Here is a 144,179-nt window from a genome sequence, read left to right on the forward strand (position 1 = left end):
TACTTTCTAAAGTTTGAATACATTGATAGAAAGAAATTCTTCCTCATGCATCAACTGAAACAGTCACTTTTGTCCTTATTTTAAAATCATTTGCTGTTTTTTCATTCTGGCAAAACTAGGAAACTACTGTTTATATTTACCCATAAAACAATCACTTCATAGGATTAAATAAGAATAATAGGCAATGTTGATTTCTTGTATGTGTCACATTTTCAAGTGTATATAAGTGTGTATATACATATATGTATACACACGTGTACACACACACGCACATATATACTAATTTATCAGTAATTAAATTAGTAATATTTTTACCATGTTCACTTTAGAGTTCTCCTGTGGCTGACATGGTATCTAGATGCAAGGCAAACTTCCCCACTCCTTTGGCAGTAAGAGGTAAAGCAACTTTCCTGAAATCACATGGATATTTGATAAAACCAGTTTTTAAGCCAAGGAAGTCTGTCTGTAGAGTCCTTGATTTTGAACACTACCCTTGCTTAAATATCCAAAGAAAACATTCAACTCATTCATTGATGTGCAATATTGCTTGATAAATATACTTACAGGTTGAGAAAATGGTCCATAAAATAGACTTGAGTATTTTAATGCAACAATTTGGGCATTACACAGATGTTTACTTACTATTACTTATATTAAACTAATTCCATTTTTCTTGGCTAATTCACTGCTAAAATTACTTTTATTGAATTTAAAATAAAATTTCTGCCCAATAATTTTGACTCATTAAATATTTTCTATCTTTTGTTTCTGACTTTAGCAAACCATAAAGTTATTTAAGTCATAGCAAAAAGATCTATCTTTATCATTGTCTCTATCTCTCTTACCATATGTATGTATGTTTATAATTATTTTAATTAAAAATTCATGCTCTGGAGAGTAGTCAAATAAATACGCTTGCAGGTGAGAGAAGTTGATAAAAACTGCTAGTTGAAACCCAACCATCTTTCCTGTAATTCTTTCACAAATCCAGGTGACAAGTCAAATGCCATGGTGTTACAAGAAAAACAAATAAGCAAAACAAAACATTTATTTGAGTGTTCATGGTGGACAGAAAATATTATTCTAAATGCACTCATATTCTTGTCTGTACATTTATGATCAAAACAAACTTTCCTTCAGCAAAATCTGTGGTGGGCCAAATGCAGCGGCTCATACCTGTAATCCCAGTACTTTTGGAGGCTGAGGCAGGAGGGTTGCTTGAGCCCAGGAGTTTGAGGCTGCAGTGAGCTATGATTGTGCCACGGCACTCCAGCTTGGACAACAAAGTGAGATACTGTCTGTAAAAAACAAAAGAAGAAGAAAAAATCTAAGGTATAGTTTGAAGCATAAAAGCACATTTTGGCTCAACTATACTACCAGCTTATTGAGCACCCCCGTTTTATATTAATTGCCCATTATTACAAGCAGTTATTTCCTAGTGTGTTCCTGCTGCTGTTTCAAAGCTAGTGAGTTAACATTCTGATAAATTTTTAGGAGACTTGAATCTCTCTGATAATTTACTAATTCTCTGTCAGATCCTTCCAAATCAGTAATAACAAATGACAAAATGGTTCCACAGAGAGAGATTGATTAAAGGTAGAGTATTCAAGTATGTAAGACTGAAAAGTTTGGCTGTGTTCTAATTCCAACTTCTGACTGTTATCTTAAATGAGGCCTTCTTCTCTTTTTAGATCTCCATATCCTCATTTATAAAATAATAAGAGTGGAAGTAATTCTGTGATTTCTTACAGCTAAAATCCTTAGTGAGCCACCAACTTAACATTTCAGTAATGGTTGAAAATAATAGATATTTTGAGACATCCCCTCAATAATGTAAGCTCCCTGTAAAATTAATCCCCAGTGCCTGGAATGTTATCTATGGGGAAAATAACTGTCCAGTATTAGCTGAATGTAGAATTTTTTTCCCTGATAATATTTTAAAAACTGTTAAAACAATGAAGCTCTTTTCTAAATGAAATCCTAGATTGAATTGCAATATATGAATGTGGTGTAACCTGATTCACTTTAGTTGAATCCAAGAGTCCCACACACTCAATCACCAGAAGCAATATTGAGGGAGCATGGGACTCAAGTGGACACTATTTCAGAAACTAATGATCTAGAATATGAGTAACTCACACGTAGTTATTGAATTCTTACCATGAGATAGCTCTAGAAATCAGCAGTACAGGCAACCTAGTTTAGGGACCATGGGAGGCTTCCCTAAGTAAATGGCAATTAAGCAAACCCCTAAAAGATGAATGAGTGTTAACCATATCAAAAGGAAAGAGTGCAGTTGAAGTGGAGTAAAATTGTGTTCTAGAAGAGAGAACTGCATATTATTAAACTGTTTGTTGTGTTTGCTCTCCCACATTCATGGTTGATTGTTTCATTTAATACTTGGTGCTTGATTTTGGCCTACAACTAAAAACCGGTATAAAAAAAATGTTGTGAGTTTTGCTTTGAGTTGCTAAAAGCAGCAATCCTACCTGAGAGGGATGACAAATTGCAATTTATAAACAAAGTTATTATAAATTTTAAGAGCTTGGGAATTAGCTCATTCTTTATAGTCCAAGGTTATATGGTGTTTCAAAATTCTTCTGTAATCGATACTTGACTTCACAATGAACTCTGAGAGAAATTTCATGCCTGTCTCAATGAAGATCTTCAGTTACTATGATATAAAATTAATTTTTGTTTAAATATGGGCTTTCTGTTATGCACATTTTATATGGTTTTGGATTATTTGAGCATATGTGTGTGTAATGGCTAACATTCAATATGTATGTACTATTCAGTATAAATGTCCTCTAGGATCATGCTGATTATTTTTCATATTTTTAAGTATTATATACATTTCACAGAATTTAGAGAGAGTTTAATTATTTTTTCAACCTCACATAGCACATAAGAATTAGACCTGAGATTTAAACCTAGGACATTTGAATTGAAGTAAAAGTAGATTAAGATGTGTATGTGCATACATATCCAAATGCATTGTGTATGTATATGTAAATATATATATGAACAAACATATGTAATAACATACACAAATGGTCTATATATGTCCTTGTGTGTATAGACCAGTATATGAATATTTTAATAAACAGAAACAGGAGACAGAGATAGTTCATTAATCATTATCTCTCTTGCAGTGGATACCATTGGCTATTGAAGTATATGAGAAAGACACTAGCATACTGGAATTTTGGGCAATCATGTCATATTTTTTTCACATAAAACTTATCCTAGTGTAAAGACAGGCCTTCCAAATTCTGAAATCTGATAGCGGTACAGGTGGACATCAATACATGCTTTCTGATACCTAACCTAAGGTCCTATTCCTATCTCTGTACATTATGGCTTTCAAGAATTTCTTAATTCTCAAATATAACTCCATCCATCAGAACAACAGCCTAAATTTTGCAAGATATGCATTCAAAAGTAGTTACTTGACCCAGTATTTTTAAAACAGATAGTTTACTTTTAAGCAAGTAAATTCTGATTCAACTGACAAATGTAAAACAAACAACTTGCAGAAACTTTATCTAAACAGTTTTATTCATTATATGTGAAACACTTTTTAGGGATATAAATACCACATGGATTCAATAACTGATAGACAAACTATGAGAATTACAGACGTTAATACCAAGAAATGATAAAGGCTTTTAAAAACCTTGTTTTCAGAGATGTGTCAAACTCAAGTTTAAATCAAAACAATTTTACATTGAAATTTAGTAATGGTATTAATGTGAATATGTTCTTTATATGAAGGTTAAATAAGAAATAGCATATAATCAAAAACAAATGGCATCCAAAATCAGAAGTTGAGAAAGTCTACTTGCAAGCTGGTTTGGAACATTCAATATTAATGTGAATTTAATATTTGCTGACACCAGCAAATTTAATATAAAGGTCAATCTAGTTGACCTTTAATATAAAGGTCAGTTATATCTGGCAGTCAAATAGAAAAAAATAATCCAAATTAGGTCTACTTTTCTCATATGAATTATAAATGATATTATTTAACCAGTACTTTTTGAAACAACATATCTTGAATTTCACTGATAATTTATTCCATTCTTTCTTTACAAAGGTATTGCTCAGTATCACAACATAGGTTTTCTATTTAATTTTATTTAGATGTTACACATGCATTGTGTTTCTGATTCTTATTGTTACCACAGAAAAGTTTCATCAATTAACTTTTTTATTTTTATTATTTCTTTTTAAATATTAATGTTCACAATCCAGTTTGTATTGTGATAACTGTTTCATCCTCATAGATAATCAGAAAATGCTAAGTTAATAGTAGGTGAACATGAACTTAATTTTTCTCAATTTTGTAAAGGATAGGTTCTGTCCACATGAGTCTGGACAGAGGAGAGAACTGAAAAATGACCAGACTAAAAAGCTATGAAAATTATCTTAGAGTTTCCTCACTTTCCTAATATTCCCTATCTCTCAGCTTGTATTATGTATACAGTGAAAATAAGCAAGAATGGTACATTCTTCTTACATAGCAAACACTGCTATATGCCTACCAATACTGTAAATCCAAATTTCTTGCCTTACAACTCCAGAAGTCTAACAGAGATGTGGAGAGATTGTTTTTCTCCTCTGTACTTGAATGATATTTTTAATTGTAATTTTTTTTCCTTCGTGGGTTATTTGTCTCACTATTCACTTTAACAGCAAATTGTGGTAAAATGAGGAAAAAGCCTCATTAATTTAATATTAAGAAAACTGGGGATTGAGATGGACCTTTTTGACCGAAGTCTATGTTTAACTATTTACAAATCTAGTTGCAGCATTCATCAAATTCATTATATTTCCCATACCAATGTTTCCAATTTTTTTTGGTAAATATCGGCATATCTTACTAAGTACACTAAGTTGTCTTTGATTCTTCTCTCTTTTCACTGGAATATGCTTTTTTAACCTTTGCAATGCCTTTCCCACCTTGTAATCTGGTTCTGATTGAAACAGCCACAACTGTATATTTGGTTTTAAACATATGCCATATAAATCATTATATGTTATAATGGTCATAACATCACATGTTATTGTAATATCAAAACATTATATGTTACACAGCCTACTAATATCCCCTGCATCCAAGTGCTTCACTCTCCAAACCACTTTACACTTTGACTAGTTTAAGATTCATCAAAAATAACTAAGACCAGGGCATTCCCCTGCTCTCTAAACTTCTCTTTTCTCTCCTAGTCATAAATCCTCTCTCCCTCCTCTGAATTCTCATAAAATGTTTTAATCTCTTACACCATACACTACACTACATTACTTTGCTTTGTGTACGTGCCTTATCTTTCTGTTGCAATGCTTGAAATATTGTGCTTTATGCTCTGTCCTCTTTACCTAGTCTATATATAGACTAGCTGTCGCTGCTTAGCATTTAAGCATAAGGGAAGGCTAGTCACGCTAATTTAAAAAAAAATCTGTTTGCTGAATCCTACATTAGTCTTGTTTGTATTCCTCTCCTGTAGGTGAGAAGAAAATATAAAAGGATCATGTGATTCTGTTTAGTGTGATTATATAGAAGTGGTTTTTACTTTCTGAAATCTCATCTTAAATTGAATATATCTAGACATCTAGATAAAACATAAAGGTTCATTTATTTATCTGAATATTTTATCTATTTGGTACTTGGAAATTCAGCATAACTGGATGTTCAACTTTTATCTATTGTTTGATGTCATGTAGTTATAAATATAGTTGATACTTAATACTCCTTTTTGTTATGCCTTTTAAATCATTTTCTCCTTGAGAATTCCAAACCTCTTGTATATCTAAGTTAGTTATTTTTTTACATTTCAAATATTTTATTTGGTCTATTTTTCCATTTTTTCTTTCACAAAATGTGTCATCTAGTTGCTCAGACTTTACTTGATCAAAGCCCATATTTTACCCCAGAAATAAGTCTGCATCTGCCATAGAAATGGGGATTATTTTATATTGAACTACATGAAATTACTATTTTTGTAGGTCAAAATGGTCAAGAATTAGCAATTTCATTTGGTTTATCATAGTTAAATAGGTTATGTTTTTGGACCAGATTGATGCCAAATGAATCTGAATTTACATTCGATTGTCAAACTTTAAAATATTGCTTACACAAACTCTCAACACAATGCATCTTCATTCTTTATTTGCAATGGCAACCTAAGAAATGTAAATAAAACCTATTGATTTTTTTCTTCATAACACCAATCTTACTGTACTATCCTTCCACGTTTACCATATTTTCTTAGTCTAGATGATACCAAAGCACTTCAATTCTGCAATTCTAGAGTTGGTCTTAATTGATTTGCTGCCTAGATGCTCTAATGAGCAAATGCATATACACAGTGATTTGCATATGACTTTCTTCTCCACAAACATCAAAACAACTTTGGCACGTTTTACACTATAATCAATCATGAGATGTATTGTAAATAATTATTTCCTAAATGTAAAGTACCATAAACACAAGATTTAAATAATAAATTCGACTGGATTCATAATTATCCCTGTGAAAACACTCTCACACATATTCAGAGACACTTTCTGATTTGAGAGTGAAAGAGGTGAGGATAGATCTCCTACTCTGAGAGCTGCACATATATCCAGTTACGCCCATGAGAATGCATTGTTATTTGAATGCCATCCATCAGATATACTGACAAAGAAAAAAGGTTGAGAATTGAGGTGCTACAGGGTAAGAGTACAGATTCTTCAACACTTGCCTTGCAAAGTTCTACATAATTTGGTTTTTACCTATTTCTTTCTTTCTTTCTTTTTTTTTTACTTTAAGTTCTGGGTTATATGTGCAGATGGTGCAGGATTGTTACACAGGTATACACGTGCCATGGTGGTGGTTTGCTGCATCCATCCCCCATCATCTACATTAGGTATTTCTCCTAATGCTATCCCTCCTCAATTCCCCCATCCTCTGCTGTCTCTCACCTAGCTCCCCAACCCCCCAATAGGCCCTGGTGTGTGATGTCCCCCTCCCTGTGTCCATGTGTTCTCATTGTTAAATACCCACTTATGAGTGAGAACATGCAGTGTTTGGTTTTCTGTTCTTGTGTCAGTTTGCTGAGAATGATGGTTTCCAGCTTCATCCATGTCCCTACAAAGGACATGCACTCATCCTATTTTATTGCTGCATAGCATTCCATGGTGTACATGTGCCACATTTTCTTTATCCAGTCTATCCTTGATGGGCATTTGGGTTGGTTCCAAGTCTTTGCTGTTGTAAACAGTGCCACAATGAACATACGTGTGCATGTCTTTACACTAGAATGATTTATAATTCTTTGGGTATACACCCAGTAATGGGATGGCTGTGTCAAATGGTATTTCTATTTCTAGATCCTTGAGGAATTGTCACACTGTCTTCCACAATGGTTGAACTAATTTACACACCTACCAACAGTGTAAATGTGTTCCTATTTCTCCACATTCTCTCCAGCATCTGTTGTCTCCAGAATTTTTAATGATCGCCATTCTAACTGGCATGAGATGGTCTCTCAATGTGGTTTTGCCTATTTCATCATAGATATCCCTTACATGAAACCTCTCCTATAGATCTGCTGGGCAATTATCCTCCAAAGAACATGTGATATGCATTTCTGTCCCTAATCTAAGTATGGAATATAGTTTTTAATCAGAAATGCAAACTCTTCTTATGTGGGAGTAGCTTCCTGAAGCACTATTAGGAAACAGAATAGTCAGAATGGGATTCTCATATGGGACTTTTTCCATCTAAATCCTACTTGATACTGTTTCATCACCCTGAAGTACTCATTTCATTCTCTGTTCAAAAGTGGAATTATTTTGATTCTATATATTCTCCAAGGCATTATTAAAAATACAAATTCACTTATTATACTGTGAGGTTTTTTTTTCATTAGTACAGACAAAGGTTATCTGTAAATGTTACTTCTAAAATAGGAGGTTCTTGGCCTTTACTCTTAAATATGGGAAGCCCTTTCTTTATTTATACTTGACTTTGATGAAAATGCCAAGCAACTTTTTTAAAATAAAAGGAAAGACCCACTTTAACCAAGTACACCCAAGTGATCAGAAATTTCAAATTACTTGGTGACTTCTTTATGCTAAACACATAGTAACATGTAATTTAAACCTCTCCAGTGAATGCATGAATAAAGTCAATTCTTTGATCTTCCATTTTGTATTAAATATGTTCTCTCTAAAATTATCTGTCAAGTTAGAAAATTAATGCCATGTTCTCTAAACAAGGAAAAACAATATACTCTCATATGTGATTAATCTGAAAATAATATTTTTTTTTATTGTACTTTAAGTTCTGGGGTCCACATGCAGATCTTGCAGGATTGTTGCACAGGTACACACCTGCCATGGCATTTGCTGTCTCCATCCCTGTGTCACCTACAACAAACATTTCTCCCAGTGTTAACCTTTCCCAACCTCCCTACTCCCCACTGTCCTTCCCCTAGCCACCCACCCCTAAACATACCCCAGTGTGTGATGATCCCCTCCCTGTGCCCATGTGTTCTCATTGTTCAACAGTCACCTATGAGTGAGAACATGTGGTGTTTGGTTTTCTGTTCTTTTCGGTTGGCTGAGAAAGATAGTTTCCAGATTCATCCATGTCCCTACAAAGGGCACAAACTTATCATTTTTTATGGCTGCATAGTATTCCATGGTGTATATGTGCCACATTTTTCTTGTCCAGCCTATCATTGATGGGCATGTCAGTTGGTTCCAGGTCCTGGCTATTGTAAACAGTGCTGCAGTGAACATACGTGTGAATGTGTCTTTATAATGGAACCACTTATAATCCTTTGGGTATATACCCAGTAATGGGATTGCTGGGTCAAATGGAATTTTTATTTCTAGATCCTTGAGGATTCGCCAAATTGTCTTCCACAATGGTTGAACTAATTTACACTCCCACCAACAATGTAAAAGTTTTCCTAGTTCTCCCAATACTCTCCAGCATCTGTTGTCTCCAGATTTTTAAATGATCAACATTATAGTAATCAGAACAGCATTGTACTGGTACCAAAACAGAGATATAGATAGATGGAACAGAACAGAGGCCTCGAAAGCAACACTACCCATATAGAACCATCTGATCTTTGACAAAACTGACAAAAACAAGCAATGTGGAAAGGATTTCCTGTTTAATAAATGCTGTTGCTAAAACTGGCTAGTCATGTGCAGAAAGCTGAAACTGGACCCCTTCCTGACACCTTAAACTAAAAGTCACTCCAGATGGATTAAAGATTTAAACATAAGACCTGGCACCATAAAAATCCTAGAAGGAAATCTAGGCAAAACCATTCAGGACATAGGAGTAGGCAAGGACTTCATGAACAAAACACCAAAAGCAATGGCAACAAAAGTCAAGATAGACAAATGGGATCTAATTAAACTTAAGAGCTTCTGCACAGCAAAAGAAACAATCACTCCAGTGAAATGGCAACCAACAGAATGGGAAAAAATTTTTGCAAACTACCCATCTGACAAAGGGCTAATATCCAGAATCGACAAAGAACTAAAACAAATTTACAAGAAAAAGACAAACAAACCTATTCAAAAGTAGGAGAAGGATATGAACAGACACTTTTCAAAAGAAGACATATGACGCCAACTAACATATGAAAAAATGCTCATCACCACTGGTCATTAGAGAAATACAAATCAAAACCACATTGAGATACAATCTCAGGTCAGTTAGAATGGCGATTATTGAAAATAATATTTTAAATAAAAATCCCTTCAAACACCTACATTATTAGATATTTTTATTGCTACTAAAAACTATCCAATCTAACTTCTGGTCAAAGGCAAAGAATAGTGATTTACAGTTGTCCCTTTCATTGTGAGTTTGCATTGTCAAACAGTGAGCACAGATGCTCACATAAACTCTAAAGATGTGCTATTGGAAGAGTCCAATTAGGTTTGACTTAATTGGTTTTTAAGAAAGCACTGCTTCAGTCCCTACTAGCTCTGCTGATAAGTAAATGGTTTGCTTTCTCCCTGAAGTATATTGTATGCATGGCTAATGTAGTCATCCCTCCATTTCTCCTTTTTGTAAAAGAACCTCTAAGAATGCTGTAATTCATAGGTTTCCCCTTCTGGAACAAGCCACTTAAGTTCCCAGATGCTAGTGGTGGTGTCTGTTGATGGCTTCTTCCTTAGGAATTACCCTGGGACAATGGGAAGTTGCTTATCTAAAGTCATGCCTCTTCCTCTTCTGAGACACTTTCTGTTCCGAACTTGTTAGTCTAGGACTGCCAAAATTCTAGAACATTTCTGAAGGGTCATCACTATTTCAGTGATTTCTGAGGGATTCACTGTGGCCATATGTTGCAAACAAACTATAGCTTAATTCTATTTTAATGAATCCTGATTCTAATATTTCTTTACAGATATTGCTTTTGGTAACACCCATCCCATTTAATTCCTGCAGGCAAATATCTAATTTGAAGTCCAATTCCAAAGAAACTTGGCTTATGACAGCTTTCCCCCTAGGTATTACATCCCCTAGCCTTCCTTGAAGTGACCCTTGCAACTTTCAGGTCATATCCCTAAAAGGAAGTCACTTGCTCTCCACTCCTCCAAACCTACCTTCTTTTGGACGTGGTGCTGGTGACCAAGAACAAATCTTAGATATTGATAAAACAGCAACAACATGGAGAAAATAATACTTTTTTTTTACCTTAGAGAACAAATCCCTTTTATGCCCAGGTCATCTAACTACTTAAGAAAGAGATTTATCTTTCTTAAGCCTCTGTAATTAAATCTCTGTTAAAGTAGCTTCACAAGTATTCTAACACATGTAATGAATAACTAATCTGGTATTTAAGGAACTATTTTGGCATGAATCTCTTTGGAAATTTTATATTATTTACTTATTATTGCTTGTGTATTGGACTTCTTGTGTCAAGAAGATTCATCTAAACCTGCTCGCTGACATTTAAAACATCTTTAGCAGACTTAACTTTTGTCTTTTTCCTAACAAAACAGAAGGCCAGATGCCTTAGTAAACTAATATAATGTCTTTTGCTTTTAACATAGGAATGCTTAATACTCAAATATTTCTTTACTGATCAGGGTGGGCATTTGCTTTGTTCTAAAAACTGGGAATGCAGAGAATAATATGATAGTGTTAGGAGTTTAGGAACCAATGGAGAATTCAAAACTGTAATCAAATAAATATAATGCAGTGGGAGTGGGAGAATTTCCAGAACTAGATGGCATAGAACAAGATAGAAAACTTCAAATGTGAGAAACCAGTAAGAAAATAATCAAAAAAGGTGGTGAAGGCCTCATCCTTGGCAGTGGGGATGGCTTAGCAAAATAAGATATTTAAAAGTTAGAATTGTCAATACCTGGTGACTTAAAGAATTTAGAGTGTGAGGAGAAGGTAAATGTAAGAGGGCACTCCAAGACTTTTGCTAGAGAAAATGGATCAATGACAGTGCCATTAAATGAGCAATGTACTATATGCAGAGAAGCTACTTCCAGGAGATTTAAAAGTTAATTATTTTTTTAAACCTGTCAGACATTGAGGTAGAGATGTTTAATAAGAATTTGAAAATTTATAAATGGAGCTTAGAGGAAAATAAGTAATGAAGATTTGGAAAGCATAGCAGAAAACAGATTTTTGAGAGTTTGAGAATGCCTACGAAAGTGCAGTGAGTCATAAGAAAAAAAGGCTTTGATAGATCCAGAAGACCATCAACGTTTGAAATATGAAAATAAGAAGATAATATAAAAACAAAAACTGAAAGATAGGAGAGAAGAACCATGAGAAAATAAATGTAAAAATAGAAAGAAGAATTTTAAAATGACAAGAGTCATCAGGCTCAAAAGCCACAAATGGGTAAGAAATGATGAACACTTAGAAGCACATTATTAGTACAAATTTCTACATTTCAGTAGAACAGAGAGGGATTAAAGACAGATAACATTGGTTTAAATAGCCAGATATAACAGATTAAGACATTTCGAGATATATAATCAATAATGTCAGATAAATTTTTTCTACATAAAAATCATAGAATTGACAGCATGAATAAATAGATGGTTCGAAACATATGAATAAAGGATAAGATCAGATACTATTCAAAAGTTTAAAAAGGAAAAATGTACAACCTCAGTAATAATCAAACAAATACAAATTATTAATGAGTAAAGTACAAACTTTTCTCTCAATTATATAATTATTTTTATAAATACGATCCCCCATAACCTTTCCTGGAATTGTCAAATTAATTAACTAACAACATGCATGGCTGTTGCTGTTATCCATTGGAACAAATCTTTTAAAAGTCTGTATGATAATTTTTATAAAAACTCTACAGTATTCATATCTTTAGACCTACTAATTCATTTTCTTGATATCTAACATAGGGAATTATCCAAAATTTGCCAAAAATATTCATTAAAGTTATTCTTTTGATAATTACAGTACTATAAAATTAGAATCTAAATATTCAACAATAAGAAAATGTTCTATTAAGTAACGTTTTATCTCATAGATGAGTCACTAAAAAATCTTTAAAGACTATGCTCATGAAAACAGAAATTGAAAAATGCATTTGCTACAATATTAAGTGGGAATGGGTACAAAGTTGTATTGACACTGGTTACAACCGTGTCAAATATACTGTTGTAATATATGCTCTACTCAATGCATCAGCAACTTTTTTTCTTAAAAGGGACAGAAAATAAATAGTTTATACTTTGTGAGCCACGTAATTCCTGTTGCTACTGCTTAACTCTTCAATGAGACAGGATAGCAGCCATAGACTATGTATAAACACATTATTGTGTGTTTCAGTGAAACTACTTATAAAAGCAAGTGGCAGACTATAGTTTGTTCTTCTATTCCCATTACATTATATAAAGTAAGGCAACAGATGATTGTGTCAGGTGTCTGGAATTATGGATAACATTTTTATTTCTGTCTTTCAAATTTTGTATAAAATGCTACTTTAAATAAAAAATACTCATGTTCAAAAGTCTTTGTGATGACAAAAAAATAGGAGAAAGAATATATCTTTTCAAGATTTATACACATATACACACAGAGAGAAATAAGTATAAAGTTTTAGTTCATTGCAGAAATTCAATAGAAGAGTAAAACTTGAAAGTTCCCCTGATTCATTCTCCTGTCTATCATGTATTCTTTGTATGATTAGAATTGTTACACCTTATTTGTATTAAATTTATTATTTTTATTTAATATTTATTAGAAAAAATATAAAACATATACTAAATATATAATATTTATTAGAAAATATAGTACAAATTAGAAATTTTATACTAGATATTAGAAAATATTTATTAGAAAAATAGATATGTTTATATCTATTTTGTGATTTAAATTTTGTTTGTAACAAAGTTCATTTTCTTATTGTATATATTTAATGTGCACAACCTGATTATTTTATCTCATGAAACAATCACCACAATTAAGGAAATTAGCATATTCATAACCTCAAAGTTATGTTTTCTCCGTGCGTGGTGAGACTTAGTATCTACCCCTTGACTAACATCTCCTAATGTTGCACTTAACCTCGAGGTCACTCTCCTGTTCAGTAACATCAGGATCTCTAAGCCTCCTTCCAGTGATAGATTGCTAATATTTTTGAGGTAGAGAAAGCCAGGGAAGGAGACACAGGGAGTGCTGTCCCCCATGTTCTTGCTCCTAGTGGCCTCTAACCTCTTTCCAGGGAGAGCTTGTAGGCTTGGTTTTATTGTTGATACAAGCTGGGTAAGAAGATTTGGGGCATGTAATTTCTCTGTTTAGGCTGCAGAAGGTTTATTCTTTATTTGTTACAAAAGCTCCTAGATACAAACTTTTTAGAAACCAGAACTACAGGAACCTACTGGAAAAGTATGCAGCCAAATTGTTTCCAGGGTGAAGTGGGAAGTTGGACTGATTCCAGGGGTGTCAGCATCTGGAAGTGCTCACAATGTTGAACACTCCTTCTTCCAACTTTGTTCATTTTGTTTTGAGAAGATACTCTGGTGCCTAGTCTCTGCTACTACTCAATCAAGATGATTTAAGAGCCAAGCCTTCTGGCAGGGGCCATAAACGTTGGGGTGATATATTTGTGGTACAAGCCTCTCAACCCTCAGGAAGAAGCTGAAAGTTGGTAAATGTTTTTGATTGTGAAGTGCTATGCTCAGGGTAAATTTGGTGCTAGAGTATATTTCTGCTTTTTGTACATGTTTTGATGTGTATATTTTCTTAGTTATTCAGTGTGTTAGAGTCTTCCAAATAGAGTCTGGCTTTCTTTTGAAGAGAATCCATCTGTGTGTAGATATTTAGTCAGTTTATCCATGAATAGAGAGATACTCAGTGGCCTCCTATTCTACCATTTGTAGACATCACTACACCAGGTAAACATCACACACCAGGGCCTGTTGTGGGGTGGGGTGCTAGAGTAGGCATAGCATTAGGAGAAATACCTAATGTAGATGACGGGTTGATGGGTGCAGCAAACCACCATGGCACAGGTATACCTGTGTAACCTGTATGATCTGCACATGTATCCCAGAAGTTAAAATATAATAATGAAAAACTAAAATGCATTTGATAAAAATTCTATATCTGTTTAAAAAGAAACTAAGCAAACTAGAAGGAGATATTGGATACCTACAATAAGCTTACAATAAATAATATAATAAATGTTGAAAAATGGTGGGGTTAGGAATTAATCTCAGAATGCAGACTGGTTCATCTCAAGTGTGACTACTAATCAAGGTATTTATTAAGCCAAAATTCGACCCTCTTCCACAACGTAGCTGGATTAGAAAATGTTAAACAGTGAGTAGGACTGACTTTTTTCAGAATGGGTGTTAACATTTAGATGTACTAATAAATTATTGAGTGAGAAGAATATTTGACTGAAAAACTGAAAGCATATGTTTTCTGTAGCTAGATTATTTCTGTGATATTTTTTACAGTAAAACTAATTTGGTATTTAGCCATTATATGTGTTGAATGATAGCAAGTGATTAATGAAAATTAAATAACCTAGGGAAATACAGAAATCCATAATTTGCCATCATATTCACAGTGCTACAGAATGTAAAAGGAGGCATCCACCTCAATTCCCAATATACATTCAAAATAGCTTATGTCCAGAGATTAAGAAATTTGCCTAAAATAATATGTAGCTAGTTAGGCATTCAGATTTACAGTCCAGGATTTTTCATTAATCTGTATCATGTGTTTTCTTTGTGTTTAGCTACGCAAAAGATGTCAAAATTACAATCTTCTTCAAGCTTACAGAAGATTATCTCTGATTAACCTGCTATGCTGGAGTGACAAACGGTTTTTCAAACAGGAGTTCACCCTTCATTTGCAGCTTCCCATGGGAATCCAAAGTAGAGTTGAGTGAAAAGAAGCAGCTAAAAAGAAGGATTGAGGAAAGTAGAACCAAAAGAACTATTAGAGAGAAGAGGCTAGATGGAAATTATGGCGACAGGCACAAATGGATGGTTGAAGCTGAATAAACTAGATTTAGGCTGATAGAAAATGGATTGAGGGTTTTTGAAAAAAGCATACACTCATGGAGAAAGGCTAAGCATATCCACCTCCACTTGAAGAAGGTGTACATGTATTCTGATTTATTTTTATCAGTCATATTATTTATCTTTTCATAGTATTGTAACCTCATAGGAAAGAAGACACAAAAACCTTAAGTTTTAAAAACTTACCTCTAGTAATGAAAAATCCTATGAACTGATGTGTGGATTTTATTTCCTTTATCTTTGTTAATTTTGTGTTAGTTTTAACTTTTCCTTTAATCGGTCATTGAACTTATCATTTTTAAAAAGAGTAGTTCAGGATTTCCTACCCATTGGCACACAGTCCAAAGGAGGAAGATATGTCTCTAATGTTCAGTCCTGGCATCAATAGGACCAAAATAACACAAATCAAAACAATTCTTGAAATAAAACCTATTTGTAAATATTGGCCTAAATTTTCAAACAGACCAGCAAATGGGTTCTAACATACAGAAAATATTTATAAATCACAAATTATTAAACAATTCCTTCAAATATTTGAAGTTTTAAGTTCATTCATTTTAAAAATAAAATGCCTAATCAAGAAAGTTGTAACTCAATAATATCTCAAGAAGGCATGTTTCTTTCTGGAGTATGAAATCCTATTTTATATCACATAAATTTATAGAATAACGTTTACTTGGGCTCATTGAAGACTTACTACTAAATTTGAAGATAACAACAACAACAACAAAAAAGCAATTAAAAATAGTCCTTTATGATAGAAGCCTTTCTAATGTATATTCTATTCCCTGATATTTCATAAAGGAAACCAAATAGAATTTGATTATTTTATAACTTGGAATAAACATGAAGAGCCTCATCTATTATACTGTCTTTGTAAGAATTGAGTTCAGAACTATTTTTTAGTTATTTTGTTTCCTTTGTTGGCATCACATTTTGAGTTTTTACTTCTCTTGTTGTCATTATAAACCTGCCTTAAAAATTTTTATCTGGACTCTTTCTATTTTGCTACTTATGATCACTTCAGAGCTAGAAAATAAAATGACCAGATTGTATGTTGAAGTAATATCATTATGACTATGCCTGTCATTGAAAAAAATGCGTAGTTCCAGGTTAGGGTTTTATGGCAACCACAATGGTAACTCAAATATTACCCCTCTTTCTTAAATTGTGTCCATGTTCTTGAGGACTGAGGTTTCATTTTAGTTTTGTTTGAGTATCTATCTGAAATATTCTGAAAAATGTGCATAGTACATAGTTTTATTTAAATCAAAGCAATTCTGGCACTAAAAAGTGTTCATTTCAGAAAATTTACATTGTAAAACCCAATAGTTAAACTTTGGAGGAGGGAGGAAAGAAGTATAATGGTAATTTGTTCCCATCTGAAGATAGAATTATCCTTCAAGGTTGAGTGGATATAATTGGCCATCATATAACTCTCTTGACAAATAGTGCCTTCAGGCAGTGTGGCTGTAATAATTGTTCAATTACATACTTTTAGCTTTCAAATGACCAAAGCCATTATTATGCATTGTATTAATAGATATATAGGCATACATTAAGCACATGGATAAAATACAGGGTTTTTGAAGGATTAATTTAGCTTTGAAAATAAGCTATATTATAATTATCTGTAATTTTAATAATTGTAATTTAATTTACTCTAGTCTAATAATGATCATTACTCTCTAATCAAATAATTTTACCAAATGTAATTCCTGTTATCCAAAGAAACTATAAGACTGATTCTTATTGAGTTTAATGAGACTAGTAAATAAAGGTATTTATATTTTTAGAATAAGATATTAGTATTTTAGCAACCAAATATCTTGGGTTTGAAACATGTTGACTATATGTGGAACACTCTTATGTACACAGAAGTTCAAATTTCTTGAGTAATGGTCTTTTTATAAACTCATTTTATTGGTCAAATTTGTTTCATTTCTAAAAGTGTTATTCGGATCTGCAGATCTCTCCTTAGTGAAGAATACTGTTGTACTGAGTGTAACTTTAGTTTTATTATTACCCCTTATACGTAGAACAGGGAAAGAAGTTTGTGTTGTATTTATCATACCCTCATTGGAAATATTAAGTTGATTACACTACTACTTGTTTTTTAAACAAGAAATGTTTCAAACATAAAACGGTATTTCCATAGGAATAATATCACTGATTACATAAGGGCTTTATCCTTTGCATTCCCTCAGAAAAGTGACATAGCAGGTGACATTTTGAATTCAAATGAGAGGTAATTTGCCACAGCTGTCATTGCAAACCTGGAATTTGTGACATTTATTTTTATACATGTGACATTTGAAATTTTGATTTGTTATTTCTGGAAATAAAAGAGTTAAAAAGAAAACAAACTCACAATGTGTTACAGAATTATAAAGCAGCATCACAAGCGACATTAAGCAAAATTGGAACTGAGGAAGAGAACTTAACAAAAATACAGTCAATATATGCTTGATAAGGCAAAGGCTTTGTTTCTGAGGATCTCAAGCTCCGTGACTAAGCTTTTTTAATTGAGAAAATTTATAGCAAAGTGAGAGATGACTGTAATATTAAAAAGCCTTTCTAATATTTCTGCAACTCCTAGATCTTCAATGGATGTTAGTTGGAATACCCAAGAAAACAAGCAAAAGTTGCATTTTTGAAAAATATCTCTAAGTTTTCCACTCAGCAGTATCATCCTCTAGGTTTGTGTCACTTGCATGTGGAGTGCCCCAATTTATTGCCCAGCAGTATATTTACACATTATGTATTATATACATTTCAAATAATTTCATATCAACTATCTCATTTGAGATATTTAATCATTCTTCTTACCTAGGACTTAAAACTCCAATATCCAACTGGGTTTATAAAGCTGTTTTATTTTTTTCATAAGCATTATTTTTCTGCAATTCTGGTAAGAGCCCTTCAGTTTTTGTTTGTTTGCTGAGACTTAGTCTCACTCTGTCTCCCAGGCTGGAGTACAGTGGCACCGTCTTGGCTCACTGCAACCTCCATATCCTGGGTTCGAACTATTCTCCTGCCTCACCCTTACAGGATAGCCCTTCAGTTTTAAATGTAACAGATCCATGAATTCTTTGGAAATAATTATGACAGGTAAATTTAAACACCAAAGAAGATTCACAAATGTGCTCAACACAAAAAAATTGCAAAGTATTTGAGGTGAGTAATATATTAATTAGTTGATTTAATTATTCCATAATATACACATATATAAAAACATAACATTGTATCCCTTAAATATATGCAATTAGAGTTTCTCAAATAAAAAATTAAATATTTAAAAGGCAGAGACAGGCACATTTTTAGAAAAATAATTCTTGGTATTTCCTCTCTGATCTAATTTTTAAAGCAAGAATTTAAAGTTCATAAAAAATAAAATTCCCAAGCCAAGCCAGTCCACCAGTTCTGTGTCTCTCCAGAGCATGAACCAGCTCAGTGCCCAGCCCATAGGGAAGCTTCCTCTGAGCAAGGACCAATTTGGCACACTACCTCCAGGAGAGTGACACCTAAGCCAAGTCATTGCCTGACTAGCTTCACACTTTTCTTGAATATGAATCAACCTGTCATTCTATCCTAAGGGATGCAGTACTTGAACTGAGCTGCAGATCAACCAGCCTTGTGCCTCCCCAGAGTGCAGACTAGCCCAGTGTCCTGCCACAATGGAAGCAGCACCCAAACAGAGCTTCCATCAAGTCATCCTTGATCTTTCCCCAGCACAAATCAACCTGATGCCCTAGCCCTAGGGGAGTAGTGCTGCACCCAAATGTCCAGGCTACCAGAACTGCAGTTTCCTGGGAAAGAGATCAGTCCAATGCACCATGTCCATGGGAGAAGAGCCCAAGTAGCAGTCTAGCCACATAAAAAAACCTCTGCAGCTTAAGCCACTGAGACACTTGCAGGTATTGCTGTTATTGGCAATAGCTTAAAAAAAAAATCTCCATGAAGAATATACTAGTGCAGCCATCCAGAACAAACCAATGTACACTACCCAACCAATATTCTAGGATACATCTATAGATGATTTTCTTCCCCTGTCAATGTCACAATACATGATTAGAAGAGGTATCTCTTCCACCAGTGTACAGATATCAATGCAAGGATACAAGAAATAGGAAAATGCAAGAAAACATGATGCCACAAAAGAAACACAATAATTATTCAGTAACCAACACCAAAATAATCAACATTTATAAATTGTCTAAAAAGGGTTTCAAAATAATTATCTCAAATTCAGTGAAACACAGGAGAATAGATAGATAATTCAATTAAACCAGGGGGAAAATCATAATCTTAATGAGATATTAAACAAAGAAGTAGATATCATAAGAAAAGCAGACATTTTAGAGCTGAAGAATTTAATGGACAAAATTGAAAAATACAATGAAGAGATTCCATAACAGGATAAACCTAGCATAAGAAAGAATCTCTAAACCTGAAGACTTGTTTATTGAAATGAAATAATCCAGTCAGACAAAAAAAGAAAAAAAAAACCTAGGATGTATGAGACATCATTACACAAACACATATTCACATTATGAGTACTCCAGAAGGAGAAGAGATTTTAAAAGGCAGAGAAAACCTATTTAACAAAATAAAAGCTGAAAATTCCTAAGTCTTGGGAGATACATGGTCATAGGGATTCAGGAACCTAAAAAGCCTCTACGTATTTAATTCAAAAATGTCTTCTCACAGACACATAATAGTCAGCATATCAAATGTCAAACACAAAAAGAACTTAAAAAAAAAAAAACTGTGTAAATTATCATATAAGAGGATCTCCATTAGGCTAACAGCAGATTTCTCAGTGAAATCTTTACAGGCCAAGAGAGAATGAGATGGTATATTCAAAGTGCTGGAAAAAAATTTAAAATACTCAGCCAAAATACTATAACTAGCGAGGAAAGCTATCCTTCAAAAATGAAGGAAAAATGTAGTAGTTCCTAGACAAGCCAAAACTGAGGGAATTCATCACCACTAGATTAGGCTTTTGAAAAATGCTTAAGGGATTCCTATATCTGGAAGCAAAATAATCATAACCACCATCTTTAAAACATGCAAAAGTATACAACTGATAGAGCAGACCCAAAAATGATAAAGAGAACGAAATCAAACCCTATCACTACAGAATACCACCAAAGTGCAAATAAGCAATACAAAAAGTCAAAAAAACAAAGGATAGGCAAAATAACCAGAAAACAACAAAATGACATAATTCATAACCTACCAATAATAGCCTTGAATATAAACAGATAAAGTTGTCATTTACAAGATATAGTGGGGCTAAATAAATAGATAACAAAATTCAACTATATGCTGACTACAGAAAAATCACTTCACCTGTCAAGTCACACCAGCACATTTCCTGCAAATGGAAATGCAAAACAAACAAGAGTAGCTATACTAATATTAGATAAAATAGACTCTAAAGCAAAAACAAAAGAGAGGCAAAACAGGTTATGACATAATAATGAAGAGTTTAATTCATTGAGGATATAACAATTGTAAATATATATGCACCCAACATCAAAGACATATAAAACAAATATTATTAGACTTCAAGAGATAGGCTCCAGTACAATTAATTGATGGAAACTTTAACACTCCACTCTTATCATTGGACATATTCTCTAGACAAAATCAACAAATATCAAATCTAAAGTGCACTATAGAGGAGGAGGAGAACAAGATGGCCAAATACAAGATCCACTGATAGTGCCCCCCATAAGACCATCAATTTAACAACTATATACATGCAAAAAAAAGCATATTCATAAGAAACTAAAAGTCAGCTAAGGACTCACAGTCCCTAGCTTTAACTTCATATTGCTGAAAGAGGCACTGGAAGAGAATGAAAATGATGCTTTTGAATTGTCAACAACACCCATACCCAATCTGTAAACATTGATCACGTAGTATAGAAAGAACCTGTGTACCTGTGTGATTGTCAGAGGGGCAGCAGAGGGATTGTTGGACATTACATTGAACTTAGTGCTACCCTGTCACAGCAGAAAGCAAGACAAGATTGAATTCAGCTTATTCCTGCCCAGGGAGGGAATATTTAAACCAGCCCTAGACAGAGGGGAACTGCCCATCCAGTGGCTGAATCACTTGAATTCTCACAAGCCTAGCCAATGTGGGATAAAGTTCTCCTGGGCCGAAAATAAATTTGAAAGGCAGTCTAGACCACAAGGACAGAAACACCTAGGAAAGTTTTGGTGCTGAGCTCAGTTCAGAGCCAGTGTACCTAGGGGGCATGTGACTTACTAATAAATTAGCTGGGGAAGCTAAGAGAGTGCTTGTGCCAACCCCATTCCTAACCCCAGGCTGCACAGTTCACTCCTCCAAAATAGATCCCTTTCATCCAATAAAGGAGAGGAGAGGAAAGATTATTTTTTCTTGCATCTTGGATACTAGTTCAGCCACAGCAAGATAGAACACCATTCAGGGTAATGAGGCTCACTTTCCAAGCCCTAGCTCCTGGACAGCATCTCTAGACACAACTAGAACCCTCGAATTGTGAATAGCTAGCAGTGATACCTAGGTACTCCATGAGACTTGAATGAGACTGTGAGACTAGCTGGCTTCAGATGAGACTCAGCACATTTCCAGCTATGGTGGCTATGGTGAAAGACCTTCTGCTTGAGAAGAGTAAAGGGAAAGTAAAGGAGACCTTGTTTTGCACCTGAGGTACCAGCTGGGCCACGGAGGGGTGGAGCACAAAGCAGGCTTTTGTGTTTCCTGACTGGAGGACGTGGCTCCTGGAAGGTTTTTCTGCACCTGCATGGGCCTGAAAGTAGCCCAGTGCCCTGAAGTATGAGTCTCATGTCAGGCAGCATTAACCACAAACTGACTGAAGAACACTTAGGCTTTCAGGTAATATCAGCAGAAGGCTGACAGTACTTTCTATGGGCCTTGCTGGTAGTGGTAATGGAGTAAGACTCTACCTGTGGAAAAAGGAGGAAAGAGTAGGATGAATTGCTTCCTATAGTACAGCTCAGTCACTGCATGATAGAACACCAGGTAGACTTCTAAGGTTTTGGGCTCATTCCTGGCTCCCAGACAACACCACTGAACCCACTCAGGGCCTGGGGGAATGCATGGCTCTGAAGGGTAGGACAGAACCCCAGTTGGTTTCACTACCTGCTGATTGATTGCATAGCCCTAAGGCCTTCATCAAACATAGGCAGTAGCCTAGTAGGGTTTAAAACAGGCCTTAAATGAGACCCAGGGCTGTGCTTGTTTCGGGTCTGACCCAGCACAGCCTCAGTGGTGGTGACCAAAGGGGTGCTTGTGTCACCCCACTCCAAGCTATAGGTGGATCAGAACAGACAAAGAGGCTCCATTTATTTGGGAAAATTAAGGGAAGAGAAAAAGAGTATCTACCTGGTAATACAGAGAATTCTTTTTTAAATTGTACTTTATTTAGTTTCTGGGGTATTCATGCAGATCATGAAGGATTGTTGCATAGTCATACACATGGCAATGTGGTTTGCTATCTCCATCCCCCCCATCACCTATATCTGGCATTTCTCCCCTTGTTATCCCTGTCCAACCTCCCCACCCCCTTGCTGTCCCTCCCTTGGCCCCCCACAACAGACCCTAGTGTGTGATGCTCCCCTCCCTGTGTCCATGTGTTCTCATGTTCAACACCTGCCTATGAGTAAGAACATGTGGTGTTTGATTTTCTGTTCTGTGTCAGTTTTCTGAGAATGATGGTTTCCAGATTCATCCATGTCCCTACAAAGGACACAAACTCATCATTTTTTATGACTGCATAGTATTCCATGGTGTATATGTGCCACATTTTCCTTGTACAGTCTATTGTCAATGGACTTTTGAGTTGGTTCCAGGTATTTGCTATTGTAAACAGTGCTGCTATGAACATATGTGTGCATGTGTCTTTATAGCAGAATGATTTATAGTCCTTTGCGGATATACCTAATAATGGGATTGCTGGGTCAAATGGAATTTCTACTTCTAGGTCCTTGAGGAAGCACCACAGTGTCTTCCACAATGGTTTTACTAGTTTACACTCCCACCAACAGTAATTGCTGCTTCAACTTTAGCCCTTTTTATTGGTCTATTCAAGGTTTCAACTTCTTCCTGGTTTAGGCTTGGGAGGGTGCAAGTGTCCAGGAATTTGTCCATTTCTTCTAGGTTTCTGTGCATAGAGTTGTTTGTAATAATCTCTGATTGTAGTTGTTTCTGTGGAATTGGTGGCGATATCCCCTTTATCATTTTTGGTTGCATCTATTTGAATCTTCTCCCTTTTCTTTTTAATTAATCTGGCTAGTGGTCTATTTTATTGATCTTTTAAAAAAAAACCCAGATCCTGGATTTATTGATTTTTTCAAGGGTTTTTTTGTGTCTCTATCTCCTTCAGTTCTGCTGATCTGAGTTATTTCTTGTCTTCTGCTAGCTTTTGAGTTTTTTTGATCTTGCTCCTCTAGCTCTTTCAATTTTGATGATAGAGTGTCAATTTTAGATCTTTCCTCGCTTCTCATGTGGGCATTTATTGCTATAAATTTCCCTCTAGACACTGCTTTAAATGTGTCCCAGAGATTCTGATATGTTGTATCTTTGTTCTCATTGGTTTCAAAGAACATCTTTATTTCTGCCTTCATTTCATTGTTTATCCAGTCAACATTCAGCATCCAGTTGTTCAGTTACCATGAAGCTGTGCAGTTCTGAGTTAGTTTCTTAATTCTGAGTTCTAATTTCATTACCTTATGGTCTGAAAAACTGTTTGTTATGATTTCAGTTCTTTTGCATTTGCCAAGGAGTGATTTACTTCCAATTATGTGGTCAACTTTAGAATAGGTGCAATGAGGTGCTGAGAAGAATGTATATTCTGTGAATTTGGAGTGGATATTTCTGTAGATGTCTATTAGGTCCCCTTGGTCCAGATCTTAGTTCAAGTCCTGCATGTCCTTGTTAATTTTCTGTCTCGTTGATCTGTCTAACATTGACAGTGGAGTGTTAAACTCTCCCACTATTATTGTGTGGGAGCCTACGTCTCTTTGTAGGTCATTAAGAACTTGCTTTATGTATCTGGGTACTCCTGTATTGGGTGTGTATATATTTAGGATCATTAGCTCTTCTTAATGCATTGATCCTTTTACCATTATGTAATGCCCTTCTTTGCCTCTTTTCACCTTTGTTGGTTTAAAGTCCATTTTATCAGAGACTAGGATTGCAACTCCTGCTTTTTTTTTTTCTCTTCATTTGCTTGATAAACCTTCCTCCATCCCTTTGTTTTGAGCCTATGTGTGTCCTTGCACATGAGCTAGGTTTCCTGAATATAGCACACCGATGGGTCTTGAACTTTTATCCAATTTGCCAGTCTGTGTCTTTTGATTAGGGCATTTAGCCTATTTACATTTAAGGTAATCCTGCCATTTTGATGCTAACTGGCTGTTTTGCCCATTAGTTGACACATTATTTTTATTGTGTCAATGGTCTTTACCATTTGGTACATTTTTAGAGTGGCTGGTACTGGTCGTTCCTTTCCCTGTTTAGTGTTTCTTTCAGGAACTCTTGTAAGGCAGGCCTGGTGGTGATGAAATCTCTCAGCAATTGCTTGTCCGTAAGGGATTTTCTTTCTCCTTTGCTTATGAAGCTTAGTTTGGCTAGATATGAAATTCTAGGTTGAAAGTTCTTTTCTTTAAGGATGTTGAATATTGGCCCCCACTCTCTTCTGGCTTATAGGGTTTCTGCTGAGAGATCTGCTGTGAGTATGATGGGCTTCCCTTTGTGGGTGACCCAACCTTTCTCTCTGGCTGCCCTTAGCATGTTCTCCTTCATTTCAACCCTGGTGAATCTGACGATTATGTGCCTTGGGTTTGCTCTTCTTGAAGAATATGTTTGTGGTGTTCTCTGCATTTCCTGGACTTGAATGTTGGCCTGCCTTGCTATGTTGGGAAGATTCTCCTGGATAATATCCTGAAGAGTGTTTTCCAGCCTGGACATTCAAGTACACCTATCAAACGTAGATTAGGTCTTTTCACATAATCCCATATATTTTGGAGGCTTTGTTCATTTCTTTTCACTGTTTTTTCTCCATTCTTCCCTTCTTGTTTTATTTCATTGAGTTGATCTTCAATCTCTGATATTCTTTCTTCTGCTTGGTAGATTTGGCTATTGAAACTTGTGTATGCTTTGTGAAGTTCTTGTGCTGTGTTTTTCAGCTCCATCAAGTTGTTTATATTCTTTTCTAAGCTGTTTATTCTAGTTACCATCTCATCTAACTTTTTTTTCTAAGTTCTTAGTTTCTTTACATTGGGTTAGCACATGTTCTTTTAGCTCTGAAAAGTTTGTTATTACCCACCTTCTGAAGCCTGTTTCTGTCAATTCATCAGATTCATTCTCCAACCATCTTTGATCCCTAGCTGGTGGGGTCTCTAAGTGGATGTCCTTTTTGTTGATTGTGAAGTTATTTCTTTCTGTTTCTTAGTTTTCCTTCTAACAGTCAGGCCCCTCTGCTGCAGGACTGCTGGAGGTCCACTCCAGACCCTGCTTGCCTGGTGAACACTAAGGGTTGCTGCCAGTTTCTTCTTCTGTTATCTTCATCCCAGTAGTGTACCTGCCACATGTCAGCCTGAGCTCTCCTTTATGAGGTGTCTCTTTGGGTATATGGGGGTCAGGGAGCTGCTTGAGGAGACAGTCTGTCCCTTAAAGGATCTCAAGTGCTGTGCTGGGAGCTCCATTGTTCTATGCAGAGCTACTGGGCAAGTACTTTTAAGTCTGCTGCTGCAGAACTCATAACCACCTCTTTTCCGAGGTGCTCTGTCCTAGTAAGGTCAGCTTTATTTATAAGTTCCTGTCATGCCGCTGCCTTTTTTCATAGATGCCCTGCCCCACATGGAGTAGTCTAGTCACAGTCTGCCAGCAGAAGTGTTGCTGACATACGCAGGCTCTGCCCAGCTGCTGTGTGAACTGCCTTGGTGGCAGACTGCCTTGGTAATGGTTGTTGCCCTTCCCCACCCTGAGCTGGATAGTCCTGGGTCCAGCCGCACTTGCTGTGAAACTCTCAATCCACAGCATTTCAGATTGCTTGTTTTGTGGGAGTGGTATCTGCTAAGCCATATCACCTTTCTGTTTGAAAGGCGTCTGCACCATCCCTTTCAGTTAAATGGGCAGCTCTGTCTCCCAGGCATTCCAGGTGCTAGTTGAAATGACTGCTGAGATTTGCGTGAGTTTCTGTGCAGCAACCCGGGACCAGTTGAAACTGCTGTGCTGAAAACTCGTGATGCTTTTTGGCTTAGGAATCTCCTGGTCTTTGGGCAGTGAAAATCTGTTTGGAAATGAGGTGAGCACTCACCCTCTGCATTATTCTTGCTGGGAACTGCACTCTAGAGCTGTTCCTATTCAGCCATCTTGGATCCTCCCCAATCCAGATAATTCTTTAAAATCTTTTCCAAACCATCAAAGCGGAACCTTTACATGTCTTTGAGTATCAGTGTTAATGGGCTTGGTGTGCCCACTAATGCATACACAGCTTAGATCACAACATTCAAGTCCTTTGACATCCTGTAAAGCCTTCCCAAAGAGAATGAGTATAAACAAGTCCAGACTATGAAGACTACAGAAAAAAAAACTAAATCTTCATTGATCAGAGAAATATGAACATCCACAAGCTCAAGACCATTCAGGGAAACACACCTTCATCAGACAAACTAATAAGGCATCAGGGACCAATCCTGTAGAAATATAGATAGGTGAATTTCAGACAGATAATTCAAAATATCTACTTTGAGAAAACTTACAGAAATTAAGATAACAGGAGAAGGAAATCAGAATGCTATCAAATACATTTGAAAAGGTATTTAAATAAGTTTTAAAAATCAAACAGAAATTCTAAAGTTGAAAAATGCAATTGATAACTGAAGAATGAATCAGAATTGCTTAATAGCAGAATTGATAAAGTAGAAAAAATAATGGGTGACTTTGAAGACAGACTATTTGAAAATACACTCAGAGAACAAAAAAAGGGAAAAAAAAAAATGATGAGGCACATCTACATGATCTAGAAAATAGCTCCAAAAGGGCAAATCTAAGACTTATTCACTTGAAAGATGATGTCGAGAAAGAGAAAGCAATAGGAAATACATTAAAAAAGATAACAACAGAGAAATCCCCAAACCTAGAGAAAGATATTAACATTCAACTATAAGGTTATATAATACCGAGCAAATTTAATCCAAGGAAGACTACCTCAAGGGTTGCAAGATAAAATAAATGAATAATATACAATGGAGCTCCAATACATCTGGCAACAGACTTTTCAGTGAAAATCTTAGAGGGCAGGAGAGCGTGCAATAACATCGTTAAAGTACTGGAAGAAAGAAAAACCTTTTACACTAGAATAGTATTTTCAGTGAAACTATCCTTCAAACATAAAGGAGAAATGAAGATTTTTCCAGAAAAAACAAAAGCTGAGGGATTTCATCAACAGCAGACCTGTCCTACAAGAAATGCTATAGAGAGTACTTAAGTCAGAAATAAAAATATGTTAATGAGCAATAATAAATCACCCAAAGTACAAAACTCAATGGTAAGAGTAAGCACATAGAAACAGACAGTGTACTAAAACCTGTAACTTTGGTTTTTAATATACTCTTAAAGACTAAAATATGAAACACTGAAAAAGAAACAAAACAACTTTTCAAGACATAGCCAGTATAATAAGATATAGAGACAAAAAATAAGCAGTGGGGGAAGAAGTTAAATTGGAGAGTTTTTAATAGGTTTTCTTCTTGATTATTTATTTGTTAATGCAAACAATGTTAAGTTATCAGCTTAAAATAATAGGTTATAAGGTAGTATTTGCAAGCCTCTTGGAAACCACAAAGAAAAAAAACATACAATATATACACAAAAACTAGAAAACAAGAGATTAATTTATGCAGCTGGAAAAAAACACCTTCACTAAAAGGAAAAAGGAAGGAAGGAAATAAAGAAGAGACAAAACAAACAGCAAACAAATAACAATTTGCCAGGGGTAAGTCCTTACTTATCAAAAATAACATTGAATGTTAATGGATTAAACTCTGCAATCAAAAGACAGAGTGGCTGAATGGATTAAATAAACAACAGTACCTTGTTTTCTGTCACCTACAAGAAGCACTGTTCACCTATGATGACACACATGAACTGAAAATAACAGAATAAAAAAAGATATTCCATGCAAATGGAAACCAAAAACATGCAGGAGTAGCTATCCTTATATCAGGAAAAATAAAATTTAAGACCAAATCTATTAGAAGAGACAAAGAAGGTCACCAGGTATTGACAAAGATGTCAATTCAGCAAGAGGATATGACAATTGAAATATATATGAACGTCATAGTGGAGCACACAAATATAAAACCATATCCCAAATATGACAATAGCTGGAGACTTCAACAACCCACATTGGACAGATCTTCCAGAAAGAAATCAACAAAGAAACTTTGGACTTAGTCTGTACTATAATCCAAATGGACCTATTAAATATTTACACAATGTTTCATTCAAGAGCTGCAGAATACACAGTTCTTTTCCTTAGCACATGTATCACTCTCAAGGATAGACCATATGTTAGGTCACAAAACAAGACTTAAAACATTAAAAAACTGGAAAAAGTTAATAACATCAAGTACCTCTCTGTCTTCAATAAAGTAAAACTAGAATACAATGACAAGAGGATTTTAGACTATAGGCACACATGAAAATAAAACAATATGCTCCTGAATGACCAGTGCCTCAATGAAGAAATTAAGAAGAAGGAAATGGAAAAGTTTTCTGAAACAAATAATAATGAAACACAACATACAAAAACCTGTGGAAAAGAGCAAAAATCGTACTAACAGGAAAGTTTGTACTTGTAAGTGCCTACATCAATAAAGAACAAAAACACAAAATAAGCTAATGATTTACCTTAAAGAACCTGAAAGGCAAATGCAAATCAAACCCAAAATTATTAGAATAAAATACATAATAAAGATCAAAGCATAAATAAATGAATTTGAAATAAGTAAAACAATACAAGGTCAATCAAAAAATTTTGTTTTTTTGTAAAGATAAAAAGCTGACAAACCTTTACCCAGACTAGGAAAAAAGAGAATTGTCCCAAATGAATTAAATTAGACATGAAAAAGAAGATATTGAAACTGACATTGCAAAAATTTAGATGATTAGTGGCTACTATGAACAAGATGCAAATAAATTTGAAAAACCTAGATAAAATCCTAGATACATACAAGCTACCAAGATTGAACCATAAAGAAATCCAAAACATGAATAGACCAGTAACAAGTAACAGGATGAAGCAATAATAAAATGCCTCCTAGCAGAAAAAACCCTAGGACCTGATGGCTTCATTGCTGAATTCTTGCAAATATATAAAGAACTAATACCAATCCTTCCCAAACTATTCTCAAAATACAGTAGGAGAGAATACTTCCAAACTCATTCTACAAGGCCAGTATTACTCTAATACCAATACCAGACAAAGACGCATCTAAAAAGGAAACTAAAGGCCAATAGCACAGATGAATACTGATGCCAGAATCTTCAACAATATGCTAGCAAACCAAATTAAACAGCACAGTAAAAAGTTCATTTGTTATTACTAAGTGAGATTTATTCCAGGGATGCAAAGATGATACAATGTATGCAAATCCACTAAGGTGATACAATATATCAACAGAATGAAGGAGAAAACCATATGATAATTTCAACTGATGCTGAAAAAGCATTTGATAAAATTCATCATTCCTTCATGACAATCCTCAAAAAACTAGGGAAAGAAGAAACATAACTCAACAAAATAAAAGCCATAAACAACAGACCCCCAACTAGAATCATTCTGAATGAGAGAAAAGCTGAAAGTCTTTACTCTGAAATCTGAAACATAAGAATGTCTACTGTCACCACTGTTATTCAACTCAGTATTAGATGTCTTAACTAGACCAATGAGACAAGAGACAGAACTAAATGTCATCCAAATTTAAAAGAAAGAAATCAAATATCCGTGTTTGCCAGTAACATAATTTTGTATTTAGAAAAACCTAAAGAGTCCATAAAAAAATTAAAATTGATAAACCCATTCACTCAAGTTGCAGGATACAAAACCAGCATACAGATATTAGTAGAATTTCTATATGACAACAGCAAACAATCTGAAAAATGAGTCAAGAAAATTATCCCATTTACAGTAGCTTCAAATAAAATAGAATATATAATAATCTGAGCAAATAAATGAAAGGTCTGTACAATAAAAACTGTAAAATATTGATGCAAGAAATTAAAGAAGAAACAAAAATGGGCATGATATGCTATGTTTATGGATTGAAAGAATCCATAGCTGTTAAATTATCCATAGTACTCAATGCAGCCTACAGATTTAATGGAATCTCTACCAAAATACCAATGACATTCTTCACAGAAATACAAAAAAAAAAAAAAAAAACCTATCCTAAAATTTATATGGAAGCAAGTGAGACCCATAATAGACAAAGCAATACTGAATACATAGGAGAAAACTTTAAGGATCACATTACCTGACTTAAAATTATAGTACAGAACATTAATAAAACAAACAGCAGGTTACTGGCATTAAAAAAGATATATAAGTCAGCAGAACTGAATAGAGAATTGAGGTAAATCTGTACGTCTACAATAACCTCATTTTTGACAAAGGTACCAAGAACATACATACAATATACATAGGGGAAAGGATAATCTCTTCAATAAATTGTGCTATGAAACTTGGATATCCATAGTTAAAAAAGTAAAACTAGAACTGTATCTCTCATTATACGCAAAAATTAAAACAAAGTGGATTAAGGACATAGATCTAAGACCTCAAACTATGAAAGTACTGTTAAAAAAAAATCGGGGAAACTCTCAAGTACATTGGAGTGGGAAAAGATTTCTTGGAGTAAAAAATGGGATCATACTTAATTTGATTCCATCTGATCATTTTTGCTTTAGTTACTTGTACCAAAATAGCCCAAAGTACAAGTAACCAAGCAAAAATGGACAAATGGGATCAAATCAGGTTAAAAAGCTCTGCACAGCAAAGGAACCATTCTACAATGTGAAAAGGCAATCCTAGAATGGGAGAAAATATTAGCAAATGAACCGTCTGACAAGAGATGAATAAAAGATTATATGTGAAGCTCAAACAACTCTATAGAAAAAAACACATAATATGCTGATTTAAAATATGGGCAAGAGATCTGCATAGATATTTCTCAAAAGAAGACATACAAATGGCAAACAGGTGTATGAAAAAGTACTCAACAAATGCAATTCAAATCTTCAATGAGATATCATGTACCCCTAGTTAAATAGCTTTTATGCAAAGACAGGTAATAGCAAATGTTGATGAGATGTGAAGAAAAGGGAACCTTCATACCCTCTTGGTAGGAATATCAGTTAGTACAATCACTATAAATCACATTTTGGAAGTTTCCCAGAAAACTAAAAAATACCTACCATACAATCCAGCAAAATCACTGTTAGGGGTATTCCTCAATGAAAGGAAATCTATATATCAAAGAGATATCTACACTCTCATATTTACTGCAGCACTATTCACAATAGCCAAGATTTGGGAGCAACTTAAGTGTCCATCAACAAATGAATGGTTAAACAAAATGTGGTACATATACACAATGGAGTACTACTTGGCCATATAAAAGAATGATATCCTGTCATTTGCAACAACGTGGGTCGAACTGGATGGAGATCATTATGGTAAGTGAAACAAACCAGGCCAAAAAGACAAAAGGTCCCATGTTCTTACTTATTTGTGAGTGCTAAAAACTAGAATAATTTTACTCATAGAAGTAGAATGTAGAAGGATGGTTAACAGAGATGGAATAGCAGTGAGAGGATGGATGTGTGGATGGTTAACAGGTACAAAACATGTTTAAAAACAATAAATGACAACAATAAAATACAACCTGGTATTTCTTAGCATAACAGGGTGACAATAGTCAAAAACTGTTTAATTGTATATGTTAGCTAAAAAAAAGTATAATTTGATTGTGTATAACACAAACCATAAATACTTGAATTGATGGATACGCTATTTACCCTGATGTGATTATAATGCATTGCATGCCTATATTAATATATCATATGTAAACTATAAACATATTCACCTACTAAATACCCACAGAAATTTGAAAGAAAAAAAATAAAAATAAAAAATAAACTACACTATATAACAAATTGACCTAACAGACATTTAGGAAACATTTCATTTAATAATGGCAGAATACACATTGTTCTCATAAGCACATATAACATTGTCCAGGACAGATTGAATGCTAGGCCTCAAAACAAACCTTGACAAATTTATAAAAATTAAAATCATATCACATACTATTGGTATTAGACTATAGTTAAAAAAAAACTAGATATCAATAACAAAAAGAACTTTGAAACCTGTAACAATACATGGAAATTAAACATCATGCTCCTAAACCACCAATTGCTCAATAAATAAATTAGGAAGAAAATATTTTAAAGATTTCTTGACATAAATAAGAAGAGAAATATAACATACCAAACCTAAGGGACAGAGCAAAAGCAGTACTACCAGGTAAGTTTATAGCAATAAGTATTTACATCACAAAGTAGAGAGATTTAAAATTAAAAAAAACATATGATTAACCTCTGAAAATTAGAAAAGCAAACCAAACCCAACCCAAAATTAGTAGAAAGGAAAAAAAAAGAAGTAACAAACAATTAGCTGAACTAGTTAAGAAAAAATAGAGATAAGACCCAATGAAATACAATCAGAAATGTAGAAGGACATATTTTAACTGATACCACAAATTTTTTTGTTTAAAAAGACCATTAGAAACTATTATGGAAAACTATCACCAACACATTGGAGAACATACAGGAAATGGATGAATTCATATACACAAAGAACCTGCCAGGATTAAAACATGAAGCAATATATTACCTAAACAGACCAATGACGAGTAACAAGATTGAATCTGTAACAAAACATCTCCCAACAAATAAAATCACAAAAAAGATGGCTTTGTTGAATTCTATCACTATTTTAAATCAATAACACTATCGTTTCAAAGCTATTCCAAAAAAAAACTGAAGAGGAAGAAATTCTTCCAAAGTCATTCTACGAGCCCAGCATTACCTTGACTCTAAAACCAGACAAGGACACTACAAGAAAATAAAACTGTGGACCAATATTTCTGAAAAATATCGATGTAAAATCCTCAACAAAATACTTGCAAAGCAAAACAAATTGTACATCAAAAAGTTAATACAGAATGATCAGGTTGGATTTATGTCAGGGTTGTAAGGATGGTTCAGTATATGCAAATCAAAAAATGTGATACACGACATCAACAGAATGAATAACGAAATCATGTGATCATCTCAATGGAGCTATCAAAAGCATTTGATAAAATTTAACATTTTTTCATGATAAAATCTTTCAAAAACTACGCATAGAAGGAACATACCACAACATAATAAAGACCATGTATGACAAATCCATGGCTAACATCAGAGCAAATGAGAAAAAAACTGAAAGCCTTTTCTTTCAGAACTGGAAAAATAAAAGTATGCTTACTTTCACCACTTCTGTTTCAACAGAGTACTAGAAGTCCTAGTCAGAGCAATCACGCCAGAGAAATAAATAAAAGATATTCAAATTGGGAATGAGGAAATCTAGTAATTCCTGTTTGCAAGTGCTGTTATTTTCATATAGAAAGATCTAAAGGCTTCACAAGAAAAACTCTTAGAAATGATAAATCAACTCAGCAAATTTGCAGAATAAAAATCAATATACAAAATTGATAGCACTGATATACATAAATAACAAACTACCCGAAAGTCATCATTAAAGCAATTTCATATACCATAGGTACAAAACATAAGAAAATATCTACGATTAAATTTAAACAATGAGGTGAAAAAGTCTACCATGAAAACTATAAACACTGATAAAATAAATCAAAGAGGAAACATAAAATGAAAAGATATCCCATGCACACATATTAGAAGAATTAATATTCTTAAAATGTTCACACTATCCAAACAATGTACAGATTCAATGCAAGCACTATCAAAATAACAATGACATTGTACACAAAAACAGAAAACAATTCCAAAAATTTGTATGAAATACGAAGAGCCTGAATATCTAAAGCAATCATGATCAAAAAGGAAAAAAGATGGAAGCATCAAAATACCTGGCTTCAAAATATACTACGAATTTATAGAAACCAAAACAGCAGCATGGTACTTCATAAAAGCAAATACATAGACCAATGGGACAGAATAGAGAACTAATAAATAAGTCATCTTATATATATCCAAACGATTTTCAACAATGACACCAAGACCTTAGAGTGAAAAAAGGACAGTCTCTTCAATAAGTGGTGCTGGAAAAACTGGACATCCATATGCAGATGAAGGAAACCAGATGCGAATTTCTCACCATGTACAAAAATACTTAGAACGGCTTAAAAAATTAAAAGTAAAACCAGAATCTGTAGTCCTATTAGCAGAAAACGTAGAGGAAATGCTTTAGTCTACTTGACTGGGCAAATATTTTAGGATTAAGTCTTCAAAAATACTGGCAACAGAAGCAAATATACACAAATGGGTTAATATCTCACTATAAAGCTTCTGCACAGGAAAGAAAATAATCAACGGAGTGAAGAGATAAGCTGAAAAATGGGAGAACATATTTGTAAACTAGTCATCTGATAAGAGATTAAATCCAAAATAGGCGAGGAATTCAAACTACAAAAAACAAATAATAATAATAACCATTTTAACTTGAGAAAAACTTGAATAGAAAATTCTAAAAAGGAGACATAAAAATTACCAATGAGTGTATGAAAATTTCTTCACCATCATTTATCATAAAAAAAATGAAGGTCAGAACACCAACGAGTTACAATCTCACCCCAGTTAGAATGGCTATCATCAAAAGACAAACTATAGCTAATCCTGGCAAAAATGCCAAGAAAAGGAAACACTTATATATGGTTGGTAAAACTATAAATTAGTATGTTATTAGAAAAACAGTATGGAAGTTTCTCAATAAAGTAAAAATAGAACTACCATGTGTTCTAGCAATTTTGCTACTGGATTTAGAATTGAAGGAAAGGACATCAATATGCTGAAAAGTCATTTTCATTCCCATGTTTTTTGTAGTACTATTCACAATAGTCAATAAATAGAATCAACCTAAATGTCCATCAACAGATGAATGCACAAAGAAAATGTGGTACATAAATACAATGAAATACCATTTAGCCATAAAAAATAATAAAATCATTTTATTCACCACAATATGAAAGAGCCTGGAGGGCATTATGTTAGGTAAAATAAGTTAGGTATGGAAAAATAAATACTTCATACTGTCATTCATATGTGGAAGCTAAAAGGGTTTATGTCATGGAAGTAGAAAATAGAATAGTGATTACTAGAGGCTAGCAACAGTAGAAGGAGAAAGAATAGGGAGAGGTTGGTTAACAAACACAAAATTGCAAATTACACCTACATGGGAGTAATGAGTTCCAGTATTTATAAGACTATACAGTGACTACAGTAAATAATAATTTATGGTATCTTTTCAAATACTTAAAAAACTTCGAATGCTTCCATCACAAAGGAATAATAAATATTTGAAGTGATATATATGCTAATGAACTTGATATGATCATTACATACTGTATTAATGTACTGAAATATCACACTATACCTCATAAATATATACAATCATTATATGTCAAATATATATGTATATATATAAGTAGTCAGAATTTCAATTGTCTTTTCATAAAGATTTAAATTACCTGTCAAAAAAAGATTATATGATATCTTTACAACTGACTGATGTAATCCAATACATTAGATTTTTCCCATTTTTTTATTCTTTAAATAGGCTATTTTACAACTGTAGAGATAGAAGCTTTAACTTGTAAAAACTTGCAGAAAATGGAGAGTAATACAAACAATTCCTGACCACAGAAATGCAAAATGTGTCACTGAAATGTAATTGATTATTGCTCTGTGGATACTGAGCAAATTTCCATTTGTAAATTTATTTCAGCATTCCTTTCTGACAATAAGTGTTTGAAGCTTGAGTTCTTTTTTGATCTTACTGTGTATCCCACTGGCTCTGTCATTAATTAGTTAAGCAATTTTTTATACATGCTTAAGAGTAGCAATTCCCTCTGTCTACTATTTACTAAATCAATATTTCAATAAATAATGTATGCAAATTGCATGTTTATACAATATTGTGAGCTGAATTGTGATCCCCAAAAATTCATGCATAGCAGTTCTTATCCTCAGTAGCTAGAATGTGACAGTATTTGAAGGACTTTAACATGGTAATTAGTTAAATAAAGTATGTAAGTGGGACTTAATAAACTTTGATTAGCATCCTTATTAGAGAAGGAAATGTAAACACACAAAGAGACAGCAGGTATGCATCCAAACAGACAAACACCATGTGAGAAAATTGTAAAAAGAGACGATCTAAAAGCCGAGAAAAGTTTCAGAAGAAACCAAACCAGAGACCTAGATTTTGGAGTTCAAGCCTACAGAACTGTGAGAAAATATATTTCTATTGTTTAAGCCACCCAGTCTGGAATTTTCTTTTGGCAGCCCGAGCCAACTAACCTGTGTGCGTACATAAATAAACACACATACACACATGCATATTTATAGATATTTATAGGAGGCATATATATAAAAATTTATTTATAAAACCATTGTGTAAAATATTAAAATCCCTCTAAATGCCCATTGGTAGAGGTAAATATAAGAATATTATGGTAAATGACTACAATGGCATACTACTGAACATGTTAAAATTAGTGGAATAGGTTTACATTTACCAAGATGAATACATACAAAAAACAAAATATGAAGTGAAAAAGCAATTTGTACAATGGTTAATACCATTAATGTATAATTAAAACATATAAATACAAAAACGCAGTAGTATATACTGTTCACTAATAAACACAAATATATAGTGTATTATAAAATATCAAATCATAAGTACAAAAATATGAGTGGTATTGTCAGATAATATTGGGAGGAGAACTAGACTGAAGTTAGAAAACAATGAGGTTTATGCAAAAGTATTCATGTTAAATATATATAAAACATATAACACAAAGTGTAAAATGCTTTCATTCATATAAAAATAATTTGATTAATCCTGTGACATGATATTATAGGTGTTTCTTGCAGCTTTCAACACAGATTTTCTGAATTTTTTAATGAACATAAAGACAAAAATGAACACTAAAAATGATTTTATTATGTAGTTTTAGGAGGACTGCAACTTTCCACATAGTGACTGAAAACTAAGATATCATTGGAGAAATCTCCACTAAGTCTTAAATTTTCAGTGAGTGTGACCCTATGCTATAGGCTATTTTTAAATGTAATTGACATCAATTAAAAATATAATTAATAAAAAAAGATAAATGGCAGTGTGACATTACATAAGATTGAATGGCCATTGTTCAAAGCATTTTCCAAAAACTGTGTTTTGTTTGTTTTCATCGGCCATTTTTTGATAATAGGAGTTTATTTCACTAATTTCTATTCTGGTCTGATTGCTTTCTTAGTGTAAAGACAAGCTCGCTAAAATGCATAGACAGGTAGGAATTGTTGAACAGAAGGATTAGTACTACTGGGAATTTCACATCTAGATTCTACTAGGTAAGCACATGACTTCTAAATTTCTCATGGATTAAAGTAATGCATGTAATACGCTAAACTTTTCTTGAAGCTTAAAATTAGAGTTGATCTTGCTTAAAGTGCATGATTTGCAATCTACCTTAAAGTAAGGGGGTATTGCAGTAATTTACCAACCTTTATAAAATCAATATAGTCATTTCTAGTCCATCCAGCTCTCACAAACTTTGCATTTTTGACATTTTTGCAAAATTATCTCCTACCATCTCTGTTGTAATTCGCATTGATTGCAATGCACTTGATCAGAGACAAAGCAATAAACTGCAGGCACTGATGCTGCTAAAGTCAGCAAATAAGCCAGTTATGGTTTAATTTTCTGTTTTTGCTTTTTCATGCCTTTTTGAAGTTTTAAAACAGCAAAAATTTGCGCTCTTGAATTTAGAAAGTATATTCACACCAGGCTAGGCTAAACCATCTAAGCTAACTTCATTATCCCAAATGTTAATAATTGCATTTCAATAATGGCTTTCATTAAAGTACCTCCAGGCACTTAACACACATCAATTAAGGTACAGCACGCCCCTGTGAAGCAGGTCAGGATTATTATATCCTCTGAGACACAATGAGGTTACTGACTGAAGGTCATGGAGCAAATTAGCAATGAAGTAAGTAGTAAAAGAGCCTCAGTTCCAACTAAATTCTTGCTTTTTCTCTTATATTTGATTTTCTAAATGCTGTCTGCATTTTATTTGCCTCTAATTTTAAATGCTATAGAAATTCAACATTCCAAATATTGTAAATTAAAAATATGTAACTCTAGGTAACTTTACCAATTCTGATCAACACAAGATTGATCAGTTAGTACCAAAAGTTTAAAACGTTGCTTGGGTTTTATGCTTTCTACTCAAGAAAATGATCTAAGACATTTGTATTTTAAATATTAATGCTGCCATTTAACCTTAAATACAATTTTCTTATAAATCTACTAAGTAACATTATACTTATCCACGAGTTAAATTGTTTCTTATACTTCCTCTTTACCTACAGAAGCCAAGTCAGTAATCAAGATTACACATAATAAATCACAGTAATTCCTGGCAGGAGCTAAAATAAGTAGTTGATAAATAAATAATTGCTTTTTGGTGGACTGTTTGGCAGTACCCACTTGGAGAATGGAACACTAGAACAGAGCACGGAGACAATCAGCTGGAAAAGGACTGATAAAGGGATGCTAAAGTGATGAAAAGTTTGTAGAGACATTCATACATATTCGGGCTTAGAACTTGTGAGTTAGAAAGATGAAAATTATGGAAAGTAGATTTATTAAACCAAGAAGTGTGTGTCAAAGGTGTTCAGAGTCTTAAAAATAGTAGTATACTATACCTTGAGTCTTGAAAGAGGTATGTTAGAATGACTGGATTTACCATTTTAAACAGTAAGTAATCACATGATAAAATAATATGATATGAATGATATAATAATTTATTTGACTGTAGATGTTTCAGAAAAACAACATTGTGATTAAAGCTTCCATTTATTTTAAACATATGTTATTTGGGTTTTGTATAAAGTTTATATTTTGAAAACTAGATATTGAATGTTCATTTATCTAACATGATTATTTATATAGACCACCTAACTGGTTTGAAAAAATATCACTTGGTCATTGATTATTTTGAGGCAAAGATGTCCCATTTTCCCTGACAACTATGATATGTTTTATCAACCAGCCTCTCAACTTCTATATCACATTTTTATTATAGAAAAGAAAGCTTCTAGTGGTTAAATATAGTTATGACTGTGAATAAACAGACTTCTAAACATTTGAATGGTTTTTCAGTTTAGATCTCCACTTGATTAATGTAAAATATCCAGAATGATTTGTTTTCCTCACTTTGGGGATTCTGTATCCTATTGATAGTTTTTGTCTTAGCCTTTTCATTCTTACTAAGTAATCAAAGAAAGGGGAAAAAACTTTAGCATGAAAAAATGAAAAGACGGGAAACCTTAATTCAGAACATGATACTTATCTTAGATACACCCTACAGAAGACAACTTTAATAATGAAGTGATTTGGTTCCTAGAAGTCAATTTTACCCAAGATTGCTTTCATAGTACTCAGTGAAAGGTTAGTCATCTAAGGGGAACCTAGGCAGTCTAGGTAACTGTGTAAGGAGAACATGACAGGCCCTGGACTCTGTATAGTTCTCCTCTAATAAGCCTCTGATGTCTTACAAACTGCCTGTTTCTTATTTTCCAGTTAAAGAGCAGGTTGGTAACAATCAATGGATGACAATACTTACTATTTATATCTTGTTTAATTTCATGTAGCAAGTTATGACTAAGATTCTGTGGACCAGCAAGTATGAAGAAACTATGGAAATAACTCTAAACATTTTTTCTAAAATAAAAAAAATTACCTTTTAGGTTTGTTTATTGAAAGCAGTACTGTGCTATTGAAATATAATATGTTTTGTTTTTAAATTAGTCTGTGGTGAGGGCACATGTAAATCAGGAAATCCTACAAGCCATTTTAGAAGTTGAGGAGATACTCAATAGAAAGCTAATAGCAAGTGTAGTTTTTCATTTTATCCTGCCTGCTGGTTATGCACAAACTAGTGTGGGCTGAGTAAAGGACATGGGTGAAAAGACACTGACTACTGTTAATTCATAATGTAAGCTTTGAACTGTATTTATATGCTAGTGTTGAGGCTGTTATTTTCTAAAGTCCAAAGAATGCAAAGGAATACATCAAGAAGAGCTACATATTAAAGTAGGGCGATGTGAATCAGATGTGTTTGTTTAGTAAGATCCAATTTTAAATTATGCATCCTTTTTGGACCATCACATGAAGATAAAATGAGATAACAGAATTTCCCTTGAAATCATATAACTGAAAAACTCACTCATATTTGCCTCACTGACTCCATTTAAAATTCTTTAAGTGAAAAAAAAATGATATAAAAATTAATAAAAAGAGATAGTGCATTTCACTATCTGGAATTGTTGAGAAAGTATCTACTATAATTGCAATCTTCATTTTATATCAGAACTGTACACCACATATAGTTGAGTTTTTTCAGAAACAGAAACTTAAAATATAGAAATACAGAGATGTAATAGAACTGCTTGGGCAAAGTTCTGATAAGTAAAACGGTGATTTCCCATACCAACAGGCCTCTTGTCCTGTGAGCTGTTACAGAGAATGCCGCTGAGACTTCTGCCAGTTAACCATTTGAAATGACATTTGCAACTTGATAGAATAATTTTGCACACACACACAAACACGCATACCTTTTAGGAAAGTCAGTGTCTAGGAAAGAGTAATGCATAGAATTGATGCAGCAGAATGCAAAGCGAGAATCTGTTTTCCACAGTATTTTTTGGTACAGGAAATAAAGTAGTTCTGCATCTCCATGAGACAGAACAAAAATTGCCTTTTACTTATATGATCTCTGCATATAATGGTGATAATGATAGTATAGGGCTAAAATTTGACACCGACAGAAACGAAATATGTCTCAGAAAGTGTCTCCCATAGGGAAAGAGAAAAATTCAGTGCTTAAAATCAGCATAGAGATGGAAATTCACGGTCCTTGTCTTTAAAGCACATATATTTTAGTGAAGGGGAGATATATAGACATGTAAATAGCTACTCTGAATACAAGAAAATAATACTAGGTTCAAAATGAAGTATGTGAAGTGTAAGTCAAGAGAAGTAGTTAATTTGATTACCATCAGTAGGGATTTCATTGAAATGGTGGCACTGAAGTAATTATTAAGGAGTCCTGAACACAAGGATTTGGAAGTAATAAGCACATAAGAAGATGAAGACAAGTATGTGAAGAAGAAAATAAAGAATGGACAAAAAGGGAAGAAAATTTCAAAATATCAGAGAATATCTAAATAGAACAATTGAACAGCAGCATCAAGGACTTGAGTGAGGAAAGCTGATGTGGATTTGTTCTCTAAAGGTTCTTTGATGTCCAAATTTCCCTAGTGTTCCAAACTTCCATGTTGTTGAGTACAGGGATACTCCAATTCACCAAGGTTAGAAAACCAGTCAATGAAGGGAGGTTGTAAAATCAGAAGGATGTCAAAGGCTAAGAAAATAGGAAAAATGTGTAAGTATGATGGATTTGGTGCAGTGAGAGTCAAGGACACCAGGAGGTTGTAATGGATTGGAAGAGGAATCTCAGTTTGAGTTGCAGATTAGGACAAGATATAATTGTTGCCACAGGAAAATAGGGCTGCAATGAAGTAAAAGTGACTATCCTCAGAGAAGAGAAATTTAAAAAGTTGTGGTGCCAGGGTGTTAGGTGGGATATGCATGTGAATATTGATTTAACTTTTGACAGGAGACTGTCAAAAAAATATATCAATAGTGTGTGATCAAATCCATCAAACCCAGTAAGGGCATGTAATGAAATTTCACATCTAAAAATTATAAAACATGTTTTAGTAAACTGCTGATATATGGGAATTTCTAAATCAGTAGAAATTAAAAACAAATATTTACAGCAAACAGCAGATTTATCTTTTGTTGTAGCAGAAAATATTATTAGAAACACAGTATGGGAAAGGGACCTGGGATGAGCGATGCCATTGTGGAGAATGAGAAGGTTGAGGCGTACCTGAATTACAATGTAGGTTTCAATGGAGGAGAGGTAACTTTAAAAAGATGATGAATGGGCTTGTTTTTTTCCTGTAAATCTGTTTGAGTTCTTTGTAAATTCTGGATATCAGCCCTTTGTCAGATGGGTAAACTGCAAAAATTTTTTCCCATTCTGTTGGTTGCCGATTCACACTAGAGACTGTTTCTTTTGCTGTGCAGAAGCTGTGGATATGAACAGACACTTTACGAAAGAAGACATATATGAAGCCAACAATCATATGAAAAAATGCTCATCGTCACTGGTCATCAGAGAGATGCCAATCAAAACCACATTGAGATACCATCTCACGCCAGTTAGAATGGCGATCATTAAAAAATCTGGAGACAACAGATGCTGGAGAGGATGTGGAGAAAAAGGAACACTTTTACACTGTTGGTGGGAGTGTAAATTAGTCCAACCATTGTGGAAGACGGTGTGGCGATTCCTCAAGGCCTTAGAAATAGAAATCCCATTTGACCCAGCAATCCCATTACTGGGTATATATCCAAAGGACTATAAATCGTTCTACTACAAGGACACATGCACACGAATGCTCATTGCAGCACTGTTTACAATAGCAAAGACCTGGAATCAACCCAAATGCCCATCGATGATAGACTGGATTGGAAAAATGTGGCACATATACACCATGGAATATTATGCAGTAATCAGAAATGATGAGTTTGTGTCGTTTGTAGGGACATGTATGAATCTGGAGAACATCATTCTCAGCAAACTGACACAAGAACAGAAAATGAAACACCGCATATTTTCACTCATAGGCGGGTGATGAAAAATGAGAACACATGGACACAGAGAGGGGAGTACTAAACACTGGGGTCTATAGCGGGGAAAGGGGAGGGCCAGTGGGAGGGGGAGGTGGAGAGGATTGCCAGGGGAGAAATACCAAATGTGGGTGAAGGGGAGAAAGCAAACAAAACACACTGCCATGTGTGTACCTATGCAACTGTATTGCATGCTCTGCACATGTACCCCAAAACCTAAAATGCAATTTAAAAAAAAAAAAGATGATGAAACAATGAAAGGTAGCCGATGTGAGTGAAGAAGGGGAATAACTGGTCTCTTGGCCCTGAGAGGAAGAGATTAAGTTATTTCTCTTCACAAAATAAAGTCTAATAAATTTATAAAGATATTCTATACTAATACTAGGAGGTTTATTAGTTGTTACATTGAGATCTATAAATATGTGAATTGTGTGTGTGCACATGGTGTGAGTTGGAGGTCTGGTTTCATTTTCATTAATAAAATATCCATTTGAACCAGCCCCATTTATCAAAAAGGCTTTTATCTTCTGACTTATCTTTTATGCCAACCTTGTAATAAAACAAAGTCCATGGATGTGTGGGTTTGTTTCTGGACTCAATTCTATTATATAGTTATATTTGTCTATCCTTGAGTCAATATGAAACCACACTGTCTTAATTACTGTAGCTTTATAGTGAGCATTAATAACCAGTAAATTACCTCCCCTGGTTATGTATTTTTTTCTTCAAGAGTGACTTCAATATTTTTTATCTTCAATATAACCCTAAAATATTAAAAAAGAAGCTTGCTGGTTTGCACAAATTCATGTGACTGAGGAACCTACAAACTGTTCTGTAGTGGTTGTAGTGATTTACATTCCCACCAGCAGTAAGTATACACACCTTCTATATACTCACAAAAATTAAACATTAAAAGATATTTAAAACTCTAAAAAAGAAGGCTGTTGTGATTGTATTGAATACATAGATAAATTTGTGGAGAATTAATATCTCTAAAAATACAAATAAATGAATATGGTATATGTTCCACTTATTAGATCTACATACATTGCTCTCATTAATGTTTTATGGCTTTCTGTGTTGAGATTTTCTGTATCTTCTATTCACTTATTCCTTAACATTTTATATATATATATATACATATATATATATATGTATATATATATATATGTATATATATATATATATGTATATATACACACACACATATATATGTGTATATATATAAAATGTATATATGCCTATATATACTTTTATATGGATATATATAACGTATATATATATATGTATATATATGAAAAAAACAATTTTTGCTCTGCCTCATTATAAATTATATATATATATATATATATATAAATTTCTGTAAAGTGTTTTTTCCATATATTTGAATAAACCTCTATTTTAAAAGTGGTACAGTTTAAAACTTCATGTTGTAAATGTTGTTGTTGGCATACAGATTTTTGTTTATTGTCCTCATATTCTCCTACCTGAATAAATGTGTTTGTTAATTTTACTAATATATTCATAGTATATTGTCTGTGGATAATAAGAGATTTTTTTTCATTATAATGCCTATATATATTTTATTTGTTTTTCTTAATTTTTTTCACTGGTTATGAACTCACCACAAAATCAGATAGGATGTAGAAGTAGTGGTAGGAGGCAACTTTGTTTCGTTCATCTTAAAGAAAAAAATTAAAACATTTCCAATTAAGTACGATGTTTGCTGTAAATTTTGTTTGTAGATTCTACTAATTAAGGAAGCACCATATATCAGCAGTTTAATAAAAATGTTTTATTATTATTATATGTTAAATTTCATCAGATACCTTAGCTGGCTTTGATAGCACATAGTAATATCTTTTATCCCTTTTTTATTTTAAAAGTATATTGTGATGAGATTACAAATTTAGATTTGTTATATATTCAAAGTGGTTTGAAACTTAGTGTGGTATCCTTTTTTGTCTCTAGAACACTGTATTTTAAAAATATATTTTCCATCACATTAATGTAATGATTTCATTTTCCTTTTGGTTACTGATTTCGTAATGTATTTTATCAATAATTGCCTTAAAAACTTTCTGTATCTTTATAATTTGCACACATATTACATTTTATTTGTATTTGTTAAGAGTACAAATGCAATCTTGGTTTTCAGTGTATCAATCACACAAATAATGTATGTTGTATACATTAAGTAGTTTCTCATCACCCATCCCATCCTTCAGCCCCCTCCAGCTGAGTCTCCAATGTCTATCAATCCACACTCTATGTCCATGAGCACACATTATTTAGCTCCCATTTATAAGAACATGTGATATTTGATTGTTTTCTTTAGTTGTTTCACTTAAGATAATGACCTCTAGTTTCATTCATATTGCTGTAAAAGACATAATTTCATTATTGTTTATGGATGAATAGTATTCCATTGCATAGACATACTATATTTTCTTTATCCAGTCATCCATTGATAGATGTTTAGGCTGAGTCCATATCTTTGGTCTTGTGAGTAGTGCTGTGATAAACAGATGAGTGCAGTTATTTTTTGATATAATAATTTATTTTCCTTTGGGTAGATACCCAATAGTGGGGATGCTGAATCAAATCTTACATAGTCAAGTTTTAATATTATATCAACTCTTATAATCATTTTACATTTTAATTGGAGCATTTAGTCTATTTAAATTTAGTGTATTTACTGACGTATTTGGGTATAAATATGCCATCTAACTTTTGGCCTTTTACTTGTTTTATTCCTATTAGAGGACCATTTTACTCTATTTAGTATTTTAGAGTTATTGGGAAAGTTTGATTCCAGTTTGCCTTTTCTTAACTTGGTAGCTATACATTTATTGATACACATAGTCAATACTCATTTATATTGTCCCACTTATTTACCCTTTTCATTGTTTATTGTTTCTTGAATTGCCAAGTTGCTATCTGGTAACATTTATTTGTGCTGAAAGAAATCTTTAATGTTTCCTTAATGAAAGTTTGCCATTAACTACATTAACAATTTTTGTTTGAATGAAACTATTTATTTCAATTTCATTCTTGAAAGCTATCCTTCTTCGGCATATAATTCTATGTATATAATTAAGTCCTTTAGACACATTGAAATATGATTTTATTCTATTCTATTCTATGTTCATTACTTCTGAGTAGTAGCTGTTCCTTTGAAAATTATCGCTTTTATTCCTAAGAATTTTAAGAATACTTTTCTCTCATTGGTTTTACAGTGTTTTGTGCTTATCTTCCTAAGGTTATTTTCCTTTTATATATTCTTTTTAAGGATCTTAGGGATTATTTCATCTACAAGTTGATGGGTTTCATTAAATTTAGGGAATTTTCATCTATTATGTCAAATAAATATTCTGCCCCCAAGATTCTACTTAACTTTCTTGGACTTACACCTAAGAGCTTTTCAGTATGTCCTATAATTGTTACTCTTTTATGTAGATATATTTTAGCTTAGAGAGACAGGATCTCATCTTGTTGCCCAGGCTGGAGCCTGGTGTTATGATCATAGCTCATGATATCCTTGAACTCCTGTGCTGAAGTGATCCTCAGTCTCTTAAGTAGATATGATTATAGGTCCATGCCATCATGTCCAGCTAAATTTTTAAAAAACATATTTGTAGAGAGAGTCTCTCACTCTGTTGCCCAGGCTGGTCTCAAGCAGTCTCCCTGCTTTGGACTCCAAAGCTCTGGAATTAGAAGCATGAGTCACCACACCCAGCCATCTTTTCATCCATGTTTTCTCTCTCTGGCTTCATTCTGTAGGTAGATAAATTTACATATTCTACTAAGGGCATCAGATCAGTTTCTCTTCAGATTGCCTTGATGTCAGCACCAGAGAGGTTGTCTTCAGCCATAATCAAGTCCTCCAGAGTATGAGCATCATCCTCCTTGGGTGAATCTGAAAGATGTACTTCTTAGTCTTTTTATCAGGTAAGGAGAACTTGATCAGTCTTTCCATCAATGTGACCTTGCATATTAACTGCTGGATCCAAAGTTTCTATTCGGTTTGCGGCCATGATAACTTTTACATCTCCCCATGAATCAAATCAATACAACTGGTTCAACAGTTCCAATATTGTTGGCTGAATCTATCTCTCACCATCAGAATTGGAGTCATATCATTTTGTCCCAATGTTCTCAATTTCATCAATTAAAAAGAATGGAAGGTGCATGTTCTTTAGCAACTTGGAACAATTCCTGTATGAATTTGGGTCCATCACGTAGATACTTCTGAACAAGTTAATAACTCACTCGTTTCAAGAAAGTGGTTACGTTTGCTACTGCTTTGACTAACAAGGTTTTACCTGTGTCAGGTGGACCATTGTGAACGATGCCTTTAGGGGGCTTTATACCCATCTCTTCATAATATTCAGTATTGGTGAGAGGAAGACATCCACAGATGTCTTAATTTTCTGTATTTGGTTGTCAAACCCCTCAATATCAGCATAGGTCTCATGGGAGGCTTTTATTATTGCATTTTAGGTTTTGGGGTACATGTGCAGAACATACAAGATAGTTGCATAGGTACACACGTGGCAGTGTGATTTTACTGCCTTCCTCCTCTTCACCCACATCTGGTATTTCTCCCCATGCTATCTCTCCCCAACACCCACCCCCGCTGTCCCTCCCCTATTCCCCCCAATAGACCCCAGTGTGTAGTGCTCCCCTCCCTGTGTCCATGTGTTCTCATTGTTCATCACCCACCTATGAGTGAGAACATGTGGTATTTCATTTTCTGTTCTTGTGTCAGTTTGCTGAGAATGATGTTCTCCAGATTCATCCATGTCCCTGCAAAGGACACGAACTCATCGTTTTTGATTGCTGCAAAATATTCCATGGTTTATATGTGCCACATTTTCCCTGTCCAGTCTGATATGTGGCGATTCCTCACGGAGCTAGAAATAGAAATTCCATTTGATCCAGCAATCCCATTACTGGGTATATATCCAAAGAACTATAAATTGTTCTACTATAAAGACACATGCACACGAATGTTCATTGCAGCACTGTTTACAATAGCAAAGACCTGGAACCAACCCAAATGCCCTTCGATGATAGACTGGAATGGGAGGCATTTTTTACCTTCATCACTGTGACTAGGGAATCCATATAATCTATCGTCACCCTTATTACAGAACACACCTTGTAGTGGAGCAGGACCAAGCAGCAAGATTCCAGCAGATCTTTGTCTACAAAGGAAAGAATGCTGACATAGTGTTCTGAACCCATAGGTGTAGACACAATAGTATGATTGTTATCAATGATCTCTTCCAAGATTCCTATTGACATCAGGGTGCCCCTCAGATCATCCACTTTAGATATTTTCTCCTCTTGCTTTTCTTCTAATGGTTTCATTTGTTCCTAATTCCTAATGAATTCTTCCTCTATGAGAACATATTCTTTAATTCTCTCTAACTTCAATAATTTTGGGTGGCACTGAGTGTGAGATATCACCAGTGGCAGTTTGCTGGCAGGATCTGGTCCCTTTGATTTCTTGTCGTTTTCCCCATTCAAGTTGGTACAGAAGGTTCATGTTTCTTTTTGTTGTCCTTGTCATCCTTCTTGCTACCTCCAGGACCCTGACCACCACTCTTTTACTCATTTTGCCTTGGCCACTCAAGCAGTTACTGCTATAAGTCCACTAATTTCTATTTTTTTATTGCATTTTAGGTTTGGGGTACATGTGAAGAATATGCAAGATAGTTGCATAGGTACACACGTGGCAGTATGATTTGCTGCCTTCCTCCCCTTCACCTATATCTGGCATTTCTCCCCATGCTATCACCCCCCAACACCTAACCCCTGCTGTCCCTCTGCTATTTTCCCCCAAAAGACCCCAGTGTGTGATGCTCCCCTCCCTGTGTCCATGTGTTCTTATTGTTCATCACCCACCTATAAGTGAGAACATGCAGTATTTCATTTTCTGTTCTTGTGTCAGTTTGCTGAGAATGATGTTTTCCAGGTTCATCCATGTCCCTACAAACGACATGAACTCATCGTTTTTATGGCTGCATAATATTCCATGGTGTATATATGCCACATTTTCCCTGTCCAGTCTATCATTGATGGGCATTTGGGTTGATTCCAGGGCTTTGCTATTGTAAACAGTGCTGCAATGAACATTCGTGTGCATGTGTCCTTATAGTAGAACGATTTATAATCCTTTGGATATATACCCAGTAATGGGATTGCTGGGTCAAATGGAATTTCTATTTCTAGGTCCCTGAGGAATCGCCACACTGTCTTCCACAATGGTTGAAATAATTTACACTCCCACCAGCAGTGTAAAAGTGTCCCTATTTCTCCACATCCTCTCCAGCATCTGTTGTCTCCAGATTTTTTAATTATTGCCATTCTAACTGGCATGAGATGGTATCTCAATGTAGTTTTGATTCGCATTTCTCTAATGACCAGTGATGATGAGCATTTTTTCATATGTTTGTTGGCATCATGTATGTCTTCTTTGGTAAAGTGTCTATTCATATCCTTTGCCCACTTATGAATGGCCTTTTTTTTCTTGTAAATCTGTTTTAGTTCTTTTTAAATTCTGGATGTCAGCCCTCTGTCACATGGGTAGACTGCAAAAATTTTTTCCCATTCTGTTGGTTGCTGATTCATTCTAATGACTGTTTCTTTTGCCGTGCAGAATCTGTGGAGTTTGATTAGGTCCCATTTGGTTATTTTGGCTTTTGTTGCCAATGCTTTTGGTGTTTTGGTCATGAAGTCCTTGACTACTCCTATGTCCTGAATGGTTTTGCCTAGATTTTCTTCTAGGGTTTTTATCGCGTTAGGTCTTATGTTTAAGCCTTTAATCCATCTGGAGTTAATTTTAAGTGTAAGGATCAGGAAGGGGTGCAGTTTTTTCTAAATATCATTTATTATACTCTCAGCTATATATTTTATTGTTTTTAGCTTTCAAGTCTCGTTCAAAAGTTTCTATTTTGTTTTTATATCTTTGAACAAATTATTTTAAAATGTGATACCTGCATTATCTATAGCCCCAGTAGGTCTGCTTCATGTGTGTCATTTTGATGTTATTCACATTATTGTCCATAGTTCCTTATCTGCTTATATGTCTGGTTAATTTGATTTAGTGAATTTATTTTATATGTATAAATGTCAAAATGTTTTGAAGGCTTGAATGATATTATTTTTCTCCAGAGATGATTAACATTCAATTCTGGCAGGAAGCCTGTGGCACTAGCAATGTCCTTAATTTAATTGTAAAGATTAAGAAAATTTGTGTCGAGGCTCTTCAATCTTACATGCATGGAGTAGAACAGTTGGCTTACCTGATCAGCTCTTAGTTGACACAAGATTCTGATTTTTGATGCATCAATCAGATCAGGTTACCAAAAAATCTATTTTCCTTTGAGAAATTTCCAGCTGAATTTCTGGAATCAAAAAATGGTCATAGGGAAAAAAATAATTTCCAAATTTCACGATGACTTACATGAATTTTATTTGTTTCTTAGTTCTTGACTTAATGATTTTTCACTTGTTGTTAGCTTTTCTATACCGTCAAACACATATGCAGTAATGCATGTTATTCATAAGGGTTTAGTTCCAGGACCCTTTTTGATATCAAAATCCACAGATGCTCAAGTCCCTTATGTAAAATGATATCATATTTGCATATAACTTCTGTTCACCCCCAGTATACTTTACATATCTCTAGATTATTTATAATTCACAATACAATGCAAATGCTATGTGAATAGTTGTTATACTATTTTGAACATTAGTATTTTGAAAATTCGTAGTTTCAAAATATGTTATATTTTGAAATATTTCAAATGTTTTATTTTAAATATACAAAATGTTATAATATTTGGAAAATTTGTGTAATTTTTTATTGCATTATCTTTTTTGAATATTTTCAACGTGCAGCATTGCATCCAGGAATGTGAAACCCATGGTTATTGAACCCACAGATACAAAGAGCTGACCGTATTTTATTTTCTTCTCTTTTTCTACTTTTTTCCAGAAGAAATCTTGTTTATATAACCTAATTTCTCATTACCAGAAGGGAAATTAGAGTTACCTAATGTTTTGTAGTAGAAAAAAAACATATACATTATTGTTAAAATGAGATTGACCTATATTCGTGATTTTAAAATAGGCTAACAGTATTTAAGGATAAACTAGAAAAGCATGTTGCCTTCTTGTTAGATTAAATGGGGCATGTGGAGAAAATAGTTTAATAATCTAAAGGAATATAAGAAAGGATAAGCCAAAGTGATTGTTTAAAACAAAAGGTCATACAAATGACAAACTGAAATCTAAACTTATCAATTATTGCATTAAATATTCATGGTATACAAATATCATAAGAGGTTGAGATGGACAGATTAGATAGGAAAGCAAAACCTTATTATATTTTGTCTACAAGTTACCTCTTTTATGTAGAACACAGACTGAAAGTAATTGAGTTGAAAAATATTATATCACATACACAGTAAGAATAACAAAGATGGGGTTGCTATTTAATATTAGATAAAATAGACATCAAGATAGATAATATTATTAGAGTTTTAAAAAGGTTGGTTGCAGCATAATGCTAAAAGGAGAAATTTATCAGAAAAACAATATTAAATAAACAAGGATTTTGCTTCACATACTGTAAGATATTTTTATCTTAAATATTTTAAATATTTCATATAATAGATATATTAAATATTTTAAAATATGCGAGAAAAAATTGACAAAGATAAATGTAGAATCTTTGAGTTTTAAATTGTTTTATTGGTAAGGACGAATAATCTGATGCCAATAATCTATGGCTCAAATCACGAGTTAAATACAAGAACAAAATACACCAAATTGGAAGGAAGAACATAATAAAGATTAGGGCAGTTGTCAGTGGCATGAAAAATATTTTGAAAAGAGAAATTTTATAATGACAAAATCTAAAGCTATAAAAAGACCCCCAAAACTGACAAATTTCTAGCTTAGTGTTTTTCAAGTGCAACACTATTGATATTTTGAAAGGGATAATTCTTTATTGTGAGGTGTAAGGCCTAAAATTAAGGCCCAATATTTGTTATTTGCTTTGATATCTAGAAAAATCAGGAGAGCCTTAAAAGGCCTAACCACAAATTTCCTTCCCCACTCTCTTCTAGAAAATAGGGTCCTCTAGTGAAACAAAACTCCTTATCAAAAAAACAGCAACAAAAAACATACACAGTTTCTGCTTATTCATGAATAGTGTTTTTAGTTATCTGCCAGACAGCCAATCACATCCTCCCAAGGGAACGAGAAGACATTTGATCCCCTTGATCTTGCAGAGCCTGATTCCCACAGTTCCTGGTTGTTCATTCTGTTCTTGAGTATAAAACCTGTGTGGCTCTGGATGGGATGTTATATATTTATCCCTTCAGTTTTGAGTATATGTGACTAGTAAGCTGCTGTCTGTCTCATCTGTGCAGTGTAGAGTGCCATGTGCTCTGTCATTACTATAATCCTACAGCAGGAATTCCTCCTTCTTTAGTGGGGCATATAGCAGGTGATTAAAACAGGGGTTGAGGCTCTCCATATGTCCTCACAGTCTAGTAATAAGGGAATAGGAAAACGATTTTAAAGATTATTTTAAAAATATGAATTGCCCTTAAGCACATGAAAAGATGCTCAACATTATGAGTAACTAGGGAAATGCAAATTAAAACAACAGTGAGATACTACCACACATCTATAGGAAGTGATTAAAACAGGGTGGCAGTCCAGTATATTGAAAGATTTTTAGAATTATCCCTGGTCTCTAGTAACTACTAGCAACTGCAACTACTACAGGGTAGTAGCATCCTTCCACTCAAAATAGTCAAAGATGTTTACAGACATTGAAAATGTTACCTTTGATAAAATACAAACTATAAAGGAGAAAAAAATTAAAAATTTTGCAATCATGAAAATCAGAGGTTTTCAGTTAGAATCAAAAAACAAAACAAAACAAAACAATAAGGTGAAGACTGTGAGGCGATAATAATAATCAAATGTCTTATATTTAGAATATAAATGCATATAATTTTTAATGGTTTATATATTTTATATAATTTATTATAAATGACACAATAAGTAAATTATACATATCTAATATATATGTTATATATCAGCTCTAATATATATGTGTATATATTTTCTCACAAATCAGTAATAAGAAAATGGCAAAAGATTTAAAACACGCTTTAATAAAGAACATATATGGATTTCCCATAAGCACATGAAATGATAATAAACATCATGACTCTCTCAAGAAATGCAAATTTAAAACCACAATGAGATACCACTACATACTTATTAGAATAAAAAATTTATAAAAATATATCAAGAGTTGGCAAGGCTGTGGTTCATTTCTCACAATGCTAGTGAAGATATTTAAATTTTACAACTATTGTGGAAAACGACTTGGCACTCTCATAATAACTTTGAAGCAAACTTCTCATGTGGCTCAATTATTCCATTCCTAGGAATGGAAAAACAAAAACATATGTGCACATAAAGACTTATACACAATTGTTACTAGCAACTTTTTAAATAACCTGAATACAGCTCACATGTCCATCATCATATTAATAGATGAACAAATTTTCTTACATACAAAAGCAATTGGATATTACTCATCAATGAAATGAATGAAATATTCAGACACACAACAATGTGGAGGAATGACAAGGTTATTATATTGAGAGAAATAAATACCAGATCAAAAATGTGCATTCAATATGATTCAATTTATGCAGAATTCTAGGAAATTAAAATTAGTCTATGGTGAATGAAAGCAGAATAGTGGTTGCCTGGAGACAGTGATGGATGTAGGAATGAATTGCAAAGAGAAAAATAGAAGATTTGAGATAATGAAAATGTTCGTTATCTTGATTTGGGAGACTGATTCACAGGTGTATATATTTCACACATTTATGTAATTGCTTACTTCAGTATGTGCAGTTTATTGTCCTTCAATTACATTTAATGTTGAAAATGAAAGATGTGAACAATCATAAGAGTGTACATTTCCTCTTAATTAGTGGTCATAGACAATATATATGTATACCTTCTAACTAATTTAACCAATGTGACAGAAGTGGAGACAATATGTGTGTACATCTGAGAGCTCTTTATAAGATAAGAAAATCACAGGATGATAGTAGAAATATTATAGCTATTAGCAATTTGAAAATTCTATTGTTTTCCATCTCAAGAACATTTAAAAAATATAAAAGGTAGTGGAGAAGACAGACATCATATACTTAATGCAATAAGATGCTCTGTTATAGAAAACATCTACATATATTTAAGATGTTATAGTGACAGTAATACGGTCTTTTGATTTTAAATTTTTTTCAGCTTTAATGATGTGTGATTGACAGGTACAAATTGTATGTATTTAAGGTGTACAATGTAATATTTTGATATATATATATATGCACTGTGAAATGATTACCACAATCAATATAATTACCACATCAGTCGCCTCAAATAGTTATTTTGTGTGTGTGTGGTGAGAAGATTTAAAATCTACACTCAGTGAATTTCAAGTATACAGTATATGATTATTAATGATAGTCACCATGCTATATATTAGATCGTCAGTATCTGTTTCTTTTAGAAATGAAGTTGCTTTTTACCTTTTGACCAATACTTCCATTTATTCGCCACTTACTCCAGGACCTAGTAACCATCATTTTATTCTCTGTTGCTATGAACTTAACTTTAAAAAATATATATTCCATATATAACTGAGATCATTCAGTATTTGCCTTTCTGTGTTTGGCTTATTTCACTTAGCATAATGTCTTTAGTTTTATCTGTGTTATCACAAATGGTAGAATTTTCTACTTTTTAAAACTTGAATAATATTCTATTGTATACATATACACATTTTCTCATATTTACACTGCCTGTCTGCCTTCAGAAGATAACATTAAACACACCTTATATTTCCACTAAGTAAGATTGCTGTTTATTTCTTTAATATCTGCCTCTTTAATTACCTCTGTTAAAATGTCTTCCTTTCTATTGTTTTTTCACCAGAAACTTACTGCCATCCAACCGATGGTTATCAAAACCTATGTAACTTTATTTCAAATTCTCATTATATGCAATGTCATTTCTGAAACATTTCAGTGCTTCTAAGTAAGATGAAATATCCTTCTTCTTTCAATCTCCAAGGTACTTTGCCTGGTGTATTGCTTAACCTTTAGTTTAGCATTACAAGCATTTTTCTCCTAGTACTCTTACTAGATTCTAGAGAGTACTGAAATAATACACAACCTAAACCTATTTACTGCAAGACACTGAGCTAAAAGTTGTCGAAAGCAAATAAATATTTTTAAAGGTATTGGAAACCACATTGAGGCAAAAGATCACGTGAATGAAGCAATGGTTACAGGGCTCAGGTACATCTTAGGGGAAGTCAAATGTTTTTCCCATAGCACATAGAAAGCCCAAGGTCTTATTTTCTTTGACTCAACTCTCTATTTATCTGTCGTTTCTGAATTCTAATATATATGACGATTTTCATGATCTTATGCTTTCTACAATCTTACTCATCACAAAAAATGTTATTTTCCATTGATCTCCTTTAAATCTCTCACACAAGGCTTTTTGTGAGGTAAAATTCACAGGAAATTTGGGATAATATATCTGTTTTTGAAAAAGCCTTAGGCCACTTCTCAACCAGGTATTTCACTGGTCACTATTCTCTCTAGTATTTAGTCACATTTGTGTTGTCACTAGGAACTTCTTTCTCCTTTCCCTCTTTTTTATTCTGAAAACTTCTTTCATACTCTCATTGACACCTCAGCCACTCATCCCTATTGAACTTGGGATCTTATCTTACCTACACAAATCTTATTAGTAGCTTATTAACATATTTTTCTAGAGAAAAGTAGTGATACCTAATATGAACAGCTGTGTAAAAATGTTTCTTAAACCATTTTAAAATATCATTATATATTCTTGATTCTGTATTGAGGTATTATAGGAAGGGGAAAATTGATGACCCATTTGAAAGAGATGTCTCAGTTATGAATAAAGGAATTAAAGCTTAAGTTATGAAGAAAGTAAAATCAAAAAGAAATGAATATGCTGATAGATAAATGAGAAACCCAGCAGGAGAAATCATAAAGCTAAATTTATATTAAAGGCATGTCAGGAACAACAATATACATTTTCAACACTATTATTAAACAGTTTTCCCAAACTTAAATCCCAGCAGATCCCTCTGGGCAGGTGATTTTGAACATGACCTATTAGTTGAAACCCAGTACTCTAAGCAAGCTGCTAGACAGAAAAAGTAATAAGAGGCATAGGTACAATTCAAATTAATATCAGAAAAAAGGAGTAAAACATCATTTTTTACTGAAATTATCATTATAAGTTCATATAACCTTAAAATACCATCAACTGAAAAATGACTAAGAATGAAAAAAGAAATCAATAACATGGCCAGAGAGAAAATCAATACACATATATTACCAGTTCTCTTATATACCAGCAATAACAAGTAAGAAAATACAAGCGATAATTATCTAATTCACAATTGCAACAAAAAGACTTACAAAGAAATGTGTAAAACGTAAAAAACAATAAAGGAAATGGCAAAACTTTACTAGGGACATAAAAGTCTGAAGTAAGTAAAGAGCCATACAATGCTCCTAAATAGGAAGATTTGCCTGTATAAATATGTCCATTTTACTCAAACGAATGTTCAGGTTTAAGGTTCTTGAACTTATCAGTAAAATTCTAAGTTCATTTGACAGAATAACCCAGAATAGTGTAAAGAAAACTATGAGAATATTAAAAATAAAATTTGAAAGCCAGAGTAAAACATAGAATTTCTTTTCTTTTTTTTTTTTTTTTTTTAAGACGGAGTTTCGCTCTTGTTACCCAGTCTGGAGTGCAATGGCACTATCTCGGCTCACCGCAACCTCCGCCTCCTGGGTTCAGGCAATTCTCCTATCTCAGCCTCCTGAGTAGCTGGGATTACAGGCACGCCCCACTATGCCCAGCTATTTTTTTTCCATTTTTAGTAGAGACGTGGTTTCACCATGTTGACCAGGATGGTCTCGATCTCTTGACCTCGTGATCCACCCACCTCAGCCTCCCAAAATGCTGGGATTACAGGCTTGAGACATAGAAATTCTTTATGTCACTCTGCTTTAGTGATATAAACTCATTAATGTTTATATATTTTAGTGATAAAAATACATTAATTAAAGCAGAATTGAGCTGTTCAAAAATACATAGGTCTATAGAAGCAACAAAACAGGCATCCGAAAGATAGGGTCTAGTTAATAAGAAAATTAGAAATATGATAAAAATAGTATATCAAATCAGAAAACAAAAGACATATTTTTGAAAAATGCTTCTGTATTAATGAAAACTGTGGACAAAATAAAGTCAGATATCTGCCCCATACAATATACTAAAATATAGTTTCTATAGAGTGTATAATTAAATATAGAAAATGGAAATAATAAAAGGACCATGAGAAACTCTGGATTAGCATCTATCTGATCACGAAGTAGAGAATAACTTCTAAGGATAAAATCAATAACATACCACGAAAGAAAAAGCTGATAAACGTTTTCATATAAAATTTAAAATTTGTACCCCCAAAATATTATAAACAATATTAAAAGGAAATTACACACTGGACAATATGTGACATTAATGTAACAGATAAAAGGTTAATTATTTTAATATAAAAAGAACTTTTAAGTTAAGATGAAGTAAAAAATCATAGGCAATATACATGAACAAAAAATTTGGGAAAGAGCAAATATATTATTGCTCTTTCTTATGGTTACATTTCTAGTAGCCATATGAATAAATGCTGATGCTCCTTTGTAATAAAATAAAACATAATTTTTAAATGATAATATATAGTTATTACATCAACTTGGAAATACATACTGATATGGTTTGGCTGTGTTCTCAATAATATCTCATCTTGAATTGTAGCTCTCATAATTCTTATGTGTTATGCGAGGGGCCCAGTGGGAGATAATTGAATCGTGGTGGTGGTTTCCCCCATACTGTTCTTGTGGTAGTAAATAAGTCTCATGAGATCTGATGATGTTATAAGGCATCTCCCCTTTTCCTTGACTATCATTCTGTCTTGCCTGGTGCCATGCAAGATGTGCCTTTTTCCTTCTACCATGATTGTGAGACCTGCCCATTAGTGAGTCCATTAAACCTCTTTTTCCTATGTCTTTATCAGAGGTGTGAAAATGGACTAATACATATACATATATATACATATACATATATAGCTCTTTATTTGAAAGTTACTTATAGTGAAAATACAGTGAAATAAACTAAATTTAAACAGCAAAGGAAGGTTTGCATACATTATGATATGAAAACCTAATAGAAATGTCAGTTACCATTAAAATATAATATTTTAAGAAAGTATGAAAATAACATGAAAAAATATTGTTAATTCCATTAATTTTTTAAATGGTGATAAAAATAATTTTACTTTATGGTAAATGGCAAAAATGGTCTCAAAGCATTTTTGACTGCCTACCGTGTACCAAACATTGTCTAAAATATTAGATGTAAACTTATGAGCAAACATGGTCTTTGCCTTCATGCAGTTGTCATCTAGTAGAAGGGGCATCTATTATGAAAACATTCCCACCAACACAAATGCAGGTTCTAGTTTCAGACTACGTGAAATAAGCACACACCACTCTATCTTTCCCAGTGACTACGGCTATTAAAAACTAAGCATCATTAAATATCCCAGATACTTGAGGTTACTGAAAAGAAAACAACAGCAGGAAGAAGGAGGAAGAAGACCAAAATCAAAATTTCCACTAAACTGGCAGCAATAGGTTTACTGGTCTTCTCTAGTATTCTATTTAGTTGCATATCAAGCAGTAAAGTGGGTAGCAGAGAAAAATCAGAGAAAGATCCAGGAGAAGCCCTTTAGTTCTGGTTTGAGAAACATGCTAGGAATCTCAAGTGCTCAGAGAGAGTAAATAATTTATTATTTCTCCACTGTTTTCTGTTCTTCTTGTATCCTTCTACTCACAACACTGTGTACATGACAGAATTGTATAACTAAAGCCACAGCGTTCTATCCGGAAGAGCTTAAAAGAAACCTTTGGGAAACTAGTAAGTATCAGAATTATTAGGGTAATTTTTGGACTCATTATATATTGTGCAGGGATGAATTTAATTCTATTCAACATACTAAAAGACATTGAGACATGACCTAATATTAATATTACCACCCAGATTTCAAACTGACCCTTGATTGAAACACATGCACACACACACACACACACACACACACACGAGATGGATCCCAATAATATAATGAAAAGTTTAAAAACCAATCTATGAACCATAAAAGAAACAGAAGACAGATGAGAACTTTCTTTTTGAAATTAAGCAAATTGTTACTTGATAGTACAAAAGTTTCAACATTCTCCAAAATTTTTTGAGCAAGACCTTCAATAATATAATATTTAAATCATCCAGACTGTTATCCAAAATTATATAGGATTCAGAGGACCAATTCACATGAAATAAAAATGATGGACAAATGCTGAAATAATACAATGTTGGAATTATCTAACAAAGACATTAAAACAGAAACTATAAAAGTTTTAAAGCAAAGACTTATGAACAGTGTTATAACTAATGGAAAAAATTGTAAATTTACATAAAGAAATGTAAGACATGGAAGAGCCAAATGAAAATTAAGAATTTACAAATAATAAGCAAAATAAATATCAGTGGAGGAGTTTAATAGCAAAAGAGACAAGAAAAGAAAGTATTACTGAAGGTGAATAATGATAAATGTTAATTATTCTATCTGAAAACAGTTCAAAGTTAGGGGGAAAAATGAACAGATCCCCTAAGATTGCTGAGACAACAACCAAATGTCTAACATTCATGTAACCATAGTCCCATAATGAAAAGATCAAGGTACTATAAAATGTTTTATAAAATAATGGCAAAAAAATTGTTCAAATATAATGAAAGGCATAAACATACACATTCAAGAAGGTGAGCAAATTAAACCCAAAGGGACCTATAGAATCCCATAGGACTGAAACATATCAAAATCAAAGTGCTGACAACTAAAGACTTGAAAGCCACCAGCAAAAAAATGACACATTATATGCAGGAAATAATAATGACTATATAAAAATACATTTATCACCAGAAACTACAGAAGCCTGAAAGAAATATAGTAGCATTTTGCAATGAAAACAAAACAACTCTTAACCCAGGATTCTGTATCTAGAAGATATAAACTTCAGAAATAAAGATAAATTAAAACACAGTCCTACTCTTAAGTAATTTCTATAAGAAGTTCTTTAGCTAGAAGGGGAATTATGCCAGAGAAAGAATGAAATACCAGTCATGAAGAAAACAAATAAGTGATAACTATTTGGCTAGATATAAAATACTATGTCTCTCCTATTAAATTCATTAATCTATGTTTTATAGTTGAAGGCAAAAATTATAATACTGTATAACGAGTTTTCCATAGTATTGAGATGCAATAGATAATTGTCTTATCTATTGCATTTAAATGAAAAGTTTAATCAGATCCCTTAAGAGACAATCCGTGTAATTGAAAGTACTGAAAATAGAGTCTGAATGAACAATTATCCATCACTATTATGGAGAGTAGTCATACATTTGGCATGGAATGATCCCACAGTACTAGTCTTGTATCATTTGCTTAAACCACATGTCTTCTTAATATTTCCTGAAAAGTTCTTATATTTTTTTCTTTCTCTATTCCTTTGTGTTAAACCAGGCTATTCCCAATGGTGTGAATCCTTCTTCCTTTAATAAGTGGGCTCCCAACTAACTCTCTCACCACTTACAAAAAATCAACTCAGAATGGATTGAAGACTTAACTCTAAAACCTGAAACTATAAAACTATCAGAAAAAAATATAGTAAAAATTGTTCACTGTTCCTAGAAAGGAATTTTTGGATAAGTGTATTACTCCATTAATATACTTAACTCCATTTTGGATAAGCGTGTTATCAAAAAGACAAAAAAATAAGAAATGATGGAGAGAATTTAGAAAAAAGGGAACTCATACACCATTGATTGGAATTCAGATTAATAAAATAATTATATGCAAAATATTTAAAATATATCTAAAATATGATTCAACAATCCCAATACTGGATTGAGATCCAGTATCCCATAGAAAGAAAATCAATATGTCAAAGACATATCTGGACTCTCATATTTATTGCAGCACTTTTCACAATAGCCAAGATATGGAATCAAACTAGGTGTCCATCAACAGACGAAGAATTCTTTAAAATGTGGTATATACACACAATGGAATGCTACTGAGCTGTAAAAAAGAACGAATCCTGTCATTTGTGACACCATGGATGAACCTAGAGTACTTTGTTGTAGGTCAACCGAAGCACTTAAGTGCAAACACTGCATGATTTCACCCATATGTAGAATCTAAAAAAAGTTGATCTATAGAATTGAAGATAGAATATGGCTGGGCGCGGTGGCTCACGCCTATAATCCCAGCACTTTGGGAGGCCAAGGTGGGTGGATCACGAGGTCAAGAGATCGAGACCATCCTGGTCAACATGGTGAAACCCCACCTCTACTAAAAATACAAAAAATTAGCTGGGCATTGTGGTGCATGCCTGTAGTTCCAGCTACTCGGGAGGCTGAGGCAGGAGAATTGCTTGAACCCAGAAGGTGGAGTTTGCATTGAACCAAGATCGTGCCATTGCACTCCAGCCTGGGTAACAACAGCGAAACTCTGTCTCAAAAAAAAAAAAAAAAAAAAGAAGATAGAATAGAGCTTGATCATGAGCATCAAGTTACACCTAGATAGGATAGACATGTTCTGGTATTCTCCTGAATAATAGGGTGACTACAGTTAATAATAACATATCATCTATTTCAAAATAGCAAGACAAGAGAATTTTGAATGTTTATATTACAAAGAAATGTCAAGTGTTTGAGGTTATGGGTAAGTGAATTACCATGATTTAATAATTATGCAATATATATGTGTGCTGATACATCACACTGTACCCCATTAACAGGTACAATTATTCCATATCAATTAAAAACAAAACTTTAAAAAGTTATTAAAATGTATGTTAAGTATGTTTCTTTAAATTACTATATAATCCTAATTTAAAGATAGAAGTTTTAAGTCTGACGTAATTCTACTCTGCTGTTATTAATTTTATATCATTTGTTCTAAATTTATTCCCAAACCCCGCCTTTGTATACAATTCTCCTTAAAAGTTTCTGATATATTGCTTTATTATGATATTTAGGAAAAGAGAAAATTTAAGTATTCTCTTGATTTAATTTTATTGAAATGTTCTATTGGATATATGAGATTTTCCATGTGCTCTAGACGGCACTGAGTCCCCTTCCCTGCTATAAAAATAATAATTCATATGTTGAAGGCATTATCCCTAATGTGACTTTTTTGAAGACAGGGCTTTAGGAGATGATTACAGTTCAATGAGGTCATAAATGTGGGCCCTAATCAAATGGTATGTGTGTCCCTATAAGAGCAGGGAGAGACACCAGATAGTGTTCCTTCTCTTTCTATACACATGGAAAAGATCTTGTGAAGACACAGTGAGAAGGTGGCCATCTGCTAGCCAGGAAGAAAGCCCTCACCAGAAATTGAACTCTTCTTAAATTTTATCCGGGACTTCCAATGGCCATCTGCTAGCCAGGAAGAAAGCCCTCACCAGAAATTGAACTCTTCTTAAATTTTATCCGGGACTTCCAATCTCCAGAATCGGGAGAAAATTAATTTCTTTTACTGAAGCCGTGCAGTCTATGGTACATTGTTGGTAGCTTAAGGAGACTACTACACCACGTCTTCTCTTTTCTTTCTTAAATTTTGCTTTGCTTATCACCATAGTCTCTCCTACTGTTTGATTTTATGTCTGTCTTCCAAAACTTCTTATATAACTGGAGAAATAAATGAGGAGATTTCCGCTGTCATTGTTCACACAATTTTCCTTTTATCTACTACATATTTGTGTTGGCTATATTCCTTTGTATAATTAAAAAGAAATTGTGTTCATTCAAAAATTGAACAATAAAAACTAAATCAGAGAAGACAGAAAGTAGTAATACTAGCAATTTGAGCTTTTGATGGTGTTGCCTTGAGAGGGCATGTATTTCTCTCTTGGAAAAAGTAGTGATAGAAATTAATATTGGAAGGCATAGTGTGATCTGCAATAAAGTCAGCAGAATTCATAAGGAAGCCCTGGGAGAGTTTATAAAGGCAACTGCTATAGAGTAGTTGGCTTAGATGCTTTGTAACTTGCTGTCCACAAAAAGGAAAAAAATATTTTTTTCTATTTTCAGTCTAAAGTATGTTTCTTTCATTTTTTTATAATACCACCATCACAATTATGGCACATATTTCTCTCTGGTGTTTTAGATATGGATTTTAATGTATTATGGACACGTCAATCTCTAGAGGTTGAAACACCTGCTATCAGAATTTTCTGCTACTTTAAAAGTTAGACCACATTCAATGGATACAAGATTTAAATTCTAGATTCACTGAGCAGTTGACTAGCTGCCTACTGCCTGCCTCCTTTTACTCACCAAAAAAGAAGAAAATATTGGTTATGTATCTCATAGATGTAGAGTTCCATGGGGACAGAGGTTAAAAAAAATAGTAGCTTTTCCAAGACTAGTGTTGATATCCAATGAGAAGATTAAAAAAAAAATTCCATGTTCTCACTTAATATTTAGGTCTAGTATTCTATCACTTTTTTCTCCTGAGACCAAATAACAACTAAGTTCCAATTGATAGGTAAGGTTAGTTAAGGTTAGTGCGACTCTCGAAAGGATTTTGGAATGTATTAGTATTCTATTATTGTGCAAAAAAATCATAAATAGAGTAGTTTAAAATAATTCCCATTTATTCACTCATAGTTTTGTGAGTCATAAATCCAGGTGCACTCACCTGGTTTCTCTACTTAGGGTCTCACAAGACCAAAGTCAAATTGTTAGCTGGTTTCTTTAAAGAAACCTATAAGTTCTGTGGAAGAATCCACCTACAATATCACACAAATCATTGACAGAATTCAAGCCTTTGCAGTTGTAGTTACTGTAATCTATTCTCTTGCTAGCTGGCAGCCTGGGACTACTCTCCTCCAGCAGAGGGAGATCTCAGGTCTTTGCCTCTTGATCCATTTCTAATAAACAATAGAGAATTTCATATTGAATCCCTCTTACATTTCCAATCAGTCTGAATTAGCATTCTACTATTGTGTAAATAACACTCTGTTTTTATTTTTCTTATTTTATTTTTTATTTTTTCTTTGACATGGAGTTTCGCTCTTGTTACCCAGGCTAGAGTGCAATGGCATAATCTCAACTCATCGTAACCTCTGCCTCCAGGGTTCAAGCAATTCTCCCGCCTCAGCCTCCCGAGTAGTTGGAACTACAGGCGTGTGCCACCATTACAGCTAATTTTTGTATTTTTAGTAGAGACAGGGTTTCACCATGTTGACCAGGATGGTCTCAATCTCTTGACCTCGTGATCCACCCACCTCGGCCTCTCAAAGTGCTGGGAGTATAGGCGTGAGCCACCGTGCCTGGCCCCTACTCTGTTTTTAAAGGGCAATGTGAAAGGTTAGGCCTAACCAAATAATCTCCCTATAATTAGGTCTAAATACACTTAATTACATCTGCAAAATCTCTTTTGTCACATAACATAACATAATCATAAGAGTAACACCTTGGGTACTAAAGTCATGAAAACTATCTTAGAATTCTGTCTATCACACAAAGTAACAAAGAAAGGAAAAGAAAGAAAAGCAATAAAGAAGGAAAACAAAGTGAGAGCAAATAAAAAGTAAAAAATATACTTAAAATCAGTTTTTACAGCTTTTGTAAAGATTTTACAGTTTTGAGTGTGAAGAAGCAGGAAAAAATGTATGTATTTTTAAACACCGATAGAATAAGCTCAATATTAAAAGATTTTTAAGCTAATAAGCATACTAAATCAATCCTTATTCTCAATGTAGCATCCATCAGATAAACTGGTAAATTGGAGGTAACTATCTAGAAAAACATTAATTGATTAACAAGAGAACAAATAACTCTTTATAGTTTAGTGCACAGCATGGAGTAAGGAGCCAGACCAATATATGGAGACCCAGTTGTTAAATTCAAAATCAGTTGAAAATGTAGAAACTAAAAATGAGAAAAGATGAACTATCACATAAAATAGGAACAACACAATGCATTATTGAAGAGAAGAAATGATGTAGATAAAAAAAACATTAAGACAAAAAGTAAGTCATTAGCTGGGACATTTTAATTTTTTATCAATTTATATATATTCAATATTATATAGAATATTGATACATATTCAAAATTTTAAAAATACTTTTACACAAGTATTCATGTGAGACATGATCTGGCTCAAAGTTTAGTTTTAAGACCACATGAGTAAACAAGTTAGTTAGGTAAACCCCTCTACATACCTCAGCTATTTGCTTTACTTATTAACTAAATGTAACGGGGATTTAGGCTGCTTTCAGCTGAAACTTCTACTGAAACTATGAAAAAAATACCTTAGATCTTCCAAAAGGGCTTGAGACTATATTCTATAACTTTCTTTAATATTTTTCCTTTAATATTTTGCCACCATCCTGAGTGAAGTCCCACATTAATACATATTCAAAATTTAAAAAATACTTTTACACAAATATTTATATGAGACATGACACCATGAGATACTCTGAAATGCCAGTTGGAATTGAAAGGCTTTACTAAAAAAAAATAACCATTTCTTTTTGCAACATATGGGAGGGGGTGAGCTTCACTATGTGATCCATCAGACTGGTGCTCCAAAGAGACAGGTGTTAAATTCTCTTAAAGGAAGATTTTGTCTTTGTAATACAATTTATTTTACTTGTACTATTGTAATTTTTATAACACAATATTGTTAAAATCATATTAGTGATCTACCAAAAAGTAGTCTTAACTAAAAAAATCAAATTACTATTTGATATTTTTTACCTGTTATGTTATAAAATTCCTAAAACCTTCTCTAAATAACAACATTTTGGTTATAGGAAAGAGATTAATATTTTCCAGGGGTTAGGGTTTTGGGGAAAATATTAATATAAATAGTAGCAGGAGGTTATTTATTTGGGTTGATGGAACAGTTCTGTATCATGATTGTTGTAATGATTATATAAAACTATACAGGCTACAAATTTCATGGAACTATAACAACAGCAACAGCAGAATGAGTATATGAGAAAACTTATGAGATATTTATTAGGTATATAATTTATTTAACAGTCTTTCACCAATGTAAATTTCCTCCAGGTTTTGATAATTGTATTATGATTTTGTAAGAATTTTTCACTGTGGGAAGCTTGGTAAAGAGTACAGGAGAAATAACTGTGGTATTTTTGCAACTTCTACTGAAATCTCAAACTATTCAAACTAAAAATTTAAAAATACATAAATCATCAAGTCAAAACTATATTTTCAAGACACACACTTAGCAAAGCACTGGAAAAGATATTAGTGTCTGGAGTTACTAGAGAGTTTAACAATGCTCTTATTCATTTATTTTTATTTTTTAAATAATTTCAGCATTTATTTTAAATCCAAGGGGTATATGTGCAGGTTTGGTACCTGGGTATATTACGTGATGCTGAAGATTGGGATATGATAGAGCCCAGATTGAACCCATTACCCATAAAGTAAGCATAGTACCCAATGGTTAGTTATTCAACCCTTCCACCCTGCCATACCGCCCACATCTAGTAATCTCCAGTGTCTATATTTGCCATTTTTATGTCCATGAATACCCTCTGTTTACCTACTTTGGATCAGGGAAGGAGTCAAGGAAGTCTTTGTTTTTTTTAAAAGGAGATATTTAAAGAGAAACTTTAAAACATGGATAGAAATAAAGTGAAAAGGATAAGGAAATCTATTCCAGCTAGATGGAGCAACATTGAAAATATCCTGATGTGAGAAAGCTTGGCATATTCCAGAAATTAAAAGGGGACCAGTAACTTGATTTCAGAAACATAAGGAGAGAATGAAACAGATAAAATTGAAAAGTCAAACAGAAGGCAAGTCATATATAGGCTTACTGACCATGGGTATTTTTATCATTTTTAAGTTTTCACTTGAGTAATAGAATCTGATGAATGATTCAATCATATTTACATTTAAAAATAACACCCTGGCTACATTTCAGAGAATGAAGTGTAGTGGGGTAAAGATGGAATTCTGAATATTTGTCATTAATGTATCACAGTGATGCAGAGTAGATGCTGATATCTTGAGGTAGAGTGGTATCACTGTTAATGAAAAACAATAGTCAAAACTGAAGTATTCACATTTGAAAACATACCCAGAATACATGGTTGGGTCATATGAAATAAAAGCATTCTCATTTGGGAAGAGAATAAATACATAGACCGTGGGTATCTGATATAAGCACCTATTATGACAAGAACAGGAAAAATAGGAGAACGTGAATTTTGATTTTTAGAATTCTATGAATTGAGTTTTGAGACATGCAGATATTGAGTTATCTATAAGATACATACCTGGAGATGCCCGCAAAAGGCTGAATAACTTAATTTGCACTTAAGACAGAAATCGAGATTAAGATACTGTTTTAAAATGTATTGGCACGTTAATCTTAATGAACACAATATTAATTGTTAAGATAAGATACTTTTTATAGGGTGAGACAGAAGGTCCAAGGCAGAACTTTGGAATATATATACAAAGCAGAGAAAGACTAGCAATTAAAAAATTAGAAGAACCATTAATGTCACTCATTAGGAAGTAATTTACCCTAATTAGATGAGGTCCTATAGGTGAGACAGGCCAAAATAATTTTGGAGTGCTTCTTGATAAATATCCTGTAACACTTGCAGCAGTCAAGTTTGTACTATAACAATGTTTGTGTGTTGGAAAAATTCCTATAAGTTTCAGAATTTTTATGTTGAAGAGAGAGCATGTGTTTTCATCTTGGTATCCTTGTCAGTTCTTTTCAGAATGTCATATAGGTGCTCACTAAACCTATATCTAATTGACTTTCAAGTAATTTTAATAACGAAGCTATGTGATATCTCATTTTACAATTCTTCAATCATTATCCAAGGCAGAAAAAATGAATAAAAATGTATGTATGTACACAGAGAGAAACTTTAGTTTGATCCTATAATTTCATTTATCATAAGCAAATACAGATGCGTAAATGTTTGCTTTTATCATAAGCAAATACAAGTGCAAAGGTTTATGTGTTATGGTTTTTGTGTTAATTGCAGTGTTTTATATAAAAATAAAGAAAAGAAAATTAGAACCACCTATATTGCCAATAACAGAGGAATCTTTTAATAAATTGCAATTCAACAGTATGATGGAGCATTATCTGTCATTAAAAATTATATGGAATATTTAATTTTATTGAAATATGTTCACAATATAATGCTCATAAAAACAAAACCCTAAAAAATATAGGGTTTTTTTAGGATACAAAGCCCTAAAAAAATAAAAATGATGATATATACATAATAATAATTTGTCCTTTCAGTTGGGAAAATCAGTCAAATCATTTGTTAGTGTTACTTTAGGGATTACATTAATGTAGATTTGTACTATCTCCCCACTGTACACTACTCTGCTATCTAGATAAAACAGTCACAGTGGAGAGGAAAATAAGGAAGAAAGGAAGGAAGGAAAAATGGAGAGACTGGGGAATTGAATTAAGTCTGACCTAAATCTCTCTCCATACTTGGATGATAAAGTTTGGTTGAAAATAGACTCTGTGGGTGGTAAACTGTAACCTAACTTGATATGTAAGCAAGTGTAACTTAACTTAGATGTATACCCTTGTAACCAAGTAATTGACCCTCAGACAATCTTAGCAGCTGAATTATCAGCCAATCCCAGACTGAAAGCTGCCAAATTATGCCCAAATCAGACAAACTCACAACTGCTCCAATCACTTAATCCCTGTATGTAATTTCCTGTTTTCTAGTTATAAATATAGTTTATGACATTGGAGGTGGGGCATTTTGAGCCATCTTAGGTATGGAATGCTGCCAGGTTCTAGAATCTTTTTAATGCTTAAACAAATTTTGCTAAATGTATCTAGTCTCAGTACTCTTTAAAGAGGGAAGGCACCGAGGGAGAGTAGGAGAGAGAGGAAGAATGAAATGTCATTAATTTGAAATTAGGGCTTGATATTGTCATCTATTTATTTATTTGTGATTCAAAACAAGTAAACATACTTTTAGTGTTGTGGATATTTAGCAACTTAGAAAGATATATCCTCTTTGAAAAGATATATTCTCTTTGAAAGCTTGAGAAAATATGGCTAGTTTTCCTTCTACAGTAGCCTGTTTAGCCCTTTTATAATCAATATTCTCAAGAGGTGGGCAAACATAAAGCTGGGTCACTGTGATTTGCCATAATGATAAGAGGCTATACTTCTCATATTTTCTGGGAAAGAAGAGATATATTTTGTTTGTCAGTACACCAATATAGATCTAAAATGGAAGTATCTATGTTATGAACTAAAATGGTTTTAAAAGTGAAACTAAAAGTTCTTATAAGAGAACGATGTTAAAAATATTGCATCCTCTTATCAGTAGGAACAACATAGGCAAATTCTAGTAGACAACATACGATAGAGTTGTTCTTCTTACCTAAAAAATACTCTTATAATTATCCGCCTGTTTATCATTTGACCTACTCCTTTAACAACTTGATGTTATATGCACAAACAACTCTCCATAAGAATGCAAGCAGATGGAAGACAGTAATACATTTTAGTACTATTGGCTCTTTTAGCTAGGAATATGTCATCAAATTGCTAGTTGCAAATGAGGAGCCTTACGTATGACATTAATTTCAGGATATTGCCTGTGGGGGATAGGTCATAGATCGTCCTTCCAACTGAAAAAAATGTTATCTTCAAATGGCATTCTTTAAATCCTTCTGTTAATATTTTTATCCTATGTATAATGTTAAATTAATCAGGACAGTAAATTTTTTTTATATTATCTGAACTCTAATTACAGTAGCATCTAAAAGGGAGAGAGGTTTGCATTCTAGATGGGCAAACTAAAGCTACATTTTTATACCTATTTATCTGCAAACTGGGACACAACGATGGTAAAGAGAAATTCATGCAGCAGTGAAGAGAATGGAAAAGGAGACAGTCTGTGATTTTGAGAAAATTAAAGAAGGTAAAAGCCATTTGACAAAAAAGAAAGGACAAGCAGTCTAAATACACTCAAGGGACAGCAGAAGAAGATAAATTCTAGGTTCCAAATTGGTAGAAATAAAAAGAACTCCCAATTAGGAGAACTTAATTCCTAGTCCACTTAAATTCCCACATTTCTATCTTCTTCCTATGCGCTCAGAAATCAGACAGCTAAGTATTTCAGCCCTATATGAATGCAAAAAGGCTCTTTCCTAAAAAACGCAAGCAAACAACTTGAGGAGAATTAGTACTCAAGGTGAACTTGCATCTTCATAGGCACAATTCTTACCATTCTGCCATTTGTGAGCATCCTTGTCTAAAGATCGGTAGGCCACCTGGTTACTTTAAAATTAAACCTATCAGTGGATAACACCAACCCACATGCATAGAATCCCAAGTCAGAAAATGGTCCACGAGGAAACCAAGTTACCTAGAAAAATTAAACTGTCTATTCTCAAATGTAAACAAAAATCAAAGAATGAAAAAAAATTAACAGCATGAAAGACGAAAAAAGAAAAAAAGAGAACAATGAGCACAAGTATCAACTCCAGGGATCAATTCTAAAAAGATATTTCAGAAAACAAAAAAGCAAAGAAACAATGAACTCTAGAGGCTGCTAATTTGCATTTTCAGAGGGATTTGTAACGGAATTTCACTCATTGAAAAATAAAATAATCACAGTAAAAAACAGAAATTATTATAAGTATAAATTCCTAAATTAAGAATTATATAGAAGTTTGAAAGATAAAGTTGAAGAAGCATTTTAGGAGAGAGAGAAGAGAGGGGGAGTAGTAGGTAGGCAGGTAGTGGCGAAGTCAATAGACTAAGCAGAGTTATTGAAACAAAAAGAGAAGCTTAAGTAGCATTTAAAGGTATCAGAGTAACAGACTCTTTGTGATAATGGCAGTGACTTCAAACCTTGCCTCTCAAAGCAGAAAGTTAATAAGTAATTGATAAATCAAGAAATCAATATAAGCAATATAAGCATTTTAAATTAAATATGTAAAACAAAAAATATTTAAACTAAAAACAGGACAAAGTTACAAATGTTTACCTCAGAATATCACTTGGTAATAAAAAGGAATGAATGATCTACTCATATATACAATAGCAGTGGTGAATCACAAAAGCATATATTACATTAAGTAAAAAAAATGAACACCAAAGAGTATATACCACATGCTGTATGTTTCCAATTATATTTATTTCCAAAAGACAAATCTATAGCAATTTAAAAAAAGAGATAAGTTATTGATTTTCAAGTGCTATACTTTAAGGAAAGAAAACTGACTGCAAAGGGAAAGAAAGAAACAATGTGTCTGATGGATGTATTTCATATCTCAAATGAGCTGCTGGTTATACAGCTGTATCCATTTGTCAAAATTCATCAAATTGTACAAAAAAAGAATTTAGTGAATATATTTTATACTGTGATTAAGCTGATTACAAAATAAGTAAAAATGGTTACCTCTAGGAAGTGGAACTGGGAATATGAAGTAGTGGGAAATGGAATAGATGCAATGTATTAAACATTCTTATATATCGTTTGATATTTAAGCCATGCTTATATATTGCTTGAATGAAAATTAAAACAAAAAAATACAGAAGACAGTATATATATATATATATATATATGTTTAAATTACAAGAAAATATATATATAAAGACCACCTGCCGAGATTGTACTTACTGTTACACTTTTTTATTTAAAATGTCTTCTTTTTTTTGAGAGAGAGAGTCTTGGTCTGTCGCCAGGCGCCAGGCTGGAGTGCAGTGGCATCATCTTGGCTCACTGCAGCCTCCACCTCCCTGGTTCAAGCAATTCTCCTGTCTCAGCCTCCTGAGTAGCTAGCTGGGACTACAGATGTGTGCTACCATGCCCACCTAATTTTTTTTTTTTTTTATTTTAGTAGAGACGGGGCTTCACTATGTTGGCCAGGATGGTCTTGATCTCTTGACCTTGTGATCCGCCCGCCTCAGCTTCCAAAGTGCTGGGATTACAGGTGTGAGCCATCATGCCCGGCAAAATGTCTTCTATTTTTAGTTGTGGGTAAAGAATTTTATTTTACTGCAGATTTTAAAACAACCTTTTAAACAAAGAAACACATGCTTTGATTCTTTACAGCATTTGAATTACAAAATGATATAATTTTATTATAGGCTGTAATATTTTATTTGGTAAAATTATTCTATACATTTGGTTGCTCTTAACTCCCTAGTTGTGAAGCTAACTGGATGACCATGCATATAATAGAAATCTAAAATGTCTGACAACAAGGGAAAAGAGAGAAGTAGAGAAATATAACATACATCTTTACTCTGAGAATAGCATTAGATTGTTATTACTTATTTGTCTTTACTTTCATAAAGACAAGAGCATGTCTATCTTGCTTATCATCTTATACCATTATCTACAGGGCACTGGACATATAATAAGTATTTAATAAATATACATGGAATAAATGAATCTATAATAGAATATAGTACAATGTATTCCCCCAACCAATATAAATGTATTTACTATGTGCCAAATATTGCACTGGGAGTATGATAACAGAAAGTTAACAGAATTCATGGTTTTGACTCACAAGAAACTTACATTCTTGGAATGTTATTAACTAGTAAATAATTCACTAATTTGTGATAACTGTTGTAACTGAAAGGTTACGCTGGCTTTGGAAGCTTAGAGGATTATTTACTAATTTTGCCTGAGATGATTGAGAAAGGATTCAAATATAAACCACATTTTAGCTGGGGATATTGCTGAGTTAAGGATAATACTAGAAACTAAAGAATTCCATTCACAGAATTCAACATGTGCAAAGGCTGAGTGGTGTGAAACAACATGTTGAATGTCAGGAAAAGTAAGTAGTTTTATGTATCAGGGCCACATATGAAGGAAGAAATTATAAATCAGTTCTGGAGATTTAGACTGGGAATAATTATGACCAGAAAAGGGTTAAAGAACTCATCCTAGAGCCACAGGTGCGCCAAAGGAGGGTTTTATTTAGGGAGCTGCTGTTCAGGCTGTAGTGTGAAAGAAAAGAAGTGTGTCAGTGCATAGAGAGAGAAATGACTTAGTAGGTGATTGCAGTTGTCTAGGCTCCAAGTGTACATAAATTCAAAGCAAGAGTCCTAAAAGTAAATTGGATTCTATAAAGAAATATTTTGCCCAACACAAGGGTAAACTTTTAAAGTTAGGTTAATCTGTATTTCAAAACATAATTCATTATTTCACAGATATGATGTAAAATTGATTTGCTTTTCTTTTTAAAGGACTACATAGAAAAATATGCTAAAACATTTTAGTATTTCTTTAAATATCTGAATATTCTGTAAGAAAAAAAAATATTGATCAAGTGTGAACACCATCCAAATCAAAATGTAAATTGTGTGCAGATAATTCAAAATTTTGTTTTTATTGACATATCAATTCAAACTACTTACCTTAGAATTACAGTAAAATTTTAATAGCACTTGGGGTATAATACTTAACCCCAGAACATATTTTGTTATTGCATATATTCCAGGCACCCTGGTCTTCCATCTGTTTTTACTATAGAGGAAAGCTAAGAGAGTGTTGTTAAATATTTCATTTCCACTATTGGCAAGATAATAATTTTCTTAAACAGAGTAGTAGGAAAGGAACGATTCACGGTATTGAGAATTTTTTTCACATGCTTGTTGGCTGTATGTATCTCTTCTTTTGAAAAGTGTCTGCCCATGTTCTGACACAAGTTTACCCTCAAACTTGTACACGTATCCCTGAATCTAAAACAAAAGCTTAAAAAGGGAGGAATGAATGGTTTTAACATGGCAAAGATTACTTAATCAAAATATAAATAATACAAATTTTGTTTTATTTCCAAACACATAATTTCAAATCTTCTTGCTATTACATTTAGCTATTTAAAAGCAAGAATCATGTTTATTCATCTCTATAGTCCAGTAGTTTTTTACTCCATGGGCTGTAAATAAACAAATCTCCTGGGTGTTTCAAGCAATGAGAAAATGATTAATGGATAGCAGTAATAATATTCTTGGTGAGACCTTTATAAAATCTCCCTTAAATCCTTTCAAAAGAATTTAAACAAATACTATAATATAGGGAAGGTGTTTGTTACCTACTTCTTGCTTATTATGAGTTCCTTCACAACCACAGGTAATTCAGACTGCATCATAACAAAGAAAGTAAATATTGTTGAGACCTATTTGTCTGAAGACATCTTAGAAACATCTTTCTCATTGCTTTGGAGGTACCAACTAAACAATTGGTGTCCATTCATTCTTTACTTAATTCAGAATATTCTTCTTGAATGCTGTCTTAGTTAGCAGTTGGGCTGCTACAACAAAAATGCCATAGATTGTATGGCTCAAAAAAACAGAAATTTATTTCTCACAGTTCTGGATGCTGAGATGTCTAAAATCAACGTGGCAGCAATATGGTTCCTGGTGAAGGCTCTCCCCCTGATTTGCAGATAGATAAATTTTTGCCATATCCTCACATGGTGGAGAGAGAGAAGCAGCAAATACTTAGTCTCTTTTTATAAGGGCACTAATCTCATCATGAAGGTTTCATCTTCATGTTCTAATTGCCTCACAAAGGCCCCATTTCCTAATACCATCACATTCGGGAATAAGATTTCAGCAAATGAGAAAACACATTCAGTTCATAGTAAATGCATAATATTTATAGAGGTTTAGGATTGTAGAGATGAATATGACACAATCCTTTTCTTCAATGGTCTCAAAAATAATGAACGAGATTGGCATGTCAAAAAAGTACAATATAAATGGTGTACATGACAATAGGTGTGAGTATAATATGTTATGGACACTCAGAGAAAGGTGCAATTTTATATTTACCTGGAGAAAATTTGTTAAGATTTACAGAAGTGACATTGGAGGTGGTTCTTGAAGCATGAGAAGTGTATAACATGCATATGGAATGATTGAGGATAACACTACAGTGATTCAAAATGGGAAATGTTTCAAAACTATGCAAGAATGCAGTGCATTTTGACATCAATAAATGGTGAAGTGTGTCAGCAATATGGCTTATATATATGGTAGTTCTGATAAATTAGGCCAGAAAGATAAATGAGGCCAAGCTGCCATTACTATAAAGTGCCATAACAGAGGATTTAGATTTTAGCATATATGTGGCAGAATACACTGGATAATTTTTTGCATGTAAGCAATATTAATTTACTTGTGTTTTAGAAGGCTATCGCAGACTGCGGTGCAAAAGTAGATTGATGAAGGTGAGCTCGTAGGTGGAGACCCTGGTTAAGAAATGTTTATAGTAGTCTAGGTAAAAGACCATGAGACAAAATTAAGATAGTGGTAAAGGAAACAGATTAAATAGTGATTAGGAAGATATGTGGTATTAGATTTTAAAATAAAAATGAGGTCTAAGTAACATTTAGGTGAAAAATTAAGTAATGAAAACTGAAAACATTGAATTAATGAGAACCTCTCTAGAATCAGAGAAGACAAACAGAGGACTTTGAATAATGTACCAATATTTAAGAAGGAGGGAGAGTGAGAGAAAATGATCCAAGGAGGTAAAGAATACCAAGCCATAGTGCCCACAGAAGCAGGGTTAGATAGAGAATGAAACAGTGGTGTTGGAATCCAAAATGGGAAAAATTGTCAAGAAAATGCCAACAATGTCAAATCTGACTGATAAGCAAAATGAAGTTTGATAAAGGCTTGCTGGATTTCACCAGTAGGAATTCATTAACTGTCTCACTGCTGAGCAGTTTAAAAACCTTAGAACTAAAACACATTTGGAATGGATTGAAAAATAAATAATAGGTAAAGAAGTAGAGACAATGAGAAAAGTCTACTTCCTTAAAATGTTTCTGTAAGAAAATAAATATATCAGTAAGTTAAAGAGAAACACATATAAAAGAAATACATTCTCTTCCTTTTTCTGCTTCTCTCATCTTGGAACTGCTCATTCATTTTATTTTTGTTTTTTATTTAAAGGGAAAATTTAAACATAATTGTAGAGAAGGTACAAAGGAAGGAGACATTACAGATAGTGACAGTGGTGGGGAAAACACATAACTGATCGTTTAAGGTCACAGACCAAAGGTTAAAATTGATTAACATACCTCAGAATAATAAAAGCCATATATGACAAATCCACAGCCAATATGATACTGAATGGGCAAAAGCAGGAAGCATTCCACTTGAAAACTGGCAAAAGACAAAGATATCCTCTCTCATGACTCCTATTCTATGTAGTATTAGAATCTCTGGCCAGCACAATCAGGCAAGAGAAAGAAATAAGGGTTATCAAAACAGGAAGAGAAGAAGTCAAATTATCTTTGTATGCAGATGACAAGATCTTATATCTAGAAAACCCCATTGTCTAGCCCAAAAGCTTCTTAAGCTGATAAGTAACTCCAGCAAAGTCTCAATATACAAAATTAATGTGCAAAAATCACTAGCATTGTTGGTGTTTAGGAAAACACCAACAAAAAACATGCAGAGGCCAAATCATGAATAAACTTCCATTCACAATTGCTTCAGAAAGAGTAAAATACCTAGGAATACAGCTAACCAGGAAAGCGAAGGACCTCTTACTTCAAGGTCAAAGAAACCACTGCTCAAAGAAATCACAGAGGATACAAACAAATGGAGAAAAATTTCATGCATATGGATAAAAAGTATCAGTATCACGAAAATGGCCATACTGCCCAAAGTAATTTATAAATTCAATGTTATGCCCATTAAACTACCATTGACATTCTTCACAGAATTAGAAAAAAAATTATTTTAAAATTCATATAGTACCAAAAAAGGGCCCCAATAGACAGGACAATCCTAGCCAAAAAGAACAAAGCTGGAGGCATCACAGTATCCAAGTTCAAACTATATTACAAGACTACAGAAACCAAATCAGCGTGGTACTGGTTCAAGAACAGACACATAGACCAAAGAAACGGAATAGGAAACTGAGAAATAAGACCACATACCTACAACTAACTGATCTTTGACAAACCTGACAAAAAAAAAAAAGCAATGGGGAAAGGATTACTTATTTAGTAAATGACAATGAGAGAGCTGGCTTGCCATATGAAGAAGATTGAAAGTGGACCCCTTCCTTACAGGATATACAGAAATCAATTCAAGATGGATTAAGGACTTCAATGTTCAACTCATAACTAAAAAAACTCTAAAAGAAAATTTAAGTAATATAATTCATGGCATTGGCATAAGCAAAGATTCCATATAAGAAATTCCAAAAGCAATTGCAACAAAAGCAAAAATTGACAAATGGGATCTAATTAAACTAAAGAGCTTCTGCACAGCAAAAGACACTATCATCAGAGTGAAGAGACAACCTACAGAATGGAAGAAAATTTTTTCAATCTATGCATCTGATCAAAGCCTAATATGTAGAGCCTACAATGAACTTAAGCAAATTTACAAGGAAAAGACAAAACTTCATTAACGACTGGGCAAAGTACATTACCAGACACTTCTCAAAAGAAGACACGCATGCTTCCAACAAACATATGAATAAAAAGCTCAATATCATTGATCATTAGAGAAATGAAAATAAAAACCACAATGAGACAGCACCTCACACCTAATAATCAAAATGATGATTATTAAAAGTCAAAAAAATAACAGATGCCGGTGAGGCTGCACAGCAAAAGGAATGCTTTTACAACGTTGGTGGGAGTGTAAATTAGTTCAACCATTGAGGAAGACAGTGTGGAAATTCCTCAAATACCTAGAGGCAAAAATACCACTTGACCCAGCAATCCAATTATTCGGCATATACTCCAAAGGAATATAAATAATTCTATTATAAAGATACATGCACACATATGTTCATTGCAGCACTGTTAAAAATAGCAAAGACATGGGATCAACCTTAACGCCCATCAATGATAGACTGGATAAAGGAAACGTGGCACATATATATAATGGAATACTGTGTAGCCAAAAAAAAAAAAAAAAAAGAAGAATGAGATCATTTATTTTGCAGAGACAAGGATGGAGTTATAAGCCATTATCCTTAGCAAATTAATGCAGGAACAGAAATCCAAACACTGCCTAACTTATAAGTTGGAACTGAATGATGAGAACACGTGGACACATGGGGGGAAACATACACTGTTACCTGTCAGAGCGGTTGGGGTAGTGAGGGCATCAGGAAGAATAGCTAACAGATGCTGGGCTTAATACTTGGTGATGGGATGATCTGCGCAGCAAACTATCATGGCACATGTTTGCCTATGTAACAAACCTGCACATCCTGCACATATACCCCTAAATGTCAAATAAAAGTTGAAGAAAATAAAATCAAACTAAAGAAATTGATACATGATTTAATATTTAAGATTCCTGCATCTAGAAACTGGAAGACGTGGTTTTATATACTGGCTCTCCATTCTGTAAACTTTTCTAATTTTACTTTCACTATCTGTAAAATTGGAGCAAAACTATAACCACATAACAGGGTTATTTTCTGAATAAAATGAGAAATTAGAAGAAAAAATATCATAATACAGTTCCCGGCTCATGGTAAGCCATTATTATTAATATTTTTACTATCACACCATTGGCTTTACAACAGTGACAATGTAGCCATTTTTAAAAACATTATGAAAATGGATGAGGATAATAAAACATATAGACAATTTTGTAGGTAACCAAGTCTATTGTTAAAATTATTTCTGAGGCAGTAGTTGTGTGTGTGCACATTACACATTCTGTAAATACCATGTGCACTTTTTACGTGGGAGTGAATATGATGAAAGACCAAATTTATTATTTGAACCATCTTTGACTTCTCTTTGATAAAATATTAAGTTCCTGCCAAATATCGAGTCATTTAGATTCAAACATAAATTTTGTGGTTAATAAAGTTGAACCTACACCATCTGGCCTCCCGTTCTACCTGATCCTCCCCCATTGTAAATAAACTCAACATATTATTCATATTTGAAGTAGAAAAATTAAAGTCTGATCAAATATTTGAAGCTCAAATTATTTGTTTGCAAAATAGATCTAGATATTTGACAGTGTAGTACTTGAGAATGATGTTTCGAGTTTTCCTTCATCTATATTTTGTTCACCAATTACATTTTGGTAAAAATATTTTTTCTAATATTTGTCTAATTTTCCCAATGTTAACACACTGAAGCTGTGAATCAGTTGTTCAGAACCACTGTAAGTAAGTCTATTGGATCCTATTACTGGTAGAATGATTGTCTGCATGTGTGTATTGCATCAACAAAAATTGCATATTGAAGAACTGTAGTTTGGAAGCCACTTACGGATATATCACCTTCTGCTATTAAACAGGTCACTGTCTTCAATTCCAGCTTAAGAAGTAGATTAACCAAAAGTTTAATCCATAAATGTAATTTTGAGAATTAATGCTTTGACATCCTATTTTATTTGCCCTGTGCTCATTCTGAAGCATCTATGATAAAGGGATTTTCATTGTTCTATAGGGAGATGTTGTTTTGTTATATTAGATCTGTTACTAAAACCCAGGGACTCTTAGTGGCAGTTGGAGCAGATAAATCTGTCAAAAAGATGTGCTCAAGGTGCCAGGGGTCCAAATGGTCTCCTTCTCCTGAGTCTGTATCAATAATGATTACAATATTGATAAGACAAAGTTGAAGACACCTGCTCAAAAATCCCTACCATAATAACTGTTCAGAATTAGATATCCATGATAACATTTTCCACAACAATGAAAATTGTCAGTTTGCCAGCTTGATAAATTGTAGCTCCAACTGGCAGAGCCATTTGCTTTGTGGTAAGCACAAAATGACAGATCTTTTTTGAATACAAACTATTATGCTTGCACCTTTCACAGTGGGTTTAGCTTGTAAACACAGCAGAAAAAGAAAACTGATAAAAACTGGAGGTTATGTACAAAACAAGCCCCATGACTAACTTTCTTTTTTTAGTAAAAGGATATTACCTCTGTTATTGAAACATGGCCCAAATGAGTACCCTAAAAGAGTAGATGATGATAGTTCAAAAGCTCCAGTGGCATACTACACTGGATATTTCACACACATTTTCCACAAGTTTAATTTTTAAGTTTGTTATTATTGTTTGTAAAATGGTCTCCATTTATCTTTCATTACTTTCCATGCAGAACTTGCATATTTACCAATACTTTTTATAAGCACAGTACCATTGCTTACACAGGTGTATCTCCAACAGTAAGTAATTGTAATATTCTTTTATACAAGTTACCACTCTGTATGTACTATCAAGAAATAGAGAGGTATGGAAATATTTCAAAACACTGTAAAGATGTGTTGTGTAAAACACCAGATTAATCTCTAAATCTACTCTTTAATAGTTACTGCATAGATATCATGATATCTGAGCTAAAATTACAAGGTAGATGCAGAAATTAATATAATCTTCCCTGTTCAAACAGATCTAAAATTATAGGCATAGGTTTAATGCTTTCATCTAGAGAAAGGAATTATTGATAAATAGTTGTTAAATTTAAGATATTGTCAACAATTACTTTAAAATTCTAGGTTAAGGCCAATATTCTAAAACCCATAAACTTCTACATTACATGGGTCTTACTTTACATTTTTATTGTGGCAAAAACACTTAACATGCAATTTACCCTACTAACAAAATTTCAAGTGCACAATACGGTATTGTTAATCATTGGCACAATTTTGTACATCAGATCTCTGAAGCTTATTCATTTTATATAACTGAAACTTTTTACCTATGGAACAGCGACTCACTGTTTCTCCTTCTACCAGCCACTGAAACCCAGAATCTTACTCTGTTTCCATTAATATAAGTCTGAATATTTTAGAAGCCTCTTGTAAGTGTAATCATACAATTATTTTTCCTCTGACTGGCTTATTTCACTGGGGGCAATGTACTACAGCCTCATTTGTGATGTTGCGTATGACAGGATTATCTGCCTTTTTAAGACTGAATAATATTCCATTGTATGCATACACTGTTTAGTTTTATTCATTCATCAAACAATAGATATTTAACTTATTTTCATGTCCTGTCTTTAAGAATAACGCTATAGTAAATATAGGCTTATAGATACCTTTTCAAGATCCAGATTTCAATTCTTTTGGATATGTACCTAGAAGCAGGATTGCAAGTCTATAACAAAAACAAATAACTCAATTAAAAATGGGTAAAGCATTTCAATAGACTTTGCTCCAGTGAAAATAACCTTTTGGAAAATTGACTTTCCTCCAAAGGCATATACATGGCCTACATGGAAATAAAAACATGCTAAACATCACTTTCCAGCAAAATGGAAATCAAAACTGCAATGAGATATTACTTACAGCTGCAAGGATGACTAATTAAAAAAAAACTCACAAATTAACAAAAAGATACCAATATTGGTGAAGATATGGAGAAATCGGGATCCTTTAACAGTGTTGGTCAAAATATAAATTGTAGCCACTATAAAAAACAATATGGAAGTTTCTCAAAGCAAACATACATGTTTTGTACCCATTGTTACTTTAATCACTTGCTTTCATTTCTAGTTACCACTGACTTTAATCTGCGTTAAATTATCTTAAAGAAAGGGCCTTATCTGTTATTACCCTTCCCCCTTATACTATTAGACTCAACTCCTTCATATACGTCCTTACCTCTCTAGGCCTCAGGATTGTGGGTCCATCTACAATTCTCCCTATATTTTTTATTATCTTCAAATCTCAACTTTGACAAGGAGAAGAAAAATAATACTGTAGGAAAATAAAGCTGTTTATCTCTTAAGATTCTGTTCTCATAACTTTTTGCTTTATCCTATAAAGATGAAAATATATATTTTTAAATATGCTTTTCTACTTTATTTTGTATGTCCATGTAAGTTTAAGATTCAGATTTATTTAACTTAAAACCCATTTTAAAGTTGAAAAAACAACATAAAGTAAATCAAACAAATCAGATAATATTGAAAAAAATCTTTGAGATACAAGTACATAAAGTGCTCTAATCCTAATTGTGCAGAATAATATATTTTTACATATACATATACTTCATAACCACCACAGAGTTTAAGATAAGTCATATTTTAAATATTCCATAGAGTTTATTCATGCCTATTTTAAATCAATCTCCCCACCACAGGGACAGTCACCATAAATTAAAGTTTTTATTTCTATATTTTTTATTTCTGTCACCATAAACTAATCACACTGCATGAACTAATTTATAAATAGCTTATATGTGGTTTCTGTCAAATAATGCCTGTAAAATTCATTGACAGCATTATATATAGGTAATATTTTGTTTTGTTTATTGCTGTATCAGATCACACTGTCCACATAGATCACATTTTGCTCACTCATTCTACACTTGATGGGCTTGTTTTAAACCTGAGGATATCACAGACACTGAAGTACAAGTAATGTATATCCTCAAGCTTAAAACAACCTTGAAACTCAGGCTTAAAACAAGCCTGGGGATATACATTACTTGTATTTCAGAGGATATATGCACATATTTACTCATATCTCTAGCAATGGGATTGTTAGTTTGCAACAGAGATAGGATTATTATTATTATTAGATACACTTTATTAGATATTGCCAGACAGGATTTTAAACTACCTCCAAAGTGGTTGTATCATTTTCCACAAGCAAAAGAACATGTGAGTTCTAGCTGTTGTTCATATTTATTAAGCCTGGAATCATCAGATTTATAAATCTTACCTATATTTGTATGAATATAGCAATATCACATTTTATTTTTACTTGTGTTCTCCTAATGAGAAACAATGTTAATCACCTTCACATATTTGAAGCCACTGGCCAATTGAATCTAATGAAGGCTATGACAAAGGCCAGAGACAGCTCAACCACAGAGTGGATTCCTGTAGTCTTCTATTCTATCATAACATCAAAAGAAGAAGTATGGCATTTACTCAAAGTAAATATCATATGCTCTATTCTCTAATGCTGTGTTACACAAAATGTAAACAAAACGTGACTGCTGTAAACTACAAACAATTAAAAACCATACAAATAATCAGAAAAATGGAGCTCAAAATCAAGACCAAAAAGTTAAACTAAGATTATAGAAATTTTAATTAGCACCCCAAACATAAAATAGCTATGATCAACGTTAAATGGTTTTTCGAGTAAAGTAGACAACAAGAATGCACAGATGGAAGATTTCACATAAGAAATGAAAAAGTAAACACAGTGTAAAAAGGCCATTAGGAAGTGCAGACTGGGCGGAGCCCACCACAGTGCTGCAAAGCCGCTGTAGCCAGAACTGCTTCTCTAGATTCCTCCTCTCTGGGCGGGGCATTTCTCAAAAAAAGGCAGCAGCCCCAGTCAGAGGCTTATAGATAAAACTCCCGTCTCCCTGGAACAGAACATCTTGGGGAAGGGCGGCTATAGGCACAGCTTCAGCATACTTAAACATACCTGCCTGCATGCTCTGAATAGAGCAGCAGATCTCCCAGCAGAGCTTTGGAGCTCTGCTATGAGAAAGACTGCCTCTTCATGTGGGTCCCTGACCCTCATGCCTCCTGATAGGGAGACACCTCCCAGCAGGGGTTGACATACACTCCCTATAGGAGAGCTCCAGCTGGCATCTATTGGGTGCCCCTCTGTGATGAAGCTTCCAGAGGAAGGAACAGGCAGCAATCTTTGCTGTTCTGAAGCCTCTGCTGTTGATACCCAGGCAAACAGGGTATGGAGTGGACCCCCAGCAAACTCCAGCAGACCTGCAGAAGAGGGCTCTGACTGTAATAAGGAAAACTAACAAACATCAAGCAGTAACATCGACATCAGCAAAAAAGATGACCACAGAAAAACTCCACCAGAAGGTGACCAACAGCAAAGACCAAAGGTAGATTAATCCACAAAGACCAGGGAAAACCAGTGCAAAAATGCTGCAAATTCCAAAAACCAAAATGCCTATTCTCCTCAAAAGATCACAACTCCTTACCAGCAAGGGAACAAAACTGGATGAAGAATGAGTTTGACAAATTGACAGAAGCAGGTTTCAGAAGTTGGGTAATAAAAAGCTCCACCAAGTTGAAAGAGGATGTTCTAACCCAATGCAAGGAAGTTAAGAAACTTGATAAAATGTTAGCGGAATTGCTAACTAAAATAACCAGTTTAGAGAAGAACATAAATAACCGACTGGAGCTGAAAAACACAGCAAGAGAACTTCATGAAGCATACACAAGTATCAATAGCTGAATGGACCAAACAGAGGAAAGGATATCAGAGATTGAAGATCAACTTAATGAAATAAAGCATGAAGACAAGATTAGAAAAAAATGAATAAAAAGGAACAAACAAAACCTCCAAGAAATATGGGACTATGTGAAAAGACCAAACCTATGTTTGACTGATGTACCTGATAGTGATGGGGAGAATGGAACCAAGTTGGAAAACACATTTCAGGATATTATCCAGAAGAACTTCCCCAACCTAGCAAGACAGCCAACATTCAAATTCAGGAAATATAGAAAACACCACAAAAATATTCCTTGAGAAGAAAAACACCAAGATACATAATCATGAGATTCACCAAGGTTGAAATGAAGGAAGAAATGTGCAGGGCAGCCAGAGGAAAAGTTCGGATTACTCACAAAGGAAAGCCTATCAGACTAACAGCAGATCTCTCTACAGAAATCCAAGCCAGAAGAGAGTTGGGTTAATATTCAACATTCTCAAAGAAAAGAATTTTCAACCCAGAACTTCATACCCAGACAAACAAGTCCTCATAAATGAAGAAGAAATAAACCATTTTACAGACAAGCTAATGCTGAGGGATTTTTGTCACACCTGGCCTGCCTTACAAGAGCTCCTGAAGGAAGCACTAAATATAAAAAGGAAAAAGCAATACCAGCCACTGCAAAAACAAACCAAAATGTAAAGACCATTGACACTATGAAGAAACTGTGTCAACTAATAGGTAAAATTATCAGCTACCATCATAATGACAGGATGAAATTCAAACATAAAATATTAACCTTAAGTGTAAACAAGCTAAATGCCCCAATTAAAAGATACAGACTAGACAGCTAGACAAAGAATCTAGACCCATTGGTGTGCTGTACTCAGGAGACCCATCTCACATGCATGGACACATAGGCTCTAAATAAAAAGATGAAAGATTTACAGAGCAAATGCAAAGCAAAAAAAATCAGGGCTTGCAATCCTAGCATCTGATAAAACAAACAATAAACTAGCAAACCTCAGAAAAGACAGAGAAGAGCATTACATAATGGTAAAGAGATCAATGTAACAAGAGGAGCTACCTGTCTTAAACACATAGGCACCCAATACAGGAGCACCCAGATTCATAAAGCAAGTTCTTAGAGACCTCCAAAAAGACTTTGTTGGAATTCAGTTAGGGTGGCTGGCAAAATGTTATGAAAACTATTAAGGAAAGTTTAGATTGTAATCTCAAACCTTTTGGAAGGCGAAAAGGTTTTATTGGGGCAGGCTGAAGGCAGACAACTCATTTATATTAGCATAGGAAAGAGAGATGATATGATGCTTCCCCAGTTTAAGTCGGCTTATACCACATCCCTTTTTCTCTACTCAACCGTTTACTAATGTAAACATTGTGCTGGATGCCTCCCTCAAGGGAGATCAAAGGGGAATTACCCTCTGGACCCAGAGGGAGCCTAAAGCCTTTATCATTTGTAATATCACTCTTTTAACCATGTTAATTATTCACAAGTGTGTTTACTTGGAACATCTGTTATGAATAAATGTGTGGATGTCCAGGGAGTTTTGGTTGATTGATTGCATCTTGCCCTCTGAAAGGAGCCAAAGACTGTCCTTAGTGCATTTAAATCACTGTAATGGTGTGAGAGTGCATTTATTCATATTGAGTCAGGGTCAGCAGGCCAGTTCTCCACAGGTGGTGGTAAACATCTCAAGACTTAGACTCCCATACAATAATAGAGGAAGATTTTAACACCTCACTGTCAATATTAGATGGATAAACAAGACAGAAAATTAATATGGATATATTCAGGACTTGAACTCAGTTCTGGACCAAGTGGACCTAATAGATATGTACAGAACTCTCCACCCCAAATCAATAGAATATACATTCTTCTCAGCACCACATCACATGTATTCTAAATTTCACCACATAAAGGGAAGTAAAACATTCTTCAGCAAATGCAAAAGAATGGAAATCATAAAGAACAGTCTCTCAGAACACAGTGCAAACAAATTAGAATGCCAGATTAAGAAACTCACTTAAGAGAATTATCTCTATTTGCAAATGACATGATTGTATACGTAGAAAACTCCATCATCTCAGCCCACAATTTCCTTAAGCTGATAAACAACTTCAGCAAAGTCTCAGGATACAAAATCAATGTGCAAAAATCACAAGCATTCCTATACACCAGTAATAGACAAACAGAGAGCCAAATCATGAGTGAACTCCCATTCACAATTGCTACAAAGAGAATAAATTGCCTAGAAATACAACTTACAAGGAATATGAAGGACCTCTTCAGGGAGAACTACAAACCACTATTCAAGGAAATACGAGAGGATGCAAACAAATGAAAAAACATTGCATACTCATGGATAGGAAGAATCAGTATCATGAACATGGCCATACTGTCCAAAGTAAATTAAAGATTCAATGTTATTCCCATCAAGCAACCATTGTCTTTCTTCATAGAATTAGAAAAAACTACTTTAAATATAAGATGGAATCAAAAAAAGAGTTCTCATAGCCAAGGAAATCGTAAGCAACAAGTACAAAGCTGGAGGAATCATGTTAACTGACTTCAAACTATGCTACAGTAATCAAAACAGCATGGCACTGGTATCAAAACAGATGTATAGATCAATGGAACAGAACAGAAGCCTTAGAAATAATAACACACATCTACAACCATTTGATCTTTGATAAGCTTGACTGAAACAAGCAATGGGGAAAGGATTTCCTATTTAATAAATTGTGTTGGAAAAACTGGCTAGCCATATGCAGAAAGGTGAAACTGGATCCCTTCCTTACACCTTAAACAAAAATTAACTCGAGATGGACTAAAGATTTAAATGTAAAACCTAAAAGTATAAAAACTCTAGAAGAAAACCTAGGCAATACCATTTAGGACATAGGCATGGGCAAAGACTTCATAATGACAACACCAACAGCAATGGCAACAAAAGCCAAAATTGACAAATGGTATCTAATTAAACTAAAGAGCTTCACACAGCAAAAGAAACTATCATCAGAGTGAACAGGCAACCTACAGAATGAGAGAAATTTTTTGCAATCTATCCATCTGACAAAGGGCTAATATCCAGAATCTACTAGAAACTTAAACAAATTTACAAGAAAAAATAACCCCATCAAAAATGGGCAAAGGATATAAACAGACATTTTTTCAAAGGAAAACATTTATGCAGCCAAGAAATACATGAAAAAAAGCTCATCATCACTGGTCATTAGAGAAATGCGAATCAAAACAACAATGAGATACCATCTCACACCAGTTAGAATGGTGATCATTAAAAAGTCAGGAGACAACAGACGCTGGAGAGGATATGAAGAAATAGGAATGCCTTTACTCTGATGGTGGGAGTTTAAATTAGTTCAACCATTATGGATTACAGTGTGGCAATTCCTCAAGGATCTAGAACTAGAAATACCATTTGACCCAGTAATCCCATTACTGGGTATATACCCGAAGGATTATAAATCATTCTGTTATAAAGACACATGCACATATATGCTTATCGCAGCACTATGTACAATAGCAAAGACTTGGAACCAACCCAAATGCCCATCAATGGTAGAATGGATAAAGAAAGTGTGGTACATATACTCCATGGAATACTATGCAGCCATAAAAAGAATGACTTCATGTCCTTTGCAGGGACATGGATGAAGCTAGAAACCATCATTTTCAGCAAACTAACACAGAAACAGAACACCAAACACTGCATGTTCTCTCTTATAATTGGGAGTTGTACAATGTGAGCACATGGACACAGGAAGGGGAACATCACACACCAGGGCCTGGTAAGGAGTATGGGGCAATGGGAGGGATAGCCTTAGGAGAAATACCTAAATAGATGACTTGTTGATGGGTGCAGCAAACCACGATTGCACATGCATACCTATGTAACAAACCTGCAGGTTCTGTACATGTATCCCAGAACTTAAATGTAATAAATAAACATTTAAATAAAAGAAAAAAAAATAACTGACCAGTTATGAAAAGTGTAATGATAGTGAAAGGTAAGGAAAGATCAGAAAATTGTCACAGATGAGAAAAGACTAAAGAGACATAACAACTAAATGCAATGTAGAATCCTACCTGGATTATAGAATATATATATTCCATACATATAGAATGGAATATATAAAGAGAAAACTGAAATTTGATCAGGTCTGTAGTTCAGCCCAATGTTAATTTACTGGTTTCAATCATATACCATGATTTCATAAATTATTTTAAAAAAGGACAAATAGAAAAATTAACAAGAATAAAATGAAAAAATGTTAGATGTAATGCTACAACATTATAAATGAAATATTTTTTCAATGTGTTTCAAAGCAGAGAGGAAAAGAAAAAAGTATCAGGAAACTTGAGACAGAATTTGAAGAGAGATCAACAAAAATTACTCCTATCGAAGTACAAAATAGGGAAATAAATTAAGCATCTGAGTTGTGTGGGACTATTTCAAACTGCCTAACATGCCTATCTTTCAGGTCCTGTAATGAGAGATAGAATAAACCAAAAGTAAAATATAAAGCAATAAACGTCAAGATTTTTTAGAATTGGTGAAATTCCTCAATAACTGATCAAATAATTTGAAAAACTGACAAAAAGACCAACTCCCATGCACATTTTATTGAAGCTAATAAAAACCTAGAAAAAGCCTCTTGAAAGCATCCAAAGAAAAAAGATGATACTCAGGGGAAAATTGAGAATGAAAATTTAATTTTCACCAGAAACAATGGAGGTCAGAAGACAATGAAAATAACTAATTAAAGTGACAAAACAGAATTAAAAATATCTTGCAGAATTTTTACTCAACAAGAATATCTTTTGTAAAAAACTAAATAAATAAATAAGTGATATAAGGACAGCTTTAGACAAATGTAGAAAGAATTCTTCACTAGCAGACCTGCACTAGAAGACCTGTTAAAATAAATTCAACCATTTTGAAGATTTACAATACCAAGTAGAAATAAATAGCAGTATGAAGGACATAAGAACACAAAATATTAAATATATGGGTAAACAAGACAAATAAATGTTAAATGTCCATATATACTATATAAAATTATTAAATCACAAAGGAAGACAACAAGAGAGGAAGAGAGGAACAAAACAAGGGTTAAAGAGAAAAAAATAAAAAATAGCAATAGTAAGTCATCATCTATCAATAATTACTTTAAATGTAAATAAATTAGGTCCCCCAATTGAAACACATAGAGTGGCTGAATGGATAAAAGTAAGCAAGTATTGATGATGTGCCACCTTCACTTAAATACTCTGCTTTCAATAATTAATAGAACATACAAATAGAAAACCAATAAAAAACAGCTGATTTGAACAAATCTATAAATCAAATGGATTTAACAGACATACATAGAACTTCTCACCCAACAAAAGAAGAACGTTTCTCTCAAATATATGATCATATGTCAAATCACAAAACAAGTCTTAACAAATTTAAGATTAAAATTGGTATACTTCTCTGATGGTAGACCCAGGTTCAAGTCTACTACAACTTGGAGCAAATGCTCCTCAGTGCCACTGCCACCAAGAGAGAGCAAAGTTTTGAGTAAATCGACACAATTTGGACAGTTATAAGAAGAGAAAATACCGAAAGTGGCTGGAGATGTGACACACAGATGCTCAGGTTGAGGGAGGAAGCTGGAAACCCTGCATGGAATACTCCAATAATGGGGCTAGTTTCCTCTCTGGAAAGTCTCCTGGGGACTTAATGAGTGAAGAAACTGTGGGACTGGCCACTGTTGCCGTGGACATCTGGGATCCTGGCTACAGGGGGCCCCATGTCGCCCACATACATTTAAGCTGACAGGGAGATCTTCCCAGACAGTAGACAGAGAAGAAGCTTCAGCCAGCACAGAGTTGTGAGACTTTGTACACCACACACCTCCAGTGGAACATGGCTGTAGGGACCTATTTCCCTGGGTTCCCCATCTTTCTCTGAGGAGTTCTAGCCTAATCTGACTACTGGACCAGGAGAAAGTGGGGCTGAGTTACCTGCAGCACTAGGCACATCTGTTCTGCAGGCCCTCTTGACCTGCAGCTCCTCCCAGGTCCCCTGTCTGGCTGCTGTGTAAGAGTGTGTGTGCAGCCCAGCTTCCACTGTCAAGCGTGAGTACTTAGGGTCACCTATTTACATTCATGGTGGCCAGGTAGCACTTCAGATCCCTTAATGCACCAATCGTCTGGGAAAAGAAGCTGTTTGTCAAACCTGACACACCAGGGTTTCAGTGTGCAACTCAGGAGTGCCAAATCAAGATCTGTCACTAGCACTTTAAGCAACAGAGGAGCCCATACTCTCAGAACACTGAGAGGGGTGAGATGCATGGGCTTGGAGGGGGCAGTGGGAACGGGGCATGCCTCTTTCCACTGGGCTGGCCTGAAAAGGTATGTCCAATATCCTCGCCACAGACTTGGCTCAGGGAGCCCCCATCAACTTGAAAACCTAACAAAAGAAATGAGGTAATAGTGCCAGTGATTGTAAGGGGTTTCTCACTTGGTGAGGGGGTCACCCTCCCCACCCCCACACACACACCACAGAGCACTGTTGCAAATGTGAGGAAACACAGAGGAGTTGCAGGGCTGAGTAGGAGCCTATTTACTGACCATTATTCTTAAGTACCTTTTACCAGATCACAGCTCAAACTACAATAACAAAAACATTTTGTTAGATTTCACCTCTGCTGCCCCACTTTCACTGGTGCAAGGGCATGTGTGTGGACCCTACTGTGCTGTCCCCACTGGAGTACATGTGCAAGGACTCCATCTCAAAGCTGCTGTACTACCACTGCTGATTTGGCTCTTGGCTTGATTGTTATTGGTGTATAGGAATGAAAGTAATATTTGCACATTTATTTTTTATCCTGAGACTTTGCTGAAGTTATTTATTAATTTAACAAGTTTTTGGGCTAAGACTATGGAGTTTTCTAGACATGGGATTATGTCATCTGCAAACTGGGATATTTTGACATCATCTCTTCCTATTTTGATACTCTCTCTATTTTTTTTTAATCTTGCTTGATTGTCCCAGCCCAGAAGTTCCAATACTATGTTGAATAAAAGTGATGAAGGAGGGCATCCTTGTCTTTTGCCAGTTTTCAAGGAAAATTCTTCCAGCTTTTGCCCATTCAGTATGATGTTGGCTGTGGGTTTTCATAGCTGGCTCTTATTAATTTGAGCTATTTTTCTTCAATACCTAGTTTATTGAGAGTTTTAATATGAATGAGTGCTATATTTTATCAAAGGCCTTTTCTGCATCTATTGAGATAATTGCGTGCTTTTTGTATTTAATTCTATTTATGTGATTAATCACATTTATTGATTTGCATATATTGAAAAAACCTTGTATCCCAGGGATGACACCTACTTGATCATGGTGAATAAGCTTTTTGATGTGCTGCTAGATTCAGTTGCTAGTATGTTGTTGAGGAAGAAATGACTAACTATAGAATAAATAGTAGTAAATAGTAAACCTACAGAATGGGAGAAAATTTTTGTAAATCATGCATCCAACAAAGGTCTAATATCCAGCATCTATAAGGAATTTAAGCAAATTCACAAGAATAAAATACAAACACTCCCATAATAAAATGGGTAAAGGACATGAACAGACACTTTTCAAAAGAAGACATATGTGCAGCCAACAATCATATAAAAGTGTCATCATCACTAATCATTAGAGACATGTAAATAAAAAGTACAATGAGATTACATCTAATGTAAGTCAGAATGGCTATTAATAAAAGGCAAACAGTAACAGATGCTGGCAAGGTTGTGGCAAAACAGAATGCTTATACACTGTTATTAAGAGTGTAAATTAGTTCAGCCATTATGGAAGGCAGTGCGGGGATTTGTCAAAGACCTATAGGTAGAAATACCATTGGACCCAGCAATTACATTACTCAATATATAACCCAAAGATTATATATCTTTCTATTATAAAGACACATGCACAAGTATGTTCATTGCAGCATTATTCACAATAGCAGAGACATGGAATTAACCCAAGTGTTTATCAGTGATAGATAGACTGGATAAAGAAAATGTGGTACATACACATCACAGAATACTATGCAGCCACAAAGAAGAATAAGATCATATTTTTTTGCAGAGACATTGATAGAGCTGGAGGCCATTATCTTTAGCCAATGAACATGGGAACAGAAAACCAAATACTGCATGTTCTCATGTGTAAGTGGGAGTTAAATGATGAGAAAACGTGGACACATAGAAGGGAGCAACACACACTGGGGACTTTCAAAGAGTAGAGTGTGGGAGAAAGGAGAGGACCAGGGAAAACAACAAATCTCTACTAGGCTTAATACTTGGATGATGAAATTATCTGTAAAACAAAACCCCATTACACAAGTTTACCTATGCAGCAAACCTGTACATGTACTTCTGAACCTAAATAAACCTTAAAAGAAAAACATCCAGAGGCCGGGCGCGGTGGCTCAAGCCTGTAATCCCAGCACTTTGGGAGGCCGAGGCGGGTGGATCACGAGGTCAACAGATCGAGACCATCCTGGTCAACATGGTGAAACCCCGTCTCTACTAAAAATTACAAAAAGTTAGCTGGGCACGGTGGCACATGCCTGTAATCCCAGCTACTCAGGAGGCTGAGGCAGGAGAATTGCCTGAACCCAGGGGGCGGAGGTTGCGGTGAGCCGAGATCGCGCCATTGCACTCCAGCCTGGGTAACAAGAGCGAAACTCCGTCTCAAAAAAAAAAAAAAAAAAAGAAAAACATCCAAGAGTGTAACCACACTTGAATAGATCTATTATAAGATAATGTTTGTCTTTCAGACTCATTCAAATTCAAAAGAAAACTCTTTACCAGTTAATCTCAGGTATCATTTCTCCAAAAAACTAAGGGCAGCTAGAGAGAAGAGACAGATTATCTAGAAAGGGAACTGTATCAGGCTAACAGTAGAACTTTCAGCAGAAACCCTGAAAGCCATAGAGATTGGGGGCCTAATTCAGCATTCATAAAGAAACTTAATTCCAACAAAGAATTTCATGTCTAGGTGATATGGTTTGGTTGTGTCCCTACCCAAATCTCATCTTGAATTGTAGCTCCCACAATTCCTATGTCATGAGAGGGATCTGGTGGGAGGTAATTAAATCATGGGAGTGGGTATTTCCAATACTCTTCTTATGATAGTGAATAAGTCTCACAAAATCAGATGGTTTTATAAAGGAGAGTTCCCCTGAACAAACTTTCTCTTGCTTGCCACCACGTAAGATGTCCCTTGCTCTTCTGCCATGATTATGAGGCCTCCCCAGCCATGTGGAGCTGTGAGTCAATTAAACCTTTTTCCTTTATAAATTATAAATTAGCTTGTCTCCTGTATGTCTTTATTAGCAGCTTAAGAACAGACTAATATAGTAAATTGGCACCAGTAGAATGAGATGCTGCTGTAAAGATAGTTCAAAAAGTGGAAATGAGTTTGGAACTGGGTAATAGGCAGAGGGTGGAGCAGTTTGAAGACTCAGAAGAAAACAGGAACATGTGGGAAAGTTTGGAACTTCCTTGAAACTTGTTGAATGGCTTTCACCAAATGCTGCTCATCTAAGATGGAGATGAGGAACTTGTTGGAAACAGGAATAAAGGTGACTCTTGCTTGACTTTGGCATAGAGACTGGTGACATTTTGCTTCTACCCTAGAGATCTCTGAAACTTTGAACTGGAGAGAAATGATTTAGGGTATCTAGCAGAAGAAATTTCTAAGCAGTAAGTCATTCATTAGGTGATTTTGGTGCTGTTAAAATCATTCAGCTTTATGTAGTCACAGAGATATGGTTTAGAATTGGAATTTATATTTAAAAGGAAAGCAGAGCGGATTTAGAAAATTTGCCACCTGACAATGTGATAGAAAACAAAAACCCATTTTCTAAGAAGAAATTCAAGTAGATTACATAAGTTTGCTTAAGTAATGAAGAATCAAATGTTAATTGCCAAGACAATGGGGAAAATCTCTCCAGTGCATGTCAGAGACTGTTGCAGCAGGCCCTCCTATCACAGGCCAGGAGGGCTAGGAGGTAAAAATGGTTTTATGGGCCAGGCCCAGGGCCCTACTGCTCTGTGCAACCTAGGGACTTGGTTTCCTGTGTCCTAGCTGCTCCAGGCATGAGTAAAAGGAGCCAAAGTATAGTTTGGTTTCTGGCTTCAGAGATACAAACCCCAAGCCTTGGCAGCTTCCATGTGATGTTGAACCTGCAGTTGCACAGAAGTCAAGAACTGAGATTTGGAAACATCAGCCTGGATTTCAGAGGATGTATGAAAATGCTTGGATATCCAGGCAGAGGTTTGCTATGGGGACAGAGCTCTCATGGAGAATCTCTGCCAGGAAGTATGGAAGGGAAATGTGGGATGCAAGTCCTCACACAGAGTCACAACTGGGGGGACTGCTGCTTATAGAAGCTGTGAGGAGAAGGGGACCATCTTCCAGACCAAAGAATGTTAGATCCAGTGACAGCTTCCACTGCAGACACTCAATGCCATCCTATGAAAGCAGCCAGGAGGGGGTATATACCCTGCAAAGCTACAGAGCTGTCAAAGGCTGTGGAAGCCCACCTCTTGCATCAGCATGACCCACATGTGAGACATGGAGTCAAAAGAGATAATTTTGGAGCTTTAAAATCTCACAACTCTGCTAGATTTTGACTTACATAGGGCCTGTAGTCCCTTTGTTTTGGCCAAGATTTTTCCATTTGTAACAGCTGTATTTACCCAATGCCTGTACCACCATTGTATCTAGGAAGTAGCTAACTTGGTTTTAATTTTACAGTCTTATAGGCAGAAGGGAATTGCCTTGTCTCATATGGGACTTTGGATTGTTGACTTTTGAGTTAATGATGAAATGAGTTAAGGCTATGGGGTACTGGTGTGAAGGCATGATTAGTTTGAAATGTGAGGACATGCGATTTGGGAGGGGCCAGGGGCAGAATAATATGGTCTGGCTGTGTCCCCACCCAAAACTCATCTTGAATTATAACTTCCACAATTCCCACATATCATGGGAGGGACCAGGTGGGAGATAATTGGCTCACAGGGGTGGGTATTTCCCATGCTGATCTAGTGATAGTAAATAAGTCACATGAGATCTGATGGTTTTATAAAGGGGAGTTCCCCTGTAGAAGCTCTCTCTAGCTTGTCACCATGTAAGATGTCCCTTGTTTTTCTGCCATGATTGTGAGGCCTCCTCAGCCATGTGGAATTATGAGTCAATTAAACCTCTTTCCTTTATACATTACCCAGTCTTGGATATGTCTTTAATAGCAGCATGAGAACAGACTAATACATCAGCTAAATAAGCTTTATGAGCAAGGGATAAATAAAATTCTCTTCAAACAAGCAAATACTAAGGGAGTTTATTACCACCAAACTTGCCTTATAAGATGTCCTTAAAGGAATGTGAAAGATGGAAATGCAAGACTGTCACAGGCCAACAAAAACACATTTAAGTACATAAATCATTGACAGTATAAAGCAACTACATATTCAAGACTACAAAACAACTAGCTAACAACACTATGAGAGAAAAAAGCCACACATCTCAATATTAACCTTGAACATAAATGGAACAAATGTCTCAATTAAAAAGGGAAGAGTGGAAAGTTAAGTAAAGAATCAAGACCAAATTGTATACTCTCTTCAAGAAACCTGTCACACATGTGATGGCACTCATAGTCTCAAAGTAAAGTGATGGGAAAATATATACCATGTAAATGGAAAACCAAAATGAGCAGGGGTTACTAGTCTCATTTAAGACAAAACAGACTTAAATCGAGAAATTATTTGAACCAATGAAAGCAAAGATACAATGTAACAGAATCTCTAAGACATAGTTAAAGCTACATTAAGAGGGAAGTTTATAGTCCTAAACACCCATATCAAAAAGTTAGAAAGAAATTAAATTGACAACCTAATGTAACACCTAGAGAAAACAGAAAAAGAGTAATTTAATACCAAAGGTAGAAGGAGAAAATAAACGAAATCAGGGCAAAACTGAATGAAGCTGAGATGTGAAAAAACATACAAAAAAATGTGGCACATATACACCATGGAATACTATGCAGCCATAAAAAACAATGAGTTCATGTCTTTGTAGAGACATGGATGTACCTAGAAACCATCATTCTCAGCAAACTGACACAAGAAGCGCAAACCAAACACCGCATGTTTTCACTCATAGGTGGGTGTTGAACAATGAGAACACGTGGGCAAAGGGAAGGGAACAACAATCACAGGGCTAGGTTGGGGGATGGAAAGTAGGAGAGGGGGGACAGTGGGGAGGAAGAGGAGGAGGGGGAGGGATAACACCTGAAGAGATGCCTGATATAAGCAAGGGTTGGGGGGATGGAGACAGAAAACCACCATGGCATGTATGTACCTATGCAACAATCCTGCAGGATGCAGGACATGTACATGTATCCCAGAGCTCAAATACAATTAAAAATAAATAAATAAGTCCCAAAGTAATTATTTGCAAGAATAAATATGATTGATAGACTGCTAGTTATACTAATTTAAAAAGCAATAAAATCAAAATAAACACAGTCAAAATTGACAAAGGGGACAGGATACTACTTACCCCACAGAAACATAAAAAAATTAGAGACTATTTTGAACACCTCTGTACACACACATGGGAAAACCAAGAATAAATGAATATGTTCCTGGAAACATACAGGCTCCCAAGATTGAACCAGGTAGAAATTGAATCCCTGAACATATCAATAAGGAGATCTGAGATTTAACCACTAATAAAAAGCATACCAACCAAAAATAGCCCTGAATCAGATGAATTCACAGCCAAATTTTACCAGACATATAAAAAGAGTTGGTAATAATTTTACTAAAACTATTATGAAAAAATTGATAAGGAAGGATTCCTCCCTAGCATATTCTCTGAGGCCAGCATCATTCTGATACCAAAACCTGGCAGAGTTGCAATGAAAAAAGGAAACATCAAGCCAATCTTCCTGATGAACATAGATGCAGAATTCCTCAACAAAATACTAGGAAAGCAAATCCAACAGAACATCAGCAAGCTCATCCATCACAATCAGGCAGACTTTGGTCCTGGGATGCAAGTTTGGGTCAACATATGAAACTCAATAAATGAGATTCATCACATAAACATAACTAAAATCAAAACCCACATGATCATCTCAATAGGTATAGAAAAGGCTTTTGAACAAAATTCAACATTCCTTCATGATAAAAACTCTTAACACACTAGGCATTGAAGGAACATACCTGAAAATAATAAAAACCATCTATGACCAACCTACAGCCAACATCATACTGAATGGGCAAAAGCTGACACCATTCCCTTTGAGAACCAGAAAAAGAGAATGCCCATTCAAACCACTCCTATTCAGTGTATGACTGAAAGTCCAAGCCAGAGCAATTAATCAAGAGAAAAACATAAAATAAAAGGCATCAAAATAGGAAGAGAGGGAGTCAAGCTATCTCTCTTCACAGACAGTATGGTTTTATATGTAAAACTCCCCATAATCCCTTCCCAAAGGCTCTTAGAACTGACCAAAAACCTTCAGCACAGTATCAGATTGCAAAATCAATGTAAAATATCAGTAACTTTCTCTATAAAAATAACGTCCTGTCTGTGAGCCAAATCAAGAACACAATTTCATTCACAATAGCCACAAAAACAATGAAATAGCTAGGAATATAGTTAACCAGGAAGGTGTATGATCTCCACCATGATAATTACAAAACAATCTGAAAGAAATCAGAGACCACAAAACACATGGAATAACTTTCCATGCTCATGGATAAGAATGACCAATATTGATAAAATGGCCACACTGCCCAAAGCAATTTACAGAATAAATTCTATTCCTATCAAACAATGAATAACATTTTTCACAGAATAAGAAAACACTATAAAATGTATATGGAACCAAGAGTCTGAACAGCCAAAACAATCCTAAGCAAAAAGAGCAAAACCAGAGGCATCACACTATTCAACTTCAAGGTATACTACAAGGTACAGTAACCAAAACAACATGGTGTTCTGGTACAAAAACAGAAACAGACTGATGAAGCAGGTTAGACATGTTGCACATCTACAACCATCTGATCATCAACAAAGTCAACTATAGTAAGCAATGGTGAAGGACTCTCTATTTTAAAAATTGTGTTCTGATAACCGATTTGCCCAATGCAGATTAAAACTAGACCCTTTTGTTTCACTATATAAAAAAATCAACTCACGATGGATTCAATACTTAAAAGTAAAACTTAAAACTGTAAAAGGCCTAGAAGAAAACCTAGAAAATACTTATCTGTACATAGGTTTTAGCAATGGTTTTATGATAAAAACTTCAAAAGAAACAAAACAAAACAAAAACAACAAACAAATCTAGACACTTATCATAATAACTTTCTTTTAAAAAATTGCTTTTGCTGCATTCCATAAGTTTGTGTATGCTTTGTTTCCATTTTTCTTTCAATATTTATTTTATTTTTTTTCTTGACCCATTTATTGTTTAGGAGTGTGTTGTTCTATTTTATTATGCTTGTGGATTTTCCTGCTTTCTTCCATTTATTGATTCTAGTATATGCTACTGTGGTCACTAAAAGACACTTGATTTTCATCTTGAATTTGTTATGACTTCTTTTCAGGTCTAGATATGATCTATCATAGATAACGTCCTGTGTGCACTTGAGAAAAAATATGTACTTGAGAAAAAAAGTGTACTGTGTGCACTTGAGAAAAAAACAAAAAACAGCAAAAACAAAAATTGGCAATTATATTAAATATCTTCTGCATATCAAAAGAACCTATCAATAGTTGTCAAACAGACAAGCTACAAAATGGGAGAAAATATTAGCAAATTATGCACACAACAAAGATCTAATATCCAGAATCTATGAGGAAGTGTGAAAAGAAATTAAAATAATTTAACAAGCAAAAATTTAAAAATTATATTAAAAATAGGTAAAAGAACGGACATTTCATCAAAGAAGACATACATTTAGCCAGCAAGCATATTTTAAAAAGCTGACTATCAATAATGATTAGAAGTGTGAATTAAAATTCTAATTAGATACCATCTCACACCAGTCAGAATGGCTATTATTAAAAAGACAAAAGTTAATACATGCTGGTAAGGTTGTGGAGAAAAGGTAATACTATAGTCTGCTGGTTGGAATATAAATTAGTTTAGCCACTGTAGAAAGCAGGTTGGACATTTCTTAAAGAAGTTAAAACCAAAATATTATCTGAGCCAGCAATTCCATTACTGGGTCTATACAAAAAGGAGTATAAGTCAATTTACCATGTATGTTCATGGTATGTGCTCATGTATGTTCATCACAGCAGTATTCACAGTAGCAGAGACATAGAATCCACCTAGAAAACCATCAGCAGTGGACTAGATGAAAAAAAAGTGCTACATATACACCATGGAATACTATGCAGACATGCAAATATAAAGTATGTCCTTTTCAGCAACACAGCAGAAGCTAGAGGCCATTATCATAAGCAAATAAATGCAGTATCAGAAAACCAAATACTGCATGTTCTCACTTATAAGTAGCTGCTAAACTTTCATTACACAGTGACACAAAGAAAAGAACTTTACACACAGGGACCTCTTTCATGTTGGAGGGTGGGTGGAGGGTGAGGATCAAAAACTTGCCAGTGTGAGGCATTATTCCTCACGCTCATTAACAGTGTGAGGAAATAACCTACATACCAAATGACCAAGACACACAATTTACCCATGTAACAAACCTGCACATGTTCCCCACAACCAAAACTGAAAGCTTGAAAGTTAAAAAAAAAAAGACCTCACTATATGCTACCTGTGAGAGGCTCACTTCACTTGTAAGGACACACATATGTTGAAAGTAAAGAAATGGAAAATAATATTGCATGCAAATGGAAACCAAAAGAGTGCTGGGATACCTATACTTATACAAGACAAAATAGACTTTAATTGAAAACTGTCACAAGAGACATGAAAGTCATTATATAATAATAATGGGGTCAATTAATCAAGATGTCACAATAGTTATAGTTGAATGTGATATATATATCCACCCAACATTAGGCCATCTAAATATATTAAGCTAATATTGATGGAGATGAAGGAAAAAATAGATAGCAATGCAATAATAATAATAGGATACTTTAATGTCCCACTTTCAACAATGCACAGGTCATCCAAGTGGAAAATTAGTAAGGTAACATTGGGCTTGAGCTATACTTTTAGACTGAATGGACCCAACAGACATGTACAGGGCATTCCTTGCAACGGCAGCAGAATACATATTTTTTCTCAAGTGCACACAGGACGTTATCTATGATAGATCATATCTAGACCTGAAAAGAAGTCATAACAAATTCAAGATGAAAATCAAGTGTCTTTTAGTGACCACAGTAGCATATACTAGAATCAATAAATGGAAGAAAGCAGGAAAATCCACAAGCATAATAAAATAGAACAACACACTCCTAAACAATAAATGGGTCAAGAAAAAAAATAAAAATAAATATTGAAAGAAAAATGGAAACAAAGCATACACAAACTTATGGAATGCAGCAAAAGCAATTTTTTAAAAGAAAGTTATTATGATAAGTGTCTAGATTAAGAATAAGGAAAGATGTCAAACAATCAAACTTTACACTTCAATGAACTAGAAAAACAAAAACAGAAATCTCAAGGTTAGCAGAAGGAAATAGCAAAGATCAGAGCAAACATCAATGAAACAGGGACTTGAAAAGCAATAGAAAAGAGCAACATAACTACTAGTTAATGTTTTGAAAGATATGCATAATTGACCAAACTTTAGCTAGATTGAGTATTAAAAGGAGAGAAGATTCAAATAAGTGAAATAAGAAATTAAAAAAGAGACATTACAACCAATTATAAACCAACAAATTTAATAATATAGAAGGAATATATAACTTCCTAGAATCATATTATATTCTATTATTCATGCATTATTGAATGTGTTGACACAGTTATCCCCATTATTGTTTAAAAATTCTAAAACTTATTTACATTAACATCTTCTTTATATCTAATGTAAGCATACACTGGAGGAAGCTGTACATTATTTATTTAAAATTTAGTTTAAAGCTTTAATTTTTGCTAATAAAACAATTTTTATTTTTATCTGCTCTGTATTATCAACTTCAGATTTTTGAAATCTTATAATATCCTCTCTTCAACTTTTTGTGTTTACTATATCATTCTATTTTCAGTTATTAAATTAGATATTTTCATCCTTTTTTAATTAACTGATCTAGTTTAGATATTTGCCCCCATTCAAATCTCAGGTTGAATTGTAATCCCCAGTGCTGCTGGAGGGGGCCTGGTGGGAGGTGTTTGGATCATGGGAGTGGATCCCTCATGGTGTGTTACTACTTCCTTCATGACAGTCAGTTCTCATAAGGTCTAGTCATTTTAAAGTGTGGCACCTTTCCCTCCCTGTTGCTCCTACTCCCACCATGTAAGATGTCTGCTCCTTCTTCACCAGCTGCCATGATTGTAAGCTTCCAGAGGATTCCCCAGAAGCAAATGCTGGCACTATGCTTCCTCTACAGCCTGCAGAACTGTGAGCCAATTAAACCTCTTTTCTTATCATTTCCCAGTGTCAGGTAATTGTTTGTAGCCATTCAATAATGGCCTAATACATAAATGAGTGCTGAGAAGCGGGGCATTGCTAAAAAGATAGTGAAAATGTTGAAGGGACTTTGGAACTGGATAATGAGCAGAAGTTAGAAGAGATTGGAGGTCTCAGAAGACAGGTGATAAGGGAAAGTTTGGAATTTCTTAGAGACTAGTTAAAGGGTTGTGACCAAAATGCTGACAGTGATATGGACAGTGAAGTCCAGGATGCCAAGTTCTCAGATGGAAAGGAGGAACTAATTGTTAACTCTTGGCTGCACTCTGTTGATAGACTAAAGTTTTGTGGAACTTTGAACTTGAAAATCATGATCTAGAGTACCTGGCAAAAGAACTTTCTAACTACTAAAATGTTCAAGATGTGACATGGCTGTTTCTAATAACCTATGCTCAAATGCAGAAACAAATAAATGACCTGAAGTTGGAAATTATACTTAAACAGGAAGCAGAGAGTAAAAGTTTGGAACATTCGCAGACTAGCCATGTTGTTAAGAAAGAAAATGCTTTTTTGATAAGAGCAATTCAAGCAGGCTTTGCAGCAACAATATGCTAGAGATGTTTGTGAAGTGGAATCATTTGTCTGGGATAATGAATACCTGAGGTTTGTTGCCTCACACCAAGGAAATCGAGGACAGAGACACACGCAAGGTGTGAGTTTAAGAGCAGAGGTTTAATAAGTGAAAGAGAAAAGGAAAAGAGAAAAACTCTCCTGCAGAGAGAGCCGCTCCCAAGTAAGTATTCTGGTTCCATGGTGAAATGCACAGGGTTTTATAGGCAAGCTTGATAACTTGGTGTCTGATTTACATAGAGCCCAAAAGATTGTTGGGATGAGATCTGCTATTTACATAGCCTGTAAAGAAGCTGCCCACTCCACTCTAATCTTTTATTATGCAAATGTGTTTTCCACCTGTTGGCACCATGTTACCTGCTTCTTTACCGCACAGGTGATTGACAAAGAAAAGGGAAGATGGAGCCTCCATGTTGAACATGCCTGACCCCCAGGTGGCCTTTTCCTATTGGCACAGCTGCTGGCATTGACCCAAGCAAGCTTCCAGCTTGCTTATCTAGGTCTACAGCTTGATTTTACAGGCTACTCTTTGTTAGAAAAGAAATGACTTGGGGGCTGCTTTTTGTTAAAAGGGAAGTCTTACTGAGAACTCTCTTAACCTCATGAACTGCATAAATAATTTCTTTTTAGCTCCTGTATTATTTGCATAATCAAAAACGAGCTAAGTGTCAACAGCCAAGACAATGGGAAAAAAGGCCTCAAAGGCATTTTGGAGACCATTGCAGCAGCCGCTCCCATCACAAGTCTTGAGGTCCAGCAGGACTGAATGAATTAATGGACAAGACTCAGGGCCTATCTGCCCTGTGTGGACTAGGGACAATGCTCCCCACATCCTGGTCACTCTGGTTCCAGCTTCAGCTCGAAGAGGGCCAGGTATAGCTTGGGCTGCTATTTTAGAGGGGTTAAGACAAGTCTTGGCAGCTTCCACATGGTGTTAAGCCTGTAGGCACACAGATTATAAGGGTAGCTGATTCTTGGCAGCCTCCACCTGTATTTCAGCAGATCAGTAGAAAAGCCTTGGAGCCCAGGCCGAAGCCTGTGTAGGAGGAGAACCCCCGCAGAGAACATCTACTAGGGCAGTATGAGTAGGATATGTGACGGTGGAGCCCGTACATGTATTCCCAACTTGGACTCTGCCTAGTGGAGCTGTGGGAAAGGGGCCACTGCCCTCCAGACCCTAGAATGGTAGAACTACCAGCAGCTCAAACCCTATGTCTGGAAAACCCACAGACACTCAATGAACTGTGAGAGCAGCCACAGAGGCTATACCCTAAAGCCACAGGGGAAGAGCTGTCCAAGGCCAAGGGAGCCCTCCCCTTGTGTGTGCCCAGGATGTGGGACATGACATCAAAGGAGATTACTTTGGGGCTGTAAGATTTAATGATTTCCCTGCTGGGTTTCAAACTTGCATGGGGCCTCCAGCCCATTTGTTTTGGCCAATGCCTCCCTTTTAAATGGGAATTTTACTCAATGCCTATACCTTCATTTTATCTTTAAAATAATGTTATTGTTTTTTTTTTTTCAAATCAGATTCATATGTTAAGGGAACTTGCCTTTTCTTACTTGAGACTATGGACTTTGGGCTTTCGAGTTAATGCTGGAATGAGTTAATACTTGAAGATACTGTTAGGAAGGCATGATTGTATATTGCAATGTGAGAAGAACATGAGGTGTGGGGGGATCCAGGGGTGGGATATTATAGGTTGGATATTTATCCGCTCCCAAATCTCAAGTTGAATTATCATACCCAATTTGGAGGTGGTGATTGGTGGAAGGTGTTGGATCGTGGGTACAGATCCCACATGGTTTGGTGCTGTCTTTGTGACAGTGAGTTCTCACGAGATCTGGTCACTGGAAGTGTGTGGAACTTCCCCCACAATTGCTCTTGCTCTTGCCCTGTGGGATACTTCCTCCCCCTTTGCCTTCTGCCATGATTGTAAGCGTCTTGAGGCCTCCTCAGAAACAGATGCTAGTGCTATGACTCTTGTATGGCCTGCAGAACCATGAGACAATTAAACCTCCTTTCTTATCATTACTCAGTGTCAGGTATTTTTCATAGCAATGCAAGAAAGACATAATATGCTAACAAATGCATTTAATATTATATTTTTAATCAGATTTTACATGTAGCATTTTCATTATGGTTCAGTTTTAAATAATGTAATTTTTTGTTATTATTCTTTTTCATTTTGTAATATATTGAGAAGAGCATATAAAATTTTTGAATTTGGAAAATTTTGACTACATTTTATTAACAGTTTAAAACAATGCAATATTTATTGCATTGTTTTAGAACAATTTGGTGTTGTCTACCTGGTAATAATTATTTTGGTTTGATTTGTCTTGTTGCCAGTTTTATGGTCACTTGTGTAAATGTTCTGCGAAGTTTAAACAATGTAAATTATTTAATTGGTGGTTGCAGTTTCTACACACATTTATTAGATAAAATATATTTGATTCTAGTTATTGTTTGATAGTATAGTTGCATATAAGTTTTGCAGTTTTTTCCTCAAAACTTTGAAAATTATAGTCCATTTTTTTCCATCACTTATTGCTATATTTCTTCATTGATAAGCAGGTTTGGCATTTTTTTGAACATTTTTATCTTAGTATATTCCATCTACTCAATGCTTTCTAGTCTATCCTTCTTCATCTCCTTTTAATATATACAAAGCTTGACTATATATTCATTGGCATCTTTTAAATTCTGTTTCATATTATTTTTTAAATCTATTGGATTCTGTATATTGAACTCTTGAGTAATTGCTCTTGTTCTCTTTTCCAGTTTACTAATTATATTTTCAAATGTGTCAAATGTGATACTTGACCAGTTTATTGATGTTTTATTTCAGTGATATTTTTGTTGTTGTTGGTTCTGCAAGTTTTTTTTAATACTTTAAAAAATCTTATCCATCCGTATTACAGTCAGCTGTTTGTTGTTCACATTTTTAGGGCTCATTCTTCTTTATTTTTAAAAGAAACATATTCAATGCACTGATTTTATATATTATTTCTAATAATACCTTTTGTGAAATATTAATCAATCTAATCTGTTCTCTTTCGTTTCTGACTACTGTCATTTATAGGGCTTGTTTCCCTTTAGGATTTCAAATTTTATCTGTGAGCTTATGTTAATTATAGCTTTATCTGTTTTTGATTTCTGTTAATGTTGCATTCCTCTAGACAGAATATCATTTTGTTTCTACCAGTTTTATAAGGGAAGTACAAAATTTGGACTTATTTAAGATAAATTATCTATTTAAATTTGCTCAAAGAAAATAATGTGAATTCAGGTTGCATTTTTTATTTGTTATTTATTGCTGTATAACAAATTATCCCAATATCTAGTGGTTTAAAAATACATTTTTAATCTCACAATTTTTGTGTGTTAAGAATTCAGGCATTGTGTAACTAGGTCCTCTGCTTCAGAGTACTTTACAAGGCTTCAATCAAGGTATTAGCAGTGGCTGAAGTCTTATTTGAAGACTTGACTGAGGAAAGATTCACTTCCAAACTCACTCACATAGACAAGATTCAGATCTTCTACTGTTGCTAAACTGAGGTTCTCAGTTCCTCCCTGGCTGTTAGTTGAAGGCTCTCTTCAGTTTTTTTTTAAGTGTATCTCTTCAAAATGATGTCTTACCTCATCAGAAGCACCAAATGAAAGAGTCTGCTAGTAAAATGTCACTTAATGTTGCATTCCTCTAGACAAAATGATAGCCATTTAATCTATTCTTGGAAATAACATACCCTCAAAATTGCCATATTATATTGGTAAGAATTAAGTTATACAGGCCATGGATATCAGTATAAACGGGTTATATGGGACCTGTCTTAGACAATGTCTGCTATAGGCCTGGAATAAGGTTCTGGTTTTTCAGGTAATATACATTTTTACCTCACCACTGTACAACCAAAACAGGTTTTTTTTTCTTTGCTGTCCTGATCTATATGGAGGATTTATTTATGCTAGTCTTTAATACAAGCTTTTGGGGGAGTCTAAGCCTTGTGCATGATACACCAATTATATTTTCCAACTCAAATATGCCCAAGTATTTTTTATTCTCCAATGCCCTTTCATCTTCAAACAGAAATTTAAAATCAAAATAGTAAATGATGATTTTAGCATTCTCTTAAGTTCTATTTCAGACTTGTAATTGTTTTGTACGTTCTTAACAGTCAGTCCACTTAATAATTTTTTTTTTTTGAGACGGAGTTTCACTCTTGTTACCCAGGCTGGAGTGCAATGGCGCGATCTCGGCTCACCGCAACCTCCGCCTCCTGGGTTCAGGCAATTCTCCTGCCTCAGCCTTCCGAGTAGCTGGGATTACAGGCACGTGCCACCATGCCCAGCTAACTTTTTGTATTTTTAGGAGAGATGGGGTTTCACCCTGTTGACCAGGATGGTCTCGATCTCTTGACCTTGTAATCCACCCGCCTCGGCCTACCAAAGTGCTGGGATTACAGGTATGAGTCACCACGCCTAGTCCATAATTTAAAAATATATAGCCAACAAATTATAATTTTCTTCATTGATATGGGTATTCAGGATGCCTTGTTTTCAATGTTGTGAACAACATAGTTCCAAATGGAATATCTATCTAGATATCCATATTTACATCTTGATCTATATACAATCTATTATTCTGTTTCTCTGAAAAATCCAAATATATATTTTAGTTCTAATAGTGGTTACAGAAGAACATAATTTTAAGGGTGACTTTTTCTGAATTGGCTCTGAGGTTTCTGGAACTGACTTTCTAATGTGATTAGATATAAAGACACCAATGACTCTATTTCCAGTAGTAAAGCAGGCACTGATAGCTGCAGCAATGGAGATATGCAAAATATCCCCATTGGATGCTCCTAAACAATCACTTATAACAGGCAAGAAACTGGGTGACTGTTTGTATGATATTTTCAAACATTATTATCTAAGAAATGCAGTGAGATTGGCTGTTGCCTCTAATGTCACTGAACCTTTAAAGTTGAGAAAAAAAGGATAATATCAGTAATTCAGATATCCAATGCAAGCACTACACAAATGACCTAAAAGCTTCTCTATGTATTCTAAAGGTGACCTTTAAATCCTATAGCTGCAAGACTGAGATTGTTGAATATCAAGTACAGAATCTCATTTTTCAATTGTCTCAAATAAAATAAAAATTAAACTCTCAGCCTCACATTGTGTCTACAATTAATCTTAGTGCATTGACTAGGAAGATACCCTGGAATTTAGAATGGGAAAGTGTGGTAAGTCCCTGACGAAGCTGGAGACATCAAGCGCCTCAATTTCAATGAAACATCTTTTTCCATCTGAGGAACAGTGGTCTTTCCATCACCAGTGGGAGTGTCTTTCCACCCCCATCTGAAGGGATTAATTCTGTATTTTCTGAGTAAATTGCAATGCCACCCCTGCCCTCCCAGAGGCAATGTCTATAAAAGACAATACTGAGTCTCCTCAGAATCCATTGCTACTATCTCTCTGCTTTTAGACCTATAACAAGCCTGAAATCCCATCCAGCCCCTGAAAGTGAGATACAAAGTGTGATCCTTAAGATGTGCTACATTGCAGAAGAACTACCTGTGTTTAATCATACATGTAGGCAGAAATCATAAATACATGCATGGGAGTAAAAACTAAGGGTGGGTAGTAATGGTGAAAAAACATAAAGGCAAATCATGATGAAGTTATTAATATGGGCTCAATAAACAGAGATTCTACATTTTATATTACAGCTTGGGGAATTAGAAAGGGCTCTAGCATTCTGTTTGCATGGTTGATAAAAACATTAACTGAGAGATGGACAACAGTTAAAAATTAGAAAGTTAGACCTGCTTTTGTTTCATGTAGAAAAATTGATTTAAAGACTTGGGATGCTTGAAATGTGATAGAGGACTCTTGTTATCTAAGACGTACTCATCCACACTGAAAGAGTTTAAAGGACATATTTTTCACCACAACTGTGAGAAATAAATTTAAGGGGAGCTTAAGCATTCTTGAAGAGCTTGTGGTTTCTTTGTCTACAGGTCAAAACTTAGAGTGGAAACTGTGGTCATTGAATTGGGGTATGATCCCAGGGTGGCAGGGGCCAAGTGCTAACACTCAACCACCAAAGGTAAGATGGGCATGGCTGTCATGATTGGCAGGAGAGTCAAATCAGTGATCTCAGTAGTCTAACTTGTACAGATTTATGACATTGTCTAGTTGATCATGGTATACCTAGAAGTGGAATAGATAGGAAGCCTAGAGAATTCTTACTTAATATATATAAGCAGAACATTTCTAGGTCAGTGAACAAAAATGCAACCTGAATCACAAAAATAGAGTTATAGCTCCTAAATCAATTTCCAGACTTCAGCCAGTTTACAAATCCAGAACCCCTTAAATAAAGAACAAGCTTGGTCCCCTTGAGTAAGGGTCCTAGTACACTGCCCAAAATCTATACATTTAATCTTTCTTCTAATCTTGCCAAAGGAACTTACATCATTTACCAGTGTAACTGTTCATTTGAGTAATAGAAAATAATCAAATCAGGGACTACTGGACCCTGGCTATGAACTGATGCAAATTCCAGGACACCTAACATACCACAAAGAGAGTCCCTACGGGAATCAGGTGATCCATGAAGTTTTAACTCAGGTCCAACTCACAGCGGGTCCATGGTCTCCCTAGATGTATCCTGTAGTTATTTACTCAATTTGGAATTAATATTTTGAATAGATATACTCATGCTGACATAATCTTCATAATGGTTCCCTGACCTGTAGAGCGAGGTGTATTATGGTGGGTAATGCCAAATGGAAGCCAGTAGAAACACCTCTATCTAGGCAAATGGTAAAGTAAATTCCATATTTCATCTCTGTATGGATTTCAGACATTCGTGCCACCATCTAGGGCTTGAAAAATGAACACTGGGTTATTTCCACCACATCCCCATTCAGCTTGTCTATCTGGCCTATGCAGAGGACAGATGGATCTTAGAGAATGACAGTAAATTATTATAAACTTGGCCAGGTGGTGACTCCAATTACAGCTGCTACACCAGATGCAGTTTCATTGCTTGAAAAAACTAACACATCTCTTGGTACCTGGTATGCAACTATTGATCTGGCAAGTAATTTTTCTTCATACATGTCAATAATGGCCAGCACAGGCAATTTGTCTTCAGTCAGCAAAGCTAGCAATACACTATCACTTTCCTACTTTTAGAGTGTATCTTCAGCCCTATGTTATAATTTACTTCACAGGAACCTTGATTGCCTTTCCTTTTCACAAGATATCACATTGGTCTATTACACTGATGACATAATAGCAACTGGATATAGTGAGCAACAAATATCAACTATTTTGACTTATCAGTAAAACAGATGCATGTCAGAGGGTAGAAATCCGATAGAAGTTTAGGGCCTTTCTACCTCAGAAAAATTTATAGGGGTATTGTCATGCAGGGCATGTTGTGATATATGTTCTAAGGTGAAGAATAAGTTATATCATCTGGCCTCTCCTATAATAAAAAAAAATGGGTATAACACCTAGTAAACCTCTTTGAATTTTGAAGGCAAATATTCTTAATTTAGATGTGCTACTCTGTATCATTTTCTGAGTAATCTAAAAAGCTGCTAGTTTTGAGTATAGCCTAGAACAAAACAAGCCTCTATAATAGATCCAGCCTGCTGTGAAGACTTCTCTGGCACTTGAGTCATATGATCTAGCAGATCCAATAGTGTTTGAAGAATCAGTTTCTCTTAGGTGTAATAGAGAGGCCCCATAGGTGAATCACAGCTCATGATTTTATACATTTCTGGTTCAATAGAAATACTGTGGTGTCCCTTAAATGCAAAGCAAAACCACAATAAGATACCATCTCATGTCAGTCGGAATGGTGATTATTAAAAATCCAGAAACAACAGATGCTGGTGAGACTGTGGAGGAATAAGAGTGCTTTTACACTGTTGATGGGAATGTAAATTAAAATGTAAATTGTGGAAGACAGTGTGCCTAGTCCTCAAAGACCTAGAACTAAAAAGACCATTTAACCCAGCAATGCCATCACTGGGTATATACCCAAAGGACTATAAATCATTCTGTTATAAAAATACATGCACTAATATATTCATTGCAGCACTGTTCACAATAGCAAAGACATGAAATCAACCCTAATGCCCATCAATGATAGAATGAATGAAGAAAATGTGGTACACATACACCATGAATTACTATGCCACCATAAAAAGTATTACATTAGACTGAAGGATGACCTTGTTATTATTTGTATTTGGAGTGTAAGTAGAGTTTAAGGAGATATGTATGAGTATTAAAGTTTGTAAGTTGTGAACTTATGATATTTAATTTTATGTGTCAACTTGACTGCGCCACAGGGAACCCTGTCATGTAGTCACATATTATTCAGGGTTTGTCTGTGAAGGCACTTCTGGATGAGATCACTATTTGAATCACTAGACTAAGTAATGCAGGTTGTCCTGCCTAATGTGTTGGGCCTTGTAATAGTTCTTTCTAACACTGTTATGAAGAACAGCCTGAGACGGGGTAATTTATAAAGAAAAGTGGTTTCATTAACTCACAGTTCTGCATGGCTTCAGAGGCATCAGTAAGCTTATAATCATAGCAGAAGGAGAAGGGGAAGCAAGGCATGTCTTACATGGTGGCAGAAGAGAGACAATAAGTGAAGGGAAGAAGTGCCACATGTTGAAACATCAGATTTCATGAGAACTCACTCTCATGAGAAGAGCATAGGGGAAACTACCCCCATGATCCAATCAATTCCCACCATGTTTCTCCCCTAACACATGGGGATTACAATTCTGCATGAGATTTGGGTGGGGACACAGAATCAAACCATATAATTCTGCTCCGGCCCCTCCTAAATCTCATGTTCTTCTCACATTGCAAAATACAGTTATTCCTTCTCAACAGTCCCTCAAAGTCTTAATTCATTCCAGCATTCCATCATTAACTCAAAAGTTGTATTCCAAAGTCTCATCTGAGACAAGGCAAGTCCTTTCCACTTAGGAGCAACATCAAAAACAAGTTAGTTACTTCCAAAATGCAATGGAGATACAGGCATTTAGTAAATGCTCCCATTTCACATGGGAAAAATTGCCAAAACAAGAGGGCGACAGGCTCCATGCAAGTCTAAAAACCAGCAAGACAATCGTTAAATCTTAGAGTTCCAAACTTATCTCCTTTGATTTTATGTCTAATACCCTTAAATAAATAAAATAAAAAATAAAAAAGGAGACATTACTACTGATAACAAAAATAAAAAAATTATAAAGGACTACTATGAACAATTATATGGCAACAGATTGGATAACTTATAATAAATGAATAAATTTCCAGAGACATACAACCTACAAAGACTGAACCAAGAAACAATAGAAAGGCCAGGGTGTTAGTCTGTGTTATTGCTGCATAAGGAACAAGATGCTAAAGAAGCAGCAAGTCATGTTTTCTGTGAAGGCAGAAGAGAGTGAGTTAAGGGGAAAGTGTCACACTAAAGCATCAGATCTCATTAGAAGTAACTCACTATTATGAGAATAGCATGGGGGAACGGCCTCCACGGTCCAATCACCTCCCACCATGTCCCTCCTCGGACACATATAGATTGCAATTTTACATGTGATTTGGGTAGGGACACATAGCAAACCATATCAGGCCTCATCCAATAAATTAAAGACCTTTATATAACAAAAAAAAAGCTGAATAAAAGGAAGCTCCTCTTGCCTGACTGCTTGGGCTAGGACATCAGTCTTTTCCTGCATTCAGACTGACTGAAAAAATCAGACTTCTTCAATCTTGAGCCTGTCAGACTTTAGAGTAGAATTTCCATGATCAGACTTCCTGTTTCTTAGGTCTTCTGATTGTTACTGAAACTATGCCCTCTTCTTTCCTTGTTATCTAGCTTGCTGATAGCAGACCTTGGGACTTGTCAGAGCCTGTAATTATGAGAGTCCACATCCATATACCGGTGAGAATACCTGATTTTTTTTGTAATTTATTGATAAATTCTCATCTTAGACATTGGTGTGGGTTGCTCCTTTGGAATGTTAATTTTCTGGTATTATTGGCGTATGTTATATGTGAGCAGAGACATTTTTAGAAGAGCGTTCAGTCACAATGCTACTGGTCCTAGCTATAGCTAGTTGAGCTAGGATACAGAGAGATGGTAGTAGCTGAGGTGGTATAAGCAGTGAACTGAAATCATATGCTTCATAAAACAAAATATGCCTGTAGCTCAGCAGGTAACTTTGGGCTACAAATGTGCATTTGCAAATCATAGTCTTATTTAAGTCATTAGAATTGATTGCATCTTTCCGGGTTGTTTCTTATAATGATAAGAAGCTTCAGTCAGATTCTTAGAGAAACCAAGTATTTTAGAGATGCTAGAAGAGTAGAAACCAAAAAAGAGTCAGAAGATGGCCCAAATAAGTAAAAGGATACAAGAATGTGATGCCTTAGAAGTCAAGGGACCAAAGTGATTTATCCCCAGTACAGAGTGCTTGAGAACTTCAAATGCTTCCATGAAGGAAGATAAGATATGAAAAAGATTGATTGGACTTAGTCACATAGAAAACACTTGTGATCTTGGAGAATTATGGGCCACAATATCAAATTCCAGTGTATTAAGATGTGCTCAGTAAAATGCATGTTCTTTCAGAAGATTGTAATACAGTAAAAAAAAAAAAAAAAACTAAGATAAATTATTTTATTTGCTTAATTTTACTCAAAGTGGGGAACATATAAGCATGTTTATCAGTTGATGGTAGAGGAATTAGAAAGAGAGTGGTATAAGATAAAGAAAATGTAGAGGATAATCAAAAGAGTCATATTCCTGGAAGAAAGGAAATCATAAGATTCAGAACACAGACTGAGGAGCAGTAATTACACCTTTAACAAATGGAAATTATTAAATTTGGAGAAGTTGAATCACAAAATGAGAACCATATGTATACATTGCTAGTCCTGAGTATTAAAAAAATGGTTAGATTGGGCTATAAATTCTACATATTTTAGACTTGAAATGTGATAGAGTTTAAGCAAGCAGTGAATGATATGTAATGTTTTATGGATTCATTAACATTTTTGTGTGCATCAGTAGTTTGTTCTCTTTGATTAGGGTGGAGTATTTCATTCTATGGCTGTAACCTAATTGGTTTAAACATTGACTGGTGGATGCACATTTGGATGAGGAATATTACAAATAAAGCTGCTATAAACACTGATGAGAGACTCCTTAATTAAACTTTAGTCTGGCTTTTCTGAGTCTCCTTTATCTACTAGGCCCAGTCCCTAGTAGGTATATCAAGAGCCCAGTTTTAGCAGGAATCCTGCTGTGTCAATTTAGAGATGATCCCCACCCTCAGTATCTGATCATTCTCAGTATCCGGCCAAATTCCTTATTCGCCACTATTGGTAGCTGATCACCATGGCCTGCCTTCTGCAAGAATCCTATCAACTCTGTTTCATCAGAATTCCCCCTTGTCTCCAATGCTTTCACTTAGTAATTTTCTACTCACTAAATCCCCACCTTTTGCCTTAGCTATAAATTTCCACTTGCCCAGGCTTTATTTGGAATTGAGTCTAGTTTTATACTGGAATCTCCTTTCTCCTATTGCAATAGTCCTCAATAAAGTCTATTTTTAATATTTTAGTTATTGTCTGGCTATGTTTTCCTTTGATAGCATTTCTGTACATGCTTTTGTGCAAATATGTTTTTATTGCTCTTGGTTAAATACCCAAGTGCTTTACAAGGAACTATGAAACTGCAGCAGCAGTGCCAGAATCATTGTCATTTATGGAGGGCTCACTTTATTTTAGTCACTATGCTTCAGGCTAGACACTTCACAAAATATCTCGATTAAATCCTTGAAGCAGATCTATTCAGCGTATATTGTTTTTTTCTATTTTACCAATGACAAATTAAGAATCAAAGAAACAAAGTCATGCACTCTAATTTTCACAGCTAAGAATTGTGAATTTAGGATTTAATTCTAGAATTCTCTGATTCTAGAATCTGTGTTGAAAAAAGACAATTTAACTAGTATCATTCCTGGCTTTAGATTCTGAGGTTTTGAAGATTTATAAGTAAACCTCCAGTTTCAATTTTCCTGAGTAGCTGCTGGTGAGGACCAGTCATTATGGTTCATCCTGAGCTTAGGGAAGTGCCATGACTTTGATTTTTTGCTTATTATCCCATTAGCAGTTCCACTAATAAAGTAATTAGGTAACAATAAATGGAATTCAGTATGCCAAATTCTTGCAGTTGGTATACATAAAAGGATAACTGTAGTCATAAAATTGAAGTTAAATAAGTAAACAATTAAAAAGAAAATTTGTATTTTATAATGGCTTATAACTTTTACATGAATGGGGTCATCAAGATGACCAAATTGTGAAACTGTTTTAGTGAATGTTCAATCCAGTGCGAAAATTATGAAAAAAAATAGATTTTGTATAGGCAATAGAAGCTCTTAGTGGATATATTCAGGAGAAAGACAGGATCCTATGTAAAAATGATCATAATTATGAATTTGGTGAAGGCACTAAAGTTGCTATCCAATTGATCTTTTAAATTTTTGTCTCATTTTGTGAAAGAAATAATGTGCTATAAAGTTACTCAAAGATTAGGAATTTGTGAAGTTCCTTTGACAGATACTTAATTACTTTCAGGTCTTGTTTTTTTTAACTTTTACATGAGTTACAATGATCTGTTTATGCGCCAGTTTTCTTTATTCTACTCTGAGCTATTTTAGGATTAAGATGCTGCTTAACTGACTCTATTCCTATAGTATTTAGCATAGAATCTGTTTCAAAACTTATGTTAGGGACTCAAATTATTATTTAGTGACCAAATTAATATATAAATAAATGAGACACTCAAAGGAGCGGCTTGGCTCAGTTGCAAACATACGAAATCTCTGAACAAGTTAAAAATATAAAATTTAGGAAAGAAGACTTGCTAAGTATTTGAGTCTTTACTAGAAAAGGTCATTGGTTTCCTAAATCAAAGAAGATACTTGTAAGAAACCATTTTGGCTGTATGAATTTGGACCAAATAAAAGACTAAAATTCTACTCCTACCAATGTATGTTTTCACAAAAAAATAGGCCAGGATAAATATGCTCCATGTTTCTGGAAATGCAAATGCATCATTTGAACATTCAGCTCTGAAACAGTCGACTATAAAAGAGAATATTGAAAAATGTATTCATTCCAAGTTAATTAGAAAATGAAACATATTGCATGCCATTGTCATATTTTCATTTGCTTTCTAATTTAGTATTTCATTTATTTATCATTTAAATAAAATTTCATTTATTATTAAATTAAAATTTAGTAAAATAAATTTTACTTATTAATAAATTTCACGTATTTATTGTTTAAAATAAACATTTATTATTAAAAACTATATTTTTTCAGTAATGTGTGCTTTGAAATCTAGCAATAAGAGAGGGGAAGAACCAATTTCAGACAGAACTCAACAAATTCTCTTAGAATGAACCTCAGTCACATGATGATAAAATGGCACAACCAAAGCAGTGAACTCAGATGCTATTGATTTCACAAAGCGTATCTCCAAATGTCAGACCATATCTCAATTCCTGTGTGAAAGCCATGGTATTTGAAGCTAGCTCTGGTTATGAATATCTTCTTGCGTGGAATTTCCAACCTGCATTCTAACTAAGGTCAAGCAGACTCTAACAATTTTCTTTTCCTCACCCTGCTCAGTCAGATTATGATTGAATTCAACAAACTAAATTCTGCTTCCTCAGCAACAGCTGACTCATGGGAATCTGCTACCATTTTTAAAAGTTAGACTGTATTAATAAGTACAAATATGACTTTTTCGTCTTTAGAAATAGAGTTGCTGGTGTAGAACATCATTAAATGCATCTTAATAATAATTTATTATTAAAATCTGCTATGAAGAGTCAAGGAGTGACCTGGCGTATTGCCTTAGAAACAAATACATAATACAGGGTATTTATAATCTTCTGAGTGCCAATAACTTAGTTAACTAGAATAAGAAGAATAGCACTGAGATCCAAAAAAGTAATGACATCTATCTGATAGTTTTTCACAAAGTAAGCTATGTGTGTATTGATTAAAATAGAGAGAAGAAAAGAGGGTCACCTTTCTCTTAAGTCATCCATATACCTTGTCATTCATTAAAAGTATAGAGGTCATAAGGACATCTTTTGGTAAATCAAGGGAAAATTTGTCCTCACAGTTAATTAACAGAGACTCTTAAGTTAAAAAAAAAAAAGCTTTATAGTTTAATGATTTGTATCAATTCCTTATTGGGCTAGAATTTTTCCAACTACAATTTTAACATGTTAAGATAAAAACGGATTTGGGTAATGAATGAAATATTGTGAGTGCTGCTCCTTAAATTGTCCATTGTATTATCATTCTTATATTTTAATGAGAAAGTGGTCACAAAGAAAATGCCACAATGAGATAATCTGCATTATTAGTGAACTTTCAAGCCAAATAATCTTATGAGTTACATTCTACCAAGCTTTCTAATGTAATTATTATGGGACACTGCCTGTTTTCCTCAGGCCTTGCTCACAATTCTGGAGTATCTCAGACACTATCATAATAATTATTGAACATAAATTACTACTATTAGAGTGCTGAGAGTATTTTTATAAAATCACTGTTATCTAGTATATCTAGAAAGAATATTGTTATGATTATCTTTTTAAGTAAATAACCCAGTTGCACTACAGAAATTATCTCTGCACATAGCACTACTAAATAGTTGGCAAAAAGATTTAAGATGTGCTACTTGTAAATAGTTTAAAGGAAGAAAATAGTGTATGTTTAAAATGCCGTTCAATATAATCATATAATCATTATAATATAACTCTGCTTGAAGAAAAAAAAGTTCTCCCAAAGGACAGACCTAAGGGGAAAAATTATCTTATTAAACTATTCAGCTTTTATAAAAACACTGATTAAAAACTATATTTTAGGCATTATGCTAGAAAAAATGTAAAATTGTGCATGCTATAAAGAAGCTCACTATCCAAAAGAGATTAACATATACACAAAACTTTACTATGATATTAAAATGAGGAAATGAATAAGAGAACAAATTTTTCACTAGGCTGAAAATTAGTATTGATTTGCCAGATACATTGAAGATAATAAATCCTAATGCCCCAAATACATAAAGGCAAAAGAGAGTATGATTTATATACAGAAGATCAGATATGATTTTGTGATGGTTAGACCATCGGGGATAAATCAGTGGGAAAACGATCAGACATAATGCTGAAGTCCCAGGGCCATATCATGTAGGATTTTATTTGTGTCAATAAAGAAGTCCTTTTCCTATAGCCAGTGTGAAGCCATTGAATAATTTTAAGTATTAATTATAATTAAATGAGTGGCCATTTGAGATGGATTGGAGAGAGTGGAGCAAGGTAAAACTAGAGGTAGAGTCACTAATTAATATTCTACAATACATGTTGAAAATCAGCCATAAGTTAAAGGCACTGGAGTTGGAAGAAAGATCTTGATATAAGATATATGAAAAAATGTACAGATAAAAATATGGTGTGCAACTCTTTCTCTACAGATACCATGGGCAAAGAAGAAATGAATTAAAAATTTCCTGAGTCAGCAGAAGAGAATAGCCCAATCTACCTGTAGATTAACTTCTTAATGCCAATGCAACAAATCACCAAATTAGTGGTTTAAACAAGACAAGTTTATTATTTTACACTTCTGATGGTCAGATGTTAAAAATGAGTTGTGTGGGGCTAATATCGAATGTTGCATTTTTTTTTTTCCTGGAGCCTCTAGTCTGAAACTGTCCTTTGCTTTTTCCAGGTTCTAGAGGCTCTCTGTGTCCCTTGTGTCTGGCCACATTACTTCAGTCTTTGTTTCTGTTGTTACATCTTTCTCTGCTTCTGTCATCATACCATCTTCTTTAATGCTCACTGTCCTGCCTACCTTCTATAAAGTTACCTATTTTTATATTGGGCCCACCTAGACAATGTAAGAAAATCTTCTTGTCTCAAGATACTTAACTTAGTTACATCTGCAAAGTCCCTTTCACTAAGTAAGGTAACATGTTCACAGGTTCTGGAAATTAGGACATGTATATAATTCGGGGACATTATTATTCAGCCTACCATAGTTTGTCACTAAACTAGAAGTACTTCTGATTGATATAATGTAGATATGATAAGGCCAATGTTTTAAATAAGGAGTTACTTAGTTGAAATGCTACTCCTTGAGAAAATAACCAGCAGAAGTAAGCAGAGGTATCCCAACATAATCTTATTTGTATGCTCTAATTTTGAGTGGTGGATGAGTTAGAGAAGGCTGTGGGTCAGATAGTGAGCTTTTCACTTGATATTATGTCACTTCTATAGATTAAATCATCAAAACATTCAAAGGCAATAGCATTGGAATAATTTAGGAGGAACAAATCTACAATCAATTAAATGATGCATTTAATCAGGGATCATTACTTCACGCACTGGATATCAGTGGCAATTACTAGGCCAGAAGCTGCCACTCCATGTAAGTAGTGATTGGATGAAAAATTAAAAAAAAAAGAATTTAAAAAGGAAGGACATAAGGAAGTAAAGAAGGGATGGAGGAAGGAAGGAAACAGGGAGAGGAACTAGTTTCACAATGAAAGCTAACATTTTCAAATATATATTTAAAAATAATCAGCTGAGATAAACCATCTCTGCTGGGAATTACTGAGAAAGTTCAGTTTCCTTCTCATACTCCACTGAGACTGCTAATCCCTTAGTTGATAATATCAAGTCACAGTAATCAGGCTCTTATCTAAGTCTAAGAGGATCCAAAAGATTGAAGGCCAAACCTGAGACTAACCAAAGAAAATGTATTCACATTGTTTTAGATCAATATCAATCTTGCCATGATCATCACAGTTGCTGTGAAATTTTGTCATATAACACAAAGAACAAAATATAAACAGTAAACTTCTTCAAGTAAGAACACATCTTTAGAACAGATTTGCTGCAATATACAAAAGACTATTTTATATATCATGAGAACAATGAATTCAATTTTTTTGACTTTCCAGAAACAGTACTCAAACAAGATTTTAATTGTGTTCTATTTTGTGTTGATACTTAATTTAAATAATTCTCTTCTAGTCTGCCTTTTTACTTTGAATAAAAAAATTTAGCTTACCCAGACAGTATAGAAATGCAGTGCTAAATTTAGAAAAACCTTGATCATGAATTCACTATAATGTATTACTGAACAGCAAACTATTAAAAGTGTTCAATGAGCAAACAATTCACAGACTATTGTAATAACTGAACTGAATAAAAGATGTTGCTGGATCTCACTTTTGCTCATGTGTTTTTCTTCTTTTGGGAACAATGTTCTTTTCCGGAATCCACTCTAATTCTCAATATGATCATGTGGTTTCCAAAGGTGTTTTTGTGTTATTACATGACTTTGTCTACCCAGCTCCCCCTAAAATAGTGTATGTGGGAATAGCTCACTGAATTCGGGACAGTAAGGAGTATTTCCTATTTATTTCAAAACAGAACTACTAAGAGTGAGCACTATTCCAGCAATAAAAGATCACTACACTTTCAAAGTTAATCTATCCAGGAATCTATGAGTGAAATCAATTCATTTACTGATTTACCTATATACCTTTAATTTGGATTATGTTACATAAAAGTGCAAGAACCCTCATTTCTGAAATGCATTTGTTTGGAAATTAATTTATGGAACAATAAAAGAAAGTTAAAAATTAATAAAGCAAATTATTTTTTAAAATGAGGGATATACTAAAATTAGTTCCAGAAAATAAATACACTGAAATTAGAGTTAGATAATTAAAATTCAGCTATTTAAGCATTAGAATAGTGAGGTGGATTTTACGCTACATTTTTAACATTGCTCACTGTTGGCACATAGAAATATTACAGATTTTTGTATGTTGATTTCACATCATGCACCTTTATTGAATTTGTTAACAGTTTTCATCATTTTCTTGTGGGGTCATTAGGTTTTCACAAGTGTAAGGTTTTATCTGGAAACAAGGATAATTTGACTTCTTCCTTTTCAATTGGATGCCCTTTATATCTTTCTCTTTTCTTATAGCTCTAGCTAGGACTTCCAATAGTATGTTGAATAACGGTGACAGTAGATTGTCTTCCAGATGTTAGAAAAAATGCTTCAATTTTGACCTATTCCATCCAATATGATACTAGCTGTGGGTCACTTATATATGGCTTTGATTATGTTAAAGTATGTTTCTTCTATACCCAGTTTTTTGAGGGATTTTATCATGAAGAGATTTTGAATTTTATAATTGCTGTTTCAGCATCTATTGAAATTATCAGTTTTTATCCTTTGTTCTGTAGATATATTGTATCCTATTGATCAATTTGCATATGCTGTACCATCCTTGAATTCTAGAGATAAGTCTCACTTGGTCATGATGAATGAACTATCTAATGCATTGTTGAATTTGGTTTGCTAGTATTTTGCATTAATATTAAACAGAGATTTTTACCTATAGTTGTATTTTTGATGTGTCTTTCTTTGTGTTTTCTGATCATAGAATAAGTTTGGAAGTATGCCCTCCTCCTCTGTTTTTTAGTATAGTTTGAGTAGGATAGGTGTTAGTAATTTTTTTAATGTTTGGTATAATTCAGCAGTAAAACCATCAGGTCCTGGGCTTTTATTTACCAGGAGACTTTTTTAGGGCTTCAATCTCAATACTCGTTATTGGTCTGTTCAGATTTTGAGTACCTTCCTGGTCTATCTTGGTGAGATTGTGTGTGTAAAAATTTGCCCAATAGATTTACCAATGTATTGGCATATGGTTGTTCATAGTAGCCATTAATGAGCCTTTTATTATCTGCACTATTAGTTGTAATGTCTCCATTTTTATTTCTAATTTTTTTTATTTAGATCTTCCCTCTTTTTACTTAATCTGGCTAAATGTTTGTTAATTCCATTTATCTTTTCAAAACTCTACTTGTTTCATTGATCTCTTATTTTTATTTCAATTTTATTGATTTCTGCTCTAATAATTATTATTTTCTTTAACTGATTTTGGGTTTCGCTTGTTCTTGTTCTTCTAGTTACTTAAGATCCATCATTAGATTGCTTATTTGAAGTTTTTCTCTTTTTCTATGTAGGCACTTATAGTTATAAGCTACTATTTTGGTACTGCTGTTGCTAGATCCCATATCCCATAGGTTGTAGTGTGTTGTATTTCCTTTATCACTTGTTTCAAGGATATTCTCAATTTTATTGTTAATTTTTTATTGACCCATCATGGTTTGCATTTTCCCTCAATGGTGTCCTTAGTTGAAGAGAAGTTGCCAACTTTAGTGAAATCCAATTTGTTAAACTTTTTTTATTGCTACTTCTTGTGTTTCTTAAGAAAATCTTGCCTACTGCAATATCATGAAGATATTCTCCCAGTCTCTTGTTGAAATGATGCTTAGTATCATTAGTCATCAGAAAACTGCAAATAACAACAGTGAGACACCATTACACCAGCAATGCAGTGTCTACAATTGAAAAGATAGTCAACACCAAGTGTGGCAATGGTGTATAGAAAGTGGAATTTTCATTTACTGATTGTAATATTATAATGTCGTATGATCACTTTGTAAAACTAGTAATTTATAATATATATACCATACAACCTAGCAATTATGAGCAAAAACATGTATGAACATCACAATCACTAACATATTTAAATATCCATTGTCTTACATCATCTTTCTGAAATTTCTAGAAATAACCAGTCTTCCTGTCACTAAACTTTTCTCTTTATCTTTTTATAAACATAATGTTTTAAAATTGTGACACAAGAACGGCAAATTTCTAACTTAATGTATATTGCATAAGGCCTTGTTAAAAATGCAGATTCCTGCCTCATACCTCCTCCAAGGAATTTTTATCTGTCATTTATATTACACATACACTTGTTGATTCTTAAACAAATTTGTTATTGTAATAGATTTATGTTGTTTTACTTCCCAGCATCCATTCAGTTCCTTTTTGGCAACAAACCTGATTTCTCAGATCTTGTGTCTTTTAGAGAAAGTGGGAGTCTGCCAAATGTTAATGTCGTCAATTAGGACATTATAGTATTTTGGTCAATGTGATTGGTTTAAGAATATGCACATGACCTAAGTCAGGACAACACAAAATTCAAATCAGATCTTGAAATTTTGCTATGATATAGAGAAGTCTGACTTGCTCTATAGTTCAAATTTGTACCTGGAAGTAAATACTGTCGAAGATTCTACAGCAAGTTTATATTCATAAATGGAATACTCTTTCAGAATAAAGTTAACATAGGATAGGTAAATCAGGAAATGGAGAGGAAAATATGGCTCTAATGACGTTATTTGAATTTTTAAATGCAGCTATAATTTAAACCTATATATCCTATGTGCTTTTACTAACATGAATCAACATAGTTCCCTTCCTTCCTTCCTTTTTTCCCTCCTTCCTTCCTTCTTTCTTATTTTTTGTTTGTCATTCCTCAATTTCTTAAATAGTGTAACAATTATAACCAATGTTTTTATTATCATGTAGTTTAAGGTATTAATTCTTATTTTTTTAAAGGTTCTTTTAACCTTCATTTTATAAAACCCTCATCCTAATATCTAGTATCTATGCATGTCTATTTGTTGTTTTCCAGTTGTATTTGTTTTCACTGTAACAAATATTAAAATCTTTAAACCACAGGAATTCCTTGGGGTATATGGTTTCTTGTCATGATCTATTTTTTCTCTTAAAATTTATATTTTAACACTTAAATGAGTAAGCCATAATTAATCCCTAATTTTTAAATGCAAGCATCATTATATACTAATTAGATAGATTCAAAAACATTTATCTATTTACTTGTAGTGTTTATATTCTTTTAATTACTATAGATTTTACAGTTCACAACAAATAAAGTAATTAAATGTTACATAACCATAAAAAGACTAGGAATCATATTGTGTATTATAAAATACAAAAAAAACCATGGTTCAGTGAAGAAAATGACAAAAATATACACAACTTTTAATCCAGACAAAATAGCAATAACTTAATATACAAAAAAGTACTACAGACACATACACACATATGTACACATCATATAGAGACAGAGACTGTATATATATACTATATATATGTATATATATAGTATCTATATACATACTATGTATGTATATGTACATATGCACACAAGCCTACATTCATAATTGCTTATTGTTTGGCCTGAAAATCACACAAAATCCTTTGGCCAGGAGCTGGACTCTTCAGGATATGCAAGACTTGTAAACTGAAAACACTGTTGAAATCAAATAAAAAAAGACTTAAATAAATAAAAAAGACACTCTATGTTTATGGGTTAAAAGAAATACAATTATTAACAGGGCAGTATTTACCAACTTCATCTATAGGTTCAATGAAATCTTTATCAAAATTCCAACTGCAATGTTTTCCAGAAATGAGAAGTTGATGCTAAAATTTACATCAAATTGCAAGGTACCCTCAATAGCCAAAAGTTTTTAAAAAGAAGAACTAAGGTGAATAATTTTCTGTTTTTAATTTTAAAATATACTGCAAAGCTAAAGTAATTAAAACAGTGAGATACTGGCATACAGATATATCTATAGATCAATGGAGTACAATTGAGAATCCAGAGATAAAACTGTATGTCCAGATGAATTAAAGACTTAAACATAAGACCTAACACCATAAAAACCCTAGAGGAAAACCTAGGCAAAACCATTCAGGACATAGGCAAGACTTCATGACTAAAACACCAAAAGCATTGGCAACAAAAGCCAAAATAGACAAATGGTACCTAATTAAACTCCAGAGCTTCTGTACAGCAAAAGAAACAATCATTAGAGTGAATCGGCAACCAACAGAATGGGAAAAAAAATTTTCAATCTACCCATCTGACAAAGGGCTAATATCCAGAATCTACAAAGAACTAAAACAGATTTACAAGAAAAAAACAAATAAGCCCATTCAAAAGTGGGAGAAGGATATGAACAGACACTTTTCAAAAGGAGACATATATGAGGTCAACAAACATATGAAAAAATGCTCATCATCACTGGTCATTAGAGAAATGCAAATCAAAGCCAAATTGAGATACCACCTCACACCAGTTAGAATGGTGATCATTAAAAAATCTGGAGGCAACAGATGCTGGAGAGGATGTGGAGAAATAGGAACACTTTTACACTATTGGTGGGAGTGTGAACTAGTTCAACCATTGTAGAAGACAGTATGGGGATTCCTCAAGGACCTAGAAATAGAAATTCCATTTGACCCAGCAATCTCATTACTGGGTATATACCCAAAAAATTATAAATCATTCTATTATAAAGACACATGCACACGAATGTTCATTGCAGCACTGTTTACAATAGCAAAGACCTGGAATCAACCCAAATGCCCATTGATGATAGACTGGACAGGGAAAATGTGGCATATATACACCATGGAATACTATGCAGCCATAAAAAATGATGTGTTTATGTCCTTTGTAGGGACATGGATGAATCTGGAAACCACGATTCTCAGTAAACTGACACAAAAACAGAAAATCAAACACCACATGTTCTCACTGATAGGCGGTTGTTGAACAATAAGAACACATAGACACAGGGAGGGGAGCATCACATGCTGCGGTCTGTTGGGAGGGCCAAGGGAGGGACAGCAGGGTTGTGGGGAGGTTGGGGAGGGATAACATAGGGAGAAATGCCAGATGTAGGTGACAGGGTGATGGAGGCAGCAAACCACATTGCCATGTGTGTACCTATGCAACAGTCCTGCATGATCTGCACATGTACCCCAGAACCTAAAGTACAATAATAACATTAAAAAAATTTTTAACTGTTTGTCATGGCCAATTTATTTTGAAAAAGGCACCCAGACCATTAAGTGAAAGGAGAATAGCCTTTCCAACAAATGATACTGGGACAACTGGTTAGCCAAATGCAAAATAGCAATTTGTTTTTTGAGACAGAGTCTCATTCTGTTTGCCCAGGCAGCAGTAGAATAGCGTGATCTTGGCTCACTACAACCTCTGCTTCCTGAGTTCAAATTATTCTCCTGCCTCAGTAACCCAAGTAGCTAGAATTACAGGCATGTGCCACCACACATGGCTAATTTTTGTATTGAGTACAGATGGGTTTCCATCATGTTGACTGGGCTGGTCTCAAACACCTGACCTCAAGTGATCTGCCTGCCTTGGCCTCCCAAGGTGCTGGGATTACAGGCATGAGCCACCATGCCAGCCTAAAATAAAATAATGAATTTGGATCCATAGATTACATCCTATCTAAAAATATTTCAAAATTGATAAAACATACAGTACATCATACTCAGCAAACTGACACAAGAACAGAAAATCAAACACTGCATGTTCTCACTCATAGGCAGGTGTTGAACAATGAGAACACATGGACACAGGGAAGGAAGCATCACACACTGGGGTCTGTGGGGGGGATCCAGGGGAGGGACAGTAGGGGGTGGGGAGTTAGGGAGGGATAACATGGGGAGAAATGCCAGATATAGATGATGGGGAGAAAGGCAGCAAACCACATTGCCATGTATGTACCTATGCAACAATCTTGCATGTTCTTCACATGTACCCCAAAACCTAAAATGCAGTAAAATATATATATTTTTATAAAGAGTTAAACCATAAAATTCATAGAAGGAAAAAAGGTGCAAATCTTCATGATCTTTAAGGCAATGGTTTCTTAAACATGACAGCAAAAGCAGAGCAAAAAAGTATGCAAATTAGATTTCACCAAAATTAAAATCATTTTTGCATCAAAGTACCCTATCAGGAATGTGAGAAAACAACCTCAAAATGGGAAGGAATATTTGCTGATCAAAAAAAGTAAAGCTCTTTCCAGGATTTATAAGGCACTCTTATAACTCAACAACAAAAATGAAGTAATCCTAACGAAAAAATATAAAGGACAAAAGACTTGCATAGATGTTTATTCAGAAAGATATACAAATGATGAAGAAGCATTCAAAACCACAATGAGATATTGCTTAATACTCTCTAAGATGACTAAAATTTAAAATAATAATAACATAAAAATGGCATGGTAACAAGTATGAAAATACATTGTAATCCAAGTCTATTGTTCTTGGGGATATGAAAGGTTGTGGATGCTGTGGAAAATCGTTTGATAGTTACTTTAAAAGTTCAATATAGTACTAATCATAAGCTATGAATCTTAAAAGTTGAACATAATTATATATATATGAGCAACCTATATATAAGCAATATATAGGCAATATATATACAAGCTACACACACACACATACACACACACACACACACACACACACACACATATGACCCAGCAATTCTGATCCTAGCTGTACACCAAAGAGAATTGAAAGTGTATGTTTTCACAAAAAATTTGTATATAAATGTTTACAGCAACATTACTCAAAATAGCCAAAAAAGTGAAAACAACCTACATGTTCATCAGTTTATGAATGAATAATTAAAGGGTGGTATATCCATGCAATGAAATAGTAGTCAGCTGTAAAAGAGCAAAGTACTGATATCTGTCATGAAATAGATAAGAAAAAAAGCCAGACACAAAAGCTACATATTTTATGATTCAATTTATATGAAATGTGAATGCATTACAGCTCAAGGGTCACTGACTCTTGCCATTTTACTGGGATAGAGTAAATTTTCTTAAATATTTATTTATTTGCTATATGCCCTATGGGCAATTTTTAGAAATTTTAATGCTGCTATATTGCAATTTATACCAGTTATTTTTTTTCCTATGCTGACTAGATCAGCAGAGTGCCTCAGGACACCATACCAAAAGTAGATCAATTTACATACATTTATATATTCTATTTAAAATTCAGATTAGTGATTTATTAAATAATTTAATCCCTGCTGTTTTCATATACTCTAACTTGCTTTGATTCATAGATAACCAACTAACTTGCATATCTTCACATATCATAATATAAAACATTTCCTCACATATCATAATATAAAACACGTTCTTTACTGGAAAAAATAGAACATTAATATTTGTGTACATTTAAAGAAGATAACATGGCCAGGTAAGTCTTAAAATACAGCCAAAATTACTTTACATGGTGATGATAACAGCTGAAGCAGTCATCACCTACAAAGTATTATGTTGTATTTGCAAATGACTAAAATTTCTCATGGGTAAAATAAGACTACATTTTCATTCTTCAAATTTATTTCATAAAACGAAAGTATGAAAATATGTATACGATTCCTCATATATGTAGGTTTTATTTTTCATATTTATTTTTATTATGTCACAAATAATCTGATGCCCTTTGACTTTTTTGTGTGTGACCAGAAGGAAACTAAAAAGCTGTCATGTAACATTTTATATATAATGTAGAGAAGAGTAGTTATTTAAAGTTCTGTTTTACTAATCATAGATCATAATGGACTTTCTTGCAGATATCTAGAAGATGTGTAGGAAAAACAGCAATAAAAACATGTTTTCTGATCTTCACTCTAGCTTTTCCCACATAACATATACCACTCATTGACTACACTGAATTATACAATCTGAAAATATTAAAACATGCAATAGAACTACAATTTTGTTTTCCTGATTTTTATTTAGTCATCTTATACTACACTGTGAATCTGATGTCAGTGAGCTAAACAAAGTTAATACGTCTGATCATGATTTCAGGTTCTCTAAGAGCTGGCTCATGGTAAGATTTCACTTGCTGGTCAGGCGCGGTGGCTCATGCCTGCAATCCCAGCACTTTGAGAGGCTGAAGCAGGCGGATCACCTGAGATCAGGAGTTCGAGACTAGCCTGGCCAAAATGGTGAAACCCTATCTCTACTAAAAATACAAAAATTACCCAGACATGGTGGTGAGTGCCTGTAATCCCAGCTACTCAGGAGGTTGAGGCAGGAGAATTACTCAAACCTGGGAGACAGAGGTTGCCATGAGCTGATTTCAAGATCTTGCACCACTGCATTCCAGCCTGGGCGACAGAGTGAGACTTTGTCTCAAAAAAAATCACTTGCAGTGGCTAAAAATATTAGGAAATATGACAAACGTCACTCCAGGCTGATGTTCAACTCTTCAGCCCAGCTGTTTCACTACTGCAGCAATTGTGAAGCATATGTTAGGGAGTGTCTCCATTAGAATATGTCCCTATGTGACTGCAATGAGCAAAAGGCCCTGCAAGTCACACCAGATAAATACTATATGAAAAAATAATTTTTGTAGGTTTAAATAACTGAGACTTTGAGATCACCTGTGATATGGTTTGGGCCTGCGTTGCTGCCCAAATCTCATGTCAAATTGTAGTATCCAATGTTGGAGATGGGACCTGGTGGGAGCTGATTGGATCATGGAGGTGGATTTCCTCTTTGGTGTTGCTCTTGTGATAGTGAGTGAGAGATCATGATATGTGGTTCTTTAAAAGTGCATGGTACCTCCCCTATTCTCTCTTCTTCCTTCTCTGGCTATGTGAAGAAGTGCCTGCTTCCTCTTTGCCTTTAACCATTTCTTGTAAGTTTCCTGAGACCACCCCAGTCATGCTTCCAGTACAGCCTGAAGAACTGTGAGCCAACTAAATCTTTTTTCTTTATAAATTATTCCATCTCAGGTAGTTCTTTATAGCAGTATGAGAATGGACAATTTGTTAATGTAGCAAACCTTAACTTGTTTACATATTTTGACTAGTCAAGTTGAGATTCATATGTAAGTAAAACTGATTGCTGCTACCATATACAGAGAAGGACAGAGACAGAGAGATGCACAATAAAGGAATCATATATAAAATATATATAATATTAAATTATATATAATATGTAATATACTATGTATACATATAACAATTATATAACTGTAATTATATATGAATGCAAATATATATATATTTTTTTATGTTTGTCTTCTTATTTGAGTTGAATCTTACCACTTCTCAGTTTCCAGGTCAGATATCATTTTTTTTTTGTAGATAATTATGACCACCTCCAATCTAGGCTAGGCATTCTTTTTTTTATGTGTATATGCCTATATGCCACTCTACCATTTGTACCTTGCATATTATATTTGCTTACTTATATTTCACACACCATGTCCTTAGAACTTGAGCTAAATGAGGATCATAGCTTTGTATTTTGAAAATACCAGAACAGCTAATACATAGAAGGCTTTCAATATATGTTTCTAAACTGAAAATAAAGTTTATGTTAAAAGTGTTGGATAATTGATGCAATTATCAATAATAGGCATTAGTTCCATTAATTATTTCCAAAATCTAACATAAAATATAGCTTTAGAAAATATTATTCCTTGAAAACACATATCTTTATCTGATTTCCTCTACAAATTCTCCTTTTTTGTTATGCATAATTGTTTGAGCTTGTATAAAAAAAAGGTTTGAGAGAAATCCAAGTGACATTATATAGATAATTCCTGAAATAATTTAAACCTAAATATTAATCATCCTTTTTCTGAAGAATTTTAAGGCAGTGACTTAACATATTTTAAACTTTGTTTCTAAGATTTGGTAGTAGTTACACTGTGAAGAAGGATATCGTATGATACTTCACTATTATGGGATACGGTCTGATTAAGTTGTTAAATAATATGTAAGTGTACAGTAAAGTCAACACTTTGTACTGCACAGTGCTTCTAGACAGCAGATAGTAATTGGGGAAAATGTCTCTGTGGGTTTAATATTAATTGCTTAGTCAACCTCTCTCAAAAGTAATTCACAAGTTCCCACTGAAAGATTACTGTTGATATTCACCCCTAGGAGAACTATCCTCGTATGTCCTACTTCAGTTTTGAAGAGGAAGAGATTCTCGTTAGTGAAGATTACATTTTCAACCATGTGGCAATTAAACAATCTGACTGAAAAACAGTAATTACTTTGGATGATTTACTAGGGATATGTTTTGAAATGTTTCAAGCACAGGCAGGGTGGGAAGCATGGGGAGAGGGTTTAATTTTATGCTCAAGTGAGTATATGACACTAAAATATCTAGATAAAAGTGAAAAATTCAGTAAGTCAACCATGACGGCCTTCAGCTGACAGGAATGATGCTCAATATGCAGTTTTATTTCTCAACAAAATTATAAATTTAAATTGAAAACCTATAACTTCATTCTGAATGATTTCATGTATAATTTTCTCAGATTATTATATAGAATCATTGACTATTATAGCAGAAAGAAACCTTAAAGAGTTTCCGGAATTTCCCTTTCCTTTTCTTTGACCCCAATTCTTTACTTATTATTTTATATAAGCCTTTAAAATAATTGTTCCTGCTATGCATTCTCATATTATCTTTCATTTTAAAATTCATTTTTGCAGCTCCAGTGACATTTAAAAAACTTAGTCATTTATTTGTTGATTAAAAAATATGTATTAAGGACTTACTGAGTGCCAGTTTTTGTTATTGTTTAATTGTGATTGCTTATTTCATTGTATTTCCAGCTAGGTTATAAGATATAGTAGAACAGTGAGTGGTTTTTTTGTTTGTTTAACACAGACAGCCCATATCAGTTAGATCTGATTAGCTGTGTATTCGTTTGCTGTGAATGCCATAACAAAAGTACCAAAGACTGAGTGGCTGAAACAATAGAGATTTGTTTTCTCACAATTTCATAGGAAGTCTGACATCAATGAGTTGGTAGGGTAGTTTCTTTGGAGACCTCTTTCTCTGGCTTCTTAACATTCATTTCTTTCTTGTGTCCTCACATGGTCTTTTCTCTGTACGTGTCAGAGTCCTCTTATTATAAACACACCGGTCACATTTGATTAAAGTTCATCCTAATAATGTCATTTTAAATCATTTACATCTTCAAAGAGCCTGTCTTCAAATATCACATTCTGAGGTACTGAAGGTTAGGAATTCAACATACAAATTTTGAAGGGACACAATTTAGCTCATAAAAAGGTATATAAAAGGGAAATACACAAGAAATTAAAGCATGGACTACAAATGTTAGACCATGATTAACTTTTCTCTGACATAAAAGAAAATTAGAGGTAGAGAGTGAAGGAAAGATATAATTGTTCACTTCCTCCTGGTACACTTGACCACCAAATTCAGAGCCTCTCCCTCCTCCATCAAGATGGTTGCCAGTGCATAAGTTCTCATATTGACATTATGGTAAGAAAGAAAAAAAAACTCCACAATGAAAAGAACAGATGCTAACTAAGTATTCTCCATTGAAACAACTTCCATTCATGCCATGTTAGCTAGAAATGTGCCACATGACCCAGACAATCTCCTTTGTGATGCCGATTGAAATATATATTTAAAAAATTGTGCTTGTCAGTATCCTAAAATATATAAGGATTTTATTAGTGGTAATTTTGAAAGAATGAGTATTTGGTAGGTATTAGGAATCTGTTTAATACATGGTTGTGTGTGTACTCAAGAAAATTTATTTTATGAATGACAAGAATGAATGAATAATGTATGTTCTATCCAGTAGTTTGTGTGGTTGTTGTCATTGAATAGTGCAGTTTAAAAAGTTGGAAAAAATATATGTTTTTAGTATCCACTAGAGTTCATCTACAGAATCCAAAAGCTATAAGGGTGAAATTTAAGAAAAAGTCATAGATCTAGTACATTCCCTTCATTTTATGGATTGAAAATAAACATTGTCTCATTTGAGTCTCACAACAACATTTCAATAAAAGTAAAGCTGGTATTCTAGATGATATTGAAATGGATGTCCAGAGTTTTATATGGCTTACCCAAAGTCAATGTTATCTAGAGTAGAAATTAGCAGGTCTCTTGGCTATTAGATATTGTTTTACAATATTAAAACAGTTAAATTAAATACAGAGGTAAAACATGTGAATTGCAATCTGTTTTTTAAATTTTTCAATCTTAACAAATATGAACAGTTTACTATGTTTAGTTACAGATTAACTTATATTTTGCCTTTATTTAAAATGTAGCACTAACACTCCCTTCAGAGACTCATAACGTTAATACAGTGGTTCTCAGTGCTGTTCACAGATAAACAATATTAGTATTACCTGGGAACGTGTCAAAATAAAGATTCTCAGGCCCTCCCAAAACTCCTGATTCAGAACTTCTGTTGGCAAAACTGAAAGTATGTGAATTAACAAACCCTCCAGGGAATGTGGATTCCCATGTATGCCAAAGTTTGAAAATCCCACTTGTAATAGAAAAATGATTATTGCTACGATTATTGCCTTTTTCTCTACCTCTGCAAATCTTAACCATTTTTTAAGTCCAAAAGTATGTGATGCATTCTGCAAGAAAACTGCTGAAAATATTTCAGGAAACACCAAGAATTTGTTACTTTGAAATCTAGATGTCAATTATCATTAGCACCCAAGTAACAATAAAAGCAGCCCCAAGAAATCAGGATACCTGGGACTAAATCCCTGTGCAAATATGACTAGGTTTTGTAGTTCCTAAACTAAGCTCTATCTTTAGCTCCTTCCTTTTCCAGATCTTCCTTGTGTTCTGCTGTAACTATCCTTTTCTAAATGCTATGGCGTACCCCTCTACTTTTCAGGTCAGAAATTGAATATTTATGAGATCTGCTTATTCCTCAATATCATGATATAATCTTGAAAGATGCTGACTCCTATCTCTACCCAATCTCATATAAAACAGAGCCGAGGCCGGGCGCGGTGGCTCAAGCCTGTAATCCCAGCACTTTGGGAGGCCGAGGCGGGTGGATCACGAGGTCAAGAGATCGAGACCATCCTGGTCAACATGGTGAAACCCCGTCTCTACTAAAAATACAAAAAATTAGCTGGGTATGGTGGCGTGTGCCTGTAATCCCAGCTATTTGGGAGGCTGAGGCAGGAGAATTGCCTGAACCCAGGAGGCGGAGGTTGTGGTGAGCCGAGATTGCGCCATTGCACTCCAGCCTGGGTAACAAGAGCGAAACTCCGTCTCAAAAAAAAAAAAAAAAAAAAACAGAGCTGAGCCATTCCATTGGTCAGATTTCTCTATTTCATAGGGTTTTTTTTTTTTTTTTTTTTAATTCATTCTAGTGTGTGAAAGTCCTGGGCATAAAAATGCTTTAAAAATCCTCTCTCAATTAGCCTGGCATCATGGGGGGTGCCTGTAATCCAGCTACTTAGGAGACTAAGGCAGGAGAATCACTTGAACATGGGAGGTGGAGGTTGCAGTGAACCGAGATAGTTCCATTGCACTCCAGCTTGGGCAACAGAAGAGACTCTACCTCAAAACAACAACAACAACAAACAGTCCTCTCTCTCTTTCTGTCTCTGTCTCTCTCAAAACTCTCAAGAATAAGGAGGGATAAGAAAAAGAAACACAGAGAGAACAAATCTGCCTTAAAGCAGGCCGAATTTCAATCAGTGTAAAGATTAATTTGTTTATAAGAATGTGCAAGTTATTTGCAAATATGTTAGTAAGGTTCCAACTTGCACTTTGTGGTAGGCAAGAAATAATTCACTGCCTAAATGCTTTCATGATTCTGATAAAAAAGTATTTTTTGTAAAAGAGGGTAAGAAAGACTTGTGAGAAAATATAACATACAAACAATCCACACATATTTATGAAATCCAAACACATCGTATCCTACTCATAGGCAACAACAACTGCATTAAATAGATAAGAAGAAATCAATTGAAGCAAATGTATTTTTAGTTGAAAATTGAATTGCAAACATGACCCACATTTGTACTTTAATATAGATGCTCTATAATGTAAGTATGATCATATTATATTTTTACCTTGCTTTATTTTTCTCCTTAGCAGTTGAAATATTTATACTGTGTAATTTGTTTTTTGGTTTGTTTGGCTTTTATTTTCTAATTTTATTACACTTTTATGGGTACATATTATGTGTATATGTTTATGGGGCACATGAGATATTTTGATACAGGCATGCCATGTGAAATAAGCACACTGTGGAGAATGGGGCATCCATCCACTCAAGCATCTATCTTCAATAAAAAATTTAAAAAAAGCATCTATCTTTTGTATTACATAAACTTTAATTACATTTTTTTTAGTTGTTTTTAAAAGTACGTTAAGTTTTTTACTGATGACGGTCACCCTGTTGTGCTATCAAATTGTAGGTCTTATTTATTCTACTTTTGTACCCAATAACCATCCCCACCTCCCCACCACAACCCCCTACTAACCTTCCCAGCCTCTGATAGCCATCTTTCTACTGTCTACTTTCATGAGTTCAATTCTTTTGATTTTTGGATCCAATAAATAAGTGAGAACACACAATGCTTGTCTTTCTGTGCCTGGCTGATTTTGCTTAACATAATGATCTCCAGTTTCATTCATGTTGTTACAAATGACAAGATATCATTTTTTTGTGGCTGAATATTACTCCATTGTGGATATGTACCACATTTATTTTATCTGTTCATCTGTTGATGGACATTTAGATTGTTTCTATATCTTAGCTATTTGTATATTATCCGTTTATCTGCTAAGTTATAAGGTATATGAGTGCAATGGATAGCTTTTCTCCAATGCTTTATCCTCAACACCCCGAAAAATGTCTACATCATAGTTAGCATTCAATAAATATATGCTGCATGAAGGAAAGAAAGAAAGATGGTTGTCCTTGGAAATTAAGGTGCAATTGATTTTTTAAAAACTTAATATACCCTCTGATAGTTTTTTTCTATTATAAAAACACTGATCTGATACCAGTGATACTTAAACCACAATAATCTGTTTATGACAAAGTGACAAACCACAAGATAGGCAGTGAATCATCATGAATGAATACCAATATACCTGCCCCTAAACCAGCCTTTCTCATGGTTTTCAAATAGTATTATGATCCAGAATAAATCAGGCTAACTTAACGAAGTAACATTGAATGTATAATCTCAACTTCTGGTTTTATAAAGCAACAACAAAAATTGAAATATATTTTTTAATCACCTAGTATGGATTATAGGACAAAATATAAGTTTTAAATGTAATTGTGGCTTTTTCTAAGGGCTTTTTGAACAAGTAAATCCTTGAGAAGTTGACCAACAGCATGAAACCAAAGTTTAATACTCAATGGTACAATTGGCCCTTGAACAATGCAGGGGTTAGGGATGGCAACCCCTCACACAGTTAAAAATTCATGTATTGCTTTAACTCCCCCAAAACCTTCTTGAATTTTCTTATTTATATAAGCAGAAACCTAGAGAACAGGTATGGGAATGGATATTAAGGGTGTGGGATAATGGTAGAAGAAACATAAAGTGGAATCAGGTTGAATTTATTGATATTGGCCCACTAAGCATAGATTCTTTATTTAATGGTACAGCTGGAGGAGTTAAAAAAGAAAGGTTCTAATAGTTTATTTGCTTGATAAGCTAAACATGGATCAAAAGATGTCTCACTGCGAGTGAGCTAAAGATGTCTGATCACTCTTGGTTCAACGTGGAGGAAGGATTCCAAAGACTTAGGGAGATTGGAATACTAGAATGGATTTGTCACTTTAGACCTACCTATCCCAAATGGGAGGGCCCAGGAGACATACTCTTCACCAGTGTCTCGCAAAATAGATTTGTGACAGGAGCACCTGCATCCTTGATGCGTTCTGTGGTTTCTTTTCTCTGTATGTCACATCTTACAGTGGAAACCAGGCACTGAATTTGAAAACTTAAATGTGATGGGACTAATTGAATCTCAAGGTGATGTGGTTTGGCACTGTGTCCCCACCCAAATCTCATCTTATAGCTCCCATGATTCCCATGTGTTGTGGGAGGGATGTGGTGGGAGATGATTGAATCATGGGGGTTGGTCCTTCCTGTGCTATTTTTGTGATAGTGAACGGGTCTCATGAGAGCTCATGGTTTTAAAAACGGGAGTTTCTCTTCATATTCTGTCTCTTTGCCTGCTGCCATTCACATAAGATGTGACTTGCTCCTCCTTGCCTTCTGCCATGATTGGGAGGCCTCCTTAGCCATGTGGAACTGTGGAAACTTTTTCCTGTATAAATTACCCAGTATTGGGTATGTCTATATCAGCAGCATGAAAACAGACTAGCACACAAGGTGACAGGGGCCAAGTGGCATCACTCAATCATCAAAGACAAGGTAAACAGAATAGTTGACTTGTGTAGAGTTCTGGCATTGGCTAATATATCATGGTGTTTCTAGAAGTGAAATCAACAGGAATCATACTACATTCTTACTTAAGTTGTATAAGCAGAAAATTTTCAGATCAAGGGACAAAAATACTAATTTCAATTATAAAAATAGAGAATTGCTGCTCTTCAATGAATTTCTAGACTTGAGTGAGTTTACAGACTTAGAACACCTTCAATGAAGGGGGTACTAGATCCCCTTGAGGAAGGACCTCACTATACTACTTACAATTTATACTGTTAATCTTTCTTCCTTCCTTCCCCAAGGAGACCTCCAGGGCTTTACCAGGGTAACTGTGAACTGGAGAAAGGAGAATAATCAGATTTTTTTTGAGACTACTAGACACTGGTTCTGAGCTGACATTGATAACAGGAAACCCAAAATGTCACTGTGGTCTCCAGTTAGAGTAGGGGCTTATGGAGGTGAGATAATTAATAGATTTTTTAGCTTAGTTCCAAATTACATTAGGTCCAGTGGGTCCCCAGATTCATGCTATGGTCAATTGCCCATTGCCAGAATGCATAACTGGAAAAGACATACTTAGCAGTTATCAGAATCCCCACATTGGCTCCTTGACCTGTAGGGTGAGAGCTATAATGGTGGGAATGGCCCAACGGAAGCCATTAGGGCTGCCTCTACCTAGAAAACTAGTTTATCAAAAACAGTATCACATCCCTGGAGTGATTACAGATATTAATGCCACCATTAAGGACTTGAAAGATGCTGGGGTGGTGATTCCCATCACAACTCCATTCAACTCTATTTGGCCTGTGCAGAAGACTAATGGATTTTGGAGAATGACAGTGGATGACTGTAAGCTTAACCAAGTGGTGACTCCAATTGCAGCTGCTGTACCAGATTTGGCTGTATTGCTTGAGCAAATTCACACATCTCCTTGTACCTGGTATGCAGTCATTGATTTGGAAAATGCCTTTTTCTCCATTCCTGTCTATAAGGCCCACCAGAAGCAACTTGACTTCAGCTGTCAAGGCCAGCAACATACCTTCTCTTTCCAACCTTAGAAGTATATCAACTCTCCGGCTTTGTGTCATAATTTGTTTGCAGAGATCTTGATTATTTTCTCCTTCTACAAGATGTCACACTGGTCTGTTACATTGGTGACATTATGCTGAATTGACTCAGTGAGCAAGAAGTAACAGCCATCATGGATTTACTGGTGAGCCATTTGTGTGCCAGGGGATGGGAAATACATCTACTTAAAATTCAGTGACAGTTCACTTCAGTGAAATTTCCAGGGGTCCAATGATGTGGGGCCTGTTGAGATATTCCTTCTCAGGTAAATGATAACTTATTGTATTTTCCCTCTTCTACAACCAAGAGAGAGGCACAATAGGGCCTATTTGAATTTTGGGGGCAAGGCATTTCTCATTTGGCTGTCTTATTCCAGCCCATTTATCAAGTGACCTGAAAGGCTGACAGTTTTGAGTGGTGTCCAGAACAGGAGAATGCTCTGCAACAGGTCCAGACTGCTGTGAAAGCTCTTCTGCCGTTTGGGCCATATGACCCAGCAGATACAATAGTGCTTGAGGTGTCAGTGACAGATAGAACTTTTGTTTGGATCATTTGGAATATCCCCATGAATGAATCACAGCAGAGGTCTCTAGGATTTGGAGCAAGGCCCTATCATCTTCTGCAGATAACTACTCTACTTTTGACAGACAGCTCTTGGCCTGCTACTGGGCCTTGGTAGAAACTGAACTTTTGATTATGCATCACCAACTTACCATGCGACCTGAACCACTGATAAGGTTTGACTATGTTCCAACCCAAATCTCATCTTGAACTGTACCTCCCACACTTCCCATGTGTCATGGGAATGACCTGGTGGGAGGTGATTGAATCATGGGGGTGAGTCTTTCCTCTGCTCTTCTCATGATTGTGAATAAATCTCACAAGATCTGATGATTTTATAAGGTGGAGTTCTCCTGCACAAGCTCTCTTGCCTGCTGCCATGTAAGATGTTCCTTGCTTTTCTGCCATGATTGCAAGGCCTCCCCAGCCATGTGGAACTGAGTCAATTAAACCTCTTTCCTTTATAAATTACCCAGTCTCAGGTATGTCTTTATTAGTATTGTGAGGACAGACTAATACAGTAAATTGGTAATGGTAGAGTGAAGTACTGCTGTAAAGATATCCAAAAATGTCTAAGCAACTTTGGAACTGGGTAAAAGGCAGAGGTTTGCAGTTTTCAGGGCTCAAAAGAAGATAGGAAAATGTGTGAAAGTTTGGAATATCCTAGAGACAGAAGGCTCAGAAGACAGAAAGATGTGGAAAAGTGTGGAACTTCCTAAAGAATTGTCAAATTGCTTGGACCAAAATGGTGATAGTAATATAGACAATGAAGACGAGGCTAAGGTGGTCTCAGATGAAGATGAGGAACTTATTAGGAAATGAAGCAAAGGTGACTCTTGCTATGCTTTAGCAAAGAGATGGTGACATTTTGCTCCTGCCCTAGAGATCTGTGGAGCTTTGAACATGACAGAGAGTATTTAGGACATCTGGCGGAAGAAATTTCTAAGCAGCAAAGAATCCAAGAGGTTACTTGGATAGTGTTAAAAGCATTCAATTTTATTCATTCACAAAGATATGGTTTGGACGCAATAAGGTTGTTGCTTCAGAGGATGCAACCCCAAGCCCTGGCAGTTTACACCTGGTGTTCGGCCTGAGGGTGCAAAGAAGTCAAGAACTGGGGTTTGGAAACTTCTGTCTGGATTTCAGAGGATGTTTGAAAATGTCTGGATGCCTAGGCAGCAGTGTGCTGCAGGAGCAGAGCCCTCATGGAGAACCTCTGCTAGTGTAGTGTGGAAGGGAAATATAGGGTGGGAGTTCCTACACAGAGTCCCCACTGGGGCACAGCCTAGTGGAGCTGTGAGAAAAGGGCCACAATGTTCCAGACCCCACTATGGAAGATCCATTGACAGCTTTCACCATGCACCTGGGAAAGTTGCAGACACTCAATACCAGCCTGGGAGAGCATCTAGGAGGAGGATATAACCTGCAAAGCCACAGGACAGTGCTTCCCAAGGCTGTGGAAGCCCATCTCTTGTATCAATGCTTTTTGGATGTGAGACATGGAGTCGATGAAGATCATTTTGGAGCTTTAAAATTTGAGTGCCTTGCTGGATTTTGGACTTGCATGAGGCCTTTAGCCCATCATTTGGGCCATTTTCTCCCATCTGTCATGAAAATATTTACCTAATGCTGTACCCCTGTTGTATCTAAGACGTAACTAACTTGCTTTTGATTTTACAAGCTCATAGGCAGAAGGGACTTGCCTTGTCTCAGATGAGACTTTGGACTTTGGACATTAGAGTTAATGCTGAAATGAGTTAAGACTTTGGGTGACTGTTGAGAACGTATGATTGGTTTTAAAATGTGAAGACATGAAATGTGGGAGGGGCCAGAGACACAATGAGATGATCTGGCTGTGTCCCCACCCAAATCTCATCTTGAATTGTAGTTCCCACAATTCCCACATGTCATGGGAGGGAATCCAGTGGGAGGTAATTGAATCATGGGGGTGGGTCTTTCCTATGCTGATCTTGTGATGGTGAATAAGTCTCATGAGATCTGATGGTTTTAGAAAGGGGAGTTTCCCTGTACAAGTTCGCTCTTGTCTGCCTTCATGTAAGACGTCCCTTGCTTTTTCACCATGATTGTGAGGCCTCCCCAGCCATATGGTACTGTTTAGCAAAAATGAAAAACTCACTGCTTATGAATACACAAACAAATATATAATATTACTGCATTGTAACTGTGGAGTGTAAAGTATCATATCTTGAGTAGGATGAGTAAAAATTGCATCCATTAAAAACAATAACTACAATAACATTTTAATAATTAGAGAGTGTAATAAGATATGAATAGAAACAACAGAATGTTTAAAAGTGAAGGCTTGAAAGTAAACTGTAGAGTTTTTACTAAATTCCTCTTATTTGTTAGTTTATGCAATCAGTGTTGTCATCAGTTTAAATAATGGATTACAAGATACTATTTTCAAGCCTACAGCAACCTCAAATTAAAAACCTACAATTGATACACAAGAAATAATAAGCAAGACATTAACACATCACCAGAGAAAATCGCTTTCACAAGTAACACTGGAAGGAAGAAAAAAAGGAAGAGGACACCACAAAACAACCAGAAATCAAATAAGAAAATGCAAGTAATATGTTTCTACTTATAAATAATAACAAAAAATATAAATGGAAAAACACTCTTCAATTAAAAGACATATTTTGGATGAATAAATTTTAAAAAGCACCAAATGTCTGCTGCCCACAACAAACACAGTTCATCTATAAAGACACACATAATAGAAAACAAATGGATGAAAAAGATATCTATGCAAATGGAAACCAAAACTGAGTATCTAGACTTACATTAGATACAATAATAATTGAGATGAAACCTTAAAAAGAGATAAATAAGGTCAGTATCTATTTAAAAAGAGGTCAAATCAGCAAAAAAGATGTAAAAATTATAAATAAATAAATCATGTCCCCAACATGAGAGCACCCATATATATCAAGCAAATATAATTAGAGCTAAAGAGAGAGAGAAAATCTAATACAATAATAGAGATTTCAACACTGTATTTTTAGCATTGGACAAATTTTCAGACAGAAAATCAGCAGAGAAACATTGGACTTAATCTTCACTGTAGATGAAATGGTTCTGATAGATTTTTTTTTTTTTTTTGAGATGGAGTTTCGCTCTTGTCACCCAGGCTGGGGTGCAATGGCGCGATCTCAGCTCACTGCAACCTCCACCTCCTGGGTTCAGGCAATTCTCCTGCCTCAGCCTCCTGAGTAGCTGGGATTACAGGCACGTGCCACCATGCCTAGCTAATCTTTTGTATTTTTAGTGGAGATGGGGTTTCACCCTGTTGACCAAATGGTCTCCATCCCTTGAAATCGTGATCCACCCAACTCGGCCTCCCAAAGTGCTGGGATTACAGGCGTGAGCCACCGTGCCCGGCCCTGATAGATTTTTATGGTTCATTTTAGCCAATAGCTGCAGAATACACATTCTTCTACTCAGCCCATGGAGCTTTCTCAAGGATAGATCATATGTTAAAACACGAAACAATTCATAAATTCAAAAATACTTGAAATAAAATCAAGTATCTAATCAGACTACAATGGAATAAAACTAGAAATCAATAACAAGAGGAAATTTGGACAGTATAAAACACTTGGAAATTTAAAAATATACTCCTGAATGAACAGTGGGTCAACTAAAAAGAAAATTGAAAAATTCCTTGTAACAAATCAAAATAGAAACACAGGATACCCAAACCTATGAGATATAACAAAAGGAATACTATGAGGAAAGTTTATAGCTAAAAGTGCCTATATCAAAAACGGAGAAAAATCAAAGACAGAACCAAATTATGTATCTTAACTAAAAAAGCAAGACCTAAAAATTGAAATTGGTAGAAGAAAAACAAAGCTTAGTAGAAATATATGAAATTTAAATAAAAAATACAAAATCTGAAAAATGTTAAAGGTGTTTTTTGACAAGATATACATAATCCACAATTTATTAGCCTGACTAACTTAGAAGAATGGAGAGAAGTCAGAAATAAGATAAAATCAGTGATAAAAGGAAGGCATTACAACAAATACAACAGAAATTCAAAGGATCAGCAAAGACTAATAGGAGCAACTATATGTCAATAAATTGAAAATCCTAGAAGAAATAGATAAATTCCTAGACACACACAATCTGCCAAGATTTAATCATGAAGAAATCCGAAACCTGAATGGACTAATGGCAGGTAATGAGATTGAAGGCATAATATAAAATTTCCTAGGAAAGGAAAGCATGGTAACCAGTGGACTCACTGCTAAATTCTACCATATCTTTACAGAAATAATACCAATCCTCAAACCATTCCAAAAAAATAAATACTAACAAATGTATTCTATGAAGTATTAACTTGATACCAAAATAAGACAAAGACACATCAAAAAAAACTATAGGCTAATATATCTGTGAACAACGATGCATATATAGATGTTTAAATTTTACTTTAAGTTCTGGGATACATGTGCAGAACGAGCAGGTTTTTTACACAGGTATACATGTGCCATGGTGGTTTGCTGCACCCATCAACCTCTCATCTAGGTTTTAAGCCCCAAATGCATTAGGTATTTGCCTTGTTCCCCCACCTCCTGATGGGCCCAGTGTGTGATGTTCCCCTCCCTGTGTCCATGTGTTCTCATTGTTCAACTCCCACTTATGAGTGAGAAATTATGCATATATTTTTAACAAAATACCAGAAAATCAAATTCAGTAACACATTAAGAAGCTCATTCAACATGATCAACCAGGATTTATTGATTCATCCTCTTGATGCAAAGATGGTTTAACATATACAAATCAATTGATGTGATACATCATATCAATGGAATGAGAGACAAAGATCATATGATTATGTCAATTGGTGTTGAAATTCAACATCCCATCATGAAAAAATCCCTA

The 144,179-nt window shown here is 34.4% G+C and overlaps 1 pseudogene; it reads right to left on the minus strand.

Moving 5' to 3' along the window:
* Window positions 1–47,541: 47,541 nt before the first annotated feature.
* Window positions 47,542–49,326, minus strand: LOC100410451 (26S proteasome regulatory subunit 4 pseudogene; annotated as a pseudogene).
* Between the last annotated feature and the right edge of the window lie 94,853 nt (window positions 49,327–144,179).

The sequence above is a fragment of the Callithrix jacchus genome, chromosome X (assembly GCF_049354715.1).
Source record: "Callithrix jacchus isolate 240 chromosome X, calJac240_pri, whole genome shotgun sequence".
NCBI lineage: Eukaryota > Metazoa > Chordata > Mammalia > Primates > Cebidae > Callithrix > Callithrix jacchus.